This window comes from Denticeps clupeoides, chromosome 2 (genome assembly GCF_900700375.1).
Source record: "Denticeps clupeoides chromosome 2, fDenClu1.1, whole genome shotgun sequence".
NCBI classification, from domain to species: domain Eukaryota; kingdom Metazoa; phylum Chordata; class Actinopteri; order Clupeiformes; family Denticipitidae; genus Denticeps; species Denticeps clupeoides.
Window position 1 is genome coordinate 9682956 of NC_041708.1, and position 144179 is coordinate 9827134.

At 42.5% G+C, this 144179-nt stretch overlaps 2 protein-coding genes across 4 annotated transcripts; both read right to left on the bottom strand.

Annotated features, from left to right (window-relative positions):
* Positions 1-6321: 6321 nt before the first annotated feature.
* Positions 6322-73196, bottom strand: LOC114784859 (zinc finger matrin-type protein 4). Of its 3 annotated transcripts, XM_028970636.1 has the most exons (8): positions 72873-73195; positions 54700-54832; positions 52233-52337; positions 44677-44769; positions 33554-33713; positions 28643-28888; positions 19031-19127; positions 6324-6454 (listed from the first exon to the last, which is right to left on the bottom strand). In XM_028970636.1, exons 2-8 carry the CDS (start codon positions 54823-54825, stop codon positions 6364-6366), a joined length of 918 nt encoding a protein of 305 aa, XP_028826469.1. In that variant the 5' UTR covers positions 54826-54832; positions 72873-73195; the 3' UTR covers positions 6324-6363. The 3 variants fall into 3 exon arrangements, with proteins under 3 accessions (XP_028826470.1, XP_028826469.1, XP_028826472.1); XM_028970637.1 differs by lacking the exon at positions 54700-54832 and having other exon boundaries at positions 6322-6454; positions 44677-44787; positions 72873-73196; XM_028970639.1 differs by lacking the exon at positions 54700-54832 and having other exon boundaries at positions 6330-6454; positions 72873-73194.
* Positions 73197-100974: 27778 nt separating this feature from the next.
* sfrp5 (secreted frizzled-related protein 5) lies at positions 100975-113116 on the bottom strand. The gene is made up of 3 exons (XM_028969271.1): positions 112355-113116; positions 107925-108002; positions 100975-102738 (listed from the first exon to the last, which is right to left on the bottom strand). Exons 1-3 carry the CDS (start codon positions 112887-112889, stop codon positions 102410-102412), a joined length of 942 nt encoding a protein of 313 aa, XP_028825104.1. The 5' UTR covers positions 112890-113116; the 3' UTR covers positions 100975-102409.
* Between the last annotated feature and the right edge of the window lie 31063 nt (positions 113117-144179).

Consider the following 144179-nt stretch of genomic DNA (forward strand, 5'->3'; position numbering starts at 1 on the left):
CAAAGCACTGTATTCAACCACTCCAATTTGATGTTACCTGGCAGGAAGAGGCATGGCACAATAGAGGTTAAAAATGAACAGTTTCTAATTTATTAACACCGGTAAATAATTATTGTAGTTACATGTGAATATTGAATGTAAAAAGGTACCAAGGTTACAGAGAAAGAGTAAAGGGGGAGAGAGAGAGAGAGGGAGAGGGAGAGAAAAAGCCATGAGAAAAAATGTCTAGCCCCTGGTGCCTCCCATTTGGGGAAGACAAAGAGAGTGGGCGGTCCTGACGGCCGACACTTCACACGTTGCCGTCAGACAAATGGCATGTAAAACAGAGGTGTTGAATCTTCATGCACAACTATTAACACAGGAATGTCACATATCTTCATGTAGATGGCTGCTATGCAAGACAAAAGCATGGTCCTGCGACACCCAATCTTACAATCTCCACACAAGATCCATCCATGTTCAGTGGAAAGTGGTCCTTCTGTTCTCTTCTGAAGTGAACAATCATCTCTTTCATTTTGTCCATGTTCAGAAACAGATTGTTGGCCTGACACCAGTCCATCAGTTGTTGCACCTCCTCTCTGTACACTGACTCATCGTTCTTGCTGATGAGACCCACCACGCTCGTGTCATCAGCAAACGTGGCTGGAGTGGGTCAGCGTTGGACTGAGCACACAGCCCTGAGGAGCTCCAGTGCTCAGTGTGGTGGTGGCCTTGAGACACAATGGAACAACGGTGGTGGTCAGTGATGTGTTGAAGATGTTGGTGAGAATATCTGCGAGCTGGTCTGCATCTTCCAGGGATTTTGTCTGGGCTAACAGCCTTTTGTGAGTTAACTCACAAACTCCTCATGTCGGTAAGGAAGGCAGAGGTTGTAGTCCTGTAGTTTGTGACGGCCTGGACGCACTGCCACATGCGCCGTGTGTCTCCGCTGTCCTGGAAGTGGCTCTGGGTTTTATGCCCGTGTGCACGCTTTGCTGCTCTAATGGTTCGAGACAGTTTGGCCCTCGCTGATCTTAAGGCCACCTTGTCACCCTTTCTGAACATGGAGTCTTAAGCTTTGAGAAGAGCACGTACCTCTGCAGTGATCCACAGCTTCTAGTTTGATCTTGTGGTGATGAACTTGAAGACTGTGATGTCATCGGTGCATTTGCTGATGTAGCTGTTCACTGATGTATTCCACCAAGTTTCTGGTGTTGTCGCCATTGGTTGCAGCCTCCCTAAACATTTGCCAGTCAGTACACTCAAAACAGTCCTGAAGAGCAGAAATGGCTCCTGCTGGCCAGGTTCTCACCTGCTTCAGTGACGTGGCCTACATGTGCAAATGATAACAAGTGTGTGTGTGTGGTCTAAATGCCTGTGTGGAGTGGTGTGGATTAGGGGTGTGCATATTAGTAAACAGGTGAGAGCGATCTAGTGTGCCTTGGTGTCTGGCGTTGTGCAGTGCGACCCATGACTGGTGTTACACACAGCAGATAAGAACTGCACTGCACACCAGTAGCTGTACCTTCAGACCAAAATAACCAACTTTGGGACTGGACAGTATTTTGCTGAGAGTACTCTTTTGAGGGCTTGGTTGCTGCTGGAGGTGTTGATGTGACCAACAGTGTGGATCCCTGTGCCTCAGTGCAGTAATGAGGACAAGTATTAAACCAAAATCCATCTTACTGAGTTCAAACAAACATCTCTTTGTGTGTTTGGAAAAAAAAAGAATAGCTCATGGTTATGAACTACTTTCCCCTATTAATACCATTCCATGAACTGGAGACAACGTACTGAACCAAAATGGTGGTTCTATATAAATATATTTAAATATTAAAACACAGCTAATGGCAGCATTGATAATGAATTGGACATCTTGAACTATTGAATTGAATTGGATCTAGCCTGTCCATTTTAGTGTGTGGAGGTTATGGTTGGACAATAGTGTTTTTATTGCACAAGAGTGTGTGCATGTGGGTTTATTATTGACTTATTAGTGCTTTTAACAATTTTGGTTTCATCTAAGGGATGGATGATAATGTACCTGTCAAACTTGGCCCATTGATTTAATGGGCTGTAGCGTCTAGGTGGTCCGGACACAGGTTATATTCATATGCCCGATGGGCACTCCAGCCCAATCAATCAATGGCACAATGGCCACACAATTCAATTGAACATGAAGAAAAAGTTGGACTCTGGACTTCTTAAATTAATGCTTCCCGAGAAAAAAAAATCGTAGAAGAAGAACGTTCACTCAGATTAATGATCACTGTGGGCAATTAAGAGTGCTAAATCCTCAAGGTAGAACAGAATGAGGAAACAACCAACCTGATCGATTTTGAATGGTTTCCAGTTATTCTGCTATTACAATAACATCTATCAGTATCAATAAACATTTTTATAATGGATGTGGGACTCATGCTAAGCCCTCCATTTTGACATTGACATCACATATATTCTGTAAGCATAACAGGTTTAGTATGCCGATGGTAAAATCTTTTGTTTTATGTAGTTGAATAAGATATGGCTTATATATGCACTGGCAATTGGCATGGACAGTTTCTTGCACTATGGATACCATTGGATCTTTAACACATTACAACCTAACTTTACTGTAAATGTCACACATGAAATACTTTCTTGTGTATTTTTATAGTATGTATGTGGATGCCATGTGTATGTGTGTGTATCTGAAAGACAATAGTCCCTGCTGACACCCGCAAATAGATGCTGGTGGAGGTGATTGCTAAAATGTGCTTTTGCAGTAAAAGGCCTCTTTTTATATATGATTCCAGAGCGGACTCCACTGTGATGGTGTCTCCCCACAGATGGTGGCTACCTGCCACTCATCCCACACCTGAAAAGCATCAACACATCTTAGTGACATGACATCCTGATGGTGTACACACACACACACACATACCTTCAGGGCCACACACCCTAGTGTGACAACTGTACATATACTCAAATTTTGACTTAGCTACTAGAGAGAACTTTCCACTGTGGATGAAGTGTCTGTGTGTATTTGACAATAGTTTTATCCAACAGAATTCCCATCAGGCTCAGGGCCCAGTTTACCCCAAATAAAAAAAGGGTCATGGACACTGGTCCGATTTAATAAATAAAGTAAAATAAAGTGAAGTGATTGTCACATGTGATACACAGCAGCACAGCACACGGTGCACACAGTGAAATTTGTCCTCTGCATTTAACCCATCACCCTGAGTGAGCAGTGGGCAGCCATGACAGGCGCCCGGGGAGCAGTGCGTGGGGACGGTGCTTTGCTCAGTGGCACCTCAGTGGCACCTTGGCGGATCGGGATTCGAACCGGACACCTTCTGATTACGGGGCCGCTTCCTTAACCGCTAGGCCACCACTGCCCCTAAAGGCCACCACTGGCCACCACTGCCCTTACATTCCTCCTGCTTTTTTTTTTGTTGCACAAAAACAAAGAGAAAAAAAAGTCTTTCAGCATTCAGTAGCAGTATCACACACCACACATATTACATTTCAGTCAAAAATATTTAATGACTATGCTGGGACACACCTCACACTCACCTACGCATTAAAAATGTATGGATTGTTTTGGTCTAAAACAGTCATTCTTGGCAATATGCACTCTGTGGATTCTGCATGTGATAACACAACCAACAAAAAAAAACTAAGAAAAAAAAGGAAGATGTTCGGCGATGCAAATATAACCAACGAAGAAGTGCAAATTGTTGCAAATGATGGTAGGTGATAGAGTGTTAGAGAGAGCGACAGGTGTTCATAGTGCAGACAGTATTTACACTTTTTTTCTTTCACTCAGTCACATTTTTAGTTGACAGAGGCAAGGCTGCTGTCAGTAAGATTGCATAAACCTTTGCATAAAACATCAACAACCCCCCATAAAAAAACAACAACAAAAAAACACTACTTTGACGTAGAGCCAAAAATACTTCTCATATCAATGACTTCACAGTAAAAAAGTGGGGGGAAGATGAGAAGCTAAAACCTCTGGTAAATCTCTGTTCATCTGGCAGCATTTACAGAACAAAAAGCTCTAAAAAAAAAAAAAAAAGCATTTGTGTGGCTGATGAGCTCTTAACAATAACCTAAATGAATACACACATCTGAAGTGATCAACACACTAAATAACATAATGACAAGAACTGTCGGTAGTAATAGTATGGATCCTATTTTGACGATCTAAGGTGCATTTTGCCACCTCGCCTTGTGCTTTCTGCGAGTAGTTTGATATTAATACATTTTAGAGGTGTCTGTATTGTTATTTTTAATCATCGCACTTGCATAAAGTGTTTTTCCACTGACTTGGAGAGCCACACCTACTAATTTAATTGAATTCATTTAGTCACACTATATATCAGATCGTCAAAATAAGGTCCTATTTATCAATAATCATTGCTGAACTACTTTAGTAAACAAACAAACAAATGAACAAAACTCATTTGAGCACAGATACCTAGTACTGGGCTGGTGTAGGTATTATGACTATCATTGTACAGAAACTGTAATTGCAGCCCCGTTTTGGCAGAACAACTGACACTGAAAGGTCTTGAAGTAGCGACAGCGGAGGGTTGTTTGAATGGGATCTAATATAGAAATATCAAATGGCTAAGTGCAGAGTTTTCAAAGTTCCTCCATTGGGATGCGCCCACGGCCCTTGGCTCCGGTGTGCGTTCGGCCAACTGCTTCCCTTAAGCCTCTGGCACTCACTGCTGGTGCTGCTTCAGGCTACAAAAAAAGAAAAGGGTCAAAAATTATCCACCATATGAACACACATGACATAGTAGAGCTTAAGGACACTATTTAAGCTTAAGCTCAAGGGATTCACATAATGAATGTTTGCATGTCTGATATAGATGGACTCAATTTTATTATGTGCTTTGTCATTTGTTTATTTATTTATTTAAATAAATTTGCCAAAACCTCATGTAATCTTTTTTTAGGTTGTCATTACAGGGTGTTGTGTGTAAAATGTTTTTATTAACAGTATACACAAAATAATTTTTCAATACACACCTCCAATAGAGCAATCATATAAAAAAGAAAAATATATACGTACATACACACTAATCTAAACTATACTAAGACTTGAAATTAAATACTGTACAGATCTCTATAAAGGAAAAGTAAAACTTGAACAAGTAAAACTTGTCCAATGAGAAATGTGCAAAAAAAAGTTATCAGGTGCACAAGGCTGGAAGTGTATTGTTGTTGAGTTTATTCAGTTTTCCGGTGATGGCAGTACATTGAGAGCTTGGGGGAAGAAGCTCTTGCAGTGTCTGGCAGTTACAGTTCTGATGCTGCGGCACCGTCTGCCAGATGGTGAGAGGGAGGACAGGGCATGTAAAAGGGCGGTGTGCGTTCTTCATTATGTTCCGTGCTCAACAGATGAGGTGTTTCTCATAGAGCTGGGAGATGGGTGGAATTGGAACCCCGAAAGATGTGCTCTGCTGTCTTCACCATCCACTGCAGAGTCATCTGCTCAGCAACAATGCAGTTCCCCTACCAGACAGTGATGTAGCAGCAAAAAATACAATGGTCCCTTGGTAGAACAATGTGAGGATTGGAGGAGGGAGGGTGGCCTTCTTCAGCTTCCTGAGGAAGTGCAGATATTGCTGGGCTGTCTTGGTGGTGGAGGTGGTGTTGAGGCTTTAATGTGCACACCCAGGGACGATCTCGACAGCAGTCCACTGGGGTGGGGACAGTTGGTTTCTTCCTGAAGTTGACAACCATCTCTTTGGTCTTGGTGACATTGAGAGTCAGGTTGTTGCTCCGGCACCAATCCACGAGATAACAATAATATATTATAATAATAAACGAAGGGTGGTAGTAGCCTAGTGGGTAACACACTCGCCTGTAAACCAGAAAACCCAGTTTCAAACCCCACTAGCATTGTGTCCCTGAGCAAGACACTTAACCCTGAGTGTGTCCTGAGGGACTGTCCCTGTAACTACTGACTGTAAGTCTCTCTGGATAAGGCTGTCTGATTAATGGCGTAAATGTAAATGTGACAAACCATCTATACCATCTATACCAGCACTATGGATGATATACTGTCATCTTGAAGTGAAAAAAAAATACATTTAAAAAATCCAGTTTGTCTCCTGTTAAATAGAGTTAAGCCTATAATTTTACGGTCACATGACCATCTTCAGCCTCAATTGAAAAGAAAAGCCTTTTAATTTTATTGCAATAATCTTAAAAATAAACTTAAAGTTTCAAGGGTAAACAGTAGAGTGTGGCAGAAAATACTGTGGGGGAAAAAATATGCATTTAATTAATCTACTAAGTTTGAAAACCGAACAAATTGTGAGTCTCACCCCTGATATTTTGCACACCAGATATGAGCTCCACAAAAGAGCAAGGGCCGTCATTTTAATAAAAGTCACTGTCACTGATATAGAAAAGGACGCTCCCCCGGTCCCGCAGCCTTCTGCCCTCGGTGAAGACGTTAAATGCCAGGAGCCTGGGAGAGAAAGTGTGCAGAGAAACAGTCACCATCAGCATTTCCTTTCTTGTTCCTTTCTGTGTTGAAGTAATTGATGGCCTCAGTTTTCATTGATAAATCTTGTTTTATAGGGAGCAGTGACATGAAGAGGAGAGTCTCGATCCTGACCATGCAGTGCCCTCCATTACACTCATGTTTGTGTGTGTGTCAGAACCTTGCATTGAACTGCTTGAATATATGAGCAAATATGTATGTACAGTTGTTCACTGAAATGCTGGTGTGTGTGTGTGTGTTAATAACTGATCACCAGATTGCAGACTGCCTGCTCGCTCCCACTTGTGTGTGTGTGTGTGTGTGTGTGTGTGCGCGCATTCGTGTATTTTATGCAGAAATTTGTTTTATCACAAGGTTGCAGGTTGTGTGTTTTCTGATAAGTGTGTATGTGTGTGGTGATACAGAGTGACCACTCTCTTTCTGTCTGGCTGGTCCCCCCTGCAACAGCCCCCTCCAGAAACCCACCTGAGTTAGCAGATAACGGATTTAACACCCAGACCAGTATTCACACATTCAGTTTCCCTGTCAGAGCCATTTTAGAATGGACAGGCTCATTCACTCTCTTTTTTTTTACATTTCTCTCTCATATATATATATATATATATATATATATATATATATATACACACACACACACACACACACACACACACACACACACACACACACACACACACACACACAAACTCACACACACAATGAGAACTAAAGAGAAGAGAAAATTTTCTCTCCTGCTCCCATGGGGTAGGTCACCCTCACCTCACCAGCAAACAGTGAAAGAGATGAAGAGAGGTGGGAATTCAAAGAGATGGGGTGGGGGTGGAAATGAGCCGAAATGAGAAGGAAGTTCACAGTCAGGGTTGGGAACATAATCCTGCAGAGTTCTCCACCCCCTGCACTGCTCAGCTGGATGGAGAACCTGCTGAGACGTTTCCAGATGTCCATCATCGCGGCAGAAGTGCTGCTTTTTTCTTTATTCTTCAAGCCCTACCCCCCACAATGTACTGCTTTACCATCACAAGGACATACAGTTGTGGCCAAAGGTTTGCTGCTTCAGTTTTTTTTTTTAGATAATTTTGTCAGTTGTTTCTGCAGTGTACTGAAGTATCAAATGATTTTATTGACAAGTACATCAAGTTTATGCAAAGATTCAGTATTTGCAGTGTTGGCTCTTTTTTTTTTCAAGACCTCTGCAATTCGCCCTGGCATGCTGTCAAACTTTTGGGCCAAATTCTGACTGAAGGCAACCCATTCCTTCATAATCAGTGCTTGGAGCTTGTCAGAATTTTTGGGATTATGTTTGTCCACCCGCCTCTCGAGGATTGCCCACAAGTTCTCAATTGGATTAAGGTGCGGGGAGTTTCCTGGCTATGGACCCAAAATTTCAATGTTTTGTTCCCCATGGTAGCGCTCAACTTTTCTTCTACAGACAATCTTTTTTTTTTCCAGGTTCCCCAAACAATCAGAATGGGGTTTCATCCGAGAAAATGACATCCTGGAAAAGCTGCACTACCTGAGCCACTTGTGTGGGTTGTAGACTCAGTCTCAAGCTGCCACTAGAGTCAAAGCACCGCCAGCACTCAAAAGTAACCAAAACGTCAGCCAGAAAGCATAGGAACTGAAAGTGGTCTGTGGTCACCACCTGAAGGACCACGCCTTTTTTGGGGACGTCTTGTTAATTGCCTATAATTTCCACCTGTTGTCTCTTCCATTTGAACGACAGCAGAAATTGATTGTCAAACAGTGTTGCTTCCTAAATGGACAGTTTGATTTCACAGAAGTTTGATTGACTTGGAGGTACATTGTGTTGTTTAAGTGTTCCCTTTGTTTTTTAAAGTGTATTTTTTATAAGACATTAGACTACATAGTTTATTGTTGTAGTCTTATACTGTTTTGCTTGAGACACCATTGTCCAGAGACTCAACTTTTTGCAAATTGTCTTTTGTCTATTACATAACCTCATAACCTTACTGGGCAGAGGTTGCCTAGCAGGTAAAGAAAACAATTGGAAGGTTCCAGAACCGCCAAAATGTTTCTGTAGGTCTTCACCAGATTTGCACACACTGTAGCTGGTATTTTGGATCATCTTTCCATGCAGATCTTTTTCAAGAGCTGTGATGATTTGGGGCTGTCGCTGGGCACAGATTCTCTATTAGATTGAGGTCTGGAGACTGGCTAGGCCACTCTAGAACCTTGTAATGCTTTTTATGTAGCCACTCCTTTTTTGCCGGGGCTGTGTGTTTGGGATCATTGTCATGCTGGAAGATCCAGCCATGTTTCATCTTCAATGCTCTCACTGATGGAGGGGGTTTTTGCCCAAAATCTCACTATACATGGCCCCTTTCCTTAATACAGATTAGTTGTCCTGTTCCCATTGCACCCCACAAGGTGAGATCTTACACAGATCCCCAGGCTCATCCCAGTTTTGTGCTGGTGTACAATCTTGTCCCTGGTGTCCTTAAACAGCTCTCTGGTCTTGGCCATATTTGGAGTTGGATGTTGGAGTCTGACTGTTAAAAGGTGTGGACATGGGTCTTTTATACAGATGACAAGTTCAAATTGGTGCCATTAATACAGGTAACGTGTGAAGGCTAGACAAGCTTCTTAAAGAAGTAACAGGTCTGTGAGGGCCAGAAATCTTGATTGTTTATAGGTGCTAGACTATACTCTGTCATGTACTAGAGTAAGTTGCAACTGAGTACATTTTTTTCTGTTGCAGTACTGCTGCTCAAATGGCAATTTGAGGAACCACAACTGTCCCTTTATCGAGCGACAGGGTTGAAAGGATGTAACATTAACAACAAACTGGGCTGCACACACATCGAGCAGATCCTCATACTGTGCCATGTCATTGAGCGCTGAACTCAAACAACTGCTGCTGATCAATTTCATTGATCCGAAAAAGGCATTCGACGGGATACGTGGGGACTGTTAGGCTGTGTCATCCCCAACGCAACATATTCACATAGTAAAGCTTCTTTACTGCAGATGATGGGCACTGACTGCTGTTGTGCTGTCACCACACCTCTTCCTTCTGGTGGTTGACTGTGTTCTGAGATTTCAGGGGCAGTTCATAAAATAATCAAGTAAATAAATGAATAAAAACCACAGAAGAATGCACCATGAGTTCTCAGACTGAAGAAGGGCAATCAAGCACACAAATTACCTTGAGCCAACAAACGCTCAATGAAGTAGACAGTTTTGTGATGGCTACTGTGGCAGGAGTCAATGCGGCAATGATTTTTTTTTTTTTTTACTTCAAATGCAATTTGGTCAACAGCTGTGACTTGCTCTCTGTACCAGTGGAACATGGAAAACCCTGACAGGACATGAACTCTCGCTCTTGTAAACCGAAGATATGACACCGGGATCCTGAGGCAGAAATATGTCCTACTGACAGTATTCTCAGAACTCACAGTTTTCTGGACATTGTAGCGTCGGTTAATCACAAAAAAAAGTCCTGATGAATAAAATACTTTATAATATGATATAAATGGCATGGCAGGGAAATAAGGACGCAAACACATGAATCACACTCACGGACATAGGGTTTTCATTAAATGAAACAGGGCACAAAGAACTTCTAGCAGACATGGCACATAGCCAGTAGTAGAGTTGTAAAAAAAAAATCAGGGGCAAAAACATCATTAATATATTCTACTGTCCTAAAACAACTCGCATGGTGTGGATGTTACGTGCCAGATCTTTATTTGGCAGGACAACCAGGCCATTGCACTTGTGAAGGGTTCTAATGAGCAGAAACTGTAAGTGATCAGGACCAAAACACTCATTGGAATAGGCCAGCAGCACCGGGATGCTGCATTCATACTGTGCACCTCACCATTCAGAAGACTGAAGTCCACCAAAAATCCTGCAATTCTGACATTCGTACTGTTTGTATTGTTTATATCCTCCCTGTAGGGTCAACTACAGGGTTTTAAGACTCTTTTTAGGCCATGGCTGGTTGAGGTTCAGCACTAATAATGGGACAACAGTAATCTCATTACTCTGTTCGGGGGGCTTGTTAGCCTTTTGGCCCCGCACACGAGAGGGAAACATTAGATGTAACGTTAATTCTCTCAAATTATTCACTTGTCCGATCACCTCAACGCAAACAGCGCAACAACATGCCAACACTAATTACCTCTGCGTGCATATGACGCCGGCTGTTTGCGTAGGAGCGTGACGCCACGTGCAGACGGGCGCAGGAGGAGTAACCTTGGCAACTGTGCCAGTCCTTGCTCAGGTAAAGGAAAACTGGAGATAAGAGCGCAGCTCCCAAAATGAGACACCGCGCCTCGCAAAGGTCAACGCCCCCAGAGCGTGTGACCGGTGAGGCAGAAGAGGCAATCTGACACGCGAGGCCTCACGGCCAACACACATCCATGCAACTGACACACCAGACAAAGACGTTTATTTTTGTCTCTTTTATTATTATGGGATTATTTTTTTTTATTACTTTTTTTTTTAAAGAAAATCACACTTTACCTGCCGCTGTCAGAGCAGGGGACGTTTGGACACAAGCCACTGATGCTGTGGCAACCACAGGGCACAATCGTCCTGAGTCAGCCCTATGTCCTTTTCAGTGGGGGAGGGGGGTTTACACAGCCCGAGACATCTAATTTCCTGACATCCAAAATGCCGCTTTCTCAGAATGAAGGAGCATTTTTTTTCTGGAAACGAGAGTGGGAGCTGTTCACCATCTCCCTGAAAGATCTAACAACCTCTGAATAGCAGCGTATTAATATTAACATTCAAAAGTCATCCAACTTTAACAGAATCAGTGACTTAAGTACTGCTGAATAAATCGCAGTAATAAATCGCTAATGTGCATTCATATATGACTTACGCTTTAACCAAAAATAAACCAGGAAGTTTTTAAAAACAGAACGTAACGTTAGTCCGAGGTTGTGCAGAGTAAGTGTGTAAATGCCACCACTCAGATTTATTTAGCTTCTAAATAAATATGTGACCATAAACACATTTTATGTGACAATCATACAAAGAGCTACCATTCATGAATTTGACTGTGCGTGTTGAACTAAGGGACTAATGGGTCCGTAATCTCAAGGCTTCTGGTTCGAATCCCGAACCCCCAAGTTGCAACTGAGGTGCCACTGCGTAAGACACCGTCCCCACACACTGCTCCCCGAGTGCCTTTCATGGCCGCTCACTAAGGGTGATGGTTAAAAGCAGAGGACACATTTCATAGTGTGCACCGTGTGCTGTGGTGCAGTGTTTCACAATGACAATCACTTCACTTTCATTTCACTTTAATAAGACATCAGTTCCTCTCTATTCATTTCAAGGGCCTTACAATCCTAAGTCCCTAAAAAGTGCTTAAACAGCAAATACTGACCAATATTAACTAAGAAAAAAACAGATAAATAAAATGCTATGCTCCACAGCACCTTTAAACAGCATCTACAAAAGTCATTAGGGTAAGGAGCCTAATGAAGCCTGGAGTCGAAAAGAAGCAGTCACATAATGAGTATAAAGTGACTCTTGTTCTCGAAAGGCATGTCTGTTATGTAAATCAGATGAGCGTTTGTTGTTGCAGAAGAAGATATTGCATCGCTCTTAGATCATGTGTGCATCAGGCACCCTTATAGACCCCTAAACACAGATCCTGCACCTGCTATTGATAGATAGGTAGACCGGTCCGTGTGTATTTGTGTTTGTCATGTAAATTCTCAACTTTTGTAACAATTCAGCTTTGTTCTTTATCTTTACCAAATGAATCATGGCTACATGCTTGACAATTAGAGTGCAACGCAGAGTTTTTCTTTTATAGCCCCCTGTAGGTGTGTGTGTGTATGTGTGTGTGTGTAAAAGGAAGACATAAAAAGTACAAAGGAGATTAGACACTAGAGTTTGACTCTGTTCAACAATGGAGAGTGAAGTGTGTGTGTTTTTTTTTTTTTTTTTTTGCTGCCGAGGAAGCGGCTAATCCCTGGCGACACCAAAGTCACCAAAGCTCCTTACCCTCCTGGCTCTGCGGCAGAGGGATGAGGGGGTGCGGGGTTGGGGGCAGGGTGGTCGTGGGGTCTGTGCAGTAAAGCCCTGGAACATGGTGGTATTATCTCTAAAGCCCCTGACCTCAGCTGCGGCCTGAATCATCCAGGAAAGCTCAGTTCTCACTTATCCCCCAAAAAAGCCTGTTCCCAAAAAACCTCATTCACTCATCTCCAATATATCCCACCATTCCTGAAAAAAACCCTTTAACTCCTTCCCACGTTTCCTAAAAAAAGTTAACTCCTCCCCTAAAGAGCATGTTCTCCCAAAAAAACACATTTACTCATGCCCTTGAGAGTATGTTCCCTAAATAAATCCCTCCATCATGCCCCAAAGAGCCTGTTGCCTTAAAAATCTCCTGCCTCCCCTAAAGAGTCAGTTCCTTAAAAAAGCTCCGTCACATTTCCCTGAAGATTATGCTCTCAAAAGACCTGCTTAATCCCAAAAAGATCATGTTCTATAAAACTCTCTCTTCCATCTTATGGCCAAACTGGATCCCAACTTTACTTAAAGTACATGGTTCCTTCGCCCAACCCACGTCAATCCTGTCTAATTTAATGACCAATGGGGACTCTCATTGGTCAATAACTATAACACTAATAACTACGGCTAAAAATGCTGTCAAGACTGATGTGTTAACGATCACAATTAACCTGGAAACGTTAATGCAATATCTTATTATATTAACACAAATATATGAATATATACATACTAAGGGCTGTTCAAGTCTGGTCTCATAAAATGGCTACACAGACTCACTAGAAGAACTCCTTACTCATCCTCTAAAAAGCCTAAAAGTGTGTCTAGCTTTGCTTCCCCAGACCTGGGATTTATTGCTCTGACAGCGACTCAGCTAACAGCCTGGAACGAGTCTCAAACACGCCTCTGAGAAAGAAACTGCAGGATTATGGGGGATGAAACTACTTTATGTCTTTGAATTATACTACTGTAGGATGTACTGAAAATGCTGCAAATGTAGCATTTGTAAAATGCTGCAAATATACATACACACCATGTACAATATGCATCCTGTATGCATCAATAAGCACATGCCCGCTGATTCATTGAGATAGGTCAGTATTTAAATAGGCTTAAATATTCTGATACAACCCCTCAACCCCTCAGTGTCAGTGTCATATAAGGAAGCACCACTAGATAGAGCTGCCTCATTATAAACATGTAAAGGGAATGTCTGAAGATCAAAGCGAGCAAAAAGTATGTTAATTAAGAAAATATGTTAAAGGTGTTACATTGTCATTAAAATGAATATATTTAACATGTCACTAGTCATGTTAATTCTTATTTATTATAACTAAAAATATGTTTGTTTAGCCCCATTATAATACTTATCACCTGAAAAGGGTATTTTTATTAGTTGTATAAAAATTTTTTGATTAATGAAACTTAAATCAATTTAAGCACTGTGCCAATGAAAAATAATTGATATAGTTATGATATTAATATAATGAAATCCCTGCTTATTTATTATGTTCCTATACTTAGTTAGATAAAAGAGAATTCTTTTTTACCCATTCTGAGCAGCGGTGATGAGGAGAGAACAGGTTGGGAACCGGACAGGAGAGGAAATGGAGGTTCGGCTGGCTGAGGAAAGCTGTCGGTTCTCTTCGTTCCAACGGTGATGGAGTGATGGCACAGGCCCCAGTAGAGATGCCATGGGGCTTTAAAGACAGGGAGGAAAGGAAAGAAAGGAAGAGCAGGAAAGGGTTGGACTGATGGACAGCGGGTAGGGGGGGGGGGGTCGCACCATTCTCCGCTCTCCAGTGGTGGCTCCGTGGAGGGCAGCAGTGACCAGCGGCAGTAAAACAGCGTTAACGGGATCTGTCAGCTCGACCCAGCCTGACCTCAGCCTCTCAGTCCCTCTCTCTCCATTTTCCACCCTCTCTATTGTGATCCCCAACCTCCACTCCCTTTTTAACCCCTTAACCCTCCATATATTTATTTTATATATTTATTCATTTTGTTTAATAAAATATACACAATCCATCTCGTTTACTTCTTCTGCACAATATCACTGTGCGGCTCAATATATCACTTGTATATATTTTCCTGCAGTGTATTCTGTCTCTTGTTATTTACCTATTCCATTTTTGTATAATGTTGTATTTTTTTTATCTCTCAGTACTTCAGAGTGTTGCACTGCATGTTATACCATGTATGATTGCTTCGGTGACAAATCCCATTTAAATTTCCCGGTCTATAAGCTGCAGTTTGCTGAGGGTCCACAGTTGCAGGACAAGGTCATCTGGGGAGGTGGTGGTTGTACGTAACTCTCCAATACCAGGTTTGCATGTTTGCATTTGTGAGAACCATCGTAATAACTATGCACATAAGACAAAATGTAAGCCTCAACTGTCACATTTTCTCCCATATCAACCAAATATGCTCAATTTTAATATAATTTTTTCCCGTCTTTTGTCCTTGTGTGCGTGTTTTTCACAGTGAATATTAAGTGTTTTTAAGCTTAAACAGGCAGAGTGGAGCTGCATTAAACCTAAACCGGGTCATAATATAATCTGTTTTACTTATTCTATTTCTGCGTAACAGAGGTTTTAAAGAACAAAAGTTTTCATTTCAACTTTGAAACATACCAACACTTCAGATTTAAATAATTATTACATAATTGTATTGTTAGCACTTGTATTACACAACATGTTGTATGAGAAAATTAAAGACTGCAGTAGAGCTACAATATGACTATTCTATTATGAATATGATATTATGGAAGATGCATTGTCACATAATGAAGCATTTAAGTAATTTCCATCCTCCAACTATGAAAAATAATAGAAAATGCCACCAGAATCTGTAAAATGGGTAAGATTCCCCAGCTTCAGCAATTTACCCCATCCAGCAAAATGTCAGGTCTCTTAAGTATGAATGTGTGAATTTTTAGCAACACCACAAGGGCATATTAAATGCAGCATTAGGCTAGGGGTTGAAAAAAAGGCCCAAGACATCTAATAAAAAAAAGGATAGATCTGTGCAGTGAATTCCCAAAGACCATAAAAACTGTCATGCCACGTCGTGGAAACGAGCAGAAGCTATGATTCGAACCCAAAAACTGGTGGAAATAATCAGGATCCTCAGGAGATGACGGTAACAACAGAGAAAATGACTATTATAAAATAAACTATTCCAGGGACTGTTGAATGTGATGCTGTTGCCAGTATTTGTTTTCGTTCTCAAAACTTTACCTGAACCTTTCTATGTCCTTGGCTTCTCTTTGCAGCATTAAGGTAACTGAGGGGCGATTTAAAGTCTACTTTCGGGTAGTTTAAAGACCCAGGGGTCACCTCCTGCAGGGCACTCTGGGTCCGGCGAGACCCTTTCTGACCGGCCTCTACAGCACAGCTTCAGCACTGTGTCTTGACAGCAGGAACAGGATGGCTAAAGGTCGCGCCATCGGGGGGTAGAGCAATGGCTGATCGACCAGAATGCACCTGCTAATCGTCTGAGAATTGAGGGGGGAAATGGGGTGTGGAGCCCCTGGCCTCTCCACGTACTGGCCCTTCGGAGAGTGTATGTTTGTGTGTGTTTTTGCATGTGCTATTATACCATGTAAAAACCTCTCAGAGAGCAGGGTGTATTGACAGCTCAGTCATTTAGTGTCTAATTTGGGGGGTGTAATCGGAGACAAAATCATGGCTGATCTCGGGAGGATGCTTGTGCTGTTCTTCACGCAACACTGGCGGTCGAAGGACTAAGAAAAAAAATTCTTTCTGTTCTCTGTCTGTCTGCAGGATAGAAAAACGACTTTTATTCCTCTAACGAGATTCTTTTGTTAACTGTTCTGCCACCACTAACAGCATGGATGGAAAAAAGCAACTAAAAGAGAATTTTTGAAGCTACCCCTCAAACTGGGAGCTATTGAACATTTTCTATGCAGTTTATATTGCTCCTTGCATTTCAATCATGTCTTTTAGTTTTTGTAAAATAAATAAAATCTGTAGCACAGTTCATCGCACGGTCTCATAAATAAACAACTTTTTAAAAGACAAATTAAAACACCAAAAAATTGCACCATCTTACAGTACTGCATTTGTTTGTCTAGAATAAAAGATTACCACTTTTTCACATGTATTTTTTAAAAAAGTATTAGTTTGCATCATAGAGCATTGGCTACAGAACAGTAGAATGAATTTGCTCACAAATTAGATCTTTCTGCCCCATTGTTGCCTATGTTAATAGTCATTCTTACTGGACTACAGTAGGTAAAGGGCTTCTGGAACCCACCGCAGGGCGCATGCACACTCCATTCACTCACATATCTACGAACAATTCAGAATCACCAATTCACCTAGTCTATATGACTTTAGATTGCAAGAAGAAACCAGAGACACCAGAGGTTCTCACACACACAAGATCTGAGCTGGGATTCAACCTCACAACCTTGGAAGTGTGCGGCCACAGTGTTACCCTCCGGAGTATATTGAGAGGTCCTTGAGCATGAAATAAGGAATTATGAAGAAATCAATATGTTTTCATCCCTGACTGAACATGTAATAACTTGAACGCAAAATTCAGCTGTACCATCACTGCTGCACTGAAGACCATCTGTTTCCTCAAAGCCCCTTGCATCTCGCCCCAGCAACCTCTCATCACCTTGCTCTTTAGTTTCTGTACATTCCAATATTCCTTTTTCAGCAATACAAACATTATTTGTCATTCACCACATGTCTATAACTTCAACCTGAATCATGAAAAAGTGCTGATTAAATAATTTTAGAAACTTTTTTCAGCATTTGCCTTCTCCTTTACTTGTCTTTCACTCTCTTGGAGATTTAAAAACATTAGACCATTTTTACCACACACACACACACACACACAAACACACTGTTTAAGCATGCAGTGATGCAAAAATAATATTTATTAAACATAGTAGGTTTCAAATTCAACGTGGCATAGAATGATAGCATATATGAGAAGCAATGAGAAGTGTGACATAGGCAATGAAAATGAGGAAGACCCCATTAACAAGGGCTGACTTGGTCACATATGGGTTCAGCCTAGGATCCATCATCATACATGGCATTTAAAAATCACATTTGTCTGTCAAGATCTCAATATATTGAAACTAAATTATAAATTTGTTGCAAAATATACATTTCGAATTTCTTAATTTTGCCTTCCATTTAAGGTGGTCAGGAGACCACAAGCAGGCATTAGGAAGTCTGAAGGTCTAGTATGCCCCAGCTTGAACCAGTGTTGAGGTGTTTTTTATCAATTCCTACAATGTACTCCCTACTGGAGCGCAGTCTAGGGGCTCCTCCTCTCTCCCTATGTAATTCTGTTTTCTCTGTTATTCTCATATCCCCTGTCTTCTGTATATATGTACAGTCGGGTTGATGGCCAGTTGGTGGCCATCAACCTGGTGTTGGTGACTAGTGACATGTTCTATTGCAACAGCAATAAAGGGCTTTCATCATCACATCTCTTTTGGACCTTCACAACTGAGACAATTTTTCACAAGTGGTCCTTCCTTGGGTGACATTGAATATCCTAACAACAGAGAGTCAGGGTTCATCTACTGCTAATAATGGTTCGGTCTTAACTTTTTAAATGTCAACTGATGGTGTCTATAAGATTTTATAAAAAAATATGCCAAGATTGTGAAATACATGTCTATATTTATGCTGATGGAAATATGCTATATACAGTATAACTGAGCTATGTTCTCTTACACAAGCAGAAGGTAGGAAGATTCAGAGCACTGAGCTGTCAGCCTCGCACTCATTACAGAAATACAGAGCAGACAGGACCAGAGTGACTCGGACTGAGGGCCCTCACCTGATGTCAGTCTGGAGGCTCATGGCCCCCAAGCCCACAACAACCACAGGCTAATGTACACACTGTGGGAATCACGTTTAGTGTGGGTTATTGGTGCTGTGCCACAGTTTGTAAAAGTGTGGATGGCATGTGAGAGCAGAGAGTTCTGCTGAATCGACGGGGTGGGTGGTAGTAGCCTAGTAAGTCACAGGTTCAAACCCTACTGACTACCAATATGTCCTTGAGCAAGACACTTATTTTTAACACAGGACCTGGTGTGTGAGTGTGGAAATTCTCTCTTTCTTCCAAAAACACGCTCACATAAATATACTCATATACATTGTGCATACATGCATAACAAGGCCAGTGGCAATACAGCAGATACTCTGCATTCTGGGAACCGGTGACAATGTGTGTGTGTGTGTGTGTGTGTGTGTGTGTATTTGGGCATGTGTACGCGTGTACAAGCTTCTCTACAGATCTATGGTTTGACTGGCAGGCTAAGGGGTAAACAAAGGCTGTTGCATCTCACAGCAGGAATAGAGCTGTCTGTGTTTGATAAGAGCTCACTGCTCTCCACCTGTGCGTCTGTGTGTGTGTGTGTGTGTGTGTGAGAGAGAGAGAGAGAGGGAGAGCAGGTACAGCAGAATATCAGGCAAAGAAGTGTGTACAGCAGCATCCTATAATATCATTGTACACGTGTGTGTCAGGCTTGCCTCTCAGATGGAGGTCACTCACTTGTTTTGGTGCTTGGACCCCTGCAGATGGGCGTGGTACTGTTCAATGGAGTTCAAGACCACGTTACACACACTGCATGAGTAACTGCTGCGCAGGCCTGTAGACCAAGAAACATAAAAAGAAATAGCTGATTTAGACCGGAGGCTCCGTCAGACATCCTGAAAGTTCGAGAAACACATCAACACCAGTCGGCGAGCTGACGGGGGAAGGAGGTGCAGAAACGGGACATTATGGGAAACAAGGATTTATTAATAACCAGAAATAAACACGGCGCGATGGACGAAAGCGGGAAATAAAGGGGATCAACAGAAACTAGCCCGCAGGCTAGAATTTGCCAGAATTCAAATCACTTTTAACAGAACAGTTACAAAGTCAAAGTCAAGAAACAAGTTCACGAAAATGCCACCGCTCCAGAGGGGCGGAATCACAGGTTTTCAAAATCCGTCCTGATTGGCCCCATGTCATGTTTCCAGCTGTAGCCAATCCTGACACCAGTTAATAAGTCAATAGAGCAAGGCAGATACTTTAATTACTACTTATTATATATCAATTCACCTTCTCATATACAACATTTTGCATGATGGCATTCGGATCACAAATCCCCTCTGACTAGCACTGTACTGTACTCTTCTTAATTCTGATGTATTTTTTATCTTAACGTGAGATCAGAGAGTTTAGGGTTATGTCATGGAGGGCAATTTTCACCCAATATGCAATGAGATTTTGAGGTGCATCTGTTGAAGATTCTTTGAAACGCCATATTTAGGCGTTTAGGCATATTAGGCGTAGAACCATTGCAGCATATTGCACAATGCGCAGCAGGTAAACTGATATTTTTTTCCGGCCAATAAGGTAAATATTAGTCAAGGTAAATATTAGCAGTAAATATTAGCACACAAACTGTCTGTAAACAAAATCCCTGCAATGAAGTCATTGCTCATTGCTGTTCTTATTGGAAAACTGACAATTTAGACAATGTGAAGTGGAAAACACAGTTTTAATACTGTCCCAAACAGAAAGGCACAGTAAGTATGCAAGCACAGCAAGTTTCATCCAAGTTGAAGCCAACTTTCTTTCTTTATTAATTCATTTATTTATTTATTGGGGAGGGGATTGAAAGAGTGGCTCCTGCTAATGAAAGGTGTCTATTGCAACTGCACTGGTGCTTAAAATAGAGGAAAAAAGTATGCGAGGATGACGGAAGCAGAGCAATAGAAGAGAGAATGTGTGTGAACGGGACATGAGGCATTTTTAGTTTATGTGTGTGTGTTGAGCTGGGTACGGCATGATAAGATGATCCTGCTCTAAAGCACACAGCCTGGAAGCACTTAGCTACAGAATTATAGGCCAAAGACAGGGGTGTATCATACATCTGGAACTACCTCTACGTGAGATGACTTTAAGTCAAAACCTAATCCTGTCCCTAAACACCACAAAAATATGAAAAATGTCCCACTTTACATTATGTGTAAAATTTTATCAATTCAGATTTACCTTAATTTAAAAAGAACAATAATAATAATAAATTTGTTTTGAAAAAGGGTGCATGTCACCCTTGTCACCTCCTTGGGAATAAATAAAGACCCTTAGATTAGTTTTTACTGACACTTTTAAATGTTATTTTAGCTGAGCTGCTCTCAAATGACCCGAATGTCAGTCAAACCATCCTTGCAAAATCAGATATTTCATCAGCAATTCTGTCTCTGGCAAAATCTGCTGAAATTTTCCTCCACACAGGAAGAAAACAAAACAAAAAAAAAAGCAATAACTGCATTACGTAAAGTAAATAAAATTAACCGCACTGAGTAAATGCATTAATTTCGACAGCCCAATAAAACAAAGGAATGAATGACAACAGTAGATTAAAATAAAAAAAATGTCTCACTCATGTTGGAGTTTATTAGGTATTTGTAAAAACTCAGTTTAAAAAATCTGGCATTGGTGCACAGCTACTTTTCAGCAATTTATTCTCTGGGACAAACAGATGTTTAACTGTTGTACTAAATCAGGTTACATCTTCCCTGATCGCTGCTTGAGTGTGTTTCTGTGTGTCTTACTCACACAAATCATTAAGATGAATGAGGTAATTGGTACCTAAATGAACACTAATTAAGCGAGTCACACCCACTCCATGCTTAAAAAATTACCCTGTCTAACAAAGTCTGATACACACCCACAATGTAGGTAAACCCAACACACACTAACACGATACACGATACCCACCCGCTGCCTTCTAAATATATGAAAATCACTCTTTTGCAGGTGTCATGTTAGGAAGTGAAAGTTAAGTGTTTGTCATTGTGAAACACTGCAGTACAACTTATGGTGACACAACTGCTTTTAACCATCACCCTGGGTGAGCAGTGGGCAGCCATGACAGGCGCCCAGGGAGCAGTGTGTGGGGACGGTGCTTTGCTCAGTGGCACCTCAGTGGTATCTTGGCAGTTTGGGATTTGAAACCGCAACCTTCCAATTATGGTCCACTTCCTTACCCACGTCTGAAGCAGAATATGGTGAAACAGGAGTGCCATATTTATAATTAGCTGGGTTACGTTAGGAGTGAGTGAGAAAGAGCAGGTGTCAATGCATCAGCATATGGTGAGAACACACCACTTGTGACGTACACACAGTTCCCTTTCCATGCTGAGCTGAAAATGACAGAGAGAACAAATTCTTCTACTGTGAAATTTAGACCAATGGCTTAACAGAGAACATGCAATTTTTTTGGTAATAATACTAACTTAAGTGAAGTGATTGTCATTGTGAAACACTACAGGTGCACAGTGCGCACAATGAAATGTGTCCTCTGCTTTTAACCATCACCCTTGGTGAGCAGTGGGCATCCATGACAGGAGTGGGGAGCAGTGTGTGGGGATGGTGCTTTGCTCAGTGGCACCTCAGTGGCACCTTGGCAGATCGGGATTCGAACCGTCCAATTACGGATCTGCTTCCTTACCCACTAGGTCACCACTGCCCAAGTGATTAGAAAACCCAGAATATCAACAGTCCTACTACAATAGGTTTAATAACTGTTTTAATTTACAACAAATATAATAAAACCAACTAACAAAATACTACAAATGCTGGCCAACAACAGTGTATTTACTTGTACTTAATCAAACCCAAGAAAAGGTGATCATGAAATACAATAAATAGATTTTTAAGTGCTGTTTATGGCTGAACCTGTTTTCTGAAAGGAGGTGTTTGGTGGGTGTACTGTGCTGGATACTGTGTTTTGTAGTGCTGGGTGTTTTTTTTGCAGTGATCGTCTGTATAATGCTACTATGGGACCCTGGACAGTCACATGCTGAAATTGCAATAAAACCACGGTGGCTTTTAATCCCTGTTAATTAAACGCATCGACTGGGAAAGCATAGTAGAGGGAGGTGGATGCTGGATGGGTCCTACAGAGCTACAGAACCTAAATAAATAAAATGTATGGTTATTCTGGTTATTTACACTCTTAAACAGTTATAAAAATTGTTTTTTTCTTGTATTCTTGTATTCTTGTAACTGAGCCACTGGGTGAATTCTAGATATTGAGTAGACATGGTACAAAAAAATTGCTAGGGTGAGGTGAGATCATTGTTATAAAGGTCAACATATTGATAAAGTATCAAACAGTGCATAAATTATTGCGTTTCATTCCTAATCATGACGGTTTGTTATGTTCTTTGGGTCATAGACTGTTCAAAGAAGTGGAAGGATTAAAAAAATTCGTAAAGATTCCAGAATCTCCAGATCAATTTTTAATATAAAGCTGCTGACAAACTGCAATTGGTGTTAAATTTCTCGAGAAATATCGGTTCAATTTTAGAGAAATGTAATTAAACTCTCTTTTCAATAATGGTAATCGATCAAAATACTGGCTGTCAGTACATTAAAAAGATTGCCGAAAAGTCAAATTCGAAAAAAATGTTCTCCATGGTTCCCGCTGCAAAATATGGATTAATCTACATTCAGAAACTGAACCTAATGTGGACAACCACAGCATTAAAAACGATGACACACAGCTTGTCATGAATTATGCAGTCCCCATATTATCACAGGATACCTTTTAATACTGATTTAAGGTTCTTGCCTTATTAATCTATTCAACAGAAAATTGAAATATCACTTCATTACTTGAAATGTGCTTGAAAAAAGTTCCTACAGACAACTTCAGCCTGTTTTTGACATAACTCATAATCTTAAACACACACACACACTTGGCCAGGAATATTTAATCTGTGCTGAGGGTGTGTAAGCACTGCCGGCTGTGACAGAGTGTTTTTTTTCCCTGTCAGAAAGCGGATTTAATGACTCTGCTGTTGCTGCGGAGAGCGGCAGTAGATTTATTACAGACAAGCTCTGAGACAAGCTGACGATGGGTGTGTGTTTTTGTGTGTGTGTGTGTGTGTGACAGTGTGGGTGATTTGTGGTCTGTTTAACTGTCACTTATTATCCTCAAGTGCGGCTAAGCACAGTCCTACAGCCCCACCCCCCCACAACAAAAATTAGCCCTCATTGGTTATTAACCACTAAATTCATATTTAATTCAGTAGCTCAAGGCTTCCACAAAACTTTGATGTTGATTTTGGCTTAATAAGACATATACTAACAAACCATAAAAAACAATTATGTCTAATTTGAAGAAAAAAAAAACAAATACAAACTAATTAATCTACAATTATCTGTACAACATACAAGAAGGCGTACAATATCAAAGCTTGGAAAACTGGGCAAACCTTCAGCAATGGGAACAATGGGAACATGGTGGTGCGAGTGGATGAATCAGATCTCTGGACACATCTTATTTTTACAAACTGAAATTTTCATCTAGAGTGGTTTCCACGGACACTTTACTGGTTCAGATCCCTTGGAGCAACAGAAGGTTGAGTGCAGAATGTTAAGAAGGATTAACAGCATCAGGAGGTCACATCAGCCCATTCCATACTCCGTCAAAGGGGTCCTCTTCCATTGTTCTCTCCAATGTATTTTTCTTCCCTGTTGCATGTACACTAGCAGTCAAACGCACCTACTCTGTAGAGGTTATGGAGACTGGAGTCAATTTGAAGAATCCAGTGCAAGAAACATATTTACCTTCATGGCTGCTTTGTTCACTATTGTCATCATCAAAAGCTGCTTCATGAGATGCTCATTAACATTAAGTGAAAAGTCAAAAGTGTGAAATGCTGCAATCACAGCAAAAGCTCCCTGCTTTGGAGATGCTCAAATGTTCTACTTTATTTATTTATTTATTATTCATTATTTTATTTATTATTGTTATTTCATAAATCTGTATCTTCAGTTTTGTTCTATAATGCAAAAAATGTAAGACCCATAAATGAGTAGGTATGTCTAAACCTTTGACTGGTAGTGTATGTTTTACTCTGATGCAGTATAATAAACCCTACAAGGTTCTATATTCTAGATGTCCAGCCCTCCTACACTCCCTCTCATGAACTAAGTTTATGATTAAGTGACCAATTATAAAAATGTCACCCACAAAGAAATGTAGTAAACTGTCCAAATTCTTACATTGTTCAGCCTTGTCAGGTTATGAATCTGTGCTCTACTACACCAACCTTCACCTTGAAAGATCTTCTCTGGACTTGGGCACCGCTGTTCCATTAAGGCCGAAGATTAAAAACCCAAATCACTTGACGCTGTGATCTGTGGGTTTCTGTTTGCTAGACTCAAACAGATGATGATTGATCTCACAAGGGACTTATATTGATGTTGTACTTCAGGGACTGATCAGATATTCATCCTTTCTGTGTTTTAATGTATACTAATACTAAAAATTTCAAATGGGTGGAGTCTATAGCATTGATTTACAGCTTTCATGACCCCTATTTCTTGATTATTTTAACCCCCTCCAGTCATTATATGACATTTGCAAGTGTTTATCTCCTCTCTTCCTCCATCTTTTTTGATTGCTACACAACTTGTTCAAGGGGCTTAACACAGCATTACACAGTAAATGATGCTGACATCATTGTTTACAGTGATACTCATGGTTAATGCATCTATGTTCTCAAAAATACAAATGCTCAAAGAACATTATATGATTTTCAGATATCACTATATGTCACTAAATGGGTTTTGGGGTTCAAAACATGATGGGATAAACAAAGCTTAGCATCTCCTCAGACACCGGTAAAATATATCTAAAATATTCATTAGTTTGGATGACTGCATTCGCCAGGAGGATTCAAGAGTCTGTGTGTGTGTACATGTGTGTGCTGCATATCTCCCATGGCCCTCAGGTGCCTTGGTGTTCGAACAGACGGTCCTCATCCTACCAAACTAGAAACTCCATATACTCACAATGCGTGAAATGCCCCGAGGGATATGGATTCCAAAATAAATCATCCAGGGCATGCCGCTAGCACGTCCCTGGCCACCAGTGACAGTGCGGGGACAGCAACAGGGTCATAAAATCGACGCCGTCTCCCTGTTCTGTTGTCAGGACTCTGACATATACCCATAACAAATCATATGGGTTGAGTGTGTTATGTCAGCTACAGGAGTCTGACCCCAGGGTCAAGAGGTCATGATTGCTTGTAGCAGATGGTAATGAGTACTGTCACAGTACAGGAGAGAGGGGTCTGGCCGGGGAGGTGGCCTACCTCTGAAGATCACAGAGGCGTCAGCTGCGGTGACAGTAAGTGTTTAATTCTGTTCTCACCCTGTCACAGGGATGTGTAAGTATTCTATTTCAGAAGACAGAACAGCTCTTGGGATGCCTTAAATGCAGCAAACACATCACACAAACACACACATCAGAATATAGGATGATTTAGGGTAGGAGCATTAAAGCACAAGAGATGGACTGAAGTCCCCTCTAATTCCTCGGATGAACCTGGTCCCCTCCTGTCCCGCCATGGAATGGAGGAATAGATGAGCTGTGTGTTTCATGCCGTGAACAACCACAGCAGACTTCAAAATACTGCTTCACACGTGTGCATATCAATCACAACTCGGTGGCACCTTCAGTTACAAGCCCACTTCACAACCTGCTAGGCCACCACTGTGCAGTAACCCCAAATACAACACTTTCATGGTGTAATCAGCAGAAGACACATTTTCCTGTGTTCCTTTTGGCCATCCTCTCCAACTTGCCCTGTGACAACCAAAAAATAAATCACTATGAAGTCAAGAACATTAAGGGCCCTATTTTGCACCCTAGTTTTGGGTGTGGTTGCATATCGTGTTGAAAGGTGGGGCTGAAGGTTGAAAGTGAAGTGATTGAGCAGTGTGTGGGGACGGAACTTTGCTCAGTGGCACCTCAGCAGCACCTTGGCGGTTGGGGATTTGGACCAGCAACCATCTGATTACAGGTCTGTTTCCTTGCCTAATTCTGGGGGCTCTGAATTACTTGTGCTTCTCAATTTAACAGCTTTTGATATAATTGATCATGATATTCTTGCTTCAACGCTAGAGCATTGTGTGGGTATTAGGGGTCCTCAAATGGTTCAAATGGTTCAAATCATATCTGTGTGATAGAAGCCTTCTATTTGTGTGATAGAAGGACTCTTTCTCATCTTTAATGATGCTTTCGTGGGGGTGTCACAGGGCTCCATTCTGGGTCCTCTTTGATTTTATTATACTTACTTCCTCTTGGAGCAATTTTTCAAAAACACAATGTTTCTTTTCACTGCTATACAGATGATTGTCAAGTCTATTTTTTCCCTTAAATGTAACAAGGGGTTCTCGATCCAACCTCTTATTGACTGTCTGACTGATGTCAAGAGGTGAATGGCCTTAATTTTCCTGAACCTAAATGAAAGTAAGACAAAATGTATACTTTTAGGTAGTGCAGCCCCATGTATTGACCGCGCTTCCCTAGCCCCTTGTGAAAATCATTGATTACAAACCTATGTGTTAACTCTATAGTAAAATCATGCTTTTTCAGCTGAGGCACATGGCCAAACTCAAGACAGTTCTTTCCAAACGAAATCTGGAAACAGTGATTCACACTTTCATTACGACGTGCCTTGACCTCTGTAATTCATTGCTTTTTGACATCAGCCAGACATCTTTAGCTTGCCTTCAATTAGTATAAAATGTTCATTTTCTCACTGGTACAAACAGGCAAGCTCACATTACCCCGATCTTAGCTCAGCTCCAGCCTACTGCATTCGTACACTCCACTCCATTCTTCCAGGTCTTCAGACCAGAGACTATTGTCTGTTCCTAGATCACATTACAAGATTAGAGGTGACAGGGCCTTTGCAGTAGCCGGCCCACGTTTATGGAATGGCCTACCAATCAGTGTCAAGCAGGCCCTGTCAATCGCTGCATTTAAATTTAATTAAAAAAAAATGTGAGGTGGCTTTTATTTGGTGTCCTTATGCAGTGTCTTATGCAGTTCTTATGCAGTCCTTTTAACTCTTTTATTACTCTTTTGTCTTAAATGTTTTCTGTTATATTTTTACTGAAAATCTTGACACCATGTCGGTCCTTTCCCTAGTAATTAAAAATTTTCATTTTTAATGTACAGAACTTTGGTCAGCTCCTTTGTTGTTTTAAAGTGCATTATAAATAAATATGGTATGGTATGGTACCCACTAGGCCAACCACCTCTCCATTACCGAACAGGGTGTGCAGGTCATGCTCCATGACCAGAAGGCAAAAGAAAGCCCCAGAACTAAATGATGTTTTACTTTTATATGTGATATAATCGCTTCTTTTTATTTTACACCATTTACTACTACACTGTTTTTTGTATCTTAGACTGAGATTAACTCAGTTTTCCTTTCTCAGCATTGTTAAAATCAGAATGTTCTGAATAAATATCTACTGAATTCAGATGAATGTCACGTGATGTGTTACTGCTGCATTACCGTGTTACTGTAGTGTTATCGCTGTTTGCGCTACACTCACTGAAACTGAATCCATCACAATGTCTGTGGTAATGAAGTGAAGTGCTACTTTGTTTTGTCTTGCAGATGAAGAAAAATATTAAACCTCTTACAGCTGACCAGGACATTATTTTGAGAGAAGCTCTGGATGCTGGAATGCCGAGTCGAAGTTCAGGAGAAACCAAACAATGACTGAGCAAATGACAGCTGTGCCCATCATCTTAGATACCTGGTGCGTCACTCACTGGGTCACGTGAGTGTGATCACATGACATAAATTAAACCTCATTGCCAAAAGGCATAAAGTTCAATTTAAATGTGAAAGTGAAGTGATTGTCATTGTGATATACAGCGAGTGCAGCACACGGTGCATACAACGAAATGTGTCTTCTGCATCTAACCCATTATGAAAGGCTCCCAGGGATGCTCACATTTTCTAAACTGATGCCGGTCTGAGTCACAACACAAACTACAAACAACCAGGGTACCATGGGCAAGGCTCCGGAGCGACTTAAGCTGATCTGCCCTACAGAGACTGGCAGGACATTGCAGAACAGGGTCAGAAATTGAGGGGCAAGGTGAGAGAATTTACACAACATGGCACCAGAAGGCAAGCCTTTGGAGGCAGTGTGATGCTTCAAGTGGTTGTTACTTTCAGACATACCTAATCATGTACGCCACTTCATGGAAACAATAGTTCATGATGGCAGTGTCCCAGTTCAGCGGGATAAGGCACACAGAGGTAAAAACTCAAATACACTAACCGGTGGTCTCTGTGGCATCCAGGCTCCCTGCGAGTTGCTGCAGCAGTCGGGCGCGTGCTGCGTTCCGCTTGTGCTTCTTGCCCTCGTAGTGCTGCTGGGCCATCAGTGGATTGTTGAACCAGGCGCCACACAGGCAGCATGACTTCCCCGCCTCGCCATTTACACCCAACCCTGGCCATGAAGGAGGAGGAGTTGGAGGAATGATGGGCGGTTCTACAGGTGGTTGAGGTGTAGAGGGGGCGGAGTCTGAGAAAGGGAATTAAAGAAATCGAATTTATAAACTGGGAGGGGGTTGTTCAACATGATTTGCACAATTGAATCCGAGTTACTTTTCATGTGGTAGACTTAACTCATTATTGCCTCTTGAAGTGCACACTAGAAAGCTAACTTTAGTAAACTTTTATATAACACAAAAAATACATGTTTGCACTGTCTGATTATAATTTTATGTTTTTTGCAAAAATACCTTTTTTTTTGTTAAATAAGTTATTTCAAATCCATCCCAGTCAGTGGGAACTGGGTGCCAGTCCCAAGCCTGGGTAAATGGGAAGGGTTTTATCAGGAAGGTAAAACCTTCTGCTGACAGCCAGACTGGTTGATTTGAAGAGGCAATCCCTGACTGGAGCAGCTGAAAGTAGGCAACAAATATGATTCAATTCTGTAAATATAAGGACATCAACACAATTCTAATCGTTTTGGCTCTATACACCACAATGCATTTGCAATTAAACTAAGATGTGCATTAATTGCAGACTTTCAGCTTCATTTGAAGGTATTTGTATGTCCAGACCAGGTCATGGTGTAGGAATTACAACAGTTATTATATATACATCCCACTTTTTAAATGAAACAAAGTAATGGGACACTTGGCTGCTCAGCTGTTCCATGGCCAGGTGTAATTTCCTCATTATCCCATTTACAAAGAGCAGATAAAAGGTCTAGAGTTCATTCCAAGATTGCTATTTGCATTTGAAATGCATTTGTTGCCTTCAGGTCAATGTGAGATCCAAAGAGATGTCACTATAAGTAAAGCAAGCCATCATTTGGCTGAACATTTTTAAAACAAACCCATCAAAGATATAGCAAAAACATTAGGTGTTGAACTGAAAGAAAGAACTGGTCAGCTAAGCAACACCAAAAGACCCATAACAAACAACTGTGGTGGATAATCAAAGAAGTCTTTCCTTGCTGAAGAAAAACCCCTTAACAGAGGTTGGATTAAAAAGGATGATGCATGTGTGTTAAAGTCAACAATTAAAAGAAGGGTTCACAGAGGGCTCACCACAATATGCAAACCATTGGTGAGCCCCAGATTAGAGTTTGTCAAACAACATCAAAAAAAGTCTTTTACAGCCCCTGGAACATCATCCTATGGACAGATGAGACAAAGATGAACTGGTACCAGGGTGATGGGAAGAGAAGACTATGGAGAAGGAAAGGAACCATAACACCTCATCAGTGAGGCATGGTGATCAAGTTTTCTGTTTAAGGGAGACAAATTTAAGACTTTTTAATACCTTTTTAAGGCCACTTTTCAAATATAAGACCTTTCATCGGGGTAGTCAACTGCAGTTTTTCTCAGCAGACACTGTGAGGGCCAGATATTAATTGTATTTTATTTTAAGTAATATACTACTATTTGATTTATTAATATTCCTTCCAAGTTTTTGTTCATTTTTAGCTTTGTCACTGTTACTGTACTGCAGCAAGACAATAGCGGACAACAGATATTTTTGGTTTCTTATTTGAGGGCTGCACAACGCAGGAAAAAAGGTAATATTTTGATTACTGATATCGGGATCAGGATTCGAACCAGCAGCCTTATGATTACGTGGCCGCTTCCTTAACCGCCTAGGCCACCACTGCCCCCTAAATCATATTTAATCATATTTAAGTGAAATTGGAGTGGTTGTCTTTGTGAAACACTGCTGCACAGCACACGGTGATACAAGGAAATGTTTCCTCTGCTTTTATCCCATCACCCTTGGTGAGCAGTTGGCAGCCACGACAGGCGCTGGGGAGCAGTGTGTGGGGACGGAACTTTGCTCAGTTGCACCTCAGCGGATTGGGAATCGAACCCGCAATATTCCGGATACAGGGCCACTTCCTTAATTGTTGGGTCACCACTGCCCCAACAGATTATCCGTCAGAAGCGGGATTTGAACCCATGCCTTAGACCACTCAGCCATCCAGACATTGGCCTTAATATTTAAAAACACAATTTAAGACTTTTTATGAATCCGCGGATAGCCTGGGTTGTGGTAGTGTCTTCACAGTGTAGCATGACAATGACCCGAAGCATACTGCAAAAGCAACCAAAGAGCTTTTTAAGGCAAAGAAGTGGAATGTTATGCAATGGCCAAGTCAGTCACCTGACCTGAATCCGAATGAGCATGCACTTCACTTCCTGAAGACATCTGAAGGAAAAATGCCCCAGGAACAAGCAGGAACTGAAGACAGTTGCAGTAGAGGCGTGGCAGTGTATCACCAGGGATGTTACCCAGTGGCTGGTGATGTCTGTGTTCCAGACTTCAGGCTGAAATTGACTGCAAAGAATTTTCCACCGAGTAAGAAATTTGGATTTATTCATTTGTCCCATTACTTTTGGTCCCTTTAAAAAGTAGAATGCAGATATACAAACACTGTTCACCTGATTTGGATGTAAATTAAGGCTGAAAGTCTGTAGTTAAAGCACATCTTATTCGTTCATTTCATTTCAAATCCATTGTGGTGGTGTATAGAGAATCCTTCACTTTATAAGGATGCCCGCACCGGTGTTCTGGGTTCTGGCATTGCACGGTAAACCACGCATTCACCTTTGACGCTATTTGCTGCTTCGCGTTCCCAAGTCAAGCCTGAGTGGTAACACTCTGGTTATGTTTCATTATTGTGTGTTTTTTGTCTCCAGGTCTTCGTCTTGCCCTCTGCATCGTAGCTGGAGTGCAACTGCATGTTCGGTTTTCCCCACGAGAGCGTGTCTGACCTTCCCTCTCCTCGTATCCAAACCTCCAGATCCTGAAGAACTGATCCTATATGTTTGTCCTTTTGAGTCATTCAATAAACGTTGTGGAACTAATCTGCGCCTGGGTCCAATAGAACCTTCTGTATGTGATTCTGTTGGTGTCATTTCATTACAAATATACATAAAATAAATTATAAACGTTTATTATTCTGAGTCAATTATTCAATTATGGACTGTCAGTTTATATAGTTTATATATAATATTGTATTCTGGGGACACACTCAGTCCTCACTAAGCAGTGCTAAGGTCTAAAGTGTACATTAGGCTTTAAGCAGGCAGCACACAGTGTTAGAGATTCAGTCTCCCGGAAGCTGTACTGGGGTCAGCCAAAAGTCAGTGGGGCAACCCGTCTCATGGCTCGGCATCTCTCACAGATAAGAAAACAGAGGAGAGTTTTCAGGTGACCTGGTCTCCATTACATTAATAACACGTTTCCACAGCAACCAGGCCGCAGTGGCCCTGGAGGCCTGGCGCAAACATCGGCTAGCTACAGCTGTGCAAGTGCAAGTGTGTGTGTGTATGTGTGTATTTGTGTAGGTTCACTGTATATGTGTAGGTGGAGGATTATTTGACTTATCATACTGAATAAATTCATTCCAATCACATACAAGCGGATGAAGGAGGGTGACCTTAAACTCACAAGCAGGCACACACACCACCCAGAGCAGCCCCGAGGCTCTGTGTGTATGCATATGTGTGTGTGTGTGTGAGATGATTTGTGTGTTTGTCTGAGTTGAAAAGTGATTACTTAGTTACGCACATCTAACCACCCAGTCTGAGAAACATATCTGACCCAAACCTTTTTCTATCTTCCATCTCCCTCTTTCCCATCCTACTCTGTTCTTTCATAACAACACTCATGCCTGCATAACATTAAACACCCACAAACACACACACACACGTGAGGGAGAAAGACTGCAGGCAAGACACGCGAGAGGTTATGGTCATCCCACGTGTTCACACACCCAAGAGGTCATCATGGCCAGAAGACACACATACACACACACATGCACACACACAATGGAGACCTAGGGTAATTGAATTGTAACATAAATAAATCTGTATAAATGTGTAACTACATCTATATGACGACATAATGACCTTAAACCTTAAACAAAGTACTTCAAAATATTTTTAATGCAGTCTTGAAAGAGAAAATAATGTGAACAGAAAATTAAGCTTGTGAAAAATGAGAAAAGAAAGAAGGATGGGGGGGGGGGTGACAGGCAGGTATCCCTCTCCTCAGGGCCAGTCTCTCTTTTCCCTCTGCAGGACTGAAGCTCTGAGTCTAATTGCTCCTGAAAGCCTGTCCTTACACTTTACTCCATCACTCCTTTACTTTTACTCCATTGTTCTTCGGCTTTCCCCCTCTTTCCTCTGCTTTTTCATGACAAACTTCACGTACACGTTACGTCGAAGGATAGCCTACACACAGGCAACTGACAGCATATTATATAATGAAATTCACACCAGCCATTGATTTTTGTATGCCACCAAAACACACTCTATAGGTTTGGTTAGTAGCTATTCTTCCAGATCAAAAAACATGGGGAAGCATGCACTCCCCACTTTTACTAATGGGTCTTGACGGCCCTTGACCCTGTCACCATTTCACCAGATCTTTCTTCCTTGGACCCATATTCCACCAGAGCTGCAGTTCTGGAGATGCTGTGGCTCTCCCATGGCTCAAGTTTTTAATTTTTTTCTTTTTCCAGGACCAAAAATTCACTTGCTGCATAATGTATCCCACCCACTGATAGATGACACTGTGAGGAGATGATATTCACTTCTCCTGTCAGTGGTCACAATGATGTGGCTGACTGGCATAGGCTATCACTTCGGCTACGAGTTGTCGGCGTAATGTTCAGATATTTGTGAGTAAAGTGCACCTGTGGGCGTGGCCAGAGTGGGTGGCTCCCCCAGCACCAGACGGACTCTCTTGGCGTGTGTTTTGCCCTGGTAGTGAGACTGAGCTACGATGGCGGAGGTGAAGAACATGTTGCAGAGGGTGCAGCACTTATTCCTGTCCACTTCCGTCTCTGCACTGTCCTGCAGGGTGGAGAGAAAGACAATGCAAGAAATAAATGGAAAGTGAAAAGCCAAACTGGACAGTCTCAGAGAACATTTTATACTATTTCACTGTAAATCCGATTAGGATACATTATAAGCACACTGTCACGTCCATGGCCAGTGGACATTCCAGCTGCCTGACCATGCCCTGTTTGAACCGATTTCAGAATTTGTATGTACATACTGGGTATGGCTATATTTTGGTTATCCTACCTTCTACTTCATGTTGTAAACTTCTATTTAGTCTATTTATCAACATTGTTTACATTTATTGTATTTTGTATTATTATATTTATTGTTATTATTATTATTATATTATTATTATTATTACTTTACACTGAGCCTAAGCAGGAATTGATTTTTCATGACTCAGCCTGATGAAAATATTTTCAGCAACAGGCAACTAAAGACATATTTTTGGGTCTAGCAAACACCTGCCAAGCTGTCAACACCAAAAAAAGGCACCGCAATTACGTAATTTGTTCAGAAAAACAAGAACCCTCAATGTGACTATAGTTAACAATGGATAAAAGGAACTGAAGGCTCTTAGGATTATATGAGTCCAATTACTTCTCCACAGAACATATAGTTAAAGTCAAAGTTATTGTCATCTTAGCTATATACAGTCCATTATACAGAAATATGAGACTACAAATATCCAGAAACACTTTACGTTACAAGTGGGGTAATTTTTTGTAAACTTCTAACTTTAACATGGACAGAATTTCTGAGAATGAAGTTGTCATCCATAAAGCAGGATGTTCATCACAGAGACAGTGATGTGTAAAGTGCAGGGTGCAGTACAGTCAGTTTACAGTTTACAGACAGGGGATGATGAAGATGGGATGAGTGAAAGAGGGGATGAAGATGAGGGGAGTGAAGGGTCAAGAACGATGCAGGAGGTCATCCCGCAGCAGCGCTTGTGGAAAGGGGTGAGATGTTCCGATGATCTTTGCAGCTATTCAAAATACTGCTTGTACAGTCTCCAGATCAAACTGACCACTGCAGGTGCTGGAGCTCCAGTAAAGCTGCAGGCCAGAGGGTCTGGTCTGTGCCGACTCTGCCTCAGCAACACATTAAACATTCATTAGATCCCAGAGGCACCACTGGCAGTCATAACACAGCCACTAATGAGGGCACAACCACAGCAGACCACCCGTTCCGGAGGAAACATGCAAAAGCAAGCCGAAGAATGAACGCCAGGCAATCTCTGTCTGCAGGTTGCCAAGATTTGTGATGCACAGGCTTCCTACCAACCACTTTTTTTTATTTTAAGAATATCAAGAGAAAAGATGGAGGTTGAAGGTTGCGCTACAGTGTCCAGACACTTTAGAGATTTCAGTCAGAACTTTTTCACTCAGCGCACTATGGCCTGTAACTTCAAATGCTGGTGATTAAGAAAGTAAGAAAGATTCTTCCACAGAACCATATGATGCCTGTGCAGTGATTTTATAAAAATATTTCAGGAGGAGGGCTGGATGGTGGAGCGATGGTCAGCGACGTGGCCTTACTCTCTCTCTTTCTCTCTCAGGTTCAAACCTCATTTAATACCATTGTCCATTGTTTCCCTTAAACCTGAGTGTCCCTGTAACTACTGATTGTAAGTCACTCTGGATCAAGTAAATGGAATAAATGTCTGATAAATGCCACAAATGTGTGTGTGTGTGTGTGTGTGTGTGTGTGTGTGTGTGGCCAGTGGTTATGGAAAGTGAGTGAGTAAGTGAATTAAGCTGTCCTGCAGGGTACACAGCAAGGATACATTTATACCAACAATATATTACTAATAATAAAGATGAAAACACTCAAGGTAATCAGGGAGAACAAGATAAGGCAGTATTGGGAAATGCCTGGATCAAGACAGTTGCTGTTTCAGTTCACAACTGTCCAAAAAGGCACTAAAACACTCACTGAAACAGCTGAAACTAATAAGTATTTCACAAACTTAAATAATAGATTGGTCCCTCCATACCTATTCTCAACAATGATGGGTTGCTGGATTGTGTTTGGAACTGTATTTTGGCTTTTGGATCCAATTCAGAATCGATTTATCTTATTCTTCTTCCAGAAATTGCTTCAAACAAAGGCCTGTTTTTATGTATTTATTTTATATACATTTCACAATGTATATATAAAATAAAACACCTTTAAAACACCTTTAGAAGCTATAACACAGCCACTAGTGATACATGTGCCAAAAACTTTGAACGGACCAGTTGTGGCGACCCCAAACGGGAACAACCAAAAGGACACAATGAACTTTCGAAGCTACAAAAACACCAACACTGACCCATATAAAATCAAGAAATTCTTAAAGATAATGGCATGAAATTGAAACCTTTATTGGGAATTGATAACTCTGACAGTATATGCTTCAGGCTTCAGGCAGCAAGTGTTGATGGTACTATGCTGCTTGTTTTTTAATCTGCCTACCAACTTTCCATCCTCTCATCAGACCTTAGGCCATCCAACAGTCAAATTATCAGACAGTCATGAAGATTGGGTTTGGGTTTGTTTATTTGTCTTATCGGTTTAGTTTATTTTTCGCTTGGGCTGCAGATTTTCTTTCCGTGGAAGTCGGTAGCACCGGTCCCTCAACGCCAGAGCAGCGCAACCTCGATTTCCTCTCGAACGGTCCAATCTCTCCCTCGTTCTCGCTCTCTCTCCCTGTTTCTCGCCCCCAGGGAAGCGGTCTCAGTGACTTGTGTCTGCTCACAATGAAATATTAATCTGTATTGGCAGCTCATCGCCTTCCCTCTCTCTCTCTCTCTCTCTCTCTTCATTCTCAAGTCTCAAGAGCTCCACACTCACATTATATGAAACACATTTCAAAATATAGACTGTCACACACACAGTTACATTTTACATTTTGGCGGTGGATTTGCAATTATTCACCGATCAGCCACGACATCACGACATAATGACAGCAAAAGTGAATATCTTGATTATCTTACACTGGCACCTGACAGTGGGTGGGATGTATGAGACCGCGAGGGAACATTTTGTCCTGTGAGTTGAGAGGTTGGCCTAGTGCAAGGATTTGAGTGACTCTGATAAGGAGCAAATTGAGATGCTGAATGGCCAGGTCATAGCATCTCCAAAACTACGGTTGTTATGGGATGTTCCTGGACCGCAATGGTCAAGACCTGCCAAAAGGACCTAGTCCAAGAAAGGAAAGCTTGTGATGTGCGGCCAAGGATCATTGATGCATGTGGGGAGCGTGTCATGCAAATGGTTGGATGTGTGTGTGGGTGTGAGTTGCTTCCCTGGGGAAGACATGGCAACAGGATGCACTATGGGGAGAAGGAAAGTGTGATGCATTGGGTCTTGCACTCATGGAGATGTTACTTTTGACACGTGCCACCTATCACGTATATAGCCAACTGGCTACTTTATGAAGATATCTGCTCATATGCTCATGTTCACATTATAATTTTATTAAATTTTCACAGCAGTTACATCACATGTCATACATCAATGGCCCTGCCGTAAGTATTAAATTTTGCATAAAAGTAAAAAAAAAAAAACTGAACGTGCAGGATAGCATGTGAATCTCTAGCCTTCGAGTTGTTAAAGTTTAATTGTTTAAATAAATCTTTAATATTTGAGTGATAAATAATTTTATTTATAAAATGAAACTTAAATCAAAGACAGATGAGATGCCCGGCCTTCTCCTCAGGTCCTGACCACCGTTACGAGTTATGGCTGTCACAACTGCTTCAGCATCTCACTCCAGCCCTGACCACAGAGGCCTGGAGGCGACTGCTGTGGAAGTGCCTCTGTTAAAACAACCTGCCTACCGCTGGAAACACAACTGTCAAAACAGTGTCAGTGGCATCGAGGGTTGGGGACTCTATTACATGTGGCAAAAAACACCAAACATCGGACAAAACTGCCTGTCTATGCATTCACAATAAAATAAATGATTTTGAATTTGGTGAAGGACTGATTGAGCTGATCATTGAGCTGATCTGATTATTTAGTTCTACACAGTTACACACTCTTTGTGTGTTCTGTTTTGCCTGTATTTACATTTACTCCAAAGCAGCCATGCATTTTGAATGCTATTGTTTACATACTGAGATTTTGTACTACAAAATGTTTGAAGTGTTAGTATAGATTTTTTGGATAGACTTTTGATCTACATATAGTGCTTCTCTGGTCTTGTCATTTGCATTTGGTATATATTAACTGCATGTGTAGTCTATATATTATCTGGCATTCTGGCTTTTTCAGTGTTCGGGGCCTTGTCCCCCCTTTTTTTTTCTTTGTAATCCAATGCATTAGACTGTTCTCATGCATCTGCATTTGTTCCCTCCGTACGGTATGACAGGCTAAATTTTCACTAAAATAGAACTAGCATTTGGGGCATGTTTGCTAATATAACACCCAAGTCTGTCACCTGGATTTACATAGATAAACAGACATAAACAAAAACGCACTGCTTACTAATTATCTGTAGGTGTCAGAATTATGTTTTGGCCTTCACAAGAAATATATATATATTTTTAATATAAATATTAAATACGAAATAAATATAAAGTATATGTGTGCTGTGGTGATGATCATGAAGTCTCTCATTGTCCTACTTGTGTTTCCAGAAGCCTCTGCCCTGGATATCTTAGTGCTGGGTAAAGAAGAAAGAGTTATTTTCCTTGGTGCTGATTTAGGACACACACACACACACCTCCACCAGCAGCTCTATAGGCTTCAATTGCAATGCGCTTTATATGTAAAGCAGGCACTTTGTATTCATACAACAGAACTTAGGGCACTTATTGTACAGTGCTGTGGGACAGTGTCACTATGTGTGTGTGTTTGTGTGTGCCTGCTGTGTAAAATTGCTTTTTTATATTTCTTCAGAAGCTGAAATTTTGTGTTGGGTGTACATTGTGCTTCAACAGGGTGCAAACAAGGAGTGTAGCACTGCTTAGTATGTGAGTGTATTGGTTCTGCGTGACGACATGTTGGTGTGTGTGTAAAAATGATGTGCGGGTGTTTTGGGCTTTCCCTCAGGACGTGCGTTTAAGTGGGAGTGTAACAATGCTAATTACACTGCACAGAAATAAAAATAACTTCTCTACAGCATTTCTCCAGTAAAGTAGCACAAAAGCCTTGTGCCAAGGTCTCAGAGCGATGGAGGCAGAGGCGAGCCAATTGCACACTAAAAATACCAAGAGGTTAGCAGCCAAGCAACAAACAATAGAGTCATTCCCCCCCCGAGACAGCTTCCCACCCTGGAATTTAGCCCCTGTTCTGTTTGTTTGTTTGTTAATGACAGCTGAAGAATGACATTTGAATAAGTGACAACTCATTATCACTATCCCCGCTTCTGGCTGTTCCTCATTCATTCAGATTTAACGCTTTTATTTGGTTGCTATAACTCCAAGCGTGTTTTTATTCTGCCCTACCTCAGGTACACCCTGTGGAGTCACTTAGCCTTGTTTGCAAGAGAGACCTATACATTATAAAGCAGAAATCATATGCAAATATATGTGCATTCCTAATATGTACTGAACCTTTGAGGAAACAGGCACAGTTGTGATCTCTCTGTTCAATTTTTTTAAAGAATTTTCAAAATTCAAAAAGTGGTTTTGGTAATTTATTAAAAGGAGTATGTATTATGGAGATATATAAATGTATTTATTTAATTCATTGAATGTATGATTTCTCCCAGTTCCAAGTATGAACTGGGTTTTTCCCAGAAAATGAATATCACAGAATAACAGCACCACAAAAGATGACAGATGCAACAAATTAGTTTAAATTGCTTCTATATGTTTGCCTGTCTAAATCCCAAAACATACAGAAGGCTGCGACAGGTCCCTGCACTGGCGGGCCTCCACCACTAGATGTTGGTGTTTGATGGACGGGTATTTATCCTGATTTATAACATTTACATTTACATTTAGAGCATTTATCAGACGCCCTTATCCAGAGCGACTTACAATCTGTAGTTACAGGAACAGTCCCCCTAGAGCAACTTAGGGTTAAGTGTCTTGCTAGGCTACTACCACGAGCAATGGGGCTCTTCCTTGCGCATTAAAGGCACTAAGCAATACTGGAATTCAGCTTGATACAGCAATATGTACCACATACATATGAGATCTAGCAGGCAAGGAGTCAAGGTCCAGCTGCATTTATGTTTGTGCCCTCTTATTTAAAAATGATTGTTGTTATGGTCACTCTTCCCGTCAAGAGTAAATAATATCCAGAGGATCTGAAGGTGTCAGACCTTTAAAAGCACATTGTATTTATATTTACAGCATTTATCAGACGCCCTTACAATCAGTAGTTACAGGGACAGTCCCCCTGGAGCAACTCTGGGTTAAGTGTCTTGCTCAGGGACACAATGGTAGTAAGTGGGATTTGAACCTGGGTCTTCTGGTTCATAGGCGAGTGTGTTACCCACTAGGTTACTACCACCACAATTACATCACATTATTTTAATCTGTCCAAGTATAATTTTAATGCAATTTACAATCAGCATCAGCACTAAATATGAACTGTAGGAGGACATCAGAGAAACTAGACAGGAAGAAAAAACAAACAGAAGATAACATGAAGGTTTCATGAAGGTAGATTTTTAAACTAAGTCTCCATGCAGGGATGCTCAATTGCACTCCGATGCCCTCTGATTGTCAAAATATTTTCAGGAACGGCATTTAGTAGCTCCAATGAAGTAGTTTAGTAGTTTCAATGAAATCTGATCTTTACTGATCTTTAATGATGGATAGTTGTAGAAGATATAAAGTACAATAAATTGTATGAAATGCTTTTAATAGATCAGAAGAGTGTAAGTTAACACCCTTTATCATGAACACAGCATTTTTCATGTATATAATACTTATAAACTTTATACTTATAAACTTTATACTTATAGCTTTAAGAGAACTGCAGCCTTGTCTTAATCCTGACTAACCCTGCACATTATTGCAGTTGCACAAGCAAGAATTTATTTTTCAGCTCAGGATGAGAAACACTGAGAATACAAAAATTGTAATATAAGGTGCAGTGATAATAACTGCAATCAAGGCCTGTCCCAATTATTGAATAATGACCTGATTCTCAGTGTTTGAGCTGACCACGAGCATTTTTCCATAATGATTAACTATGATTTTTGTTGAGAGGGATGAACAGATATGTTACTTTCAACTGTACAGTTGTGCACGTCTTTTCATTAGTTTTTTTTATTCTAAAATAATGGTAAAATGGACCAGACATAAAATACAATGACATTGTTACTTTCATGACACTTAATTGCAACATGTAGTGATAGTCCAGATTGTACATGCACACACATCTGCTGAAGCTCATTTACATTTGACCTATTTTGGGGTTGGAAAAGAAAATATGAAAAATGTGAAAAGGTCTTGACGCTTGCGAACCAGCTGAGGGATTTCACCACCCTACCCTGCTCCTGACAATGAACTGCTAATCAAGAGTGTGTTTATCTCTCTCTGGCATGCCTCATTGTTCTACATGCTGATTTGAATGTGGGAGAACTTGTGTGTAAAAAAGCAAATCTAAAAATAAACCCAGAACATGGTGCCGAAACAGAAATGGGTGCATGTTAATTCTCATAGGCTGAAGAGATTTTAAATGTGCATTTTATGCAGAAAAAATGCAGGTGAGAAAGAACGTTCTTCACAAAGCAAAGTCTCTGCCTTTTTGCAGATTTCCAGCTGAGATGCTGACACTAAAGCTGAGTCTCACAAACACAAATCCCACCAGCTGCTGGGATGCTGGCATGGGAGAACAGACCCCTGTATCCTACTTCCTCCTGATATAATTCATAGGAAACCTCACATAACCTAGCCTCCAACTGCAACTTTCTATCTGTAAGGATTTTAGAAATTCTTGAAACAAAGTTAAGTTACTGTTTGTCCAAATGTAATGTAAAAAAAATAAAAATGTATGGATGGAAGTTTACCACCCCTTGCTTTTATCACAGCAGATTCTCTGTATTCTTTTTTTTTTTAATGGACAGCCTCAGTCAGCCCCCAACATTCCAAGACATTTGACATGTATAAGGTGATGTTCCAGATGCTGATTAACAACATTACAGAGAAAATGTTACCCAAGTTGCGGTGCGGGTTCAGACAGAATAGGAGCACAGTCGACATGGTCTTTACAGGAAAAGTGCAGGGAACAACTCAGGGATATGTTTATAGCTTTTGACCCCTCCAAAGCCTTTGACACTGTGCAGAGAGATCGGATTGGGTGCCCCAAAAAATATTATGTTATAACATACTGCGCCAATTTCATGATGGAATGACCTCTACCTCTAGACTGATGGCAGGAGGTGTCTGCCCCTTTTCCTGTGTAAACACAGTGAAGGTACTCAAACTACAGTATGCAGACCACTGTGCTCTTGTGTTCTATACTCCACAAGATCTCCAGACTGTCCTTGTTGCTTTGAACAAATGACATGAATGTACATATAATAAAAAAAAGAAAGGAAATCGAAATTTCTGCCAGGGGCAGCGGTGGGATGGCAGGTAAGGAAACAGACTTGCATCTGAACCACCAAGGTGCCACTGAGGTCCCCTCGATCAAGGTACTGTCCCCGGGCACCATTCAGGGCTACCTACTGCTCACTAAGGGTGATGGTTTAATTGCAGAGGATTTTTATCGTGTGCTCCCTGTGCTGTGCTTGCTGTGTGTCACAATGACAAAAAGAATCACTTTTACTTTCAAAATAGCACCAAATATGCTTGCTCACAGCTGGCAGGTTGTTCCAAAAATCTTGGAAAGCTAATCACAGATCTTCTGTGCCTGAAGTCTTCCTCAAATCCTTCTGTAATCCCAAACAGACTTGATGATGGTGAGATCAGGGCTCTTTGTTCTTCTTTATGCTGTATTTTTGGGGTTGTCAGAGGTATGGCTTTTCGTCCTGAATGAGTTGAAGACGAAAAGCCATACCTCTGACAATGAAACAAGGCCAAACGACCACTTCCGGTCAAGCATTTTCCAGACAGAAGATGGGCTTACCTGGGTCCCACTGGTTTCTGCCAGTTCTGAGCATCTTCTGATGTGCTTTTCATCTGTTGTGTCCATAGTCAACCACTGCAAATATGATTCTCAACATTGGCCATTGCTCTTTGGTACATATAAAGTGCTTGAACAGCACATCTCCAGTGTGCTTGTCTGGGAAAGATCTAGAAGAACTACCATGTGTCTTGTTGCTGTGTCCAGTCTCCCAATGGTCACCACATCTTAGTAGCAAATTTTGGCAGGTCTCCACCAAGATTTTATGATTTTTAGTACTCTTTGGCGATAATACACAATGCAAATGAAGTGAAAAGTGACATTGTTTCATGTAATAAGAAGAACTAGGGGTGAAAATGACACAGAATATAATAAATTAGTTATATGTTGATTCTATAATATCATATAACTTTGATCCTGTGACAAGTAATGCACTGCAGAGCAGTTCTCGATGATGTAAAAAAGTAAAAAAAAAAATTACTTTTATATTTAGATTTTTTTAACAGAACCTGTAAAATATAAGGAGAAGTTGTGCCTTTCCTTTGTGTTTTTTTTAATAACCCTAATTACAGGCTCCCATGCCTGATTTATTTTGTATATTTAAATAAATAATATTTTGTAATGCAGTTACACCTTAACTATGATGTGGACAACTAGTAGCAATGGGGACTACCCATGGGAAGAATGCCTGGAGCTGGCAGATGACAGCAACGGGTGGGATCTGGAGGAGATTGAGGAGCTGGAAGGTGAGGTGTCATAGACCTTTTATCAAGTCATTGGTGATGTCCAGAATCATCTTTAGTGCTGGCCTCATACAACCTGATGGTCAAAGGGTTTAGGGAACCAGCCTCCCGATTGGACATTTGTTGGACATACACAGTCCTGCTAAAACACAATCTTCACATAGACACATATAATGTGACTGATGTGTTTCATAGAAAGTCTGACTATCCATGGGTTCATGAGAGAAGAATGACGACAAAAAGTTTGTTGGTTGGTTGGTTTGTTTGTGTGCGAGTGATTATGTGAGACAGCAGGAGAAACGCCACTGAGATTTTAATGTTAGATTACATCTCACTGTCCCCGTCTTTCAGCCTCTCTAATTAATCTCCCTCTGTCCCACACAGCAGGTATTAATTAAACTTTAATTCTGCGCACACACACACACACACACACACACACACACACACACACGCTTTTGTGGTTCTTTGTACTAACAAGAACAGGCCCAGTGACACCAGAATTAAAGTGTGGTAATTTATAAGAAAATCTTTTTACAGAAATAAAAGATAAAAGATAACATATTTGTCAAATATCAACAGAGGCCAATGCTTAATACTTCCTAATGAGCAAAATTATTAGCAAATGTACAAAAAGTGAAAGTACAACTGTTTATTATGGCTCTTTTTATTATGGTTCTATCATTTATGTAACAGGACTCTTTCTTAATCTGTGATGAGTTACAGTTTTTATCTACTATAACTCAGTAGAGTTACAGTAGATAAAAAGCGATATTTACTGGAGAAAAAGATATTTAGACACTATACTTTTAAATTGTGTACATGTAAACAGTCTCCTGACAAGGAAAAGGTTTTAAAATACAGGATAATAACCAGCTACTCCACTACTCTCCAGCACTACTATTTAAACACACATACATTATATACAGTATATAAAAATAAAATTAACATGATTGCATCATAGATGACAACCCTGCAACATAATGAGATACTTGTTTCAAGACATTGAAACGATTTTGTAATGTTAAAAAACCTGTGACACTTTTGTGTTATTACTTTCATAGGCCAAATATTTCACTAGTATCGTAGGACACTTAGTAACAAATGATGTAAAAAAGCTGATGAGTGTCTTGGTTTGTTGAATTGGGATGGAAGCACTGGACACTCACATTGACTCTTGACACACGCAACACTATGACGATGTATGAGCTTACCGGGTTGTCGGGTCTCAAACGTTTGGAGGGGGGTCCCCCGTCCTCGGGGTGGAGCATATAGAAGAGTCGTACCTTGTTGGCATGTTTCTTACTCTGGGGAGCAAGAGAAAACTGTTAAAAGTTCCCTCATCCTCTAAAATCCAGACACAAATGCACACACCCGACAGCTCGCATTAAAATGTATGAAGTGCTCGAGTGATGTATGTTTAATAAAGAGGGTTATTGTTTAATTCAAGAAATCTTTTCCCACAGACACACTCTTCCCAGGAAACAAGTTCCTTGATCCATCTTCAGATGCATGATTATGACGTTCGTTAACTATCCAAACACAGAACAGAGTGTCAGAAAGATTAATGCTGAAGAACGAATGTGACAAATACACACATTCACACACACTGACAGCTCACATAGAGAATTGTCAAGTGCTGCAAAGCAGCTCTGTAGGGAAATCTGTGTGCACAGAGTCTCTACACCCTCATGGACATTTCAGTCACGCTGATGCCCAGACAATTTTTTGGACAATATTTTAACAATAAAGTCTCTGCTGCAATGAGACAATGACCTTATGCACAGGGTAAAAGAAAAAAAAAACATGAATAACCAACAGATATCCTCTCCAGGGATATTAAACAAAATGTTTGTGCTTAGACTGAACAAAGAGAGAGCAAACTAAACTTTTCTAAATCACATTTGATGTATTCAATCATCTTTTCTGATTTTAGCTGACAAAACGGTTCTTCAAACGTGTTTTTTGGTGTCTGTGTTTTTCCATCATCCATCAACAAACGTTTTGTTTTAAGTTGTTTTTCAAGATGAAAACTACAGGGTGGGTCATTTATATGGATACACCTTAATAAAATGGGAATGGTTGGTGAAATTAACGTCCTGTTTGTGGCACATTAGTATATGTGAGGGGGCAAACTTTTCAAGATGGGTGGTGACAATAGTGGCCATTTTGAAGTCGGCCATTGGATCCAACTTTTGTTTTTCAATAGGAAGAGGGTCATGTGACACATCAAATTTATTGGTAATTTCACAAGGAAAACAATGCTTTGTTTTAACGTAACTTTATTCTTTCATGAGATATTTACAAGTTTCTGACCACTTATAAAATGGATTCAATGTCACCAACCATTCCCATTTTATTAAGGTGTATCCATATAAATGGCCCACCCTGTATATATAATGCAAAGCAAAAATAAAATAAAAATTCGGAACTGCCTGCAATAACTTTGGCCCAGTGAGTGACTGCATGACTAAAAGACAAATGTAAAAGAGACAGTACAATATGGCCAATAAATAATATAGGACTGTGCTGGGGAGTCCTCAAGCTCTCGACAACCTCTGACAACTAGCCATTGTGGACCTAGCAGGCTGAGCAAGGTTTAACCTACAATCATTAATTTCAGTTAATCTTTCAATATATAATACATTTACAGCATTTATCAGACGCCCTTATCCAGACACACAATTTTTTTTTATCACTGATTATAAAGCCATTAAATCATAATGAATTATTATATTATATTGGCACAGAGACAGTATAGCCCTGCTAAAATTAATGTAATGCTTTTACTCGCCACTAAATAAACTGACAAGCATCTGAATGACGTTGCTTAGCAACAACCAGAAGTCGTAACAAAGTGTTACCACCAACTCCATAAAGATCCTGCTGAATCTTCTGGTGGAAAAATCTCCATCAGAGCTCATCATGTCTCAACGAGAGTTTGAAATGTCTCCCTCGGAGAACGTAAAGGAAAAGCACTGGTCATGCATGGAGCTGCATCCAATTTGCCATCACCAGGGTGATTCACAGGGAGACGGCGGAACTAAATCAGGTCACAGCACAGGCCACAGCAAGGATTGTTGGTCACTACAGCAACACTTCCTATAAATTCCCCGTCATTATGAAGGGCACTTTGGGAAAGCTCACTCTGCTCAACCTGTTCTTCTCCACATTTATGTTTTTACCAGTTATCAAGCTGATGCTTCTGGGGGCTTCTGTTATGTTGCAAATTTGTGTTGATCATTGCACAAGTATTCATACGAATGTGCCTGATACAGTGAAGTGGACAGCCATGACAGGCACCCGGGGAGCAGTGTAGGGGGATGGTGCTTTGCTCAGTGGCACCTCAGTGTCTCGGGATTCGAACCAGCAACCTTCTGATTACGGGGCTGCTAGGCAGAGATACAGGCAGAGTTCTAAAGAGCCTAATCATGACTATCAAGAAGGACAAACTTAATAGTGCAATGTTGCCAGTTTCCTAACTACAAAATTCTAACATTATTAGTGGGACACAATATTACTTTACTTCTAATTGCTGCCGTGACACAATAGAACGAAAACATCTCACATCATCTTTTGGAAATCAGTATTAGTAGTGGAGGAACTTGTCGCTGTGTCAGGAATGGAGACATCACCTGGGGCCAGTCAAGACAGAAGTTAAAAGGCACCACGCAGCCGCCGGTCTGCAGCGGTGGCATTTTCGTGAACTCCTTGGTGAGCCCTGCAATGGTTGCTTTGAGTCCTGGCAATCGCCACACGCCTGCGGGCTGGTTTGTGGTTTCCCCTTTTCTCCCCTGTTTTTGGCCATCGTGCCATTGTCTATTTTGTTATTTAATAAATCCCTGTTTTCAGAATGTCCCTTCTCTGCGCTTACTTACCTCGTAGTGGTATGAGGTATGAGAGTATGAGAGCTCCTCCCATTTTAAATCTCATAGAAACATAATCAAAGTTCGTCATCTTGGCACTTAGATCCTTTTCTCCAGGACGCAAATAAGAAAGTACTGCCTGCTAATTTTATGTATCTATATTTCTGTAAATCCTGAAGACATTTTTGACGTGACATTAGTGAGCATGCCCCAGATGTTAAATCTATAACAGAGCTTTGAAAACATGATTCCATGTAACGTATTCTGGTGACTACTGTGAGAAAATAGTTTCGCCTGATCCTGGCATTACTCTATGTGTGAAGGCCGTCACTGTACTGAAAGACTCCAATGCTGCAGCAGCTGTCAGCTGTGGGTCTAAAACGGGGACTGAGCAAGTTCATGAATAATACTGCCGCAGGGGAAAACAGGCTATTATGTGTTTCATATGATCAGGACAGATAGAACACCGAAGACAGCGGTGGCCTTGAAGCAGTAACAGTCCACGAAAGCATTAGAGGGAAATGGCACACACACAACACACACTCAAATAACAAATTGCTCAGAGGCATCAAGTTAAATGAGGGTTTGTGAAAATGCTGACTTTTAGCACTGCCTATCACCTTCGTAAAAACACATAGTGTGTTCTAATGGAACCCATCATTTTGCCATTCCTCGGCCTGAGCGTGTGTAATAATGGTGGTCCTCTCTCCCACTGTTTGAATAACGCAGCAACATTCATATGAAGGGGACCTTCAGTAGATGTGAGCTCTTGCTGTCAGTGGAATGAGATGGTGGATGAGTGTCTGAACACATGATCATCTCTACTGATAATGATAGGTCAAACCTGCTCTGTGTATGTGTGTCTAGATATGTTTTATATCGCCTGTGTGTGTATTACAATATCATTCAAATACCTTGTGTAATTTAAAATAATAATCCTTCATTACACATGTAGTGAAATGTTTATTGTTAAATATGGATGATTATGGCTGATTATGACTGATTGTGGTTTATTGGAATAATTCCTACAATCACTCAAAATAGAGAATACTGAATAACGAAATGTAATGACCTTTTTCAGGAAATTCACATTTTTGGAGATGCACTATCATAGAGCATATGTTGTAATCATTGTTGGTCATAAATGTGTGTTTTAGAGCAATAACACTATGAGGGTTAATGTGTGTGTGTGTGTGTGTGTCTGTACAAGCTATTTGAATCTGTGAGTGTGAGGGAGTGTATCTGGTGTTAAAAGCTCAGCAGTGTGAGCTGAGATCAGGGTGTGAGTGCATGATGAGAGTGCGAGTGTAATCTCTCTCTCTCTCTCTCCTGTGTGTGTCTGTGAGAGAGAGAGAGAGAGAGAGAGAGAGCAACAGGGGAGTAGGAGTGTGATGAACCATGGTGTGAGAAAAGCGTGACTGAGGGTGTGTGATAGGAAAGACAGTAAAGAGACAGATAGAAAGATAGAAGATATACTTATATGGAATCATCACATGACTCAAGGACTCAAAAAAACAACTTATGATAACGAGCATAGCAAAAATCTCCAATTGTTTCAAAATAACTACAAGTTATCAGAAATTATCCACGCTTTATCCAACATGACTAAATGGACAAGGATTGACTTTCAAATATGCTACAATGGGACACAATCAATCACCATTTAAAAATATAATCTTTGTGTGTGTGTGACAGCCGGGTGCAGCTGGGGCCACAGCCTGCACCACTCAGCCTGACAGAAGGGCTCTAACCATGGACCGGTGCGGCTGATTAGGTGATCATGGTTAGAGCCCTGTTATAAGGAACTGTTTGGCAGCAGACTGATGCTGCTCATGCTGTTTTTCTTTGTTATTATTATTAATAAATGCCATTTACTCAATGTCCCATCTCTACACTTCCTTCCCCCATCAGCCTGTGGTCGTGACAGTGTGCCTGTGTTTTTGTCTTAAACAGTACTTAAGATACAGGGGTCATATCCCAAAAAATTATTGGTGTCTATGGGGACGATGTGATTTTATAGCATAATCACACATGACTATGAACTGTCCCCTAGTATAGTTTCATATGTTTGGTAAATTAATGATCCCTTTTGAAATCACTGAAATTAATGATCCCTTTTGAAATCATTGAAATCAGTGGTGGCCTAGCGGTTAAGGAAGCGGCCCCGTAATCAGAAGGTTGCTGGTTCGAATCCCGATCTGCCAAGGTGCCACTGAGGTGCCACTGAGCAAAGCACCGTCTCCACACACTGCTCCCTGGGTGCCTGTCATGGCTGCCCACTGCTCACTCAGGGTGATGGGATAGATGCAGAGGACAAATTTCACTGTGTGCACCGTGTGCTGTGCTGCTGTGTATCACATGTGACAATCACTTCACTTTAATTATTTAATCAATGCACAGCTTCCTCGGGGGCGTCACAGGGGTGCTGGCACACCCGAGGAGCAAGCCTTGATTGCACCCAGATGACGCTGATAACACTGGCGTGATTAAGGCCCAATATCCCCAGGGTGCACCGTGGATGGACAGAGCAGTTCTCCAACATGCAGCCAGAGGGTTCTTCGTTCCACGTGTCTCCTGCTGATTGGTTCGTGCCTTGGTTATCTTATTATTTGTGCCATACAGGATCATGCAGAGCCACAAGGACTTTCCTGGGCGACCCGTCAAGCCTGTGATCAGGGACAAGTGGATCAACCCTTCCAAGGCATAGGTCTTGTGGGGTTTCACAAGTGGGCAGCGGTGATCTGCAACCCTACAGAGATGCACACCACAGGTCCTCAACACTACAGAGATGCACACCACAGCCCCCAACGGGACTGTTTTCTAGCAGGAAGCGTGCTTGCTTGTTTTTGCCCATTCCCTTTATAGCTTAATAATAAACTGTGTTCCTTTCTCCTACCCTTCCATTCCACCCTTGGTCGTGACATCTACGTAATTATGAAATTTGGAATTTTGAATTGAAGGACAAATTCCCCTTAGTGAGCAGTAGTGAGCAGTGTGTGGGGACACTGCTTTGCTCAGTTGCACCTTGGCGGTTTGGGATTCAAGCCTCTAGGCCACCACTGCCCCAAATTGATGACCACACCAAAGTGCAACTGACTTACCATATCCCAAATGTCTTCAAGTTGCTATGAATCCCAAACAGAAGAGGTGGGTGGGTATGACAGTTAACTTCAGTTAAAGTATTAACAAGAGCATATCTGCTAATTCTCTCTAAAACCTCAAAACATTCATTGCAGACCAACACAATTTGTGTTGTCTGACATTTGAAAATCGAAAGGGTGTTGCTGCTGTAAGCCATTTCAGTTATGCTGACACCTCCCCTTATTGTTACGTTGCATAAAATAGCTTGAATAAAACATTTTAATATAAACTTTTGTCAATGCTGCCAAGATTCCAGGAGACAATGCCCTGAATAACAGCCAAGCTTAGCCTCTTAACACCTCAACACTTTTACTCCCTATCTTGGGTTAGATTCCTTAGTTTCCTTAGATCATGAAAGAAAAATAAGTTCTAGCTAATACTGAATAGACCTCCATTTACACAAAACAATATATTTACATTTACAGCATTTATCAGACGCCCTTATCCAGAGCAACTTACAATCAGTAGTTACAGTTACTTGCTCAGGGACACAATGGTAGTAAGTGGGATTCGAACCCGGGTCTTCTGGTTCATAGGCGAGTGTGTTACCCACTAGGCTACTACCACCCTATATATAGCAAGAAATCCCATTTCTGGAAAGATACAATTTAAAACATTTCAAAATGCACAAACCTGTCATCATTTAAATCACAAACATGACAGCTATTGTTATAGTCATATCAGCAAAGCCCAATCTCTCAGTACAATTTATGAACACCCACTTGGTTATTTATAACTCAGCCAACACTCAACCATTTATTTACAACCATATCAACGCCCATACGTTTCCCTATATATCTCAACTACATCAGCACTCATTCATGCATTCATAAATCAAGCGTCCCAGCCCCCCCTTTGGCTTTATAGAACAGGGTCTCTCAGACTGGCTCATCTTGGTCCTCAATCAATGCAGTTAGGTTCAGGTCATCATCACATTCATGTAAGATGGATATAAAAGATCTAAATAACATCTAAAGAGGTGAGAACTAACAAGATATATATACAGGGTGGGTCATTTATATGGACACACCTTATTAAAATGGGAATGGTTGTTGATATTAACATCCTCTTTGTGGCAGTATATGTATATGTGAGGGGGCAAACTTTTCAAGATGGGTGGTGACCATAGTAGCCATTTTGAAGTCGGATCCAACTTTTGTTTTTTCAATAGGATGAGGGTCATATGACACATCAAATTTATTAGTAACGTCACAAGAAAAACAATGGTGTGCTTGGTTTTTTGGTAACTTTATTCTTTCATGAGTTATTTACAAGTTTCTGACCACTTATAAAATGTGTTCAATGTCACCAACGATTCCCATTTTATTAAGGTGTATCCATTTTTATATGTATATATATATACACACACACACACACACACACACACACACACACACACACACACACACACACACACATTCTAATCAAAATTAGAATAATATGTAATGTTTATGTCAATTCCGCATTATTTTATCATATTGTTATTACTAAAATATTAATATATAGCTTATTTTGGTCTTTTAAGACTCAACAAAACCTATATTTGCTATTTGACAGGTACATAAGGAATGGTAAGGAAGGAATGATGGATGAAAAAACACTATTGTTGCGGTTCTTAGTGAAGTGAAGTGAAAAGAAACTTCGTAAAATTGTAAAAACTGTCAATGCATTTGACTGAAGCTGCTGTTAATGTTCATCAGTGTGTGGGACCATGTGGTCGGTAGGTGTGTGTGCGTAGGTGTGTGTTAACTTGGACTGCTCACCTCGTAGTGTGCCACGCGCTGTGACTCAGAGATGAGCTGCGCATTACAGATGTTACAGTAGCTCTCCGTGAAGAGTCCGCCATCAGCTACACCCGCAGACTTCATCTGTAAGCGCACATGTGAACACACAAACACGAAAACACAAACACCAGTCAGAAAGCTCACACCATTTCCATATGAACAGATCTATTCACATCCTTGTATAAACGTTCAGAGCCACTCACTGGTCACGGCGGATCAGCTGCTTCACCACGTGAGCCTCACCGCCAACCTCCAACTGGTGTTTCATTTTAACAATTTAAAACACCCCATCCTGAGTCCTCAGAGATACGAGACAGACGTACCATACTGCATTAAAACACGTGCAGAGGCCAGTGGAAAAATATGTGTGTGTGTAGGTGCTCCCCCTGATGGAGAGTGTAATATGAACTCTGGCACTACTCAGTCCCTTTGCTCCTCTTTCCTATTAAAAAGTATTTAAATACTGACACATTTGCAGTTGTGTGTTTTACAATATATACACACCAGTTGGATTTCAGTAGTAAAACTGGGAAAGTTGGGGATCATGGACTCTCCAGACATACCTCTTCACATTAAACAGGCCTTGACATTTTGATCAAATTAGATTTTTTGACCCCGAGCTCGCCACTGGGATTATCTGTAATGTCGTCAATGAAAAAAAATGGAATAAAACTGAAAGAAATTCAGTTGAACTGTACTGAATAGCTCCGGGTGTCTCCCGAGGCCGGTTGCAAAACATGTCGCTCAACCCAGGGAGGTTAAAGGAGGCAGGAAGGCTTTACAAGAGAACCCAGTATTATGTAATTAATTCTAAGGTCACTGAGGTCCCCTTAAGCAAGGTACCGTCAACACATTGCTCCCCAGGCAACTTTCATGGCTGCATGCTGCTTACTGAGGGTGATGGGTTAAATTCGGAGGACACATTTCATTGTGTGCACTCTGTGCTGTGCTGCAGTGTATCACAATAACAATCACTTCACTTTCACAACAATAATCACTTTCACGTAAGACAAACATTCTGAAAAGATTCAAATAATCCTCTTGTGAAAACAAGTTAAATAGGGCTAATTAAAAGTAAATAATTAAATAGGGCTAATAGGGCCAGTTCTAAATCATTGTGAAAAGTCTGAGAACCATGCCTGTTTCTGGAAGAGGCAGGTTAGGTTGGAGATGTGGCTCCGCTGTGAAATGTGGATCAATCCACTCCTTCTGCTCTTCAGCTGGCCATAAATCTACCTAACAGCCGTAAAAGGTCAGCAGAAGACAGCGGCCGAATTCTGCGAACGAGACAAGGGTCACACTCCGCACGTCTTTAGAAAGCCAAGCCTGCAATTAGCTGGCCATGTGTCTACCGCAGAGGCCAGAAACAGGACGGAGCCATTAATTACCTCAGGAGCTCATTGTGTTAAGTACAGAAACCAGAGCCGGCACCCAAAAAGCCCGCAGCATGCTGACAGAACAGCCTTCCGAGTGAAACGCTACTCCCATCCTGCAGTTAGTGCGAATGGCTTTTAAGAGCTATAAAACCTGCCTGAAAATGTTAAGTGGACAAGCCACTGCAAGAACGTAGGTTGCACACAAGCACAGAAATCAGAGAATACTGAACCGCCTGGGCCCAGACACACATCGCTAGTCATATCTTGTCATTACAGAGTTGTGCATAATTTTCAAAAAGCAATATTTTCAAAATGTGAAAAAAAAAAAAACAATTGCAAAATGATCACATTCATTTTTGCTATTTAACACGGTGCCATCTGGAGTTAAGAGAAGTTCATCATGCTGTGAAATATTTGCAATATCTAGATTTGTTATGTGCAGATATAATGTTTGTAAAAAAAATAAGCTCTGTAGACAAACCTGTATCAGAATTTGTTTACATATTTACAGAATTTGTTTACATATTTACAGAATTATTACATATAATTACATAGTAAAGTCCCGTCTACTCAAAAAATGGTTGAACTTCAAACCAAATGTTCAATAAGTTGATATTAATCAATTAATATTAAATAAATATAATAGTACTTAACTGTGTCAAGTGTTTTTTTTTATTTTGTGGAAGCATGGCACAAGCTTACAGTGGCCTCTTCGGATCCAAAAGTTTGTTGAAATTGTTTAAATGTTACCTGAAGCACCAGGTTCCAGAGAAAAGTTGTTTCATTTCACTATGTGCTGTCTAATATGTATTTAGCTGAAATGACAATAAAGATCACTTGAACTTGAATTTGAACAAAAAAAAAAACAGCAGTTCACAGCCTCTGTTAAATTAGTTTGTTACATAATTGCAGTAAATGAATTTCCACTAGTAAAAACCAAGCCAGGTTATATATAACCCCTGACTCTTCACTCATTCTCCTGTTTTATGCTGTACACCGGCACAGAGAGGCGCAGTCGGTTTAAATTCTGCTAACACGGTGTGTTCATCGATTAAGCGATCGCCACTCACGGTTGTAGGCCTGTACTGCAGAGCTGCGGTGGGTGGAAAGAACAGCCTCTCCAGATGAAAAGTGATGGAGGGCAGCAACAGAGAGTGGGGACTGCAGGAGGGCACCGAGGCGGGGGGAAGATTCATATCCCATCTGAGAAGACACGCAAAAGTAGGGAATTTAACTGGAATTTAAATTATGTACCACCACACACACACATATATGGTCCAAAAAAAAATCCTTCAAAGCTCTTCATCCAGCGTACATGCATTGACAAACTGTAACTATGAGCCAATTGAAGCTAAAATGTCCAAGATAAAGACAGATAGTGCGTAAGTAGTTTTGTTCTAAGATGAGATGTGATTTGAGCATGGGCCCAGAATTCTAATTCTCTTTAGACACAAAGCAAGAGAAGAAGGAGTCCTGCAGGTGAGGTGTCTGTGTCCTGTCTCTTGCATTCAGCAAGTAAGGTGTATTTTGTGAAAAATGTGAAGAACAGCAATATATTTTCTGTGTGTATTGCAATACCAGTATTGCAATACCATTGTGGGCATCATAACACTCCTGGTGAGTAAAGAAAAAAAAAAATATATATATATAAAACATTCACACACACACACACACACACACACTTCATTTTCATGGCCATTTGCATTGTTAGATTCTCACTGAAGGCCTCAGAATTATGAAAGAACACATGTGGAGTTATGTACATAACAAAAAGTGGAGACCTGGCCTCCACAGTCACCGGACCTGAACCCAATCGAGATGGTTTGGGGTGAGCTGGACACCAACAAGTGCTAAACACCTCTGAGAACTCCTTCAAGACTTTTGGAAAACCATTTCAGGTGACGACCTCTTGAAGCTCATCGAGAGGATGCCAAGAGTGTGCAAAGCAGTAATCAGAGCAAAGGGTGGATATTTTGAAGAAACTAGAATATAAAACATGTTTTCAGTTATTTCACCTTTTTTTGTTAAGTACATAATTCCACATGTGTTCATTCATAGTTTTGATGCCTTCAGTGAGAATCTACCAATGTAAATGGTCATGAAAATAAAGAAAACACATTGAATGAGAAGGTGTGTTCAAACTTTTGGTCTGTACTGTATATCCCAACATTTTTAAATGATGATGTGTCTAACAAAAGGAAATTATAGCTGATAAATTAATACATTTATGTTTCTTTTTCCAATTTGGCCTAATTGTGTAATGAGGACACAGTCAGGCCTGATCCAGAATTCTCCCAAAACCCCTTGAACTCTCAAATATTAAACTAGTTCAAACACTCCAGAATGTAGCTAATAACATATTAACATAGTAACTAATAATAAATCTGCATCTGTAAATAATGTTTAGTCTGAGCATACTGGGTGTTTTCAATAATGTTTTGTCCATTATTTTATTTGATATGATTATCATTTATTTTAAATGATTATCATTTTGATACACTGATAGCACAGCACACAATAGACACAACGAAATGTGTCATCTGCTTTTAACCCATCACCCTTGGTGAGCAGTGGGCATCCATGATAGATGCCCGGGGAGCAGTGTGTGGGGACGGTGCTTTGCTCAGTGGCACCTCAGTGGCACCTTGGCACATCGGGATTCGAACCGGCAACCTTCTGATTACGGGGCCGCTTCCTTAACCGACAGGCCGCCACCACCCCAGATAACAGTAAATAATGTGGATTAGCTGTTCAGGTGTATATAACATGTGTTACTATGTAATGCTTGTTTTATTTCAGTGCATTGTCTAATTCCTATTAAGTGCAAACCTGCACGTCTCACAAAACCTGAAATTCTGATTCTAACATTTCAGTCAGAATTCAGACTGATTATGTGATGTAGATGGCGAGAGACGCTCGTTTCCAGTTGACCCATTTCAAGTGCTGGCCGCCCAGTTACGGAAGAGCCCACTGGGAATCCTCCTCAGTAGACACTTCAGCTATTATATTACAAGCGTTGCGGTCGGTGGTGCTAATTGGATGGGAAACGCTGTGCGTCCGACCCTTTTAACTCTGTCTAGGAAGGTGGGCGTGGCAACGCAACGCGTTTGTGTTCCTGACTGCATTGTGTTTTTGTGTAATATCGTGGTCACCATCCAGTTTGGCTCTGACCCGTCCGTTCCTGTTTACAGATTCATTTGCATGCGTGTTTGGATGTTTAGTCGTGTGACTGAATTAAGTTTATGATTATTTAGTGATAGGCTGCTTACTACAAGAGCAAGTTGCATTTTAATCCCCCATCACACACACACACACAGCACTGAGGGGCATGGATTTCAAAGCAGCATTCAGCTCTGTGATGCTGTAAAATAAGAGAATCAGTGGGACAGAGAGAGAGAAAGAGAGAGAAGGAGAACAGGGACACGGGATGCAAAGTCGATGAGAACAGCAGAGGAAGACAGAGAGAGACAAGACAGAGAAACTGGTAATACTATGGGGATGAAGAGACAGATGGTAGAGATAGAGAGGGAGGAAGAAAAAAGGGGAAAGAAAGCAAGAAAGAGAGAGAGAGAGAGAATGAGAGAGAGAGAGAGATTGGCAGCCTGAAGGCCGCAGCAGGTGGTTCAGGCTGCCTGAAAGCTCTCTGTCACTGTTGAGTTCAACAATTCCTGGTCCAAAACACACACACACTCGCACACACACACACACACACACACACAGATACACACACCCAGTCATGCCCTGAGGCACACGGCTGTGCTACGACCTAGACTCCACAATATCCCATCATGCCCCAAGCCTTTCCGATCCCTGGGGCGCCATACCCCAGTGTTCTGCTGAATGTGACTCAAGCTTTGTCTTGAGGACAAGTGTCCAGCAAAGGATCTAGGATGTTTGAGGGCCGAATGACCACGGCATGGCGTTTCCACGATAACACACAACAGAGTGAGTTATGGGACTGGGCAGCAAGGGTCTGTTGGATGCAGTGATGTCATCTGCATGCAGAGACCTGGAGGGGAGTCACTGTCCTACCCACCAACCACCATGCACACAAACACCAACACAACACACACACAAACACACAATATACTGCAGACTTTATTTCAATCTTTGTGCCACTTACCCAACCAGTGTCACTTGTGACTTGTATTTGCATCCAAAAAAATTAATCACCAACAAGCGTCTAATGATGTCTAATGAGCGTCTAATGAGGACTATTAAGTGTGACAAACCATTAATGGTCGGAATACAAAAGCCATTCAGTAATTTTCAGGATTTTCCGCTCATTCAGCAGGTCCATAAAGCCCATACGGCCTAACTGGGGTAAATTAGTGCCAGGCCAGTTGCACTGGTGATCAGTCACCAAGGGTCTTGCACAGAGTGGATGGATGAAAATGGATCAGTGTTAGACTTTCTTATACGTATATCTGTCTTAGAAGCACTTTAATCTTCATACAGAACACTGTCATAAATAACCACTGAGCATTTATCAGATGCCCTCATCCAGACTGACTTACAGTCAGTGTTTACTGTCCCCCTGAAGCAACTCAGGATTAAGTGAATTGCTCAGGGATACAATGGGAGTAAGTGGGGTCTGAAACTGGGCAAGAGTCTAACCACCCCGCTTTCAGGTCATCTTTGGGTTTCCTGTGGCAAATTAAAAATGAAATAAATCAACCCACAATGCATGACCACTGTGGAAGGAAAATGTAGTAGGCCCGGACACTCCACGTCTTTCACCTTTGGTCATGGAACAGTCAGAAGAAAACAACTGTGTATCTTAGGTCTGACCTTGTTGATGCAAAATCTTGACGCAAAAGCTGGACATAATCTGATAAAGGAAAGGTTCTTTGACGCTGGTGGGCGCCACTGTCCAGATGTATAAATGCTTGTGAACTGTAATCAAGTGGGGGGCAAGTTCTCTTGTGGGTCCCCCCGTGCGCGGTAAAATAAACTTGGATAATCAATTCAGTTGACTTCCTTTATTGCAGCTCCCCAGACGGAAGAATTTCCACCACACCACCTCAAACTCCTTTCATGCACTTACCGCTCTATCTCAGTCATGCCAAGTGTGCCATACTGGCATAAATGAATTGTGCAATTAGCAAGTAATTGAGTACCATGACTCACTTAAAAGCTCCCTTTGTTTTGCAAGAGGGCATGGAAACGAACAAATCCGTATGCAAAAGGATGGCCTGCAGCAAAAATACCTGCCATCACTCCTGGAGCAGCTTGTCTTTACGTTTGCTGATTCTCACCTTTTTCTAACCTTCTACTGACACCCAATCATTCCAGCAATTTCAGAGTGACTTTGCAATCAGTAGATTCAGGGAGAGTCCCCATGGAGACACTCAGGGTTAAGTGTCCTGCTCAGGGACACAATGGTAGTAAGTGGGGTTTGAACCTGTAAGTTTGTGCTGTTCTGGTTGATATGATTGTGTCCTACCCACCAGACTACTACAACACTACTACAAACTAAACTAAACTACTACCCCTAAAGGTTTATCCAATATTTCAAAGCCCCTGTTGTGTGTTGCCATCATGTTAGCAGCTATTAGAATTCACATCTCTACCGTGAGCATGGGACATGTCTCTCTGTGGAACGAAGGAGTGAGAGTCTTTGAAGGACACAGTTTTCATCCAAAGGAGGCAGGGTGGTAAAACCGTCACTAGAGGATTGTGCTCAACAACAAAAACGTCTGGAAGGCCACGTTCTGAAGTTGTCTTCTTCTGTTGGGAGGCCACGAGTGTGTGTGTTTGTCTATAATGTCTCGCCTGCCCTGCTGTCAGTATGGATTAGCGCAGCGCGCTTCGCAGTCTTCAGCCTCCTCTGCCACGGTGCATTACTGCAGCACCTTCCACAGCCGGGCCGCGAACGACTGTCCCACATCCGCGTCGAGGAGCTCAGGGCTGAGAATGGCGGGGGGCAGGGTGTCGGCTCCTCCTCCTCACAGCAGACCCCGGTGGTGCTGAACGGGGACGTCGCCCCCCTCCAAAGTGGGACTGAGGGAGAGTCCATCAAAGGATTTGCACATGGATCCCTGGTTCTGCGTCGGTGACTGAGAGTGTCGGCCTCCAGTGTGATGTGAGCCCAGTGTTCCCAGCTTAAAGAGACAGACGCGGTCAACTGGTTGCTGCTAATGGCAGCCGTCAACGTCTCATGACACCCGGATCTAACCCGGATCTTTTTTTTTTTTTTTTTTTTGCAGCATTAAAAAAACATCTGCAGTCGAGCAGAGACGCCCCACAAACACCGAATGGTGAGGAAGAGAGGGAAATCTCGTCAGTTCTTTCTGGTCCCTCAGGTTGAAGAATCTCTGAAATCCATCTGATGTCTGCACTCCTCGCTTCCTGTCTCAGCCTCTCCTTTTAGCTTACGAAGTCAGCCAGAATAAGGATGTTTCACACTCTCGTATGCAGTTCAGGAAAATAAGAGAAATTATTCAGTGCTTCTCTCGGCATGACAATGTTTAGATCCTTGTTTTGTAGGAAACATTTTGTTTTTGAACCATAAATGTCTTTATATTCCAAAGCAAAGCAAAGACATAACGTTAAAACTGCACATACGCAGACAAACATACCACAGGCAGCAATTTTTGCCGTTAGAATTTTTTGTAATCCAATTGCCTACAATCTAACTCTACAATCTAATTTCTCTCGACACGTTTCCCATGTTTTTTCCATGCTTGAAACTCATTCAAAGACAACACAAGGAAACACAAAATGCGATTTTTAAGTGAAAGATTTTATGATCACCAAGCCTACTTGGCCCTGTTAGACAAATTGATTTCCCCCTAATAACTAGGGGGAAATCAACCCTTATTTAGAACAACTGCAGTCAAGCATTTTCGATAACATGCAATGAGTCTTTTGCAGCGCTGTGGAGGAATTTTGGCCCGCCCATCCTTGCAGAATTACATTTACACTTGTGGCATTTGTCAGACGCCCTTATCCAGAGTGATTTACAATCAGTAGTTACAGGGACAGTCCCCCTGGAGACCCTCAGGGTTAAGTGTCTTGATCAGGGACACAATGGTACGTGGGGTTTGAACCTGTGACTTTGTGGTCTTCCTTTTCATAGGCGAGAGTGTTACCACCAGGCTACTTCCACCCTTTACGGTTACGGTTACAGTTTTGTTACGGTTCTGCCACTCAAATCTTCATTGTGTTTTCCTTTAACCTATCAGAGGTGGACTTGCTGGTGTGTTTTGGATCATTGTCCTGCTGCAGTTTGTTTCAGCTTGGGATCACACATAGATGGCCGGACATTCTTCTCCAGGATTTTTTGGTAGACAGCAGAATTCATGGTTCCATTTATTATAGCAAGTCTTCCAGGTCCTGAAGCAGCAGAACAGCCCCAGACCATCACAGCACCACCAACATATTTTACTGTTGGTATTGTAAAGTCCGAGCACAGACACGGCACAGGGGTGAAGTTTAAAAGTTTTTATTTGAGTGCTGTCTGCCTCACTCATGCCAGCTGCAACCCCCGCGCCTCCACACCGAGCTCTCACTCAACCAGAACTACCCAGAACCACTGTGCAACAAACACCCAGCCCATTGTCTGAACACACTGCACAGACACGCTATGGTTTTTTTCTGAAATGTGGTGTTACTTTTACACCAGATGTAACGGGGGACACACCTTCCAAAAAATGTAACTTTCGTCTTGTCAGTCCACAGGGTATTTTTCCAAAAGGCTTCGGGCTCATCAAGATGTTTTCTGAAAAAATTGAGACGGGCATTAATGCTCTTTTATTTTTGCCACCATTTTGGCCCAGTCTCTTTCTTATGGTGGAGTCATGAACACTGATCTTAACTGAGGCAAGTGAGGCCTGAAGTTCCTTGCATGTTGTTGTGGGGTCTTTAGTGATTTCTTGGATGAGTCCGTGCTGCACTCTTTATAATTTTGATCAGCCAGCCACTTCTGAGAAGGTTCATCACTGTTCCATGTTTTCGCTGTTTGTGGATAATGGCTTTCAATGTGGTTCGCTGGAATCCCAAAGCTTTAGAAAGGGCTTCATTACAGTTTCCAGACTGAGAGATCTCTATTTCTTTCTTTCTCATTTGTTCCTGAATTTCTTTGGACCTTGGTATGATGTTTAGCTTTTGAGGATCTTTTGGTTTGAGGATCACTTTGTCAAGCAGGTCTTATTAAAGTGATTTCTTGATTGAGAACAGTACAGTGTGGCAGTAAACAGGCCTGCGACAGGAGAAGCTGCAGCCAATTTCGTCAATCTTTGGTGCCGTCCCCACACACTGCTCCTCACACGATGTCATGGCTGCCCACGGCTCACCAAGGGTGATGGTGAAAAAGCAGAGGACACATTTCATTGTCTCATCATGTGCTGTGCTGCTGTGTTTCACAATGACAATGTAGGTTTAAATTTTTTTCTCCCTTCATAATGAAACTCTTTACTTAAAGAACACAATAAATAAAAAATCTGGGCACTTTTCATACCACTGTACTATTACATAAATGTCATATACCAACTTCCCACTTTTGAGCATTAGAAATGATATCGTTATTCTGATATTGGTTCTTTGAAACAATAATCAGAATTTTGTGTCTGTTTTATTAAGTATCAACTCAACAAAAAGTGACCACACCAACAGTGATCCTTTTATCTATTGTTGAAACAGGATGTTATCAGGATACCAAATTCATTTGAAAATAGACAGCAGTTCTCTCTCTTTCTCTCTCTCTCTCTCTCTCTCTCACACACACACACACACACACACAAGCTTGTCCTGTTCTGGACGCTCACTCTGGGCTTGCAAGAGTTGATTTACGGTCGAGGACTTCAGCTGCCCCGAGGACACTCAATCTTGCTTTCATCAGTCCAGTCCACCAGACACCGCTGCTTCCAAAGGTTAAAGCTGTCAAGACGCGTCAGAGGCTTTGCTATGTCCACTATGTCTCTCTTGTGTTTATTTTAGGCCAACCTCATGTTATCCAGGATTCGCTGCAACCTTAGTGATGGAATACACCTTTCCCTAAAAGTGAAGGAAGTTCAGAAAGGGTATTTTTTTTACCAACTCTTTAAAAAAAATGTGCATCAGCATGTAGGAGAACACATTTTATTTAAAAAGTGAAGTGATTGTCACATGTGATACACAGCAGCACAGCACACAGTGCACACAGTGAAATTTGTCCTCTGCATTTAACCCATCACCCTGAGTGAGCAGTGGGCAGCCATGACCGGCGCCCGGGGAGCAGTGTGTGGGGACGGTGCTTTGCTCAGTGGCACCTCAGTGGCACCTTGGCGGATCGGGATTCGAACCGGCAACCTTCTGATTACTGGGCCGCTTCCTTAACCGCTAGGCCACCATTTATGATCGCATTTAACCTCACCCAAGACAACAAGTGTGCTCCATCCCTCAGAATTAGAGATCAGCATTAGAGTTCCATTATAGCTAAACACCGGTCCGAATTCTACTCACAGGGCACTTGGATGACACAACACAAGCATTTATGGTCATTAGAGACAGCGTTGCAACGTAAAAACTTCCCCGACTAATTTTTTCGCAGCGTTTGCCTAATAGACTTCAAATTCTTAAAATGTGTCTGTGCACGAACACTGGGCAATAAAACTGCTGCTGTGTGCAAAGTCACTAGCTCCAAATCCAGTGCCTGGCGGACAAAGTCATTTCCAGGCACGACTCGGAGTGTATTATCCAAATGAGCTTTTGCGGTGGGAGGGCTATACAGATGAGTTCACCAACAAGGAGCGGGGAAAATTTGGAGTGAAGTGAGCGCAAAAAGCCATAGCTCTTCAAAGAATGAAACATGCAAAAAATCTAGTCCAAAGTAGCAAATATTCATCAAACATTCATTTGCCTGAATTTCCTGACACTTCATTTAAAAATGACATTTATGTATAGCGAGAAAGTGGCATCTCTGTTATACTGCTGTTCTCTGAACTCGAGCCCAGTATTGATTTCTATCTGGAGACTTTTGCTTATAGGAGGTCATTAATATGTCTACAGAGGTGAGAGGGTCCACACTCCTAGCACATCTCTAGATATATTTCTTAACAGTATTTCTGAACAATCCACTTAAATTATTGTTAGTTTAAACAGAGTCACTCCAGTAATGCTTACGAATGCTAAAATGTAAGAAACCAGAGTGTTTATTGGCAGCTCATGCTTTTGCAGTTAGCAGAATGCTGATGGATTTATCATGGGATAAATGATTCTTCTTTCGCTAATGTAACATCAACTCACATCGACTCGCTAGAAAGAAGACCCTGACCACTAACTGCTCTTTTTGGTTGATGTGTAATTATATCAGATTTTTTATTTCTCTCCTCTTCCCTCCCTCCTCTGTTTTCTACTGAGTCTACAGAACAGTAAATGCACGTCCTTCCCTTTGTCAGATATTTAATTTAAGACTGCAAAATATAACAATAACCATCTTTCCAGATTTATGAATTCATGACTCTCCCACTGTAATAGCTGCCGTGGGGTCCTTATCGTCCAAAAGAAAAGGAAAACAGCCCAGCAGCCACAAACAGCACCAGGAAAGGCAGGCGGTGAGTGGCACCACCTGCCACTGCTGTGACTGACGCCACTGCCGTCCCGTCCCAGATGGCAGCCGTCACCGTGCCAGCCGCAGCGACCCCACAAACGAGTCAACGTCATCGCCTCTGTCACTGGGTGACACTTTTATCGGCTTTTCACCGAACGCGTGGGACAGAAAGCACGGCCGGGTAACGCGTGCTTGCGTGAGCGCGAAATGCCAGCGAGTCACCCCTTACGTTCTCGCGCCGAGCTTATCGCCCGTTGCCATGGCGATGCTCAGAAGCTTTGCCATGCTTCGGGCTACTGTACACCGCATGTGTGAGCATATAGCCTTAGCTGGTGGGGGTAATGGGCCGTGCTTTCCCTGCGGAGGGCTCATTTACATTGTGTGGCTGATATTATGGGATGTTCCCGCTGTGTGACACTGCGTGACACGGCAACACTTCTGCTGGTGGAGTCGATCATTAAAGACATCATTAAAGCTTACGAAATATGGTTGCACAGGCAAACAAGCAAATGACTGAGACATTATCTCTGCACACTAAACAATGTCCAGATTGGGGGTCACCGATCCCCGAAAAGCATAGATGTTTCCGTGTTCCACCTCAACTGATTCCACTCCAAAACTTGGAGATAACAGCAAAAGAGGTTGGAACAGGTGTGATAAATGAAACAGAACCCAAAATCATGCAGGATGAGTGCCATAGAAGGGTCAAACTTGGTGACCTAGAGTTTTTATTTTTCCTAAATTCCATTTTTTCGATTTTTTTTTTTTGTACATTTTTTATTTATTTAAAGTGAAGTGATTTTCATTGTGATACACAGCAGCACAGCACACAGTGCACACAGTAAAATTTGTCCTCTGCATTTAACCCATCACCCTTGGTGAGCAGGCGCCCGGGGAGCAGTGTGTGGGGACGGTGCTTTGCTCAGTGGCACCTCAGTGGCACCTTGGCGGATCGGGATTCGAACCGGCAACCTTCTATACGTTTGACCTCAACATGGCAAATAGCAAATAAGTAAACTTTGGGTGGCCACTTGCATAATGAACTGGAACCATGATAATAAAATCACATTTTGAATCAGCTGATTTGTTTGCATGACCAAGAGTTTGCTGGCGTGAGCGTCTCGCACTAGTTTTCGTCTTTTTCTCTGTTTCTGAGTTATTGACTGTAAGCGGTCGTCAGAAATGTTCTTACAGAAGAGTTGTTCTTCCGATTCATAAAAAAATAGTTTGGGTACTGTTTGGCTCTAAACTTAGCAATAAGAGTCGAATTTTGTATCGGTGTCCCAACGAGCCGAGCCTAAACGCTGCGCATGTGTGCGCATGCGACCAGAAACGTGAAATTATACACAATTCCTTGTTTATAGTAGATTCCGTTATTCCGTTCGTTTTTTCTGCATCGGGGAAAACGCAGGGCCCTACTGATCTACGTGCGTGTACAGTATATGGGAGTGCATCATACATACACCCCCCCCCGCCACTACTACACTCTGACATGTTCTTACATTTACATTTATGGCACTTAGCAGATGCAGTTACAACTGACTTACAATCAGCAGTTAATTGTCTTTTTCAGGGACACAATGCTAGTAAGTGGTGTTTGAACCTGGGTCTTTGTGGTCTTTCATAGGTGAATGTCTTACCCAATAAGCTACTCCCAGTCTTATTACGCCCTAACTTCAGTTTGTGTGTTTGTGTGTGTGTGTGTTTCATCATGTTTGTGTGTTCTCTGTCCTCTTAATATTGATTAGACATTATCCAATGATGTGGTGGTTAGTTTTTTCATTTTTATTTTAATTGGTTAGAATTGTATATGTGAGTCTGTTTATCATTTGTATGTATGATTTACAATTTCCTGCTAAAATACTATGATTGTATCACTGCTGTCCCACAATATCTAGCTGAATCTGCAATATTATGATGCAATCTGCAATATTATCTCCCCATGGTTTAGGTTATTTTGAATATGTTTGCAGTTTACAGCCTAAAGCTAGATTGGATTTCTGGTCTACTGCCCCAAACCTCTGTCCCACTCCCCCTCTTCGTCAAACCTCCCCATACCACATCCTGCACGCCCAGGAAAAATGAAGGAAATTTAATATCGAAACCAGTTCACCAGCGCACCATGGACCAGCACAAATTTTGCAGGTCCCATTTCATAAAGTCAGCCACAGAAGCTGCAGCCTTCAGGAGTTACAGTTAAATAATTTACTCATTGCAAAAAAACCTCCTCCCTTTCATCTCACTTTAAATTTTCATATTGTCTCATCTGCTGGCATCAGACACCAGCAACCTAACCGGCAAAGGGACAGAAAATCTGAAGACTAAGTGACGATGTACAGTACTGAGCAGTGCACACTGCACACACACACGCACACACACACACACACGGGTCATGTCTGAAAACTGTTGTAGTTTCTTACTGACACAACCTTTCGTTAAAATGTATAAAACATTTTACATCAAATAAATTCTAACTTTCAGAACACATAAAAATATTTCTGCTGATGTGCGGCTCACCATTTGCATTGGAGAACGCACGAGAGACGAGACTTATTAGTCAGAATTCTTGGGAGTTGGCTGAATTTGCAAATGAAACATCACAAAATCCTGGAAGGACTGGCTTTAAATATTGAACCGTTCCACTTACACCTCCCCACTGAACAGTGGGTGCCATCAGTTGGCATAAATTATATCTCAAAATGAATATTAAATAGCTCAATTGACTACAGGTGACAGATCCTCTGTCGGAAGCTTGTTTGTGTGTGGTGTCTCGCAGCTCGTTCACGTCCCATCTCGCGTTCCAAAATGGTGTCATTACAGCTGCAAGTATTTGGCATCAGGTAGGTGTGGTTATTGTGGATAGAGCCACCGAGAAACAATAAAAAAAAATTATAATGTAAAGAGTAAACAGCACAGCGATACACCAACACGGCAAAAAGATAAAGGAAATCCCGCAGTAAGGACCGGGATGGGGGTCGGCGTGAGTTCCACTGCCAACAGCAGTTGGTTCAGTCCTCAGCCTGCACCACCAGCGCCCGAACCACTCGCATGCCATTAAACACAGTAATCACAGCCCGTTCCGCGGGAACAGGCGCAAAACACAGCCTCTCGGGTCCAGTAATGGAGGGGAAGGCGGAGTTCTGTAAAGAGGGAGAGGTCAGAGATATTTCACCTTCCGGAATGGACGGGAGGGGCGGACCTTGATACATCTTTTTCCCCCCCTGGGGTTCCACAGCTGAGTTGTAACAGACCGGTCATTATTACGTCAAGGGTTCTGTATAAAGAACGGCCTCCGGAAGCCAGCAGGAGCAGCTTACATATCCTGGAATTGTAAAGGGTAAATTGTAAAGGTTGTTTTTGTTTTTGTCATTTTCATTCACAGCCAGCACAGCACATGGTGCGCACAACGTGTGAAATGTGTCCTCTGCTTGGTGAGCAGAGGGCAGCCATGAAATGGGCCCCGGAGAGCGGTGTGTGGGGACGGCACCTTGCTCAAGGGGACTTTGGGGACCTGGCGGTTCGGTATTTGAATGCGCAACCCTTCGGTTATGAGCCACTGCCCACTGTGACTAATTCAAATTCAAATTTTGTTTGTCACATACATATTCATACACGGTATGATATGCAGTGGAGACTGGCGACTGCTACAGACCACAGAATTGCAAATATTGCAGGTATACAATGATTACCAAAATGCAAATATTGCAAACTTAACCAAATATGACACTTTAATGTCTTTAACATAAAACATAAAATATGTATTTGTGTAGATGTAAAAGTTGGAGTCTGTATCTGAAAGGCATCATAAACACATTTTTTTCCAGAAAGTTGTATTTCCAGAATTTTCCGCGTCACTGGCCAGGCCACGGGCATGAGCAGACGCAGGTCACATACATGCTCACACACACAAATGTGTGTCTCAGATCACTTCTCCTGCTGATGGCTGTAGGGACAGATGTCTCACTTCTCCAGCTTTTAATAACTGCAGAGATGCACGGAAAGGTTAAAAAAAAAAAAAAAAAAAGAGAAAGAAAACACAGGATTACTTTCCTTTTTTCCTTGGTTAGTTCCGTTAGAATGGAGCAGAACTTTCACTGTCGCCGCGACACGACACGCACCCCATCAAAAGGACTCGCCTCACACAAAAATGCACAGACACACAGAGTCACCTGAGCAGAACGGAGTGGCCGAGGAGGAGAATGTTGCTCTCGGTCTCTTATACCTCCAGCATCCGACCTTGTTCTGGTCAGCCACGCTACTCTCCTAGATCGGTTGGTGTCTTTCTCTCTCGCCACTGCGTTTATTTCTCTGAACACCCCTTATTTCGCTCTCATCTCTTCAGGATCTCGCCGTCCTTCAGCACCATTCCTGTGAGATGCTGTGTCTCTGAAATCTGACCTCACTCTCTGACTGAGATCTTAGTCAGACTCGACTGTCTCGTATCTCAGAGTAATAAAATTTTTATTCCTGAGATCTCTCTTTTATGCCTGTTATTTTTTCCTCACTCCGACTCATATCATTTCACCCTAATCTTACCCCGTTCTCAGAGTTCTCACTCTTCATTCGATGAGACGTCTTTTTCCTCCAAGATCTCATCCTGTCCTCTTTGTCACTTATTTCTCCGAGATTTGTCTTGATCTTATTCCTCTCAGCATCTTATTTCTAAGTTCTTGCTTCGAGATCTCACCTTGTCTTCATTTTCTGAGATCTCACTGTTGTGTTCCGTTGAGCTATAACTCACCCTGCCACATTTTCATCACTCCAAAAACCCACGTTTCTCTCTGAGACCTTGCCAAGAAAGAGAATTTCTCTCTCTCTCTCTCTAATTCCTCCACCACCCCACCCTGCCTTATTTCTCCTAGGTGTCCGAAGAGGAAAACCTATGAGATGACCTACCAATGAACGTCTCTTTTACCATCACTTTCATTTCCTTCCTTAACAATTTCCGATTTTCAGCCTTCCCCTTTTCTTCTCTCTAATTCTCGCTAACACTCGTCTTTCCTCCGCACTTTTGCATAACTCTTATTTATTTCACTCATCTCACTCTACAGATCAGCTGTTGCAGGTTATAATTTCAGGTGCCAATATATGTCACGCGCAAAATGAAAAAATAGATTCTCTGGATGAAATGTCTTTTCAATGTTTGTGAAATCTCATGTCTTCATTTTTTCCTCAAACTGGAGTCGTTTGAAAGTGAAGTGATTGTCATTGTGATACACGTTGACTCAACGAAATGTGTCCTCTGCTTTTAACCATAACCCTTAGTGAGCAGTTTGGGGATTCGAACCGGCAACCTTCTGAATATGAGTCCGTTTCCTTAGCTGCTGGACAAACACTGCCCCGTTTGAGCTAATACGGTATTCTCTGCAGTGGTGGGTGGGGGACTCACTTTCTATCCTAAACCACTTAATCCTACCCCATCCCAGGACAAGGGATGCCAGGTAACCACGGGCTACACACACTCACAGCTACGGACAATTCACATTCGCCAGTGCACCTTGTGTACGAAACCAGACAACCCCGAGGGAACCCATCAACAAGGGGAGAGCAAACTTATGGGATTCAAACTCACAACCTCGGAGTCACGTGAATTTTTTACACGCTTCACCTTCCACTTCAGGCACCGCGCTAGGCTCCGAGCAGATGTTCTCCGTTTTCCGTTAATCTGGCATGTACAGCACAGAGCGCATAGCGTAGAAACGTTGGCATCTGTGTACATACTGTAGTAGGCGCACGCGCCGCATAAATCCAGAGGTCATTTTTCACTCGTCTGGGGATATCAGATAAAGCCTCCCTCCCGGGCGCTCGTTAGCTCGCCGTTTCAGCCGAGGCGCCGCGCTTCCGCCACGCGGCAGCATCTGCAGGCCGATTAGAGGAAGGAAAAGTGAGTCATTAGCACCCAAATGGTACCTGAAGGCCGCGGAGTTCTGTTTCGCCGTGGATGCGGCCTGTTGCCATGGCGCAGTTTCCAAGCTACTTCGAAGCGGCCGCGGTGCAACGTGAATAAATAATTAAATTTAAAAAAGTGTGTAAATTGACTTTACATAGTGGCTCATTAGCATGGTGCTGCGTATTACGCCATTTCATTCGAGTCCAGCTCGGAATATTAAGACGGCAATAAAAAAAATAAAAAATAAAGTCTTGCATTGCTAAAAGTAATTATCCTCACACACTAATTTAAAACACTTGAGCACGTACACACAAGTTCTGACATTTAAAACTAGAGCTTTCGCACCTACACACGGTTGTGAGAAAACGAGGGCGTTGAGTGAAAGAATAGCAACACTGCAGATATAAATAACCGACGAGAACAGTTATTAATCCCAAACATGCATTTTGCTTCAAGTAATGCGTTTTCAGATGCGCCCAGCCTCTTTCTCGCCAATCACGCCGCTGAGGACTTTTTTTTTTATTTTATTTCAACAGTGGAAATTGCAAACACTCATTTCTATATATTGTCATATGAGATGAAGCTAACCGACTGAAAAGGTGCGAATTTGTTTTTAGGTGAACAAGAGGTTGTAGATTCATTCCTGCCACGAATGCTGTTATTCCGCTCTACATCAAACAGACAGCCAAACACACTGGCTGGAATGTCTGCGTATTACGCAAATGTTGGCGGGTGCCCCAAATTTCACAGCAAATTTGTCTGCAGACAACAGACATCAGTTGTGGCCTGGCGGGTAAGGAAACGGATCAGAACGTTGCCGGTTCGACTCGAACTGCCGAGGGGCCACTGAGCAAGGGACCGTCCCCACACACTGCTCACCAAGGGTGATGGGTTAAAAGCAGAGGACACGTTTCGTTGTGTCACCGTGTGCTGTGCTGCAGTGTTTCACAATGACAATCAATTTCACTTCCATGGATTTGGCGCGGATCCCCTCCGGGTCCTCCGGTTTCCTCCCGCCGTCCAACATTAAGTGGACTGGCGACTCGGAATGGCCAGTAGGCGTGAGCGTGGTGGGCGTCGCCCCATCCTGTGCCCAGTGTGCCGGGAGTAAGGACGGAGATCGAGACAACAGTAAAACATTGCCACTGATGTAAGCCTTTATCTCATCTGAGAAACCTAGTAACTGTATAAATTATTAGTATGCTGTTAGGCCAACAACCTAATAACATAGGAACGTGACGTTCCGACGGTCCTGCGAGTCAGATGAAGGAATACGCAGGTTTCGTTTAGAGCATCTGTGCCGCTCTCGTCGACCTTCACTCGGCACACAAGGTCACACACCTTCCCCTGTCCTGCGGCGCCGACGGTTCCGATTTGACGCGGGGTAGGTCTGATCAAAGGGGGACCGAGCCAGACGTGAGTCATGGACCTGGGTGCCCTGTGGTTCCGCAGCGGTTCTACATCCCCGAACACGCCGTGGGTTTTCCTGCGCATTTCCTCTAACGCTTTGATGTTTGGGACGGCCCTGCCGAAAGAGAGAGTCTACTGAGTCAACGTAAAGAAAAATCTCAATGGCAGGCCGAGCCCCGCAGTCAGTCACAACACACACACACACACACACACACACACAAAACTGCAGCCAGTGACTAATCAGTATAATTCTATTTCAACCATAACATGTAAAATTAGGGAACTTGCACGTTCCTCTGGATAAGTTCGCCAGTTGCCGTTTTGGCCGTGAGGCTTAATTGTTCCTTTGGACATGAAAGCGAACCGAACGCAAATTTAGAGCGCAGAACTAAGCGGGTGGGCGGGGATAAGTTGATTTATCCCAAGAGCTTGTAGGCCTCCACTGATCTTGACAGGTATTAACGATTTAGACAAGTATTAATGAAACTGTGTGTGTGTGTGTGTGTGTAACTACACAAAACTCTTTCTAATGCGGATAAAAACTGTTGATCCTTCTACGTTTAGTCAGGTTGCCCTACACGGGAACGATGGGATAGAATCATGCGGCTGATGCCAACATCAGCCAGAAATAAAGTCACACATTACACTTGGTCCCTCCGCAGGGATGACACGTGGCAGAGATGTTTGTTTGAATTCCAAGGCAACAGCTCCTCCCAAATCAATTAACCTAATCAGTTAAAAGCCCTTGCTTACTTGCTTCTGGTGAGCTGCACTCAACAGAACTGACCTTCCCCCATTTCTTTATGCAATCATTAATATATTAAATTAGCGCAGGGGCGGAGTCACACTAGCACGAGCCCGCCCACCAGACTGTCACCTGTCACCTCGGTGCGAAAGCGGCACTTGACGCGACCGTTCAGGTGCGCCAGGCATGTCACTGGCTCGGAAGGACGAAAAACAAGGCAACCCGCGTACGAACATTCCTCATACCGCATGAAATTGTCTTCAGAGACGCGTGTTTCCAGAAGCTGAGCCGCAAATGGAGGGTTGCCATGTGTTACCCTTTTAACGCCAATTTCATTCAGTTAAAAAAAAAAAAAAAGAATACAAAAATGCACAAAGCAGAAACAACTGTTAGGAATAATTTCTCGCTTGGGTGCAAGTTGTGCGCGACGGACTCTCCCGCGACATTTCGACGTGGCCTGGCAACACGGCGCAACTCCGACAAGCACGGGGGTCGTGAAAAAGAACGAAGGCCGGCACCGTGCACGCTGCTCGGGTGCTGTTCGGGGCTGTACTCGTTACCCCGACGACGCTGCCGCTCGGTGGCATCACCCAGCCGCACTTGGCGACACTTCGCAACATGTGGCAGCGCGAGCGCGCGCGCGCGCGCGCGTCGCCTCTCCACTCACCGCGCGCCGCGACGTTGCCGCGTCCGCTGGTCATCCGCCGGAGTTTTGTCGGCTCGCACCCGCGTCCGTCCCTCCAGCCCAACTCGGAAGTTTTGTTTCTCTTCTTTCTTTATTTCTTTCTTTCTTCTGCTCCCCCCGTTCGCTCCGCAGCCGCCACCCGACGCGTCCACGCGTCCGCGCGCCTCCACGCACGCAGGGCTGTCTCGCGTGCCGGGCTCGGCGGTCCGGACGGCGGAGCTGCCTGCAGTCGGCGGCGAGGAGGAGCGCGAGACAGACGTCAGGCACGCGGCGGCGCGTGCGGCGGAGAGCCGGGGGGCGAGCGGTCCTGCCCACTCCACACCCCCACGCAGGTGGGACTTACACACACACACACACATATATTTATATAAAAAAATACCCTGCGTGACTCAGTTTTTAGAGTAGCACTGTAACAAAAAAGAAAAAGTTTATCCACATCAGCACTTAATATCAGACAAATAATAATTAAAAAAAGCAGTACATTATTGCTAGATTTGATATAATAGATTCTTCTTAATTGATATTCCAGAATTTACATTTACAGCATTTAACAGACGCCCTTATCCAGAGGGACGATCAGTAGTTACAGGGGACAGTCCCCCGGGAGACACTTAGGGTTAAGTGTCTTGTTCAGGGACACAATGGTAGTAAATGGGATTTGAACCTGGGTCTTCTGGTTCATAGGCGAGTGTGTCACCCACTAGGCTACTACCACCCTACCACCCTGATGCGGAGGTCTACATCAATCCAGAAGTGCAAATAGTCGAAATATGCTTGAACTTATATGTACAGTATTAATATTAGCTTTATGCAATGTCTGTACATGCACGGGTTACCGTCTACGTTGTTGAACAGACATGGAGTGTGAGTGAAACGTGACAAATAAGAAGGTGACAGTGGCTTTGTGACTTTAGAAATTCTACTCATGCTCCATGGGGACTGATTTTAAATTGATGATAAAAGCATCAAACTGACGTTTTTTAAAAACGTTGTCGGATTCTAAGGCTTCGTATGCAGTGGCACCAGCGTCTGGTATAATTTGACAACGATTTAACTGTCTCGGTGCTTGAATGTGATGGGACCCACATTCTGAAGAGGTTGCTGCCAAAATGCTCAGAGTCAGTGTGCAGGTTTGTAATATTTCTTCAAGAGACTCAAGATTTTTTTTTTTAGATAAAATAGAATTAAACTGGAGTACGGCTAGTAAAAATTATTTTAAAAGTAGGTAAGCTATGACGCAAGCAAGATGTTATGTTCAATGAGAACCAAAGACACAGACATCGTGGGTAGTGGACATGTATTCTGCTCAAGTGCATAGATTTGGCAATGACCAGTGTAACAGAAACAGATGCAGTAGACAGCAGTGAGCATTAAGATGGACGGGGTGTGAGGAGTGTGGGTGGGTGTAGCCTAGTGGGTAACACACTCGCCTGTGAACCAGGAGACCCAGGTTCAAATCCCACTTACTACAATTGTGTCCCTGAGCAAAACACTTAACCCTATATTGCTCCAGGGGGGGACTGTCCCTGTAACTACTGATTGTAAGTGGATAAGGGCGTCTGATAAATGCTGTAAATGTAAATGTGTGGTGCCATCCTTTTGGCCTAGAATCTGCTCAGTCCTGACCATGATGCTTTTAGGTAGCGGAACAGGCTGTTATTTGGGTTTTTGATTTGTCCTTCATAACTTTGATGGCCCAGGTTCTGCATCTTGATGTAATTTACTTGATGTAAATGACCTGCGTTCCAGCCCCTGTAGGGCACAGCTGTTACCAAACCATGAAGGTTCTCTGTCAGGATGCTCTCCACAGCACCAGTATAGGAAGTCTTTAGGATGCCTGGAGAGAGCCTGAACAGTGTGTCCTCCGAGATGTGGTACTTGACTGGAGTCCCATTGATGTTGAGGGGCTTGAGTAGTCCAGTTGTCCACCACCAGCTCCTTGGTCTTGCTGATGTTCAGCTGGAGGTGGTTTTCTTGTTACAAAAAGCTACATTTCTCAGCCTCTATTTTGAACACATTAATAATCAGCAGTTTATTAATTGGCATACAGAACCCTGTTAAAAAATTTAACATTTCATGCTACAATTGGCCTCCAATCTTGTCTTACCAACTCATTCTAGTAAAATAACACAAGCTTTGTTGACGCTGTTGTCCTCTGTTTTCGGGGTGTTCCTATACCTTTTAAAAAATCTCTTGGAATACCCATGACCCACTTCCTTCCTTGACCTCCTACGACGGGCACCCGAGTGTGGTCCCCCATTCCTGCCTGCGTAACTTTTGAACCGCCAGTCGAATATAAGGACATCTCCGCACCTGCCTGCTACGCCCATCCACCCTCCGCGCTGGATCGCGTCCAGCGCCCGTGTTGCATTGACTCATGACTGACTTCAGTCATTTGGCTCACTGATTATAGGCTGTCGTTCCGGCAGCCTCTGTGTACCAAAGCAGCGCATTCAGCCGCGACAATGGCACGTCGCTGCGATTTTGACAGCTGCTTTTTGTGGCACATTCGGAGACGCTTCCAAACCCCATGAACAATGCGAGTGTGAAGCTGACAATGGAAATGGGGGGAGAGGGGGGGGGCGTATAGATTTTTGCATGCTGGTGTGAAATGTGGTGACAGTTGGCACATGTGATCTTCACCTGCTAACACTGCAACGTGAACTTGGCATTAGAGGAAAAGGCGCTGATTAATTCCCAGGCATCCATCTTCCAATCTGCAATAAAAAAAAAATTAAATTAAAAGATCATAGCAATTTATCTCTGGCAAAGGAGAGTCAGGAATCAGCAAGAAACAAAGAGCCAAGAATCAGCATAATTGGCCTGGGTCAGATACGACTCATTTCCATTGTTCCTTCGAAACACTTGCAAAGTTCAGCAAGCAAGAGCAGCTTTTTCAAGAACGCCAGCACAATGATTTGCACAGTTGTTGATGTTGCGGTCGAATAGCCCGTGACGTTATGCTTGCATAATTTTGTCATCAGAAAGAACAATGCTTGTCCAAACTTGCACAAACGTACCCCTTTATTTCATTTCTTTATGCGGTGTGCAGGAATTATTTACAGGGAGATGAAGCAAACAGTCGCCTGGACAGATGCAATAACTGAAATTCTAATTATTATACCCAGTAATTAAACTATTTTTTTTATTGAATTAAAGTATTCTCACCTGCTGCTTTGCTGCTTTGTCATACAGTTTGAAGAATTTAATCAAAGACCCTGGCATACTGGGTATGTTGCATTCATTCAACATCTAACATTCAAGATAGAATGATGAAAAATTTGTTAATATAATAGGTGTTAATAGCTGTTTTTTAGACATTTACACAAAGTGCATCAAGTTAAAAGGAGGATAGCCAGACCCTTGTCTCACTCACTCACTCACTTTCCATTTTCTCAGGGCTATGGTTACCGGAAGAGACCGGGAAGAAACCGGAGAACCTGGAGGAAACCCGCGCTAACACGGGGAGAGCATACAAACTCCACACACACAAGGTCAGAGAGAGGATTAGAACTCACAATCTTGTAGGCTTGAGGTCCGCCTTTCAGCCATGCAGCCCCTACACCACCATCATCGCCACCTCCCATTGGCCGCTCCCGTTAGGGGTCACCACAGCGGACCAGCATGCCTGGCTGTCCACATAATTCATCTGGCAAAAGTTTTATGCCGAATGCCTTTCCCAGTGCAACCCTCTCCATTTACCAGGGCTTGGGACCGTCACCAAGGAACACACAGTCACGCGCCGAAGATCTATTTCAATTAAGTTCTTAAGATTTGTACAAAGATGCCTGTGGGGATTTAGATTATATGTGAAAACATCTTAAAGCATCATGTTTTCAGGGCTGAACTTTGACCGCAGAGTGAACACATTTGTAGCCTCCACTGAAACAAATAATTAACCAGTGTTGCCTTAAATATGGTTTGTGTGGTCACATGTTTATGGGAACCTTATCTAATTATTACTGAAAAAAATTGATCATGAAGAGAAAGAAAAGCAATATTTTATTACTGCAAGAGTTTCACATTTTCAAACAAATCCGACCCCCTTTCCGTGTGTGTTTGTACACTTTCACCATTTTTATCACACGCACGGGGGTATTTTTAAGTGAGGTGTTTATTAGGAGCAGGTGGAGGAGAAGACGTAGATTATCTAGCGTAGCAGAGAACAGCTGTCCCATGTCTGATTAACGCTGGAACCCTGCACACACACACACACACTCATTCCAAATAGCCTCAGGCCAGCAGATTCCACAGTTTATGAACTGACCATGAGATATTGATTATGTCTTCTGACTGCAAAATTATTGCTCACCTATCGTTAACTGTTAATTGAACATTGTTCATGTGCGACCTTATCAAGGCCGTTTCTGCCGATTTCAGTGTCGTTTCTAATGAATTCAACGAATGGAGTTCTAATTGCATTCAAAATAAACGAGCCTGTGGGACAATCAATTCACGTGTATATGCTGCCATCTAGTGGCTGGAAGGTGCTTGAATGTTTTTCAGATGAAGTTACACATTTACATGGAGAACAATTCATGACCACTCAGCAATCCTTGCCAGTGATATTCTCATGGTGTACAGAATTCATTCACATTCCCATTTGGTCAAGACAGAGGTATTCTGCTGTACCCTACATTTTATTTATTTTTTTAAGTGCAGTAATTACAAGTGAAGTGTCAGAGTTATAAACATATGGGAAGAAAAAAATACTAAACTGAATGTGGTGTGACGATTACCAGTATCAGTCCCCCATGCACCATGCTAGAGCTTCAGGTAGACAACATCTCGCACCGCCAGCAGCAGAGTAAAGGCATTGCAGGAATGTGTGTAGGGACTTGTTCATGAGCGTAACCTACTCCTACTCCATGACCTACTCCATGGACAAAGACATTGAACTTGAAGACCCTTTCGATGGGTGCTGTTGAAGATCCCTTTGGTGGAAGAAAGGATGAATTTGCCTTAATGCGTTTTTTTTTTTATTCAACACAGTTGTCAGGTGAGCTTTACTGCAGTACCTGTGTGGGGGCTGTAGGCGTTGCCCACATTGGTGAAGTTGTGTTTGAAGACCAGGATGACCAGAATAATATGTTTAATATGAAAAAGAAAACACTTTACGCTCTTTCGCTTCTCTTGACAACTTCTTGACCAATTCTTTGTGTATCTCAGCTCCACTGGTTGCTCAGCTTTTTATCTGTGCCATGATAAGTGCCACTCTTCATGGCACTCATCTCGCACAGTGCACTGTGGATAGTCAGCTGAGCAGGCTGCAGTTCTCGGCTCTTAAGTCTGAACTGCAGCAGTTCCTGCTCCTCGGTTTTCAGACTGCGTTTTGACAAAGCAGAGCAACCAGTCGTTCCCTGGAGTCCTCACTGTGTTTGCAACAGTCTGATGGAAGTTATCATGTGTTTAATTTCAGTCTTTGTAGGTATGGCCCATTCACTCAAATTCTCAATGCACTGCCATCACCAGAACACTGTTAAACAAAAATAAACTTCAAGACTTATTCACCTGGTTTTTGCACATCTCAACTCATTTTGCACATTTTTCACGTTTGTCTTGTCTTTTGTGTCCTGTTTGAAATATCCAACATGTCCACTTTCCTACATGATGATGTCCAGTTATGTCCTGTTCGACCTGTTCATTGTACAGAAAAGTTGTACTTTTCTCCTATAGACATAACCTGTACAGTATTTAAGTTTTAGTTTTACTTAGTATAGTTTAGTGTGTATATACATATATATTTTCCTTTTATGATTGCACTATGGAGAGGGTCTGTGTGAAACATTATTTCAATACACGGTATGCTGTGTATACTGTTGTACTGACAATAAACCAATCTTGAATCTTGAATAAGAATAAGAGTGTTCCAACTGCTAATAAAAATGCTCTATATTAGTACATGCTTTATTAATTTATGTTACAGTCAAGTATTTGTGCAGGACAGCCTTATCACAATGGACATTCAAAGACCACAAACTGGACAAACAGCCCTGTACTCTTGTTCACTTCCATGATCACACATGTGGGGTCACACTTCCGCTTTTGTACACTAGATGGCACAATAGGGCTGCACTTTTTTTGTCATCCGTGCTCAAGTGTTTAAAAAGTTCTCAATGGCCTGATTAGATTAAAGGAGTATATGAGTACATGAGTATGTGTGTGTGTGTGTGTGTGTGTGTGTGTGTGTGTGCACCTCTGAGCACTACCTCTGGCATACCAGATAACCTTTTTTTAGAGCACATTCTGAGTGATGACATCTTAGTGAATAATGTGTTGATCTTAACTCAACCTGAATAGGCCATCACCACCACTAGTAATGCTGTTCTCAGAACATCTAGATGGGACTGTTTCTCAGACAGCAAGTGAGAAAGTGAAAAATTGATCCAGAATTGAGGGCATATTGTGCTGAATTTAGCAAAGGTAAGAATATTTCTTCTTTTGATTCTTGGGACACTTCTTTTGATTCCATGAATGTGGGGGCTGTTGCTTCATCAAGCTCATCTTCTAAACCACCACCCAAAAAAAGAGGAGAAAAGGGAAGCACCCTAAAAACAGTTTCCTTTGCATAACCAGTCGACACCCTTGACAGCCACTAGTAGAATCTGGAAGTGTGAAGACAAAGAGATTCCAGCTTCACTGATGAGATGATTGAACATACAGTGCATTCGAAAAAGTATTCACAGGGCATCACTTTTCCCGCATTTTGTTATATTACAGCCTTATTCCACATGTACCTAAGTATTCACAGCCTTTGTCATGAAGCTCGAAATTGAGCTAAGGTGCCTCCTGTTTCCCCTGATCATTCTTGTGATGTTTCTGCAGCTTAGTAGGAGTCCACCTCTGGAAAAAAGCAATTGATTAGACATAATTTGGAAAGACACACATCCGTCTATATAAGGTCCCACAGTTGAAAGTCCATGTCAGAGCATAAACCAAGCACAAAGGTTCTGTAAGGTTACAGAAAAATGTCTGCTGCTTTAAAGGCCCCAATGAGCACAGTGGCCTCCATCATCCGTAAGCGGAAGAGGTTCAAAGCCACCAGGACTCTTCTTATAGCTGGTCCGCCACCTAAACTGAGCGACCGGTGAGAAGGGATGTCAGAGCTCCAGAGGTCCTCTGTAGACAGAGGAGAACCTTCTAGAAAGACAACCATCTCATGGTGTCCAGGCACCACTCATCACCAGGCCAATGGTGGCGGCAGCATCATGCTGTGGGGATGGGAGACTGGTCAGGATAGAGGGAAAGATGACAGTAGCAATGTACAGCGACATCCTGGATGAAAACCTGCTCCAGAGCGCTCTTGAACTCAGACAGGGGCGACGGTTCATCTTTCAGCAGGACAACAACCCCAAGCACACAGCCAAGATAGGAGTGCCGTCAGGACAACTCTGAATGTGGCCCAGCCTGAGCCCAGAATTGAATCCTATGCAACACCTCTGGAGAGATCTTAAACTGGCTGTGCACCGACACTTCCGATCCAACCTGATGGAACTTGAGTGGTGCTGCAAAGAGGAATGGGCAAAACTGGCCATTCCTCTTCTTCTAGGATCATATTCAGAAATTCTTCTAGGATCATATTCAGAAATTTTGAACAACGGTTGTGAATACATGTGATTTCACAGTTAATTTATTTTTTTATAAATTTGCCAAAACCACAAGTAAACTTTTTCACATTATTATGGGATGTTGTGTGTAGAATTCTGAGAAAAATATTTTTATCCATTTTGCAATAAGGCAGTAACATAACATAAAATGTGCAAAAAGTGATGTGCTGTGAATACTTTCCGGAGGAACTGTATTGCCGAACATACCAATATGGCTCTGCCCAGGAGTTGGGGGATCCAATCAAGACCACTCCTGAAGAGATTGAGAAATTCCTGGAAATTCTACTCTTTCCAGCCATGGAGGATTTCTGGCACCAGAACTGGCACCAACCAGATAGCCAATATCATGCCAAGTAGGAGATTCTGGCTTTTATGCCAGTTCATTCATTTTAATGATAATCAGCAGTGTGATGGCAGCTCTGATCGATGGTGCTCTGCAGTGTCTTTTAATCCCATCTACTTATCAGCACAGTGTGGATCAGGGCATGGTGGCATATAAAAGTACAAGTGCTGGCTCTGTGCGCCTGTATATTGCCAACAGGCAAGACAAGTGGGGTTTATCATTCATGACCTACTGCTCGATCAAGGAGCATCCACATTATTCAGCATTGTCCTAAGTGAGCAGGAGGAGGCACTACCGCTGGGGGCCAAACTGGTGAAAACTTTTGTGCAAAAGTATATCCCTGCCACAACTTTCAGTCATCTACTGTGACAACTAATTCACCACGTTTGACTGGGTCCATAACCCGAACACAAACCTGGGTGTCATGATGGCTGTCCCAAGCCCATCACTCATCCCGTCCTACAATCAGCATATGGGAGGCATTGATATTTCTGACATGCTGGTACTGCGCCACCACCACCAAAACACATTTTGCTGTTGCACAACCAGCAAGTTCTATTAGTTTCTTGATTTTCTTTTTTATATTTTTGGTATTTGTTAATGCATTTGATACTTTAATTATGTACAGACCTATATCTAAAAAACTATAAACTATATTTTAAAAATCATTCTTGTTATTGCTGTCTTAAGTACATAAAAATGTAAAGAAATCTTTTTCCATTGTTTTTTTTTTCTTAAAGGGAAGTTGAGATACATTCCTGATCATTCCTGTGTGTTTGCTTGGTAAAGCCATCAGACCTAATTACCTGAGAGTGCTCTGGGGACGATATCTCGCTGACTCCCTGACAACCACTTCCTCTCTTACAGGAACAGGGGCCGTCACCAAGGGATGATTGACAGCCCAGGCAGCACGGTTAAATGACAAGTCAGCTGTAAACATGTTAACTGGAGAGAGTGACTTTGTGTCTGTGTGTCTGAATGGTTGGCCATTGCTCATGGACGCAATGTGAAACAGGGTGGGTGAATATTAAGACTAGAAGGAGAACCACTTCCATTTATTTCATCCAAGTGTCCAATTTTGTGCCACATTTGAACAAAGATGTTCATAGTTGTGGTCTATTTATAACACAACCTCAAATGTTAGATGACACTCTAAAAAACGAAATTTACACCAAAAGATCATTTTTGACACCATTATTACTTTTTTGTTAAGCAAAATCTCAGACACTTTTGTTAAAATTAACTTACTAAATATACTAAATATATTATATACAACTGTTCCAGTGCTGCCGTGAATTTTATCCGCAATTCGTCAAATCTCAAAATTGTCACCCATAGAGTTGCCAAATTTCACAATCCCAGCCCACAAAGACTGGTGACGCGCCACTGGAAAGACATTCCGTTGTCCCCAGGGTGGAATCCTGACATCATAACACAAGTGTTGCCCCCCGACCGCATGATGAATCCTGCCTGCAGACCATCAAGCCAAAATGCATGACATGAAGGTCCAACCCCTCGCTTTTTATCCTCTGGGCTCTTTGATTGCCCCTGAAGAACAGACACACACTCACACACACAAGCCATTACCCTAATAACCCATTATCTTGCCTCTAATTACCCAACTGGTTACCTGTTGTTCCCCATTATCAAGACAGCCGTTGGTTTAGTCTCCTTCTTCTTGTTTAGTCTGATCGTCCGTTTGCTCTTACATCATGGCACAGAATGTTCCATAGTGCCCTGAGGACCTGGCTTCGCAGGTCCGACACACCAGCAGAACCAACCACTTCCTGTCTAAAGGCATCTGTTCAGCATTCTGCTAACAGCCGACAAAAAGAAGGGAAAACCCCAGGTGTCACCTGACGTCCCCTTATTTTTTTATAAAAAATCCTGCATGTTGCTTAATAAAAAAGTTGAGTTTTCAAAGTCTATGAAACTCCAGCTTGATGAACCAAAGCCTTCCTGACACCTGCTTTTTTCGCAGTAAATTAGGGAAAGTAACGCCTCCTCTTGCTTTGAAAGCGCCACAGTAAATCTTTCACGGATTTCCTCGTGGATCTCAGTTTGCCTTGGCCTGAGCCGGTCACATGTAATCCAGTGACTGATGGCAGGCAGCTAAACTACACGGGAATAAAAATGTCTTTGTGCTTTAGAAGATATGACCAAGGCACGTGTTGCAGCGAGGTCTGCCAGCAGGGCTTCAGAAGGCTTTTCACTTCATTTTCCTTTTTTACATTTTAGCATTATTCGTTTGTAATGGTAAATTATAAAGAAAACTAGGCATGAGGTATAATTTACACCCAAAGCCCATATGCTTGTCTGCCTATTCTCTCTTTCATTTCAATACATAAAATCATAAGCTACTGAGTGGTTTCTCTTCAGTCAACACCACAAGTAAGATGCATTTATCTTGCTTGCTTTATCTGGATTAAAAATAAAGAACAATGACAGCTCTCAATGAGGGCTTCTCATTTATTATTAATATTGTTGCACACACAGAACCATACATATTTTTTTTTGCTTTTGTGGGAACCTGGGGTAATAAATAGGGATATCAAGTTCTTCTGTCAATGTTTTAGAAATGTGACAATATGCACACATTACAATTTATTTTTGCCTTTTGTTTAATGCATTCTGGTGGAATCGCTAGATCAAATATCAAAACCGTCTACAGTATAAGACACTAACTTTCTTTTTACACTATCTGATTACTCTGACAAATCATTTGCACATTTGCAGGGCAGTTAAAAATATGTAATTAAGAGATTTATAGTGACATTTAAATATTTACAATGGTACAATGGCATAATATGTAGGAAAACATTCTGAATAGAAATGCTACTAATATATATGCTGTATATACATCTTTACTTTACTTTACTTTACTTTATTTGGCAGACGCTTTTATCCAAAGCGACTTACAATGGGAAGACACCAGCAATTCTCGTTCGATTTCTATAGAATATCAAGTATACAAACTAAGAGCCCTGATAAGGCTTAGACTTGTCATTGAAGAACATGCTCGGAGAGTGTTGGGTGCTAGACATCTACATTATGAAGTAAAATTTATGTCCTCACCATTTTCCTGGTGGGCTCCAACAAAACGGCATCAAAAGTTTTAAAGAAGAAGAGGCCTGTAAAAACCTAATTTGCCAAAGATGGCAACAAGCCTTCCTGGAGGTCCAGGAAAGCCTGTTCCACTGTGTGTATGGAAACAGTGTTCTGATGATGAGACCGGAAGAACAGCTTTAACTGGCAACATGTGCATCTGTCTGTGTCTTTGTGTCGGTGCCATGTGTTTTATATAAAAGCATATCCTTCCAACTAAATGCAACCTGGCAACGAGATACCCTGCCATGCAACACACTTCTGACTCTCTCCAGCATCTACAGGACCCAACCCAGGCATTAAAAATATGAGGACATTTAATATATCCCTTTACTCATTTCTTACCTTTTCAGAATCTGCTTTTTATCAATTTAAGATGAAGCCGAAGAAAACACAGCGCCTGTTTTTTTTTTTTTTTAAACCAGTAATGAGATCTTTGGACCTCTCTCTGATAAAATGTGAGTTTTTTTTGCCGTGATGATGTTCCAGCTCATCTGCAAGCTCCATGGGCCCAGCTAATGTGGATTTAATGAGGGCCACACTCTCCTTTAGCCTAATGGGTCTTCGACAGCAGATCTTCCACAGCGGTATCAGACACTAGCCATTAATCACTGGTTCAGGGGTGTTTCATGAGGTAATGTTAAACCGCGGCGAGCAGAAGACACATTTTTGATGTCCTCGCATGAAGAAGAACAAACTGCCTGGGGGCTCATTATTTTCTCATTTAAACTCCATTTGAAATCCATTCTCGTGCAAAATGGCATGATGTTTTGGACTAAAATGCTGTTCTTTGACACGTTAAAAAAACGATACAGTGGAACATGACTTTTTCTGTCCCTTTCATTGCAAACCAAAACCAAATTCATCTTCGTTTTTCAACAGAACTAGCCACATCTGACTATATTGGTCAAAGTGCATGCTCGTAACACACAATCACTGGCACAGAGATGATTCAAATGGTAGGAGTGCTATATGTGTCACATGATCTGAACTTGATCCTTTTCTGTGTATGTTTTCACCTGGATTTTAGAAAAAATTGTGATTGCTAAATTATTGGCAAAAATGTATTTTCTTAATTATCATTAAAAGTAATTTATCCAGAATACTTTCTGAATACATATGAAACACAAGACTGGATTGCACTGTATGTACAATGGTTGTGATGGGTGTGACAGGGTTGTTTGTTTATTTTTCTATACCGAGACAAGTTCAGAAGACGGTTGTTAGAGAGACGGTGTCCCGTGTGGCCGCCGCCACCGCTGTCCGACTGCGTAATGTCACCTCGCATGACTGATCTCCGCAGACAGGAAGTTCTCCAGAGGAAGTTCCTGCCGGTTGCGGGCGCCGCTCTACTGGACAGAATTTATCATGTGTGAACACCCCTCCCGTTCCTCAGCACGGGGGTCTTCAGGGGCCTTGTGTGTGGCGTCTCTTGCACTGTTGACATCCCCACCCGGCATTATTTATTGCCAATGTAGGTGAGAGGTGTGTGTTAGTTTCGGTTGAGTGTGAGTGTGCGCATGACTGTTGTATGGGTAATGGTTTTGCCAGCTCTGAAAATGGGGGTCCTTGGAATCTTGAGTTATCGCTATTTTTATTTGCCCAGGTGTTGCCAAGGCAACAAGCAAACAGTATTTTGGCTTGTAAAGACCATCTATGATCTGTTTATATACTACAATACTTTTAATTAAAGGTATGTGCAACTGTAATGAGAAAATCTGTGTTGCTTAAATCAATTTTGAAGGGAAGAAGCTGAAATTACAACATTTTGTAAACATAAGACAGATAACCTCCTTTTTACTCTTAAGACATTCTCATATTGTCAATACATAAATGGTGGGCAGCGTTGCCAGATATGAAGTAAAATAAAGAGTTAATAAATGCAACTAAAATGTAGCCTATATAAAACAAATAGCAGCAACAGCCAATCATTAAAAAGCAATCTGATGACAATTTACAGATGAGGTGCACAGAGATCTGCACAACTGTTAGAAGGTTTTACTCGTGTTGGCTGAAAGAGATGGATTTATGTAAAACTCACTTTTTAAACTGCCATTTGTTCTTAGCCTATTATAATTAATTTTTAAAGGTTTTTCGCTTCTGAAAGGCACTTTGAATAAAGTCATGGATAACTTTTCCAATCCTCTCTGTAAGAGTTTTTTTAAGCAATGCAGGCCTAGGAGAGTCACTCTGAATTTATAGAAAATCTGCACTGTCTGGAGTAGAGTTTTATGTAAATAGTTTAAAATGTGCTGAAATGTAGGTGCATTTGAATCCCCTTACATCAGGGGATTCAAAACCACCAAATCTGGAAACATTGTTGGTGGAAAACCATACATTCCATGTTTATGAAAAACAATGAATGAAACAGACAATGAAAAAACTGAGTAAATTGGGCACAGAGCCGACAGCTATGGTTTCCTTCACCACAAAAGGGTGCGGGGTAGGTAAAGCCCACCCTATGCTGTACAATGAGTCAAACCTATGTCCTTTTATTTGAGTAAAATCTAATAATCCTTCCTACCATTACACAAGTCCTGTTTTTTGTTTGTTTGGTTAGACTGAATCCTCCTGAACTGATAACCTTACTAGACAAACCACCGCCCTGTCTAATTTTTAATCTAGAGCTTCTTGATGGGCCACTCATTGGTTGTGAGTTTGTAGAAGTGTGTGTGTGTGTGTGTGTGTGTGTGTGTGTGAGAGAGAGAGAGAGAGAGAGAGAGAGTTTACATTTACAGCATTTACCAGATGCCCTTATCCAGAGAGACTACTACAATCAGTAGTTACAGGGGACAGTCCCCACGGAGCAACTTAGGGTTAAGTGCCTTGCTCAGGGACACAATGGTAGTAAGTGGGATTTGAACCTGGGTCTTCTAGTTCATAGGCTACTACCACCCCAGAGTTTGCCCTGCCATGGATGAGTCAACACCTTGTATCCTGGCAACCAAAACCTGCATAGGAATAAGTGGTTATGGAAAGTGAGTGAGTGATATTTGGAGGCACTTGAAATTCTCACATTATTATTAATACTGAATTCAAACAATGATGTCAATGTCTGAACTAAACTTTTTATTTTTGCCAGTTTCCTGGTTGTTGTAAATATACAGGCTGGGCCATTTATATGGATACACCTTAATAAAATGGGAATGGTTGGTGACATTGAACACATTTTATAAGTGGTCAGAAACTTGTAAATAACTAATGAAAGAATAAAGTTATGTAAAGTTTTTCTTGTGAAATTACCAATAAATTTGATGTGTCACATGACCCTCTTCCTAAAAAAAATAAAGTTGGCTCCAAGATGACTGACTTCAAAATGGCCACTATGGTCACCACCCATCTTGAAAAGTTTGCCCCCACACATATAGTAATGTGCCACAAACAGGACGTTAATATCACACACCATTCCCATTTTATTAAGGTGTTTATTAAATGGCCCACCCTGTACAATAATAATAATACATATTTAAAACGTTTTTATGTATTAGGTAATTTGCTCCACTTTTATTAATTGAACCATCAAATCCGATACCACATTTTGTTGTACCCAGTGCAATGACTTTAAAGAAATCTATACATTTATAATTCTAAATGGATGCCAGTTTATAGAAATATTCTCGGAATTCCTTCTTGTTAGCCATGTGCCGTAAAATTCTGGAATCCTCGTTGTGTCACCCATCCAACTTTTGAGGCCACTGGGCAGCCTCGAGTCCCTCACAAACGCAAAAGCTCACGGTCTTCATATTGTGTGACTGGATTCGGTTGCGCGGGTGTTGCCAAAATGAACTCAGTTGAATTCCCACATTACCATTGACCATGAGAATCATGGAAAACTGCACAGGTCTATTAGAACTGTCCTGACTTCATCCCCCAACTGCAAACATCAAAAACGTCCCCGTCACTCACCCCTGTTGAAGCACAGACACACACACACACACACACACACACACAGATAAGTGTTTCAACTGGAGAGGTAACTTACTCATAATCATTTAGTTTTAAATCTCTTATAAATGTAGAAATTAGAACTTTTTTTGTCAGTTCTAACAGCTTCTGTTTTGAGTCCAGGTTATCTAGATTACTCGATAAGACACACTCAGTGGTGTCCAGAAGATGGCAGTACTGCCCAGCACAATTTGGCATGGGCACGCTGACTGCCAATGGACTCAGAATCCAATCAAAGGCATCTTATCAGCTATGCTGGTTCTGCTCTGGATGACACTTTCATAGCTTGATCCTGAATGCCGTCCCTCCGCAAGTCGACCTGAACACATGCAAAGTTTCTCTTCAGTCACCTGCACATCTAAGATGCATTTATCTTGCCTGCTTTATCTGTATCGCCGCTACAGTGACGGTAACTTCAAAGCGGGCCCTTTGCGTGCCATGATAAAGCACGGGCTCGGGGGGAAAGCTGCCGATGTAAGAATGCCAACAATCTGTGGCACTGCGCTCCTGATGGAGTCCATACACGAGACTGCAGGCTAATCAGCTGTGGGCAGTGGCAGCTAACTGCAAATTGAAAGTGTGTTGGAGCATGTGGACCTTTCTAGCAACACTTCAGTCCTGATTAAGTCCAGTTCTGGCTCTAAAGCAGGAATTTCTACTCTTAATCCATAAAGGATCAACATGGCTATAGGTTCTTGAGATAGCAGTTTATAAATGTACACACTAATTCAAGTCTTTTAAGACATAAGGTCACAAAATGTGAGATCGTGTAAGCTTTATTTTGAGGACTCACACATTATGTGAATCATTTACGCATTTAAAGTTTAAACCATATGCTATTATATATTATTTTCTTGAGGCCACAAAACTACAACTGCCATTCCTTCAGGTGGAAGGTGTGTCCCAGGACTGTGGCCTCTGCTGGAAAATAGCAGCATAATGACTACACACTTTGAACAAGTCTACCTGCTTTGCCCTCGGCAAGTGCAGGAGGGTCTCGTTTGTCCTGCCACTCTAAGTTGGTAGCCTGGTCAGTGAGGATTTCTTCAGGAATGCCAACTCTGGAAAACAGCTGGACAAGAGTATTAATTATTTTTGGGTACAGAAAAACGAGTTGCATACCACCGGTATGTATTTGTAACCTGCACTGCTCCTTTCCAATGTGCCCACAATGTCCATGGTGATTCTCCGGAAAGGCGTTGTAATGAGGCTTTGGCTCGTCTCATCATACAGATGTGCTTGCACCTGAATACCAGCTGGGCCTGCAGGAGGGTATGCTGGGCCTGCGTGAGGGTACACTGGTGGTTTGCAGGCATTGCCGGTTCCCTTCAATGGTTTTTATGGCCCTTTTTCAGGTTGCTGGATACTATTTAAGGTTTGGAACGATATAATACACAATATACATTTCTATACACCAAACACCTTACCCCTACCCTTTTGTATTTCATAATTAGCGTTAATAGGAAGGGTCCATCTTGGGCCGGGTACAGGTTTGCTCTTCTGCCTAGCCCAGGCACTATAAACCACAAGTTCACAGTTTGGGTCCTTTGACTTTTGGTCTTGGAGTCCTGCATCAGAGAAGACATCAGCACACATTGCTCCCACCCACACAAGACAGGCTAAGTACAATAAAAAAAAAAAGTCACCCCATTTCTTGTGTTTGTATATGTCGTTTTATATCCACAAACTGCGTGTGCACCCGCTAAGCTGTCTGGGTAGCCTTAACCCCATGAGCAGTATGTTCGGGAATTTAATGAATTATGCATTAATGTTTTGTGAACGTGACTTTTTAATTAAATTGGTTCCATGCTGTCTTTAAGGACAAGGTTTGTCCATGAAATGAATGTGATCACAGTCCTATGGACTATAGTGCCCAAAGACTTCCTAAGCCACTGGGAGGTATGCAGGAGCCACAGATATCCAGTGATTGAGAATGTGTTAGCCTGGAGCACCACGTCTCACATTCTAAAAAAATCACACACACTACACTGACTTTTGACCTCTATGTTGTCATTAGCCTACTGCTACTGTTAACTTTGAACGTCTGGACACTGATACTCAGGATAAGCCGACTCCGAACTAACTCAACCTGTGGGGGCCTCACATTCTTAGGGCCATTTTTTCCCAGCCGAAGCTTTAAATAACATTAAATATGAATTTGACAAAATAAATCAGTACCAAGGCTTCCTAATTGCTGTCTGTTTTCATGGAAAAGAGAAACATTTCTAACTAACATTTCTCTTTTTGACACTCACAATATTTTAATATATGATGTTTTCGTGAACAAAGTTTAAAACTGAAGGAGGCCAACATGGGCAGTCACATCCCACATTTGGGACACTTCAAACACACTCCTGTTAAAATGTTTTTGGCCTTCTGGCTCGTCTTCCTGTCGAACTGTAACACGTATACATTGCTACAAGGCTAATAGAGGCTGCTGTAGTTGCCCTGGTAACAGGGATATAAGGTTAATGAGATTCAGAGCAAGTAATGAATTTTGCATTTGGGTGTGTTGCATTTGTTCAGATCTGTAATCAGCTGTCCCATTAATCACCTGTAAGGCTCCATGTGCTTTTACTGGGATAGGGGCAAGGAGGACGTTTCACCGCGATAAATCTCAAGCAACGATCTGGCATTCGGCACCAAACCTACTCCTGATCAGTCTTTCAGACTGATTAAACCTGACTCGGGCCAGAATGGCTAATTGGTATATCTGAAAAAAAAAATTCTCACACATGAATAAGAACACCTTGACATGTACACGCAACAGACCGGCTCTCCTCAGATAACATATCTCCCACTCTCTATCCCAGGGCAAGATGAATCGCTTCGGAGAAAATCCACTTTAACGGGAATCCAGTGAGAGCAGCTCAACGCTGTTTATTCAAGGAAAAGCCGGTTGCCACAGACCTGCTTACAAAATTAATGAATCCTATGGGCCGGGAAATGTGGAATCAGAGTGGGGCTTGGACACTGTCTCTATTCCAGAAATAATTTGCCAATAAAGTAATTAGTTTTGTTTCTTCAGTAAGGGTTGTTCAACGCTCAAGGTTTCTTACAGTAATTTTGTTCTTGGTATGTTTTATGAATCATGAATATCATGATTCATTATCATGAGGGTGGTAGTAGCCTAGTGGGCAACACACTCGCCTATGAACCAGAAGACCCAGGTTCAAACCCAACCTACTACCACTGTGTTCCTGAGCAAGACACTTCACCCTAAGTTGCTCCAGGGGGACTGTCCCTGTAACTGCTGATTGTAAGTTGCTCTGGATAAGGGCGTCTGATAAATGCCGTAAATGGACATTTAAATAGACCATAGCCCAACACACTCTTTTAGATTTTTACAGAATTTAGTGCAGATGTACTTTTGGTGAAACAGATCAGAAGAAGGAGAAGAAAACTTTATTAAATTGTTTTTTAAATATACTGTGATATCTCATACTGATACACATAACTCATGTAACGTGCTTTTAAAACAACAAACAATGAATCATAAATCATACTCTTGAGTCATGTCACTGATTGCAGGTTAGCTCCCTGGAGTCAGGAGAGGGTCAAATCGTGGTAACTTCTCTAGTAGGACAGCGCCAGCGAAGCCCGCACAGGGAGATCTCACGCCACTCTCTCTGTTTAAACACAAAAACGTCACGCCGCTCCTTTGGTTTACACAATGCCAGCTCAACACATTCTTATGGGGTGTGTTTGCTACAGTATGGGGTGTCTCCCAGCACTGTAAAACCTGCGGAGTGTGTGACTGTCCTTGGGTTCTATTAGGTCATGGCCAGTTCTGTCCACTGAGATGGGTATGGCCTAAAACACAGAGTGCAAAACACACCACCATCTGACTCTGATTGGTTATTTTTAGCTTTTTTTTGTTACTTGACTTCCTAATAAGGGCAGAAATCGGCTTCTTGGAATGGGTTGATATGGACACAAGATGAAATTTCATAAACGGATAATGACATTTTTGGCCAATTTTTTTTTTAAATAAAAAATACTGAGAAAGGTATTTACAGCCTTTGCTCAATACTTTGTTGCTGCACACTTGTCAACAGTTACAGCCTGAAATATTTTTGGAATATGATGCCAGAAGCTTGGCACACCTATCCTTGGCCAGTTTGGCCAATTCCTCTTTGCAGAACCTCTCAAGCTCCATCGGGTTGGGTGCGACGTGTTGGTGCACAGCCATTTTCAATCAGATTCAAGTCTGGGCTCAGGCTGGGCCGCTCAAGATATCAAGATATCAACGGAGTCCTGAAGCCACTCCTTTGATATCTTGACTGTGTGCTTGGGGTCGTTGTCCTGCTAAAAGATGAACTGGCGTTCTGGAGCTGCTTTTAATCCAGGATGTTTCTGTACATTGCTACAGCCATCTTTCCCTTTATCCTGACTAGTCTCCCAGTTCCTGCAGCTGAAAAACATTCCCACAGCATGATGCTGCCACCACCATGCTTCACCGTAGGGAAGGGTATATCAGGGTATTGGTCTGATATTGAGCAGTGCCTGATGCCTGGGGTGTAACCTAACAATATGTGGAAAAGTGATGCTTAGTGAATACTTAGTGAATAGTGAATGCACTGTATGTAAATCTGATTTGATTTTTCCATAAATATAGAAAGGACCTTCTAGGAGGGCCGTCTTTTTCCTTTTCCAGTTTAACATATTAGATGCTAATATCAGATGCTAAACTCATGAGATGCATACGAGGTGGTCTGTTTCATGGGAAGGTGATGAGAGATATGACACACAGTGTAATTAAAGACACACATGGTTTAGCTAAAGAACACACAAGCTCACCGACACAAATAGAATAAAGCAAAACAAAGCATCATGCACAAATACCCTTTCACAAACAAAGCCGTGCATGGAACAGTGAGGGTCAGAAATATATTTTATCAAATGCCAGACTAAGTGGAATCCGATTGTTGAGTAGTAGTAGATTGAGGGTAGTCTGAGATGTGCATAGACTTCAGAAGAATAGTGTGTGGCTCTTTTTTTCTCCTACGCATTCACTTAATTGCTTACAGTTTCACAAGCCACACCTTGTGGAAAAATTTACTTAAGTAGATTAGACAGGTTCGAGACCATTAAATGCACTATATTGCCAAAACTATGCATTTAGATCACATCTCATTCATGAGCCACAAGCCTTAATATAGAGTTGGCCCAAGCTGTTTCAACTACACATCAACGACTTTTAATTAATCAGTTAGTGCCACGTCAGTATTTTGTTGCCAGCCAGACCAATTTGCCACCACCCCTCCCCTCCAATGACCCCTCAACCCCCCCGCTCCCAACACACACACACTTCCAGCCCTTGATAAAATCACATGACTTATTGCTTTTTAAATATGCACTCACTCAAGGCACATAATGTTTCTTTTTCAGGTCTTGTGGTACACCATATGGCCATGGGCATAGATGGGGGCGCCAGAGGACACTACAGTGTGGTTAGGCCTGGCTGATTGTATCAGGGTGGCTGATCACTGTGGGTGTGAGTGCTTATTTAAGGACCCAGATGGGTTTCATTAGAAGCAAGGGGACAGTGGGAGAAAAAGAGAGGTCACATGACACATGGCTTTGCTGAGCCAGTGGTTTCAGTATTAGATATGTGTATGTGTGTGCAGCAATGCCAGTCCTAGCCAAACCTCCACCCCATCATCCCTGGTTTGGACTAGGACCACTGGCCCTGACAGCTTTTCTCTCTTTGTTATGATGACAGGATTGCAGACTGTGTGAACGAATGCCAGACTCCATTTAATGTGCCATTTTATGTCATGCTGGTATGAGTATGTAAATGTATGTGTGTGTGTGTGTACACCAATGTGAAAAAGTCACTAACATCCTCTTATTTCTTCATAATTTGCTTTCAAAAATTCATTATTAAAGAAGGGTAACTGAGAAAAGGCTGGGATATTCCTAATTTCATAAAGACTGTGGCATATAAATATGTGGCAGCAGGTCTAATGGGACTATTACAGAGGGGATGCAGCAGTGTGTGTCTACATCCATCAGTCATGGTTTTTGCTGCATGTCAGTTATGGAAAATGCTTTAAAAAAAAGGGGGACAAAAATGCAGTTCTCCAGTTTCCTCCCGCTGTCCAAATGCATGAACATAAGATAAATGAGTTGTTGAAAATCAGTAGGAGTCTGTGTGTGAATGATGTGCCTGTTTGTGTGTGTTTGTGCCCTGCAGTGGGCAGGTGCCCCACCATGCTCCCAGTGTACCAGGATGGGCTCCGGCAGCCACAACCCTGAATAGGACTAATCCTTTATGAAAAGTAAGTGTGCACTGTGAGAATAGCAAATAGGCAATTTGCCTAGTCATTCCTTTATTCTTAAAAGCTCACTTCAGAGGACAGAGATACACATAAATACATACCCTGCATTGTTTCCACAAAAGCCACCACAGAAAGTGTGTGCATGTTTGTGTGTGTGTGCATGTTTGTGGACATACCTTTCTCCAGCGTAGTCACAGTGATCACAGTGCAGATTCCTTTTCTTTGTTTCTCACTCATTTTGTTTGCACTCTTCACCATACAGACATATGCACCCTCCCCATAAAGGTGTGTGCATATGTGGGCGGGTGTTTGTGGATTCGCTTATATGTGTCTATGAGTGCTATGCACGATGTTAGACAGTCGTGAGGTTGGGTCAACGCAACCGCGAACACCTAATTAAGAACACATGCTAAATACCTTCCACCCCTGCCACACACACTCCGACTTCAGTATGCACACACAATCCAACACACACGCACACAATACAGCACCTGCGGCCCAAATCCACCACACAGACCAAAAACATTACAAACAGCACAACACACACCCAACACCCACTTCTGTTCAATGTTTTTATCATATACAAAATATGACACTTCCACTAAAAAAGGACAAAGTAATAAGAGAATACGCTAACTATAATAAAAATATACAGTTAAAACCGGTTATGTTTAAATATTTGAAACACATTTGTTTATGGTTAAAGGGCTCTAAGTTCTATGGATCATAAAATTGTTGTTTTTTGTTTTTTTTTGCAAAAATGATGGCACCTCTACAGAAACTGAACTTGAGGTGTCGTGTCCAGGCTATGGACCAGAAGTGGACGCCACCAAATTATGACTGGTGGGGGAAGTTCTTCGCCTGCGTTGATTGTCTCACCCGTGATGTGTTTCTCTGGTTTACGTCTTCCTTGTGTTTTTTGACATGAACAACCTGTGGATATTTTTGCCTATAGTCTTACGTTCATTCGCTGTACTTACGCCAACATTCTTTTCTTTTGGCTTAGCCAACGCTGACAGATTGTGTGAAGGAAGTGAGCACATAAATAAAGTGGACTTTATTTTTTAAAATGGATGCTAAAATAAAAGCAGATGTGACAATAAGACTTTGTTGCACTATAAGGTTATAGGTTTCCCTTACATACTTGTGTTTCTCCCTGCTCAATGTGAAATTATGAGTTTATGCATGCATCGTACAGCATGCGCAGATGCTAGAACCAGGAATATCTGCCAAGATCCTGGTGCTGTGCTATAATCAGCACTCATGGCACCCGACTGCGTCATAGCCGTGGCTCAGCGTCGATCGAGATGGTAAACGTATAATATGAATAATACGATTTGTGTTGTATAATTTGTGTGTGGATTACTAATTTCCACTTATTCTCCTAAAAGCAATACAAATAAGAACCATACGGGTCGGGGTTGGCTGCGTTGCCGGAGAGAGTCTGCAGTAATCACTCCCAGCCGTGACCTTGTGGCAGCGCTGTCCGTGGCTGGGTGGTGGCACCAGCAATATAGCCCTGTTGATTCTAGGCGCTGGCGTAAATTAAAAAGTGCGAGCGGAGGCGGAGAGTGTTGATTGAGGTTTTAATGAAAACCTGCCAGCACTGTCCTTAACACACACGGACAGACACACCAAACATGAGTCCCTTGGCACCAGGAGGCACTACTGATTGAAATGTGTTTTTGCCAAATTCTATTTTTACCAGAACGTAAAATGTTTTTAATCAATTACATATGTTTACGAATATCAAACAAAATTTTAAATGGAAATTGAAATCGAAGCGCTTTTCATGTTCAACTTTCACTTTTTCAGTTCAGTTTTTTTCCCACAAGGGGACCCCGTGCCAGTCAAGTAGGACTTGGGTGGCCAGAGTCTGCAATCACGCACTCTTTTTGTGAAAAGCAGCTGACAGGCCCATTAGTAGACGCAGACACACACATTTGTCCACCTTTTTGAGGGCCAAATGCGATAAGGGGGGCACGGGGGTCAGACCTTAACGACCCAAATCCTGCCAGACACAAAGTTTCCATTCTTATTCGCCTTCATTGTAGCACCTACTCAATAACCCCTCCCCACCCCGCAGCCTCTGTGTATCCCGCATGGGAACACAGGGATTGTGGCGGTGTTAAAAGTGTTTAGGTGTATGTGTGTGGGTGGCAGTCAGCCCATTCCCACTGAAACAATGGTGCACAGCGAAAGAATAGCTCCAACTTGTTCAGAATGGATCTTCTCGGGGTGAAAGAAGACCTCAATGGGGGAATGGTCTTCCACCCCAACACACCCTCACCCAAGGCCATACCCAGTGCTCATTACTGTAGCAGGCTTTTCATTACTGAATCTGCCTCTCTAGGTATACTTGACTGTGTGTGTGTGTGTGTGTGTGTTTTTGTCCATTTCTGTTTTGACCCTTCCTTTTCCGTTACTCTCAGGGTCTGATGAGTCAAAGGTCACGCCCCGGCTGCCAAAACACAGGGGCTTAACCCTCACTGTCACTCCTCATGACCTGTCCCACCCCGCCCTGCCTGACCTTGACCTGCTTGGGCCCTGAGTTGCCGCGGCAACACAAAGACGTGGCAGCAGGGTCAGACTGTGGCAGATCGCTGGGGAAACAGGATTATTTATGGGATTGTTTATGGGATTGTTTATGGAATTATGGCTTTTTCCAGTGCAGCGTAAATCTGCTCGTGGACGTGTGTGTTCGTGGGGGCAGTGATGGCTATTACAGATGGAACCTCTACCTCTCCATCACGTTCCCACACATTCTGCCCATTCCCCTCATTAACTCCCCAACTCTCCTCCTGCCTGTTTCCTTTACTCTTGTCCTTTCCTTTTGCAAGTTTTTATTATTCTATCACATCCAACAAACAGCAACAAACACACATACTGCACAGCTCTGGAAGGAATATTCCCTTCACAAACTATTTCTATGGCAGCCTTCATTAGCTGGTTTCCAACATTAACAGTCCTTCATGAGCTGTCAGTTAGATCAGATCAACTAAATCTCACCAAAAAAGTAACGTTTTGAGAACACTGTAGAGGACATATCCAGTTTCATACTAAGTTAACTCTAGAACCCTTAATGTTATTAATATACTCTGTAGTTACTTATCTTATAAACTTAATTGCTGAAACATCACTGCATCTTTCACATTTCTGCAGATAATCTGGATTATTGTTTTGTTCGTGAGTAAATGACAGTGTTTGACATTTAATTTTGTTTGTGACCACATTTACTGGTCATGTGACATTTTGAGACTCATGCCGGGGTACGTCCCAGCACAGGAGGGGTGAGGAGAGACATCACTGGTTTTGTTTAATTAACATTTTGAAAAGGAGTTCCAGTTGATGAGTGCAGAGCTGAAAGTCACTCTGTAGTCAAGAACAATTGACATTCATGGTTGATGTGATGATGTTGATTTGATCATTTTTTATGGATTGGGATAGGCATAATGGCAGCATCATATATGGCCACATGAGCAGGTCAGATTGGGAGGATGGTGTTATTCTGTTAATCAGCAGTCATGTAAAAGTTGTGTAGCCTACAATCAACTGAAGATAGGGTTCACTTACACAGCCAAAGAAACCGATGAGGGTCAAGAAACAACCGTGAGATGGCAGGATGTGTTCCTCTAAACTGCTGTGACAAAATCAGTTGGCATCCTATTGCTTGTGAGACTGTTGCGTAAACACAGTTATGGACACACTTCCCATACATTGTCTGCTAACTGTTATTTTTTCAGGATGGTACACATTCGATAAGTCATTTAACTGAAATGCTGCTGATCCACACATCTCAAAGCCAAATGCATTCCATTTTCTTCGCTGAAAACAGAGAAGCACTCAGGGGAGGGCAAACAGCGAATGATGGTCCCACTCTGAACTCTTATGTGTTTTATGGTTTGTTCCTGAGTGGCAGGTACTGCCGGCTGTGTGACCAGCTGCAGCCCTCTCTCTCTAGGGAGAGAAAAAGCACTTTCTGCCCCAGTTTATCTGGAAACGCTCTTTAAATGGTGAAGCTACATATTAGAGGACATAAGAGACCTTATTAAGTCTTGAACGTGGCATTAATGACTTAAGTCACTTACATAGTGACACAGACTCTTGCTTTCTCCCAGCTCTCAGCACTCAGTTGTGTATGATTTCTAGCAGTATATTAATATATATATATATTAATATACTTCATATACTTCATATACTTCTTATACTTCATATACTCTTATACTATATACTTCACTGTTATCTACTCTTTCTTACTGCTGTTGCTGCTATGGAATTATTTTTAACGTTTGCAAAATGTCCTATGAATGAAGCAATAATCCAGATTACTTTCAGAAATGTGAAAGATGCAGTGATGTTTCAACAATTTACAAGATGTTTATCATGCAGCTTTTAAATAAATGCCTTTTCCAAATCACATAAAAAATATTTTTTGGTTTTTAAATATTTTTTTTTCAAAACATTTTTATTAGGTGATTTTGCAGTTTTAATAATTTTTATTTTCCAAAATGTCCCGCTCCAGCACTTCCTTCCCTCAGTCGTGACAAAATTATGTAAAAATGTTTTTGTACCACCAGTGGAGTGTATGTACAGAAAAAAATCACGCAAACCACAAGCATTGATGACAAAGCCAGTATATAGATTTATTTTCAATAAAAAAAAAAAAAAAACAATTTTACCGGTATTGCGTTTGTAGTCAATTCAAATTAGACATTTGGGCAAAAATATTTATAATTAAAAAATAATAATGTACTTCATGCATTACTCTATAACACTCCCTACAATTTCAAACAATTTAATGAACAGGATTCTTTCCTATTATTATTTCATCTATCCAGATTTCATCTATCATATATAAATATATGAAATAATGTGCATTTAAATTTAATCTTGAACAGCATCACACCACTACCATTTTAAGCATGTCAGCATGTGTTGTTGAACGTGAGAGTGAGTTTCGAAAATGTGTCATGTCAAAAGTGTGGGAACATTACAGCATTAAGAATGACAAATGTATTTAAGGTGGCTGTGCGTGAAAGCGTGGACGATATTGCAGCTGCAGGTGATGTTAATCCGTCGTGGAAAAGGTGCCTGTTATCAGCCCATCGACGGCCGGCTCATCTTAGACAACCTGGCCTTTCTGCCGGACTGCAGAGGAACAGCTGCATTCCCTGGAATATTAGAGCCTTCCTGGGAAGTCTGGTGTCACAGGAGCCAACGGACGACGTAAATGCCCCTCTGATCGACCGCTCTGCGGCCAGTGTATATCATCACCGTTCTGGAGCACAAAGCACCCCCTGTCCCCCCCTGGCGATTGCCCCCGCCCTACTGCCAGCCTTCAGCAGACTCTTATTAATTACACTAAGTGACCTTTCAGCAGGTGCTGACAGCTCCACCCTGCGTCTGGTCGTTTGTCTGCCCGGTGTCTCTAACAGGATCCTTTCTCAAACTCTCTCTCTCTTTTTTTCTACTTTCTCCTGCCCTGCTTCACAAAAGTGAAGTTGAAAAGTATCTTCACATGATTCTTTCTTCTGAAATTCATTTTAAGAGATTTATCTCCATTTTTTCAGTGTTGGCATATTACATTAGAATTCATCTGTCATCGGCAGACGAGTTACATTGAGAAAAAAATATTTGTTAGACTCTTGTTTCCCAGTTTGAAAACTTCAGTAGAAATAAGTTTATTCCATCACTGAATTTATATCCACATTGTATTCAAGGTCCCTAGAGATGAGACTGATGCTTGCTTTGTTCAGACATTATAAAAATACTCTTCCACAGTGGGACAAATTATAGCAAATATGTAGCAATAACAAGGATGCTATCCATCATAAAAAACCATTTTCCTGATAGACAAACTACTGGTCACACCCAAGGTGCGGTAAATGATGGACAATGAGGGTTAAAGGAAAACTTGTTTATTTGAACATAGATGAATGAATGGGAATAAACTAGCCACCACGCTCACGCTGAAAAACAGCCATCAGTGGGTGTTGCCATATGCGTCTCTCAGGGCTGCTTGACACTGCCTCTCACTTCCCATCTTACCCTTGCACGAGTAGCAGAGAACGTCCCAGTTCCTGGATAGCAGAACAACCTGGTAGTAGCTACTAGGGTGGTAGTGTGTAACATACTCACCTATGAACCAGAAGACCCAGGTTCAAATCCCACTTACTACCATTGTGTCCCCGAGCAAGACACAAAATTGCTCCAGGGGGGGACTGTCCCTGTAACTACTGATTGTAAGTCGTTCTGGATAAGGGCGTCTGATAAATGCTGTAAATGTAAACAACCCAAACAGTCCATCTTGGATATGCATGATTCTGTATGATACACAGAACTTTCACACACTTCACCACAGCACAGACTACAGACTAGTGTTGAAGACAGGAGACACAGGGAACACCTTGCGATATGTGCTGGATGACAGCTCTGCTGAGTTCCGGATCACGCAGGATTAATATAGGGGAAACTTTTAGACATAACAGGCCAAACCTGTCACTCATCACACCGTGCATGATCCTTAACCATGCTGCAGGGTCCTAGGAAAGTATCCTGATCAAGGACCTACAACCCAGAAGTGAGAAGAGGACAATGGCAAGTGCACACCACATGATTGGGACATACCAGGAGGTTTGCAGCCACACACAGCACAACACGCAGACACAGACAAGGGAAGCACGGCCTGCCATATGAGGTATATGTGCAGATGTCTCAACGCAATACAAGTTTACACTAAACCATTTTAATTTTATGCTTTATTTATTTGTTTATTTACAAATTCATTTAAGACAAAAGTGTTGTATTTGTATATCATTTATTTCAGCAACATTGAACTCAGGGTTATGTCTGTAAGATTGGTTTTTAATAGCATAAATGTGTATTAGAGTCAAAAATAGGAGAAGGTTTTATAACAAAAGACACAGAAGACCTCACATGAGACATTTTCACCCAACAGATACACCTCAGTCGGTGTTCAGAGCTTCCTGCCAGTGATTCGATTGGTTATTTACTCAAGAACTGCAATTCCACTCCTGCCCTGTGGAGGTGCTGTGCTTTACAGAGATCATACGGCACCTCAATTTACTCTAACTGTGACATTTCTTCAGTGAGCCGATATCCAACTGGAATGTTTTCATGTTCCACCATATTAAGCCCTTTGGTATTAGTTGCATCCAATTCTAGGTCATTTTATGTCGCTATCGTTTGACTGAAGAAAGTGAAAAACTGAAGTAATGTTGTTTGTTAATAGCAGCTAAAAATTTGTAATTTTATACCCCAAACTTTTAAACCCCCTATTCAGGTTTTCACATCATTCCCCAGAATGGTGGCTAACGCAGTAAACACCACAAATGTGAATTCTCTACATTCAGTGAGTTCAGCTGTCTGTTGAATCAACTAAGTTTGAGTTCCACCTCCAACTCAAGCAGCCATTTGTCAGCCTTATTATCAATATGATAGAATCATACTAAATGTTCAAATTTGGGAAAATTCCACTGGCAAGACAGGTACTGGCCACAAAACAAAACGTTTTTCAACTGATTTCAAATTGAATTTTATCTGAATTTCTACAATACAATATTTTTTCTGTTGAGGGAAACAAATGTGCAAACATACAAACCCCCTGCAAAATTGCAATATTATGTAGACTGTGCAGATTTTCCCACTTTGTAATCCACAGCGAAAACCATTATTTTACTTTACAAAAAAAAAGTATCTACAAATAAAAAACTAATTAGCACTACATCCATTCTTTCCATGGGGATTTACATCAATATATTCACTTTCCTTTATTTTAACAAATTTATTTTAACCAAACAATTTGTTTGTGTTATTCTCCCTTTTTTTCCAATAACTTCACTGACTCCATCAAGAATCAGAATTAAGAATCACTTTTTCCACAATGCTTCACATCCACTCAAATCTGTAGTCTGTTGATGAGCATACTGTAAGTGTACAAAAGTAATTTTACTTTGTTAAATATAAAAACAGTTGTCTGTATTCAAATAGCAAAGCAGTGAGGATGATGTATTACATGTGAAAATAAGTTGGCATGGTGGACCAGTGGACACCAAGACACTCTTCTTATTGGTATTTTAGTCCACAGGAGTTTTCTTTTTTTCGTTATTAGTAAACGCCTGCATGGAAATCTTGACATTCTGATGAGCAAAAGTGGTGGGATGGCTGTTGTTTAGGGTGGTGGTGTCGGTAGACAACACAGTGTTGGTTAGCCCATCACTGGAACACCGTGTGGTAGGTTGGGCATTGGTGGGACTTCATGTATTTAACGGCAAACTTGAGCTCCTTGCTCTTCTTGTCCCACTTGTGGATGGACATGATCAGCAGTTGCTGGTCCACTCTGCGGCCCATGATGAGGAAGCTGCTGCTCAGGCTGTCCAGCTGTGAACATGGGCAGTTAGCGCCATTCTTTATGTACAGGGTCAACTTCTTCAGGTCCTTCTTGCGCAGAACCCCCATCTTTAGGACCTTCTTTTTCTTTTGTGCAGCCAAGAGCTTACGGTCCCCCTTCTCTTTCTTCACTTCTTTAATCTTCATTTTGAGTACTGAGAGAGACAGAGAGTATAGTCAGATTAGTTATTAGCACTAACATCTCCTTGATTTATTTGGATATAAAAAGAAATGCTTGTACTGTAATGCTTCTCAGCAGTGAAGAAGGCAGCCTTGGTAGCATGAAATATTTCTGCACATGTGCAGAACAGATCAACACTCAGCATGACTGGTGCTAGCAGTGCAGAAAAAAAAAATCAATGTATTTATTTATAAAAATTGGAACACATTAACCCATTCATCTTCAGAACTGTGATCTTAGTTCGATGAACCAGGAACAGCAGGGGCACAATTTTCAAACTGGCACTAAGATCAGCATCACGTGCCATGTTGTTGGCCTTGTTTGCTACTTTTAGGTCAAAGGCTTCCTCAGTGTTTACATAAGGTTTAAAACATCCGAAATGTAGTCTGTGAGAGAGCTGTCCATCATCCGACTCCTCCCAATTCTAAACACTATTAAATATTATGTTCTAAGTCACAGAAATAATTAGCCAGCAACAAATAAGGTAGTTTGTCCTCTTCAAGACACAGAACTACCAAGTGGTCCTTTCTTGTTTATTGTATGTATGTATGTATGTATGTATGTATGTAAATCCATTGGGAATGTCCCCCAATGCCACAAACAGTCCCTTTGCAGCCATTGCGCCCCCAAAAGTTCCCCTCTACTCGTTTGGTTTGTTTGCTCTTGTTCGTGCAGAAGGACATTCACACACTCAGCGGAAGATGCGCTGAAGGCTGTGAGGATTGTGCAGAGCGCCGGCGTGTTTTACGTCTCCCAGGAGCGACATGATTCACTGGTCCACAGCCCGAGTGGCACCCACCCAGCGGAGCAGACACGCTCTCGAAACGCTTCAAACCCACATGCAAGCAGACGATCAGCAGCCTAAAAATCCTCACTTTGTTCCTTCCCAGTCTCACTCTCACTCACTATGTTTTTCTATCATTCTCAGGTTTTATGTTTACACAAATCCCTCTTCCTCTGGGAAGAATTTTGCGAGGCTCACATCAAATAGACGAGTATGACAAAACGAAAATCCCGAAGGTTTAAAAGTATGCAACGAACATCCATTTTCCTTCGGATCTGTGCAGTTTCAAGCACCCTTGACCATTGTTTGAACATAAAGCCAGGTCTGTTTCACCACAAAATGGCATCATTCCTCTGTAACAGAGGAAGATCATTATTTACCAAGGTGACAAGCGCAATTCTCCAGCATGGTTCTCCAAGGATGCATTTTTGACAGTGCTTCAGTGCATTTCAAGATAAAAAATTTGACGCTCTGCGAAGGCTCAAAGGAATTACATTTTGAGGTGAGGCTTCTGCTGTGACATATACACCAAACACAGATGACTGGACTGGGCAAAATGTATTTATTGATTCCCAGTTTGCCCAACTGAATCATGGCTTAGTATGGACAAAATGATTAAGAAATTGTTACTGTTTCTCAGACAAGAACAAATATTTTTACTTTTCTACACTCCATTAACCAGGCATAACAATAGTTCAGCTATTGTTGGCCGAACAGCTAAATTTATCATGTAGATGAAATGCTAGGACTAGGACTAGAACTAGGAAACTAGGACTGAATAGGAATAGGAGTTTAAGAATCACAGGTTGTGTCTTGATTTTTTTCTCATTTGACTTGCATTGTCACTATTCACAATATTAATTAACTGCCAAGATGTGGGGCAGTCTCTTTAGAGGCATAGTTTCAGTGAATGTAGAAATAAATGGAATTATATAAAGCTTTGGGCTAGCAAAGGCTGTGATGTCATCTGATAATAATCGACATTCAAAATCTTCAATTCATCTTCAAGTCTGGATTGCCAAAAATGTCTACCTGGTTTGAGACCTCGGTTCAATTTTGTAGCTATGGTAAGAATAGAATTGATTCTCCCAATGCGTGTTGGGTTCTTTTCAGAGAGCTTTTCTGTCAAACTGTTGCCTTGGACTCCTTGAATGTTTCAGCTCAAGCGCACACAATGACCAAAAACTGACAATGGTGTTGTAAAAACCACACAAATATAGTGGAATTGAATTGGGGTAAGGAAAATTCTTTGAGGAAGAGCTGCTTGTGTTTGTGATGTCATTGCATACCTTCACAGATACAATGCAAAACTGTTAATGCTATCAATGCAGAAAATGGTACACCGAAGCATATATGTGCATATATGTGCAGGCTGAAATGAAAACCATGTCAGCGTACTGATGACATATTACCAAATGTTAAACTGAGCCGTATTACATTAATATTGTGAAAATGTATTAAAAAAAAAGATATATTTTAAATTCTAACATAAAACTTATATTGTTCAAAGATTGAAACACACCTTGTTAAAATGTTTCTCGTTTTGAGCAAAGGCAAACTTTGACGCTACGGTTTCATTGATTTGTTCAAAACTGTTCACAAATTGGAAAGTTGTCAATCAAATGTTACAAATCTTTCAAACAATCTTTTGCCTTGGAAATGACCTTGCCCATGAGCTCTGCACGCTCCAGCAAGGTGTATGCAGTTCTTGACATCGATTCAAAAATTGGCATAACACACCTTTACCTTGCATTGGGACCAACCAAGATGTGAAATAAAAATTTTTAACAGAAACTTATTACGTGTTATGTTAGCATGAAAAAAAAAACAGAAAAGTAACAACACCTTTTAAGAACAATAAGTTTTTATATGATTTCTGTTTTTCTTTTAGGGGCATGGCAGTAGTAAGTTTCAGTACAAAACATCCCCATATGAAGCCTAATTCAATGAAATAGGCTAAACAATATAACTGATGGTTGTATTTCTCTCAAGACCAATGACACACTGAAGAAATATCCCAGGGCAATACAGGGAAATAGCATGCTATGCCCAAAATGATGTGACATCGCTCTGTTTTGGCCAAGGAAACTAAAGCTTTAGCACTGGCTACATCGCCGTGTGAGAGCTAGTCTGGGCAACGTCGCAGTGACAAGCCGAACCTGTGCTTTTAAACAAGAGCTCTGGTAAATTGTGGGTGGTGTGAGTGTTTGTGGGAAGGAAGAGAAAAGCCAGGCAGTGAGTGTGTCACTCGGCGGAGAGAAAGCGTCCCTGTGTGCTGGTTTGATTCATTAATGGGCCGACTGGACCCATCAGAGCTTATGCACAGGAAATACTCTCATGCTAAATCAACCCAAGATGTATGAAATATGAGGCAGGTTCCCCCCAAAGGCTAATGAACCCATATCATTGCAGATTGTCTTGGGCAAATGCTGCTTGCCGCTGTTTCATGTGCTCCATATCTATCTCTGAATAATTCTTTTAGGTCCAATTATAGAGTATAAATAAAGTTAAAATGTTAAAATATTGCCATCTGGTAATATCAATAGCAGAAAAATGCTAGTATTTTAAAACTAAAACTGGATTGAACAATTCTTTCCCCCTTTGGTTCCCCTTAATTCTACCTGGGGCTTTCACCCAATGGGATGGAAAGAGCACCTAAACGTTGGCATTTATGTAATGCTAATCTGAGATTTATTGAGAGAGTCTAATTGAGCAGCAAGCGATGGCCTTTGGGGGTGAACAATCAAATTCTCGACAATTAGCAAGAAAAACAAAGGCAAGGAAGACTTCCAGACATAACAATACTCATATGATCATTTATAACAGCTAAAATAATAAAATCAGAAAAAATGTATTATTATTAATAATAGTTCTTGGTGTCCAAATAAAGCGAACTGTTGATTATGACCAATAGCTTAAACTTACTTCACTTGTGCCCATAAAATGTAATGAATATAGAATAAACATAATTTGTAGATTTTTCTCACGATGCTGAGCTGACGTTCACTGTCTTTACTTGGCATTGGGGGTTTTGTTCCCAGTGCAAAAACACCTAAAGAGTCAATCTGCCTGTCACTGAGAGAGGGTCTGTCCCCCTGTGAAGGATCGTGGGGAATGTGTGTTTTGACCCATGTGAAGATGGTGACCCTGAGGTCAGGAGAAACAGACGTTACATGGTGTCCGTTCATTTGTTTCTGGAACAAATGCACTGGACCGACTCAGAGGTTTCCACAGAGGAGCTTTTGTGGGCTCTGCTCTTGTTCACAGGGAAGAAGTTCGTTAAGACCAGTGCTCTGCATTCAGATGTAGACGTTACTGTGACAAAATCACGTTTTCACTTTTACCTGACCATTTTTACCAGAACATTTACAATTACAAACCAAAATTCTGACTACTCATTTAGTTGTAGTAGAACCCAATTAACCTGTACAAAAAACCAACATGAAAAAGCCTAGTTGTCACTAAACTCTTAGACAAAAACGTTAATAGTACAAATTAATTAGTACAAAACTGAACTGTTTCATCTAAAAAGCTTAAGAACCCGGATTTGACTGTCAGGGTAACGTCAAGTTGCAGACACCCCCGTGGGAAATATGGAAACGTTTTTTCTCTGTAAATAAAATCTGAGGGACGGGCATATTTGTGTAACAGAGATATGTGGAATTTGGGCAGTCAGTTGTCTCGCTTCTCAACATGTTGGTGAGGGTCATTTGGTCTCCCTTATCAAAACAATCAAGGTTAGGGGAGAGCGTGTCCATCTGTAACAGAGCTCCGTAGGGCTTGGTTACGCCCCCTAGCCCCCCCTCCCCTCACCAGTGCCACTTTCACATGATGTTGTGGCAAGTGCTGTCAATTGATACATCTTTAGTTTTGCTTGCATATGTTAGAGAAAGTGCAGTGATTTTAAAGCTGGCAAACTAAGTGCTGTAAACGTTCTCGCTGGAGTTCAAATAGACACGATGGACAATTGAGAACTAATTAGTTGAGCATGTTGAAACCCAATGTAAGAGGTAAGCTACACAGCTCATCGAAATTATTCAGTCATAGTCTTGCAATTTGTTTGGCTCAGAGTCTGTTTCAGTGAATCCTTTCAGTGTAACAAAATCGAATATGAACAATGGGTAGGAGAGTAGGAACAATGAAAAGGCACCAAATTGGAAGCTTGTTTTCTAGCACCATGTTAGGAACCAGTGCTATGGCCCCGTTCGTTCTGCACATTTACTGCATTGGTCACTCGTCTTTCCCTTGGGACTTTCCATATTTTGACTCAGATCCCCAATTTGTCCACCTCAATTACAAACAGTTCAAATGTGTGGAAGTGCCTTCTGAGTGTTCATGGCTAACTGTGTCCAGGTTTCACAGAGCATGTTACTCACCGAAGTCACTTGCGCAGAAATGCTCCATGATGGTGTCGGCTTTGAGCTCGTTGTCACATGGAGGGCAGACCTTAGAAACTGCAGAGAAAATGAGATGTTGTAATTTTCATCATATTTCGGCTTTGCTGTCGCAATGTCTTCATCATCATCATCATCATGGCATAATTCACTTTCAGTGTTCAGCAGTCCACTGTTATGAAGCTTCATGACGTTTCATGGCTTTGACACGCGTTGTGAAAAGCACCATCAGTGTACAAAATATCTCAGCTTAGGGGCAAGTGTGTGTGTGTGTGTGTGTGTGTGTGTGTGTGTGAAAGAGAGTGGGAGTGTGTGAGCCCGCCATCTATTGGAGAGTGGTATGTCAGTCTAAATACCATAGACACACATACACACACACTTGCCCCTAAGCTGAGATCAAGGGTTATCATCTAGCCCTTAGCTCCACCCCCATCCTGATGAAGAAGAGGTTAAAGGTTGGCATGCCTTAGCTCTCAGGGTCACATCTCAATGCACACAGTCTGACTGTTCTACCAGCCTTAATGTGTGTATACCCACACACACTCTCTCGTGCTCCTATGCCCACACAAGTACATATGTACACGTTATGACACTGACATCCTTTCTGTCAGCATGATGTATAGTATAGTGCAAGCTGACGGATCTCTTATTATGGGTTTTTCATGAACGGAGATCAAAACTATGAAATAACGGGAATTTAGTAAACAAACATGCAGTAAACAAAGCAAAATTATTAGATGTTTTATGCTTTTCAGAGTAGAGAGTATTTTAATAGACTGGCATGGAGATTTTATTTATTTATTTATTTATTTATTCATTATGTGGTGTTTTTGTGTGTGTGTGTGTGTGTGGCTTCCAGAGCCTGTTTTGGTGTGTGTCAGGAGAATACATTCCAAACACACCATGCTCTGCCGTCCTACATTGGCCCGACACTCATCTCTACTCCATCTCCTCTCTCTCCTGCTCATACACACACAGGGTGAAATGCCAGCTACTTTTCCCATCCAGAACTGAACTTTAACACTGTGGTGAATGCTTCTCTGCTGAACAGGGAGAGGGGAGATGGCTATCTGTGATGTTCCAAGCGGATACTATCTGATGTCCTGTTGTTTCTGTTCATCCTGGAATAACAGTGACCCTGCCCCTATTCCAAAACAGAACCCCCTGCAGCAAGTTATTCCTGGACAACGTTACTGAAGTTATTCCTGAAGTTACCAGAGGACAGGCCTGCGGGCGCGCCACTCACTCCGCTTCACACCTGAAACAGCACTGTCATTCCGTGCAATTAAACTGGATCCCTCTCCTAAATTACAGCAGACATTCATTTCTTCAGAGAGGAAAGTGGATTCCCTCCTGACATGCACGCAGGGGGATATTTTCAAGGTGCAAAATGAGAAATAGCATATTTTTTTTTGCTTTTTAATTTACAATTAATTATACGGTGAACTGGGACCTTGCACTCAGTGTTTCCTGATTCAGAGGATTTGAGTTTGAGGGATTGCAGTTAAATACTTTTGTGTGTGTTTTAGTATGTTTGATGCTCGAACAAGGACATCTGACAATATTGCGTATGCTGTTTTGAGCATGTGACGTATTGAAGCATCCAGAATGAGGAAGATAACTGTCAATCATCACTAGACGCCTTTCCTGTTTGTATCTGTTTATTCCCATAGACAGTGAAGATGTATTTCATGTGATATTGGCAAACACCACAGCACTTTGACAGAGCCCATGACGTTCAGCACGTGTGCGCATGTTGCTGCTCATCTTCCAAGGGCAGGAGATCCCTGTTCAGACCATGTGCAGGTCGTAATTTTACGGCTCATTTGACCTCTTTAAGTTACGAGCAGCAACACCATCTGACATAAAACATTACCGGGGCTGGGGCTGCAACACGGCATATGATTTATGTCAGCGTTCCCCACATCTGTATAACCGCACAACTTTCGCAGACGGCGGAGGCCTCAAAGACACCCACCCCCTTCCTCCCCAGCCTACCGGCGCTCCCCCGGGCATTCTAAAACCAGCAGGCTTCTTGCGTCTTATTAATAAATCAAATGTACTCGAGATGAAGAAAAAGTGAAAAAGCCAGCGAGCGAGCGCCGTGCTGGCACACTTTCAACTCATTTAATCTGGAACCCCGCTGAGCCCCTCGCCTTCTCCTCGCCGTCCGTTTTCCTAGGGCCTTTGTGCCGCTTCCTTTGGCCGCGATCAGGAAAATAAAAAGGAGCGATGTGCCGATAACAGGACATTTCTCCCGATGCCTTGAACATCGCGGGGGCCGAAAAAGCACTGTTGGTTAAGGAAGAGCCTGAACGTCCTTACAAGCGAGGTTTTCCATGGAGCCTCCAGTGAGACTGGGTCAGCCTCTGCATCGTTGTAATTCATCGAGACGGATTTTTTTTAAGACTAAAATCTTTCAGACCTTCTCTCTACTGCTGAACAACTTTCTGATTAGTATTCAAATCCAATTTTTAAGGTCACTGAACTCGTTGAATATATCACAGCACTTATTTTTTGTTGGTTGTGCATTTTAGAATTTCTGTTTTGTGACATTTCCCTTGTCACTTCTCACTCATCGTGTAGTACGAACCCTTAACGACCCAAGTCATGGAGACTTTATGTGGTCTGGCTGTGTTCTACCTGTGTCCTACCTGTGGTTTCACAGGAAGACCAGCGCAAGACTCGTGGAACGAGGGAAAACCAGTCTCAAATCGAAATGAATGTGTTCCACTGCACATGTTTTTTTTATTAAAAAAAACTATATATATACATATATGTAAAACGCAAGGGGAAAAGGGACGTTTAACAAAAGTACAGGTAATTTAAAAGGAAAGTGAGAGGCCAGGTGTTCGGTACAGCTACACACACACATTTTCTGTGCAAGGATGTGTGAGTTGTATGTAACTCAGGAGATGTGAAATGAGACCCTGGCTGTCTGCAGGCTAAAGCAGAGCTATATGAAACTTAAATGAAGAGAATTGAATAATTTTCAGAATTTTTTCAGAAAAAAAAGCCCCCTCTACCCAGACATACCATGCATTTTCGAAGGTCATGTGACCAGTAAATTCCATTGCCATTTTAAAATTTCCATTTGCAGTTTTTTTCTTTTTTTGGTTTTCTCAAATGCCACCACATGGGGGCTTAAATATTTTTTTCTAAATTGTTGTGTTTCCACTAGACATATTTTATTTTTGCAATTTCAATGTGTGCAGTCTGAGTGTCCACGGAAACATGACTTCTGACACGGTTTGATAAGGATGCATGCTTTTCCAATGTCCAGTGCACCAGACGTTCACTTTTCCCAGACTTCCCATGGAGTCCTGGGCAAACCCCATAATCCCATTCTCCCCCTCAACACACACGCACTCATCGACTGCCATTTTTTCTTCCTTCCTCAGATGCTCCTGAAACCCCCCTTCTCATTTTCTCCCATTCTCACTAATTAGTAAACCGCCGTAATTGGCTGCCTGGGCTAACTGGCCATCTAACAAACGGGAATGAACAAAAAGGAAGGGGGGGGGTTAGGCCAGACTCGGCAGGGTTCACTCCCCTCCACATTCCACAACAGATTTTTCTCTCTCTCTCTTTCTCTCTCTCTCTTGCTCCCTCTCTCTTTTAAAAAAGTGAAAGCCCATTGGTGCGCTTGAATGCTGAATACAGTCCCTCCACTTTATTTTCTGTAAGTGTTCTGTAAGCTTTGCGGCTGCAGGAACGGGTCTCTCTCCTTTTACCTAAGCATGCCAGATTTAGCGTCCATGTCCGCGACTGTAAAAGAACGTTTTAAATGCAGAAGGATACACTTCTTGCAAAGCAATGTTGCCATTGTTTCTTGCTAAAACTAAGTACTGTAGGGATGAAACAAGATCAATAAATAATCAGCTATCTGTCGTCTGATCGCCTGGTCAATAAGCTGCACAGGACAGGACTTTAACCCATTTCTGCAGCCGAGCCCCCCCCCCAGTAACACTCAATTATTTTTCTGTGACTCACAGAGTGACAAATGTTTGGGTGGTGCATGGCCCGGGAATCTTAAATTACAGTAAATAGAAATATATGTATTCAGATTACATATATACGAAACACTGGTGAAAAGTCATATTGTTTATTAATGACCACCATGCACATCCACCTGTGGGATTTCTGAATTATTAAATGTTAATTGTAGAGTCACAGTTAAAATGTTTGACATACACTGATTTCCCCTTACTAACCCCCTTCCCTCTATCAGCGTATTTCATTGGTTTCAATTGTAGCAGATATATTCTATACTTTTGTCTTATTTTGCTGAAAAACTGCAAATGTGCTCAAGCTGTATTGTGTGCGTGTTAAATATTGTGATTACATATCACCGCTATGTGCACTGCGTCCCATGCATAGTTCAACCCTACATTCGATCGGGTGACCTTTACCTGGCGTCTGGGTGGCGTGGTTCCCGCTGAACTGGATGGGGATGCAGAGGTCGTTGTCGATGGGGAACTTCTCGCACTGCAGCATCTCGGGCCAGGGGAACCCGTAGGTCTCCATGACAGGAGCGCAGCTGTCTCGCACCGCCTCGCACAGCGAGCGGCAGGGGTAGATGGGCCGGTCCAGGCAGACGGGCGCGAACAGGGAGCACAGGAACACCTGCGTGTCGGCGTGGCAGCGCTTGGCCAGCAGGGGCACCCAGCTGCCGGCCTGCTGCCTCACCTCGGGCATGGTCTCGTGGTCCAGCAGGTTGGGCAGACGCATCTTCTTGTAGCCGACGCCGTAGCAGAGGCGCAGGTCCGACGGGATGTCCACGCACTGCGGCTGCTTGCTGTAGAAGCGGCCGCTGTTGTGGAAGTTGTCCGTCTGCCAGGTGTAGTAGTCGTACTCCTCCGAGGACGCTGAGCTGAGGAGGAGGGAGGCGGCCAGCAGCAGCGATAGCGCTCCACCCGATGACAGCACCTGTCTCTCCTGCCTCATGATGTCGCAAACACACACTTTGACCAAAATGAATGTCCGACCAGCAGCAATAAAGCAGACAACAGTCCCAGAATTAATCCTTTTTGGACGTTTTTAGAAGATACGACGCTTGGAGTGTTAGGTTGCCTCCAAGTTCTCGTGGCTTGTGTCCCTGTCTTACTCTCTGTTGAGCTGCAGTAATTCTGGGATGTCCTGCTCTACCCCTCTCTGCATAAAACTTCTGGATCTTTGGCTCCTGCAGACTCCAGCCACCCTGTCCGGCAGTTGTCCCCCCCCCCACCCCCCTACCTCCCACAGGCTCTCTCGAACCCTGTCTCGACCAATCCCAGTGAAGTGGGTGGGGTCCTGCCCTGAGCAGAACCACCTCTAAGGAGCTGTGACCCTCCCCCTTTTTTCTTCGTCCAACAGTTGGGGAGTCCGGGAGACCGTGCACAAAATGGGTAAAGTTTCCTGACTCCACGTTGCAGGTGGTCAGGTTAACTTAGTCTTGGTGCAGTGAGCTGCTAACGGCAGAGCGGGGGCCTGAATAAAGCCGAGTGTCTCTCTCTGTCTCTTCCTATCAGTCACACACATGAGGGGGCGGCCCTACGCCCAGGGGGGCCTAGACGTCCAAACTCTCAGGGGTGTCCGGCTGCACCCAGATTGTGCAAATATGGTTCTTTCATGTTATTAAACATCTTGCATGACCTATCTATACACGGAGCGAACATTAAAAAGTTTTATTAAGCACCAAGTTCTGAGCAGATCTGCTTATGTCATTAAACAGGAAACGCTATGTATGGTAAAAAAAAAGGTTATCTCACAAAAAGAGACATTTAACCATCTAATTAGTGCTTGGATGCGTGAAGACTGAATGTCCACAGTCCAAGGTTGGTTAATCAGCAGGCCGATGGGTTGTTCATCAGTGGAAACTGCTTTGAATTGGTGCTGATTGGCAGTAATTGTTGCTGAAGGGGTGGCCTGGTTAAAGGGGCATTTGATGCCATTTTGAAAAGCTTTCCGGAAAGAAAAGCTCATTAAGAATAATGTTAATGATGGACGATTCGGGAGTGATTTGTTCGGTGTAATTGTAAATATTTTTCCTTTCATTTAGAGCAAAGACTGTAGCTGTATTGATCCTGGTGTATGGCTAGACCAGATACACAATGATAAGAGATAGTGATACACTCACAACATGGATTACTAGTTGGATACAAAAAGGAAAACTGCTTTGCAAAGGGAGATGTGATAAGACTTGGAAATATTACCACAAACAACTGATTAAACCATTCAGTCTAGGAATGCATTCTAAAAGTGGATGTTATGGTCTTTTTTTTTAAACACTTTATTTTAATTGCAATGGAAATTATATTTTAGCTGTGTTTCTTTTCAAATATTAAATATATTAATATTACTTCCAATTTCAGGGTTAATTTAGCAAATTTCAGTTTTAACTCAATTATTCCTATATTAAATACAAAACGAAGCGAATATACCTACAAGGACATTCAGAAATGTTTATTACTATTTATATATATTTTTTTTATTCAAGCACACAAAATATGGCATAGCTGAAGAATCACACATGCACAACCCTTATCAATGTTCCATTCATTGTAGCCCCACAGACAACATGTAATCAACAGATATTACCAAATAACAAGTTAACATTAAAGTTTAGCTATTATAAAAAATCTAAAATGAACTCATGCAATGCTTAACAATACAAACCAATAAGTAATTATGGAAAGAAGGGCTCAATTTGCATACCAGCATATTAGAATGTGGCTTTTATTGTGAGTGTGTATGTTAAATCTGGGAAACAATAGCAAATTGCTTGCAAAATTACAACACATTTCTGAAATGTTGTAAATCATGACTTGACTCCACTTGGGTCAGCACGTCATGCTTCTAAAGTATCGCACATCTCAAACCTCTTTAATCACGTACAACATTCTGTGATGTCACCGTGTAAAATGATCTCCTGGGCATATTCTGCTAATGTGTGTGTGTGTGTGTGTGTGTGTGTGTGATATTAAGTCTCTTCACATTCTTCGCCAACCTCTTCATATTACAAAAAATGTTATAGTTCACCTAACCTGAGGGTTGATTACGTTAGCATGAGGCGATTAGTGCTTCTTCTGCTGTAATGTGAGGGGTGGAAACTGAAGTATTGTCTCTGGCAGCTATTCAGCTTCATATAGTTTTTTCTTTTTTGGGAGGTGGGCTGGTGGTGCTGGCGGTGGGGGCGCGATGTTTAGGCCGCCACTGTGACTGTGAGGTCTCCATGTGAGTGGTGCCTGGTCCCCCCTGCCGACTAAAAGGATTACTGTGCAGAGCTGTCAAAATGAGTGGCCAACTTTTTTTTTTTTTCCTCAAATCCTCTGCTCCCAGCGCTGCAGAAAACCAGCCATTTATTTACACTCTTAAGGTGCAGGTTTTCTTTCATTTCTTTAAATTGCAATCATTTTGTGTCCTGGTGTTTAATTCCATTGCCACAGGTAGAGGCAATAAAATCCCTTCTGTTTTAAATATCATTTGCATACATTTGCATAGAATTCACATTCTTCCCTCAAAAGGCCGATTGTTGGAAAAGAAAAGGTCCAATATAGGATAAAGCTAATCCATAATGCCTGTTCTGAAGGCCATCAGTTGTTCGTACATGTGTGCATGTGGTTTGCATCCATTTTGCACCCTAATGGTTTTACAATTTAATAAATCCCAAATCACAACTAAAAATTGCACAAACAAGTATTAAATGGTTTTGTTCATTTCTGTAACCTTGTTAAAATGGAAAACACAAGCATAAACTGAGTGTACAGTACATCTGGATAATGATCTAAGACCGTCATCATAGATTTACCACAGTGTGTCACAATGGTTCTGGCAGTCACTGAAACGACAAACATGATATAATTAGAGATGACCAAGCTGCATGAAATGAATAATTAACTCTGCATCTTTACTTTCATATATTTATATTTCATAAAAGAGGATGAAGACTATTGCTGTGGTGGCAGTTGTCATCTCAGATTGGCTGCCACCGTGAGGTGTCTGTACAGTCAATTAACACATTCTTCCAAATTAATATTTTTCCTAATAGGCACCTGCATTATGTACTCATTAGGTAGGTGCTGTCATTTATTGCATGTACCCATAATAGTAGTGTACATACATAAAATACACACAGAGCCAAAAGCTGCGAGAACCGAGGACATGGAGCAAACCTCAGCCAAGGCATTAGAACATCACTTGGACACTCAGCAGAAATTTGTTTTTCGACAGAGATCCTCCTTTTCTATCTGCTGCCAGCTACTTGGGCCACCATGGAAGGGTCACCAGCAAAAGGCGGCATCCAGAAGTCAGCCATGCTTGTGGCTTATCAGGCGCGGGCTGGATCGTGTCTCCTCCAATCAAAGGACTGCACTCTCAAAGGGGCCATTGAGAGGATCATGGTCATGCAGGAGAATTCAAAAGGACAGATGAGAGAATGGGCGACCGTGACGGATGAGAGGGGGATTGTCTTCTCCGGCTGGTGATGGTGGGGAGGTGTGGATTTTTTCGGGGATGGGCAGAGGGGGAGCCACAGGGGGTCTAAAACCTGATTGGACCGTGCACCTCTGTGTGTGAGCATGTTTGGATGGATGATGAATATGTAGGATTTGTGTGCACTGCTTGAGGAAGACGTGTGAGTTCAGTGAGGATGTGGGTGACAAAGTCAGCATTTTGTGCAGAAATTGTAATGTGGTGCTAGAATTCACACCACAAGTGTGTCTGTGTGTGCATGTGTTGTGCGCACGTGTAAGTAAGGTACACTGCAACGTGAAGTATGAAGTAAGAGGCAAACCCACCCTGTTCCTGTAAAAACCTCATTGGGCTAGAAACCATCAGCTGAGCTGTTTAAGCCTAGCCTAACAGTAAATTAACCCCGCTTTGATTCCAAATACCAGGTAACACAGGGATTGTTGCCTTATTCTGTGTTTTAAATGGAAGTCACCACTGCATGTAGTGTAAGGATTTATAAAAGATTTATAAAAGGAACGCTAGTGAATAATTATCTTTTAGAATAAAATAAATGTGGTGTACATTTTATTTTCTAACATGCCTAATTTAAACTCCACATTTACCATTGAGTCATTTAGAAATACAAGTAATCAGTTGTAGCTTACTGAGTACTGTTTTAAAGACTAATCGGAATGCTGGTCGCAAATCTGATATTGTGCCATCTATGGATATTGTGTTTTCAAATATAAGACAACACTTTTTCATTTTATAAAAGTGTTATATTTGGGCCGGAACAGCAGTTAACAGATTAAAAAAAGGTGTAAAAACCTCACATAATTATTAGCATTAGATATGTCTCAACAAAGCAATTATTAGACATTTAGATAATTATTGATTTGCTGTAGATTGTACCTACATTTAATGTACCTTAACCTACATTAAAATGTCTTTTCCAATAAACTTGACATTTTCTTTCAGAGCCATTATTAATGTAGTACTGTTTTAAAATCCCTACTATGGATCTGATCTGTTTAAGAAATATGCTTTCTGACAATAATATTTGATTTGAGACAGATGTGTTGTCAGGCTTTTTTTTTTTTAAATAATAATAATAAAAAAATACAGTACAGCCCCGCTTCGACAGTGTGTGAGCTTATGTCTCACTCTCTCTTTCTCTCTCTCTCTTTCTCTCTCTCTCTCTCACACATGCACACACACACACACACGCACACTCACCATCATTCTGCTCTGGTAAACATGAGAAGTGTTGAAACATACGCTCCTATTTACACTTCGCAAATTCCACATTTTCCCAAGTGCGCCTGTGTTGGCTAGAGCCTCACTCAGACACCCGCCGTTTCACCACCCCTGTCTTTCTCTCACATGGCCATGCTTTTCATAGCAGATCTTCCATGATGGCTCATTACTGGAAGGACCCTTCGTCAAGGAGCACAGGGCCAAATCCTCCCCAGACTGCACACACACACACACACACACACACCCCAAAAAAATCTCCACACACATACAAACACATCTCAGTGGAAGTGTTGAGCTGTGGACCGTCTGCATGCTGTCATCTTAAGGCTTACAAAACTGAACCTGTCCTTAATTTAAATCTCCTCCGATCTTGTTCTTGTTTAGGCTCCTTATATTTGATCTATATTTGAATTTGATCTACATCAACCTGTGTCTTTATGGCAGGCCTATGCTTACAATAAATCCTGTTGTCCATGTAACGGGTGGCTTTTACCGAGGGACCATACTGACTCTATACAGTCCGTTGGGGAAACTCTACATAATTAGAAAAAACATAATTAGGTCATCATTTCACAGACACACAAACTATGAGATCATTTTAAAATTGAACACAAAGGCCTCTAAAAGAAACCAATGATGAATGTGTGTGTTTGTGTGTGTGTGCAGTTGCAGGTGAACCAGGGACATTTGGCAGGGAAAAGAGACAGGCTTATGTGCTGCAGAGGGATGGTCTGTGGGGGTAAAGTGTGACTCAGCGCCTTTGTACGAGGGTGTGTGACGGGTGATGTGGGTGTGTGTTGAGACAGGCAACTATGAACGGAGACAGGCAACTGTGAAACACACTGAGGGGTGCAGAGAGAGTGTATATGGTAGGGTGGTAATAAATCTACCCACTCAGCCCTTTTTGTAGGAGTCACTATGCATCATCGTTGGCATGGTTGACAGCTCTCTGTCTGATTTAAACTCCTCTCGTACATATATCCCATCCTCAGACGTAACATTGTATTTTCTTTTGCTCTTAATGCTCCTTGTGCATGGTGACAAATCATAAATGCAAACTGGCTTATAGTCATTTTAGGATCAAATCCACCACCAAACAAAATGTCCAGATAGAATATCGGGGGTTCATTGTAATGGTTCTGATATTCACAAACGCTCCCGACACTCTTTAGAGTGGCCTTGTTGACCCCTGTCCGTCACTGAATGTGTGATCTCATTTTCCAGACAAGCTGTTTAAAGGCACCATAGTCACTGAATCACTGTGAATGAACCTGGACCTGAACAGAGAGGGTGATATTTGGCTTTCAGCATGTTTCAGAGAGAACCGGGGGTCGTGATCATGTTCCAGGCAATGGGGAATTGGAATGAATGAGGTTGGAATCAGGGTGAGTCTTTTCATCCTGACCACACATACTGGGAGCACAAGAGAATCTTTCTGATGAAAAGACGACGAGCTGGACTATTTTCCCTTGGCACTGCTGAAGCGGGCAGGTGGTCTAACTATGGCGGATTTCCTCAGGAAATGTGAATGTGTATGTTCATACAATGGAAATAGTGTACGGTGGGTGTGTGTTCCAAAATTAAGAAGATTGCATGGTGCGCCTCAACCCCCAAAGAATATGAGAATGAGTGCACATTATCAGAATAGCTAGATGTACAGAATACTTAATAAAATAAAACATTCAACTTTTCCAGTCTTTGGTATGAAAACTGTTTCAATCCACCGCAGTGCATTGGGTCTTTGCTGTTGCTGTTTAAAAAGGTAAAATGAACACACATAATTCTATCCAGAAACCATCAGCCAGTTAGTGTTAAAATGACTGAAAGTAATGTTCAGTGAAAGGTTCTGTGAACATTTTGGGTGCAGTGATTCCCGGCGTGAGGGATGGTGTAACACGAAACACAAGGACTCTCAAATGTCAGTTGACTGACTACTTCATATGCAGCAGTGGAGGGCTGATGGTTTGGTTTAGTCAATGACACAGCAGTATATGCTTTTCTGAGGGTATAGCATTCGATGCAACTGAAAACATCCCTACACGATGTTCTCAATGATTTCCGACATTTAGAAGATGCCCTGGTCCAGAGTGACAAAATCAATAGTTACTGAGACAGGGCTAGGTGTTTTGCTCAGGGACACAACGGTAGTGACTTTGTGGTCTTTTTTTAAGCTAGTGTTTTACCCATGAGGCAACTATAGACAAGATTGAGACAGGCCCCCATTTTCCAAACCGGTGCTAAGCATGGGGCATCTGGGCTATTGTAAGGGCAAAGGCCAACTTTGATGATGTTTTCTCTAAACAGGGTTTAAAGTGTGAGGAATCAATAGCAATGATTGACAGCGCTTTCACACATAACTTCTCTCACACACGCATGCATCTCACACATAAATAAAGACTGTGTTTTGGGTGACAGAAAAAATTACAAACCTTAAAATTGCACCAGTTTGAAAATAGAGCCCAATGTCGCTCATTTGGTGGCCCCATGGAGGTCTCCAATCGGCCTCATTCAGCCAAAGCTGTCAATTGTTCTCAGAATCATTTGTAGCAAATCACTGAACCAAATGACTTAATGACTATACGAAATTAAGCAAATGATGTAGTTATTTTAGATTACAGTAAAAGTCACTCGATCCATAATGGCAACTTCTGGACATGTAGATTTTCTAAATAATAAGAGAATGAGATGAGGTTTCACAGTGTGCTCAAGTAAATTTGCTCTTCTGGCCTGAGGGTATAACACCCCAGCCACCCGAGCCCCCCCCCCCACACACACACACAGAGACATCATGTGGCTTCTAGGGATGTGACATGGTTCTACTGTCGTCACCCAGACATTACACACAAATGGCATAATGAACTAGAGACAGCAGGTATGAAACCCACCTACTCATGTTTCCCTGTAATGGCTGGCTGGAATGAAGACTGCCCTCGTTGCCCAACTGGGGTGAGCCAGAGTTATCTGGAAAAAGTCAAAGAGGTCATGGGAGAGGTACGAAGATGCAAGGATGAGGAGATACAGAGATGGAGAGATAGCAAAATACAAACCCAGAGACAGTGGGATGCGTCGGACCGCTAACCTCACCTGCCCTGCTGGTCCGGAGGTTTATCTATGCAGGTTTCAGTCCTGTGGACACAGTGGCTTTATATTACCCAGCTGGAGTGACCTGATGACACGTTCCATAAGACTTTTCACCACAGATGAGCTGATAAGTTTTTTTGGCAGAAAGAGCCATTACTGTGCCAGACCAAGCAAACCGGGATACACATCATCTGGTCATACTCAGTAAAATCACAGTGTGTGTATTTAGATCTCTCACTACCCATTGAATACTATACTCATAAAAATATTGATATTGCTGCTGCACTCAAATAAGGCCAATTTGATGTTTCTGCATACATCTGTGTCTGTATACAGAAACCTGGAAATAAAAAATAAAAAAATGTTTATCTCGGTGGGGCGGCAGCATGGTCCACGTTGAATTGCACTGTAACTACATAAAGAGGCTTGTACATGCATACCCATGCACAGATGGGCATTGAAATAAGATATGTTATAAAAAGGTGTAGGTTTAATTTGGAAAGTTACACGAAAAGGGTCTGGGGGGGTCCCCAGAAAATATTTGAATTTTTTAATTTCCTGGAATTCCACAAACTATGAGAATGCTAGTTTAAAGCAGGCAACCTTTTTCAACACAATGTGTTAAAAGTGAGTGAAGACACAAAAAGTAGGCACATATACATGTATATATGTGTATGCAAATGCAAGGAAGGGTATGATTACAAAATGCATACATGCCATAAAATATATCTTAAAATATCTGTGGAAAGGCATTAAATATTTATGCTGTAAAAGTTGAACTTTTAAACTACATTGTGTGCGTTTTGCTGGGGTGGAAGGGGTCACAAGTGTCTTGTCCACAATTTCACCTCCCCAGGTGGTACCAGTATGAATATTGCCAGCCAATATTAAATCAGTGTTTTATTTTCCAATCCATATTCAATAATACCTAATGTGGCTCTGTCAAACGGTCCATGACCAAATATCTCTACAGGATCTGCTTTGACTTTCCCAGCAGTGTCCAAAAATACATTTTCAAACTGTTTCTTAAAGCAATAATCCCAGCACCTTGGATTGAGCAAGAGGCATCCAAAGGTAATACAATCCTGCCTGCACTGAATTTTGGAGGAAACATGCAGTGAAAGACTGGGGATTTTTGCTGTTAAACCAGGTCAGGTTGTATTCAGCGTATTTTTTTAAATATATAAAAGATTAACAACAGCTTGGAAAGGGGAGTTTATGAAAACCGATGTTGTTGCTTTACATCTGTCAGGTTTCAGGGGCTCCAATGAACAAAATGGAAAAAAATTTTAGTAACACCAAATTATTTCACTTGAAGTGGTCTGAGTGTCTGTGTGTGTAAATAATATTAGGAGGCAATCCATCTAAGCGTGTGCAAATGAAATAAAATGAAAACCCTCAAAAGTCTTTGAAAAAAAGGTTGTTCCTATTTAGGGAGATTAGACATTGCAGTAACACTACATCTGCATCCTTCATGATACATTACAGTATGTAAAAGTAATATCCTGATAATCACTGATCTAAGTATTTTCCATAGAGAAATCAATGATCATGAATAACTAGTGGTGTAGGTGTCATGCTGCCGACCCACAGCCATGACCGCAAAGGGTCCGTGGGGACGCCAACCCGGAAGCAAATGCGAGTGGGGTTGGCATGCACTATAAACATCCAGCCGACATCTTGAAACCTCACCCGCTCACCTTTGTTGCTGCCAGCCATTTTTTAACAGATAATTTTTTCAAGCCGACTGCCATGCTTCGACTTTTGTGTATGACTATTCTTGTCTGTATCTCACAGCGACCTCTCCGTATCCAGTATGGTGCTATTCTAAACTATTTTGTCTCTCGTGTGCCAAAAAAAAGACAGGCCATGTTCATGTCAAAAACTTCCTTCAGCTTCGCCATCCTACCAAACTGCAGCATAATCTGCAAAACCAATTACACACCCTCGGACTGCTGCAGATAGCAGACCTACACACGGGGTCCATGCTAGGCTAAGGGCTAATCCTTGTCGGCTGGCTCTCCCATCCATCTTTTTATCCATTTCTGTTGGAAATGGATAAATGGAAGATTGACGACATCAATCTTCAGCAGACCACCCAGCAATAATATAGAGACTCTGTTTTAACAGAGACGTGGCTCAGCAACAGAATTCCAGATGCCATCATTCAGCTAGACGGGCTTACTGCATTTCATGCCGACAGAAATGCATTGCTATGTGGTAAGACTCGTGGTGGTTGCTTATGTGTTATCAACATGGAATGGTGCAAGAACCCTGTTCTTGCAATATCTTTTGATAAGATGGCGGCGCGACAGTAGCTTGCAAGGGTTCCACAATGGTGGTTTTTTGTATTCTTTTGTTTTTCAGCGCACCAGAAAAGACACATGGGCATCAGGGAAAACGATGTCCATGTCTACAATCATAAAAATCGTCATCCTGCTGACATAAAGGCAGATTTACGTGAACAACTGCGCACGCTCGGACTGCTGCGTGTGCCTGAGGGAAATGCCGCTGCATTTTGTGCGCGGCAACCATAATGGCGGGAAAGCGGTCGGGGATCTGGGCTAGGCTAAATGCTAATCCTAGTCAGCGGGTACCGTCCTTTTATGGGACGTCCATTTCCTTGGACAATAAACTGGATAGCATCAAAAAACATTGGACTACCCAGCGGGAGTATAGAGACTGCTGCGTCTTTGTTGTTACTGAGACGTGGTGGCATGTACATTTACATTTACATTTACATTTATGCCATTTGGCAGACGCCCTTATCCAGAGCGACTTACAACGTGCTTTCAAGTTACCATCGATGAAGAGATCAATTCCGGTTCACTAGGACCCCAACTATGAATACATCTATTTAATTCACTCTGTTGTAGATTCTGTACACAAAGTTCGACAACAAGAAAATTACAATTTAATCTAAATATTCTTTAAAGAGGAAGGTCTTGAGCTGTTGTTTGAATGTAGGTTTACATGTAGGTTTACATCAACACAGAATGGTGCCAGAACTCTGCGCTAGTCTCTAGCTACTGTTCATCGCTGATGGCGTTTGTGGCTGTGAGATGCACAACTTTTTTATTTACCACAGAAATTCACCTCAGGATTTGTAATAGGCGTGTACATGCCACGCATGCGAAGGAGGCGCTCTATGTGCCGTACAGAGCTATTAGCGATCTGCGGAATGTACACCCTGACGGACTCTTCATTGTCGCCAAAGATTTCAGCCATTCAAGTGTCAAATCAATTTTCCCTAAATTCTATAAATATGTGGACTTTGCAACGTGGCTGGCCCGTACCGGGTGGAGCTCCGTTCCCATCTTGAACAATCAGAACACATCAGTGTTAGGCAGGTTCTAAAGCAGGGGAGAATCTGGTCTGCAGGAGTTTTGAGTGCACTGACTAGCATATGTTCAGGGAGGCTGCAACCAATGGCGCCAACACCATAAACATAAAGCGATATATGATATCAGTCAGCAGCAAATGCACTGATGACAAAACAGTCTTCAAGTCCATCACTACCCAACCAGAGGCTGTGGATGACTGCAGAGGTACGTAAACTGCTCCTAGCTCTAGACTAGCTTTTAGGAAGGGTGACAAGATGGCTCTAAGAACAGCGAGGACAAAACTGTCTTGAGCCATCAGAGCAGCAAAGCGTGCACACAGGATGAAAATCCACAACCTCTACCAGGACATCAGTGACACATGGCACATGTGACAGGGAAGTCACAAACTACAGGACTACAACCTCTGCTTGTGACAGTGTCGCCTCCCTACCAGATGCAATGAATTCTTTTTATGCACAATTCGACACAAGGAAATCCTACTCTCCTCCAAGTGATCAAGTGCTGTGTCTAACAACGACAGACCTGAGGGAAAATCTATGCTGAGTTAGCTCACAAAAGACTGCTGGACCAGACAACATCCCTGGAAGAAGCTCAGAGAATTTGCAGACCAGCTGGAAGATCTTTAACATATCACTGGGCACCGATGTCGATCCAACGTGACTCAAGGCCATCACCATTGTGCACGTGCTGTAGAAGTCTCAAGTGTTATGTCTCAATGAATACCGTCCTATTGCACTTACTTCCATCATGATGAAATGCTTTGAGAGGCTGGTCATGAAACATATGTAGACCTTGCTGCCCTCCACTCTGGCCCCTCTGCAATTCACATATCATCCAAACTGCTCCATTTCTGCTCATTTAGTCTTTTCTTGTGTGTCCTGTTTAAAATATATCCGCTTACAAGCACCCTACATGATTTTGTCCAGTTATGTCCTGTTTGTCCTGTTCATTGTACAGAAAAGTTTTACTTTTCTCTTATAGAGATATTATTCAGTATAAGTTTTAGTTAGTATAGTTTAGTTTAGTATGTGTATGTATTGTATATATTTTCTTTTATGACTGCACTATGGGGGTGTCTGTGTGAAACATTATTTCAAATCATGAAAATATACTGTGTATATTGTTGTACTGACCATAAACCAATCTTGAATCTTGAATTTGAAAGTGTCTGCTGTCAGTTCATTAATCCACAATCTAATTGGCTGGTTTTGTCACGACTACGGACTTACGGGGGAAGGAAGCGCAGAGGTCTGACATACTGGGAAGGGGGTTTTATTAACAAACAAAGAAATACAAATAAAGACTGGCGCGGTGGCCGAAAACGATTTAAACTTAAATAAAGAACATAAACAAACCCGTAGGCGTGTGGCGATTGCCAGAACTCAAAACACATAACACTAAACAAGGTCAAGTTCGTGCATAGAGTTCACGAAAATGCCAGCGACCCCGAACGGGCGGAAACTTCCGGCATTTATGGGGCGTCAGGATTAAAGTCAGGTGTGGAGGCCAGCTGCAGGCAATCCTGACAGAGCCCCCCCTCCAAGGGCTACGTCCTCGGAGCCCCAACAGTACCATCAGTGGAGGCGGCGGGGTGGACGGCGGCAACCACAGGGCTCCTGCCCTGCTGTATCCTCCCCTTGGAGGACCCGGTCCCTCGGGCTGGCTCCCCGGCGTGGTCAGGCGTGGCGGCCCCGGTCCCTCGGGCTGGCTCCCCGGCGTGGTCAGGCGTGGCGGCCCCGGTCCCTCGGGCTGGCTCCCCGGCGTGGTCAGGCGTGGCGGCCCCGGTCCCTCGGGCTGGCTCCCCGGCGTGGTCGGGCGTGGCGGCCCCGGTCCCTCGGGCTGGCTCCCCGGCGTGGTCAGGCGTGGCGGCCCCGGTCCCTCGGGCTGGCTCCCCGGCGTGGTCAGGCGTGGCGGCCCCGGTCCCTCGGGCTGGCTCCCCGGCGTGGTCAGGCTTGGCGGCCCCGGTGCCTCGGGCTGGCTCCCCGGCGTGGTCAGGCGTGGCGGCCCCGGTGCCTCGGGCTGGCTCCCCGGCGTGGTCAGGCGTGGCGGCCCCGGTGCCTCGGGCTGGCTCCCCGGCGTGGTCCCGCTTGGCGGCCCCGGACCCTCGGCCTGGCTCCCCGGCGTGGTCCCGCATGGCGGCCCCGGACCCTCGGCCTGGCTCCCCGGCGTGGTCCCGCATGGCGGCCCCGGACTCCCGTACCTGCACACAATAATCAGGGCCGATCCATCTGGGTACGTGTGGGCCCTGTCTCCACATGTCCCCTCTGACACGTCTTGTGTCACCCCCCTGCACCGCGCAGGGAGATTGTCCCAGAGCCTCCGGCGACTGTTCCAGGCACCCCAGGCTGGTGCCTTCTGGGACTATGCAGCCCCTCTCGCTGCACGGCCCTGGTGCCAAGGGGGGGGGCATTGCCAGACCATCCGGCTAGCCCCTTCTGCGTCCGTTGGGACAAGCAGGCCCTCTTCCTGCCTGTCCCAGCTGGGTCCTCATGCCTACCCGGGGGCTCTATGGCGCTCCACCCCTCTGGAGGCAGACGCAGGCCCATGCCTGGCCCGCCCTCCTCACTGGCTACCGGAGGACCCAGCTCCATCGCTTCCCCACCTCCCCTCCCCTCAGGAGGAGTCCCCAACCCGAACTGCACCCCCCCAAAAAATTCTTTGGGGGAGCACCCCCCCCGGCTGGACTTAGGGGTACCTTGGGGCTTGTCCACCTCGCCTTGGACCAGCACATTCGGGTCAGGAACCTCCTCCCTGGGGTTCGGCTCCGCGGCTGGGTCGCCATCTGGTGGACACAAAGAGGGGAAGTGGGGGCGACATACGGACACATATGCCACACAGACACACACAGACAGAGACAGACAGAAGAGAGGGTCGTCTGGCTCCCTCTCTGGGCTCTCCGGGACCTCCTCAGGGGGCACAGCCAGGATCTCGGGAGGAGCGACCTTCTCGTCGCCCACCAGTGCTGGGTCTTCTTGCCCCGGATCCTGACTGGCACTGGATGTGGTGGAGGGGCAGAGTTCGATCCCTGGCTCAGGCCGATCAAACTCCGCCCTCAGTCTCTGTTGGAAGTCCCGAAAACTCCTGTCTGTCTCTCCCTGCTGCCAGAGGGTTGTGCTCCAGCCCCATGCTGATCCAGTCAGACACTTGAGGATGGTAGTGATCTCGTCTGTGTCTGCTGCCCCACTGAAGGGTCCCGGGACAATTGGGCTGTCCCACACGGGGCTGGGCACGTCGCTGGAGATGGTGGTAGGTGTGTGGTGTGGAGGGGGGTGGACATCTTCTCCAGCAGGTGTGGACGCTGGTGCTGCGCTGCCATTTTGCTGGGGAACGTCCGGGCAGAGGGAAGGCGGGTCGGCGACTGGAGCAGGAATGGAGGATTCCCTGCGAGGCAGTCCCGGCAGCGCAGTTGCTGGCTGGCGACCTCCCGTCGCCCTCTTCCACCAGCTTTCCTCACACTGCTGGGAGGGACGTGGGTCTCCACGGACCTCGTGACGATCCTGGATGGGCGCGATGGGCGGAGCCATCCCGGCACCGACTGCCCAAACGGCGTCATCCTGGTCGTCGTCCGTGTGAACCTCGTACCCCCGGAAGTCACATGGGTCATCACGGACGCCGCGATGATCTCGGACGCGCATGCTGGGCGGAGCCATCCCGGCACCGACCGCCCACCGAAAATCCACGTCATCATCGCTTTCGTCATCCGTGTCCTCCCACCGGTGACTCCAAGGGTCGTCCACCCTGCGGACATCCTGGACCCATGGCGCGATAAGCTCCCATGGGCAGTACTCTGGCCATTCGGGCTGGAGGCTGCCCACCTCCTCGCTGGAGGAACGCCGCCGTTGTTGTTGCCGCTTCTCACCCCCCTGGAAGTGACGTGGGTCCCCACGGACCTTGCGACGATCGCAGACTGGCGCGATGGGCGGAGCCCAACTCTCGTCTCCCGTGCTCTCGTCGTCGTCCGTGTCGTCCCAGTCCACGGGGAGCCTGGCCAGCAGAGCGCAGAGTTCTTGGCTCGACATGCTGAAGATCGTGGGGGTCGCATCTTCTGCGCTCGCTGCCCACATCACTTCCTCGCTGCTGCCGACGCCAACGTCCTCGCTCCGCCCACTCACCCGCCGACGTTGTCGCTTCCGGGTTTCGCGGAGTTTCCCGGGGGTGACGTCATCACGCGGCGCCGCGTACCACGGCTTCTCGGGGAGAAAACGCTCCACCAGAACGGGCGGCGCGTCTCTCCCCTGGTGTCCGCGTTCGCCGAGCCGGGCTGCGTCCTTCGCGGCGTTTCTTCTCCTCTGCTTTCCACCTCTGCGCTTTTGGGTGGGTCGCTGGCATTCTGTCACGACTACGGACTTACGGGGGAAGGAAGCGCAGAGGTCTGACATACTGGGAAGGGGGTTTTATTAACAAACAAAGAAATACAAATAAAGACTGGCGCGGTGGCCGAAAACGATTTAAACTTAAATAAAGAACATAAACAAACCCGTAGGCGTGTGGCGATTGCCAGAACTCAAAACACATAACACTAAACAAGGTCAAGTTCGTGCATAGAGTTCACGAAAATGCCAGCGACCCCGAACGGGCGGAAACTTCCGGCATTTATGGGGCGTCAGGATTAAAGTCAGGTGTGGAGGCCAGCTGCAGGCAATCCTGACAGGTTTATACCAGAATACCCGAAAAAAATGTGTCTTTGCCTGGTTCTTATGGAGGGTGAGATTATGTCAGTAACAATTATTAGTATTATAGACAACAGCATAATACCACAGCATATTATGGACAATACCTCACATTACATTGCTGTTGTAATCTGATACTAGATACTACTTAGCTGTGTGTATTCTATATTCCATATTTTGTCAGTATAAATTTTAGTCTAATAAGGAAATGAATTAAATAAATAAAAAACATGACATTTATACTATTAAGAGTTATCAAAATGGAACAAATGGCAGAAATTTTACCATCTGCGAACCAAACGCCTGTTGACATTCATTTCCTGGGTAAAATAGATAGGCAGCTTAAGAATCTTGACCCCCTGATTCTGCAACACTTCTACTGGTAAACAGACTTGCTCACAATTTGTAGTCACAATTTGTAGGTTAACACAATGGTAGACAAGGAGAGTAATCTGAGGAATGTGATCAAGAGATAACTTGGTGGGGGGGTGGTGTTGAGTAAAAACGGGAAAATAGAAAAGGAAAAAAGGTTCAAAAAGAGTTCAGCAGTTATTATAATTGTCCCATGATTTGGAGGCCAATCCTGCCTATCCATCTTAAAAATGACCACTCCTCCTGATGTTCATTATCATCTAGACCAGGTTTCTTCAACTTTGGATCTTGAATCCAAATCAATCCCTTGCTTTCAGTTTTTACAGGATGTTACTAAATCTGATTTGCCACAGAGTCTAACAGGAAGAGGAATTTGTTTTTTTAAATGATCCTGTTCTGAGGCATTGGATTGAAAATAAAAGTCAAAATGCTGCTCATTTCATTTTTAAAAAATGAAAGTAACCTGATTTCCACTGAGGCAATGGAGCAACAATGCCCATTCTTTTTACACTTGAAGCTCTAGACTACAGGAAGTCTTGCACAATGCAACGTGAAGATCTCAGAGCAACCATCTGCAGTGAGTCACATTCTCTTCCTCAGTTTCTCAGTACCAGAGGCTCCGCTCTGCTTCTCCTGTTGGAACGTGTGCCATCGGACCTGAAAGACATGTTCCAATGCTTGCTCTACATTGGCTAATATGTCTCTCACAGCTCCATTGACAGCAAGAGTATTGGCCACTTTTTCAGAACCCATTCACAGGGTTCATGTTCTCATTCCTCCCATGAGATCTCCAACGTCCAGATTTGTGTCGTTCTGCCGACTGTTACCTTTCAACTGTCAACGGCTTGAAATGAAGCACCAGACTGAAGAGCAATTCCCCTTAGGCTGTACACTAATACACAGATCCAGCCTCTCTTTGTAGCTGTGGGCCGTCAGAACAGTGGAGTAGATGAATTGGATTCTGTCTGGCCTGGGAGCCGACTATCACTCAGACACCTAGATGTCTGGATCTGGGCTGTTGACAGATGCACAGTTACGGCCCAGAGGGCTGGACACTTCACAAGGTAGTCTACACATTCTAGTGCTGGAGCGCCACCCACCTTAGAAAGCTCTTTTATGGCTTTTTTGGTGACTGACATGTAACCTCATCTAAACATTATCAAATAATGAGTAGGTGCCCTTTTGCTTCCAAAGCAACTATAACCTTTTCAGAGTCATGCTAGTTGCATGGTGGCACCTCCAAGGAAATATGACTTGCTTTCCTTGAACAATTCTCGAACATTTAATTGTGTGGCAGGGCGCAATATCCTTCTGAATAGCACTGGCAATATTGGTAACCCACCAAACAGACAAAAAGCTCATCAAGTTCATAGGTCAAGTCCCAGACGTGGTTTACACATTGATGGGCCATTCTGCAGTTTTACTTGGATTTTACTTCAATAGCTCACCGTGTTGAACTGAAAAAGTTTGTCAGTCTTTGGTGGGAACCCACCCTGGTCTGGTAGGAAGTGGCACCACTGCATATATTTTGCATGTTGTCACCATTTTGCATTTTGTTCCAAGATGCCAAGCACGGTGTCACAACCATTTGGCACGACGAGGCAGGTGAATGGAGATGATGACGACCTAGACGAGGAAGAAGGACGCATTCGCACGACGTCATGAAAGTAGGGTTTAATGGGCGAAGAACAGGACATGGGAGACATCCGTTAACATGGTGAACGTGTAACATAACAAAGACCCGACGGAGAACAGAAACGAAAGGGGCAGCTATATGCATTAGACACAGGTGAAAACGATTAGGGAACATTACACATGACAAACGTGAAAATCCTTCCGGAACGGATCATGACACATGGTTTCTTGACTGAATATGTCTTAAACTGACTCAGATCATCGGCAGCAAGTAGGCCATAAGAAATATTCCTGGTTGCACATAAGAACAAATCTATGATTCAGTTGGCCTTGGTTCCCCTCTGAATTTGCCCACATGGCAGTGCAGTCTTTAGAGACTGCTGCTGGCAGCGTTTCACAAGAGAAGTCTGCAAGTCCGGTTTTATTTACTGTCAATCCACTGAGCGGGGTCCACTCTATTATGGCTCTGCTCTGTAATAAAGCTCTACCCTTTATGTCAAACAAAATCCTCAGAGGGAAGTGGAAAATAGATTATTATTTTTATATCCAAAGATTACTCACACACACAGAGACAAAAAATTATTCTGAAATTGGCTTTGGCGTTAGGCTTCTTTTAGAAGTGGTATCTTGTTTCCTTTTAATAGTTAGTTAGTTTTGATTAAATAATGAAATGATTCCTTCTGAGGTAGAAATATAAGATGAGGTTTTATTAATAACAGGCGAAACAATCTTCATTGAAATTTTCCTATGGCAGTGCAAAGCTAAATAGTTTATATATATTTTTCCAGCAGAAATAATACCTGGCATACCCAAAGCTAGATGACATCCTCCAAATTTCAGAAGGTTGTGCTCCTCCCAAACGCCTGAGGCCCACTAGGGGGAGCTGTTCCCATAATGTAACCTTTGCCCTCTGTAGGATCCCACATTCACTACAGATGTCATTGCATGATATCCTGTGCTAAGGTGTGTAGCATGGCGCTTCGAAGGCCTGTTGCACTGAAGGTTCCCGGACGTTCACGCTTACTGGGGCATGTGCGCTTACTGTGGCACACATGGCAACAGCGTTGGCGTGGGCCGTGACTCACGGAGCGGGATCTGAGGTGTGTCCATCTGGTTGACCATCTGATGGCAGGAAACATTACTGGTCAGGCTGAAACAGGCTGGTCTCATTTGGGGATAGAATAAAAGACACAGATACACAAATAACGCCCCTTATAAAGATTAATATTCAAATGTACAAATGTGCCAAATTTTTATTTTTAATATTTTATACAAATTGTTATTTTTTTTATGTAGGCATGACTGTAGCAAAAAAAAGCATCTTAACATGTTTAGTATCCCGCTGAGCTGCACAGCTCGCCCGCTGTAGTTTTTGCATGTTCTCTTCATGCTGAGACCCCAGCGAGGGACGGGTTCCTCTGCTGGCCTGAGTAAATTAAATCAGCGGAGCGACTTAATGACTGCTGGATGAAACCACGCTGTCTTCCCTCTAAAAGGAGAGCTGGCAGTTAAAGGGCCCGTATCTGATGGCGAGAAAGGCCTTGGCCATCGTCTCCATGACGCGGCCGTTCGTCTTCTCCGGCCAAAACTGCTGGCAAACGTGGTGGAATCTTTATCACTGAAATACACTCTGGAATCAAAACACATTAGACATGTGCTTTGGTTTGAGCTAAGCTCGAACTGAAGTAATGGCCTCTATTAGCGAGCGGCTCTCGAGAACAGAGGAGGCATCTTGGCATGTAGCCTCAAGCATATGAAGGAGGCCGACGCTTATAGATCTGAGGGGATGGTTTGGGACATTTTCAGACACATCTCAGACATATTTACAGTCAGTCCCTTCAGAATTGTGGAATGTTGCGATCGTAATGGTTGATACAAATTCAACCACTGCCTACATTCTGTGGGATTGTGCCTTTGAAAGTACTATTGTTGCAATTTTTACTTTCTCCCACAATCTCACTGCAAAACAACAAACAAAAAAGAAACATCATAACATAGATGAATGTAAAATCAAGCAATTTATTCTACAAGAATTCTGGAGGAGCTGTTTAATTGGAAACCCGTTGCAGGTTTGGGAAACAAGCAATGCACCAAGAGATGATCGTTGAATGGCATAAATGGCAAAATATTCAGTGTTGAGCCATCTAAATTTTTCGATAGACAAGATCTACTTGATCCTGACCTGCAATTAGCTCAATTCGGACTATTCAGCAGGTACATACGGCAGACAGCTTGTTAACAAAGAGTAGTATTAGGTCTAGAAAAGCCTATATCATTCAAGGAAAAAGGTTTCACATAACAAATTATCCCCTTAGCTAAAAGGGGATGTTTTTATATAAGGTTCTATATAAGACAAAGATGTTGGGCGTGTTCACAAATTCTTCATTTAGTAGTTTTTGTATATAGAATCATATAAGTAATGTTGTGATACATTATCTGCTTTTTTGGATTGATAGTTGATGTGGTCCCAAGATGACTGTAACAGAGATCACCCTGCACAAATGTTATGTCACATACATATAGCTTAAAGCAAGCTCCCACTGTGTCTGTCATGGTGCTACCAACTAACATCACTATGCAACTACCACCTGAAAAAAGTTGGTTAAAAGTAGTTAAAAATCAGATTTTATCACCGACATTTGGGAGTTCTTTCTGCCTGTATGGGACAATATGACTACATGTTGAAATTTAGACAAGAAAGGACTCAATTAAGACTAAAAGACTCAAATTCACTGTGAGGGCTCTGTCCAACATGCTTTTCAAATCACACTTTCAATACACAGATTTTTTATGCCTGAAATTAACAGATCATGATTTCAGTGTGCACTAACACCCAAACACATCTTAAGTCATCCTTAAAAAAAATCACTTGAAACAAAGAACACTTTGTTTTGAAATGTCCTCTTGCAGATGAATGTTCTTCAATTATTTCTCATGAAAGCACAGGCATTAACAAGCTCACATACACACACATGCATACCGTGTGTGAGACACAGACCAGAAGTGGAAAAGCACCCAACTCTCCAATACTGTACCCTCGCCAACACTAAATCTCAGTGCCGTATTTACGTTTGTGTGTTATGCACAAAATCCCCAAACCACAGCCAATAAGACACCAGTTTGGTGTCTTGATGTGCGACCGTTTAAATCATCCTCTGCTGGACAGAGAACAGAGCTTCTCCAAATGAAGACATATCAATTGCCCTTCATAATTACTGAGATATTTATTATTGTTATTTTTATCTATCTACTTGTACAGTGAAATATTTCTTGCATGTTCCTGTTTTCCTATTGAAGTAATCTCAGTTCTAGAGAGGGAAACTCCAGGGAAACTGTCCCTGTAACTACTGATTGAAAGTCGCTCTGGATAAGGGCGTCTGATAAATGCTGTAAATGTAATGTAAAAGTAGAGAGACAGAAAAAAAATGTCATATGATAAACTGAATATACGGAAAAACAGCAATTTTGTCAAAAGGACACAAAATGTATACAAATGTTGTTCAAAAATTTATCTTTGCCACAGGACTATCATAGATTCCGTGAGTGTGTTATTCCCTGCACCTGTAGCCCTCCATTTTAAAAGAGGGTGTACCTGGGTATCGGTGTTGCTGCAGCTCTCAAGACCGGTATGGTCTCAAAATAGGGCCCACCTTTTGGTGGAGGCTTTCATCACATCATCCGCAACCTTTTCATAAATACATAGTCATTATGTTGGTTGGTTATGTATTATGTTATGTTAGGTGTTATTAATGTTGAACAGTGAAATCTAGGCTTTATTGTGTGTTGCATTGTTAAGTGACATTGTTATACCAACCTTACAGTTACTCTTTGTGAATCCTAAAACTCAGTTTGGTCCTAAAATGCCCAAAGTGACACATCTTAAACACACACAAGTAAAAAAAAATGCTTTAACCTACAGCAGAGCCCCTGGAGAGAATTTATTAAAACCGAGTCTACAGCATCTGTCACTCACAGCCTCAATTGGACCGGCCTGTTGCTAAACCGGTTTTGTGAGATTAAACCAGATGGCTTCAGCCATTGGTGGAGTCCAGCAGCGCCTGTTAGAACCCAGATATTCTACAGCAGAATCTGGCTTCTTCAGTCATTAGTTATTTATAGCCAACACTGGGTCTTAAACGTCTATTTTTGGAAAACTGCTCATTTGTTTCAGGTTTTCTTTTTGTCAACAGCAATACAACTGGAAAAAAAAAAACTTTTACCTTCATTCTCGTGTTCTTGCAACGGTCTGTGCCTACAGAGAATTGACTTGCCTCAGCATAAAGAAAATCCTCTGCAGCAACATAAGAAAACCTCTCCTGATTTAGCTAAACACGAGAGGTCGAAACGTGTAGTTGCTCCCTGAGCCCCCAGCACCCTGCCAATGCCAGTGATTTACACGGTGAGAGAGCGAAGAACAGGTGGTCTGAAAAAGCCCAAAGAGACATGAGATGGAGAAATGTCCCCCTGACCTCAGGAATGAACAGAGGTCAACTCTGTTAGACCAACAATCTGCTGACCTCAAAGATTGAGGGAAGTTCTCCATTGAAGCTATAAACATTGTTTCTCCAGAGCCAGGTGCTACATATAACATTACGTCAAAGTTACAGAATCACATAAAGTGCATGTGTGCAACATTGACCAACCGGGTTACATAAAGTGCATGTGTGCAAACAGACAGCACAACAATAACATTGAAGACAACAAAGACAACCAGGAAAATGAAATGAATGTGATGTAAGGTAAGGTGGCAGATAGAAATAGACCAAAGATACTGCTGTGCAAAATTAAATTAAAATGGGATTAGATTTGCTGAAAATTGTAACTACATAATGACATTGGCATTCAGGAATGAAGTCTCATTTTTCATATTTTCATTGAAACTTTGACTTACACTCATATAGCCTCACATAGTCATAAAGTTTGAAGATAAAATGACCTTTTCCACCAAACTGTCTGCAGTACCTACTGTATAAACTACACCTCTACAGTCATGGCCAAAAGTTTTGAGAATGACACAAATGCTGGTTTTCACAAAGTTTGCTGCTTCCGTTTTTATCATGGCAATTTGCATATACTCCAGAATTTTATGAAGAGTGTTAATAAGAGGATCACTGAAATGATGGTGGCAGTGGAATGTAGTGGATTTGTTTTGGGAACAAAGTTTATTTTCATGCCAAAGAGGGACTTTGCTTGATTGAGTTAGAATAGCAGACTGGATGCTTTAAATGGAGGGTGATGCTTGAAATCATTGTTCTTCCACTGTTATCCATTGATACCTGCAAGGAAACTTATTTGTGTTGCATAAAAGGGCTTCACGGGCAAGGATATTGCTGCTACTAAGATTGCACCAAAATCAAACATTTATCAGATCATCAAAACTGTGTTGTGAAGAAGGCTTCAGGGTGCCCAAGCAAGTCCAGAAAGTGCCAGGACTGCCAGGGTGCCACCAGTGCAGAGCTTGCTCAGGAATGGCAGTATTCATCTGCCCGCACAGCGAGGCGAAGGCTTTTGGAGGATGGCCTGGTGTCAAGAAGGGCAGTAAAAAAGCCACTTATCTCCAAGAAAAACATCAAGGACAGACAGATATTCTGCAAAAAATACAAGGATTGGACCGCTGAGGACTGGGGTAAAGTCATTTTCTCTGATGAAGCCCCTTTCCGATTGTATGGGGCATCTCAAAAAATGATTGTCAGGAAAAGAGAAGGTGAAGGCTGAAGGCTACCATCAGTCCTGTCTCGTGCCAACAGTAAAGCATCCTGACACCATTCAAGTGTGGGGCTGCTTCTCATCCAAGGGAGTGGGCTCACTCACAATTTTGTCTAATAACACAGTCATGAATAAAGAATGGTACCAAAACATCTCTTTGCCATCTAAAAACTGTTTGGTAAAGAACTATGCTTTTTTCAGCATGATGCAGCACCGTGAACGTGAAGTGATTGTCATTGTGAAGCACAGCACACAATGCACACATGTGTCCTCTGCATTTAAACCATCACCCTTAGTGAGCAGTGGGCAGCCATGACAGACGCCGGAGAGCAGTGTGTGGGGACGGTGCTTTGCTTTCGTTGTGTCACCGTGTGCTGTGTTTCACAGTGACAATCACATCACTTCCACTTCACCTTGGCAGCTAGGATTCGAATCGGCTTTCTTACCCGCTGGACCACCACTGCCCCAAGGCCAAAGTGATAACTAAGTGGCTCAGGGAACAATACATTGAAATTTTGGGTCCATGACCAAGAAACAAACAAAAAAGAAGCAAACAAACCCGAAAGTTCAAGTCATGGTTCCTGCGCAACTGCCATGCACTCCGGCTTTGTTCCATCTCTGCTGCTTGCCATTTTCTCTTGTTGGATGCTCTCTGCTTTCCTGATCTTCTCTCTGGACTCCCATTGCCAGCTGTTGTTTTTGACCCAGATAAAAGAGACCAAACACCTCAATGGTAGTAAGTAGAGTTTGAACCTGAGTCTTCCGGTTAATAAGCAAGTGTGTTACCCATTGGGCTACTACCACTAGGTTTTTACATAGGTCTTTAAGTATTACTTGGAGAAGATACTGCTACATATTGCTGCAATATGTATAAGGCTCACATGCCAATTGTTCGAGGGTATTTTTTATAGATAATTCATGGAACCCAATGGTAAAAAAAACAAGTAAGTGCCCTGTGAAAATGGATATTATCTTAATATGTGGGTGGAAATGTTTTGCAGTTAAAATGTAAGCTTGGACACCCAGTCACATCCTACCACACTGTAATCAACTCCCAACTTCTATGGTAGGATCCATTCATGATGCCAGCTATGTAACTAACACCATAGGAGTTTCCCAAAAGCATCACAAGTCAGAGTAGTGTATAATGTCCTCCATTCTGAACTAAGACTGGTCAGCGTTGGTCTCTGCAGGGCATCCCTACACTCTACTTGTTCCAAACCCTAAATGCACTCACATAACCCACCACAGGCGGCTTTAATATTAGGGTTCCATAATAAGGACGTTATGTGCTTAACCAAAGTATGCAGACTACAGCCTTGAATGATTGTGCTCCAAAATAAATAAATAAATGAAGCAGACAGTTCCATAATTTTATCCAAAGAACATTTCCCATTTTCTTATAAAGTCAATAAATCAGAAAAGAGACTCAATTCGACAAAAATCACACATTTCTCAGGATCCAATCAGACCAGCAAGATACACATCAAGTTGCTGTGGAGACATCTGCATTCCTCTTTCTTCTGCTGACACAGCAATGTACAAGAAATGTTTTTTGTCTGCAAAATGGTAGCCAACACACACACACACACAGATGACTGTAGATATGTGGAGGCTTAAAGTGACACCATTCTGTCATAATAAGTATTGTAAGTTCTTATTTTGGGTGTTAGGAATTCTGAAACAGCCTCATTACATGCTTGATGTCCAAACAAAGTGAAGCATCTTGTAATAATGCATCCCATTAATCTTCCCAACTGTCAGAAAAGGAGAGCAAGTAAACAACAAAACAAAAATGCTTTGAGCTTTATTTTTCTCAAGGGATGTTTCGGAAGCTGCTATAGTATTTGTGTGTGTAATGAGGGTGTAGTGTGAGTGTGTGATGATTTCTGGAGATATCATCTTCTCATCAGGCAATCAACAGTGCCTGCTCTCTGTCTTACTCTGAACACAATGGCTTAGTCTTATCCTGGGATACTGAGCACACACACACACACACCTATCACTACAGACTATTTAGAGTCTGCAATTCATTAGGAAACTGGAGAACCCAGAGGAAACCTGAACACACATTTTTACACATGCAAGGTCCAAACCAGGATTCGAACTCTTAACTTTGAAGGTGTGAGGCAATGTTGCTAACTGCTATCTATATAAATATTAAAACCAAAAAAGCCAGCAAACTGCTAAAGCCTGGTAAAAAGAGCACAGCACTGTACTGTAAATGTATGGCTAATTTTGTGCATGACAACTCATGAATTAATGCTCGCTTCACAGAGTGAAAAATAAAAAATGCACAATGACAACCATGTGTTATGCACTCCATTTTAATGCAATAATTCTTGTATTAACAACATTGGTTGTTTATAACCAATGTGCATGAGGTGCCTATATAAGAATTACATATACATATTTTTTTCCATTGATGCACATTTACAGTCAGCAGTGTTTATTTACATGTTTATGAATGCTAATTAATCTTACATTTACATCATTTATCAGACTTGCAATCAGTAGTTAGAGGTACAGTCCCCCCTGGAGTTCACTTAGGGTTAAGTGTCTTGCTCAGGGACACAATGGTAGTAAGTGGGATTTGAACCTGGGTCTTCTGGTATATATGGGAGTGTGTTACCCACTAGGCTACGACCACTCTAAAATTTTCTAATCTTAAATAATTAAATACTGTTTATTAATGTCAATGAGTTTAATAACTCATAAAAAGCCAGTCTTTCACATTATTCAATTATTAGTATGTAATCAAATAAAAAAGGATTCTAAATGAAGAAATCCAAAAATTCTGAAAAGTGTCTTTATTTACACAATCAATACCTTTTGCATTGAATTAAGAAAAAACTTGAACCAGTATATATTTGTACTTGTACCAGTTTATATGTCTCCTCCTTGAACCATCACCTTATTGTGGTGGAGGAGTTTGAGATCCTAGGAGCTATGTTGTCTGGGGCACTTGGTGCACCTGATAGGGTCTCCCATGACAAATTGATTTTAGGGTGAGACAAAAAAATGGTTCAGAAGATCTTTCATTAAAGGAAAAAAAAAAAAAAAAAAAGGGTCCCACCCTGAAGCCAGCCCGAATCGGATACATGGGCTCATCCAACTGTGGACCCACCACCTGCAGGAACATGAAGGGTCCAGTGCAATGTGGATCGGGTGGCAGGCTGAGGCGGGAGCTTTAGCGACAAGGAAACTGGCTATTGGGACATCACCTCTCTGGCAGGGAAGGAGCTGGAGGTTGAGCTGTACCAGCTAGATAGATTCTCATCCTGTTGATTGGGGGTAGCTTCCCTGCGTCTTCGGGTCTGGGAATGGGTCCTGACTCTTGTTTGCGCTTATGCCCAAATAACAGCTCAGAGTACCCACCATTTTTGGACTTCCTGCGACGAGTGCTAGCTAGTGCGATGACAGGGGACTCCATTGTCATGCTGGGGGACTTCAATGCTCACATGGCAATGACAGCATGGCCTGGAGGGGCATGATTGGGAGAGACGGCCTGCCAGATCTGAACTGAGTGGTGTTTCATTATTGAACTTTTCTCCAAGTTACAGTTTGGCCATAACGAACACCATGTTTGAACATAAGGATACCATCGGTATACTTGGTACCAGGGCAGCCTAGATCACAGGTCGATGATTGACTTTGTAGTCGTATTATCTGACCTGCGGTCATATGTTTTGGACACTCGAGTTAAGAGAGGAGCGGAGCTGTCACCACCTGGTGGTGAGTTGGCTCAAATTGCAGCGGAAGATGCCACGTAGACCTGGCAGACCCAAACGTATCGTGAGGGTCTTCTGGGAATGCCTGGCAGAAGAACCTGTCAAGATGGTCTTCAATTCCCACCTCCAGCAGAGCTTTGACCATGTCCTGAGAGCAGTGGGGGATATTGAGTCCGAATGGACCTTGTTCTGCTCTGCAATTGTTGAGGCGGCTGTTGCTAGCTGTGGTTGCAAGGTGGCCGGTGCTAGTGGTGGCGGTAACTAATACACCTGCTGATGGACACCAGAGGTTAAGTGAGCCGTCAGGCTGAAGAAGGAGGCCTACAGGACATGGCAAACAGGTACCAGGCAAAATCTCAGGCATGGGAAGAGTTCAGTGAGGCCATGGAGAAAGACTACCGAAGGCAGCAACTCGCTCACACTGTTTACAGTGCGGATGGGGAGCTGCTGACGTCGACTAGGGCTATAGTCAGGCAGTGGAAGGAAGACTTTCCCACCGATGTGCATTCCAAGGAGGAACCAGGGCTGGGATACCTGGGTATGGACTGTCCAATCTTAGGGGCAGAAGTTGCTGAGGTAGTCAAACCGCTACACAGCAGCGGAGCCCCGGTGGTGGATGAGATCTGTCCTGGTTATATCATTGCTATGAATGTTGTAGGGCTGTTGTGGTTGACACGTCTCTGCAACATTGCGTGAACATCGGGGGCAGTTCCGGTGGAGTGGCAGACTGGGGTGGCAGTCCCCATTTTAAAGAAGGGGGACCAGAGGGTGTGTTCCAACTATATTGGGATCACACTCCTCAGCCTCCCTGGTTGATTTCAGATTGAGGAGGAGCAATGTGGTTTTCGTCCTGGCCAAGGAACTGTGGACCAGCTCTTTACCCTTGCTGGAGTGATGGAGGAGGCATGGGAGTTTGCCCAACCAATCCAAATTTGTGGATTGGAAAAGGTTTATGACAGTGTCCCCAGGGGCACCCTATTGGGGGGCGCTCCAGGAGTATGGGGTGGATGGGCTTTTGTTAAGGGCCATTCAGTCCCTGTACCAGAGGAGCGTGAGTTTGGTCCGCATAGCCAGCAGTAAGTCAGACCTGTTCCCGGTGAGGGTTGGACTCCACCAGGGCTGCCCTTTGTCACCGGTTCTGTTCATAACCTATATGGAGTCCTGTCCAGTGTGGAGGGTGGAGGGTGTCGAGTTTTCTGACAGGAGAATCTCGTCTCTGTTTTTTGTGGATGATGTGCTCCTCCTAGTTTCATCAGTCTCTGACCTTCAGCTCTTGCTGGGTAGGTTCAGCCGAGTGTGAAGCAGCTGGAATGAGGAATATTAGAATATGCTTCATGCTTCATTTTAAATGGGAAAATCAAATGCGAATCTGCACTGTGCATTAAACTCACTCTGGAATAAAGTTTCTGCTAAACTGTAAATGTATCTGAGAATGCTCTGTTCCTTGCTGCGGTTTTTACGTTTCCACAAAACTAAATGAACATATTGTGCTGGATGTTCCAGGATACATCATGTTCAGAAACGTGACTGCACTTTTTATTAAATTATGCAATTACAGAACATGATTTAGATTTAAGTTTGTCCCAAAGTGGCTACAGTGTATTCAAGACTGGAAAATCAAGTTGACCTGTAGAGAATGTGAAGCCACCTCCAATATCAGAATTTCATGAGGTGCACATTGTAAAAAAAAATTTCAGTTCATCCAGGAGCAACATGAGAAAACAAGTTCTGTCCAATGCTACATCAAGCAGACAACATCTGCCAGGTCTGAATCCACAATTTTTCCTTTCTTGTCACTACTAGTTGAGAACCTCTTCTTGTTTGCAAGCCAGATTTTTATCTGCCTTTATGTTTGGCCACTGGTTGCAGATCAATAATTGTTTTTTAAAAGGCCAATACTTCATATTTTATTGCCTGATATAATCAACTCAACAAGCCCCATTGCTAAGATTAAATGAAAAACTTGTAACATATTACAATTTAACATGTTAACAATTTACTCTTGTCTGTAAAGGTAAAAAGCAAATTATGAAATAACACTGTATAGAACATTTTTATGAAAATTTTGAAATGCCACATTTTCATTGTTATGTTAAAACATTGACTGTGAGGACAAATTTGACCATTAAGCTTTGCCTTGTCATAGAATTTTTATTCACCCTAAAATATTTATTTATTATCCCCAGTCCTGGCTAATCATTATCATACAGAGCCATTCTTTGGGGTCGGACGCATAAAGATGATAAAATTTTATCCCCAGTGTCACCATGACACTGCAATGCTCCTGGGAAAGCCGAAGAACATTCCAAAATGTGTATCTGGTTTGTCTTAAAACTTGATTAGGCCATAATAAGGTTTCGACCTGGGAGTATGACATTCAGAGGAAATGTCAGAATTTGTGTTTTTCCAACCCGGCTGAAGGGAAGCAGCCTCTGGAGTGCACCTCGAACACCAAAGGCAATTAGAGGCAGAACATTAAACCCGGGCAGGTGGTTTTGAGCCCAGAACTAGTTTTTGGTTCCCCCAGATGCATGTCTCAGTAACCGCTTGGTCGGCTGCGCTCTGGGGACCTGTGCAGGTGGCAACAAAAGGAACTGCAATCACAGCGTCCTGAATATTTGAAGCCATCTGGGACTCATGATGAGTCCAAATGTCCTTAACACACACATGCAGAGTTTGCCCTCTTTCCCTTGTGGTCCTTCTGCAGGCTGACTGTCACAATCGATCCCTCACACTTCTGAAACCTCCTCCAGTCATGGCTTTCACAATGCACACCCTCTGTCACACAGAATTCTTTAGATTCTGCACTTGTGTTCATGTAAACTTGCGGATATCTGTGCTGGCCTTCGAGCTTCTCGATGTGTTTGTGTGTATTCATCTATATAATCGATATATACATCTCTGTGTATGCCTATCAGTGACGTGTCTACGATTGTGAGCGAAGGTGTGTAAACCCCGTCTGCGGAGGTTGCTAATTAATACGTATGAATGTATGCTTGCGATTACAGTACATTGTAGCTCTGTTCGTGTGTGCGTGTGTGCGTGTGTTTGTGTGCGTGTTGGATCCAAAGCACTAACAGCAGGCTGCTGCAGCTCACTATCCATTCATATCCATTCAGGAGAAACCCACACAGATCCAGAAATAATGGGATTGTGACTCTGGGTGGCTTTTTTTGGACCGAGTAGGACTTTCAGTATAAAGAATTGGGGGAGGTCACACAACTCACAGTGTTCTAAAGCTGTGTTTTTTCCTTAAGCAGGCACGCACACACAAAAACACACACACTCCAACACAGCACAAAAACTGTCTCATCAGTCTAATCCTGTTAGTTTGACGTGCCCTGCAGCTGGCTGCTTTATCTCATTAAATCAGTGCGGATGAAGGTTACTTGTTATGGCTATGAATGAGTGTGTGTGTGTGTGTATTTGTGTGCATGTGACAGAGAGGGAAAGACTGCATTTCCATATGCATGTAAGTATATGGAAGCATGCCTTGGTGGGAATTCATATTGTGTGAAAATGAATTATAGACATCTCGGTTTATTGTGTGTCAGTGTGCATAGTAGGGACCAAACATCCTCCCAAAGTTTAGATTTTGTAAATATCCTGGTCCCCATAAAGAGAAACATCCTAAAGGTTAGGATAAAAAAAAACTTGGACTTGTACACAGGATCACACACTGTCATGGCCAACACGCCTCCAGCCCGCTAGAGGGCGCCTCACGACCCGGAAGAGGAAATGGACGCGGGCGGTGGCAAGTATAAAAGTGAGGTAACCCCAAGGAGACACGCCCGCTCTTTGTATGAGTTTACTCGCCAGAGACGCTAGCTCTCTCACCCCGACCTAAGATAATTGTACCTTCCTGAAATACGACCTTCGCCTGCCCACGACTTCGAGAATTGCCTGACCCCCTGGAAACCACGAAAGGAACCCCGACTGGAACTTCCTGGCTACAACCTCTACCTGCCCCTGACCTCGAACCTACCTGACCCATCGGTTAAGACGGGATTC

Coding starts and splice junctions, on each gene's coding strand:
- LOC114784859 (XM_028970636.1), bottom strand. CDS start 54,825: ATGAATCTTCCCCCCGCCTCGGTGCCCTCCTGCAGTCCCCACTCTCTG. Junction 28,889..33,553: donor CACTCTGGCCACGCCCACAG/GTGCACTTTACT, acceptor TCCCTTTCTCAG/ACTCCGCCCCCTCTACACCT. Junction 6,455..19,030: donor GGGTCCAAGCACCAAAACAA/GTGAGTGACCTC, acceptor TTTCTCTCCCAG/GCTCCTGGCATTTAACGTCT.
- sfrp5 (XM_028969271.1), bottom strand. CDS start 112,889: ATGAGGCAGGAGAGACAGGTGCTGTCATCGGGTGGAGCGCTATCGCTG. Junction 108,003..112,354: donor CCACGCCACCCAGACGCCAG/GTAAAGGTCACC, acceptor TTTTCTCTGCAG/TTTCTAAGGTCTGCCCTCCA. Junction 102,739..107,924: donor TTTCTGCGCAAGTGACTTCG/GTGAGTAACATG, acceptor TGTCTCTCTCAG/TACTCAAAATGAAGATTAAA.